The 144,179-nt window shown below is 41.5% G+C and overlaps 1 protein-coding gene across 1 annotated transcript; it reads right to left on the reverse strand.

Moving 5' to 3' along the window:
• Positions 1–28,352: 28,352 nt before the first annotated feature.
• Positions 28,353–101,702, reverse strand: MEGF10 (multiple EGF like domains 10; the record flags this gene model as incomplete). Its single annotated transcript, XM_084304593.1, has 24 exons — positions 101,582–101,702; positions 98,404–98,505; positions 97,341–97,441; positions 89,329–89,421; positions 74,339–74,585; positions 73,617–73,737; positions 71,486–71,622; positions 67,964–68,176; positions 61,934–62,108; positions 60,941–61,061; positions 57,894–58,057; positions 53,995–54,097; positions 43,740–43,886; positions 41,384–41,518; positions 40,869–40,997; positions 39,149–39,277; positions 37,376–37,504; positions 34,823–34,951; positions 34,010–34,246; positions 32,596–32,723; positions 32,309–32,432; positions 31,216–31,260; positions 29,492–29,698; positions 28,353–28,513 (listed from the first exon to the last, which is right to left on the reverse strand). The coding sequence occupies exons 1-24, from the start codon at positions 101,689–101,691 to the stop codon at positions 28,353–28,355; spliced, it is 3,387 nt and encodes a 1,128-aa protein (XP_084160719.1). The 5' UTR covers positions 101,692–101,702.
• Positions 101,703–144,179: the final 42,477 nt, after the last annotated feature.

The raw sequence follows: 144,179 nt of genomic DNA on the forward strand, positions 1-144,179 counted from the left end.
CCCCCTTTTGCCTGAATCAGATTGTCAAGTGGAAATGTGGATGCAAAAACATAGTTTTTCTTACAAATACTATATTCAAAATCCTCATAAGGTTAAAGAGACAGTTCCCTTCTTCTCCATTCAGAGGATGCCATTCCACTCTGCACTAGCGTCTGAGAACTTGCCTTCTTGCTTTTTCTTTTTTTTTTTCCCCCCATGGCCGTGGTGATTTTATTACTGTATCGTGTGTGCGAGATGCTTTTTGTGTTCTCTCTTCCGTGCCTCAGAAAGCCAAGTATTCTTCATCACTTGAGTTGAATTCACCCTTGTCTTTGGCTGGAACATTCCAGTATTTTAGCTGCTGCTAAATAAAAGGCCATTTAGTTGCTCCCTCATTTAGCGAAATGGAAGACATGCCGATCATTTTTCAGCATGGTGTGTGATTATTTGAAAGTTAAGTGTAAACCCATCAAAAACTGCTCAGCATTCATCGTGACATTGCTGAGATCACCAAGTGCATTGATTTGTGTAAATGAAGATTTTGCACTCCCCATTCTTAGGAAACCATTCAGAATTGTTTTGTTACATTGATCTCAGTCTGGCCTTTACCAACTCTGTGGCAACCAGCTTAATTAATAGCATGTTCTTGAAACAATTTCTGTAATACAAACATAACGCTTAATTTTGCTTAATCCATTTTTTTTCTCAAAACTGCTTTGCAAACTTAAAACGTATCTTCATAAGTCTTGTCATTCCCATTATTAAATGATACAGTGAACACAAATGAAATGGTTATGATTACCTTTATCATGTACGTAACAAACAAACAAACAAACCTGCCCTGGGGTAACTGTCAATTAAAGGAATAAAATGGAAAAAAGTTCAGGAAACTTTTTTTTCTCCTCTTTTCAATAACATTTTTTTCTTTAATTTGCTCCCATGTAAGCATACTCTTTGGCGTTCTGATGACAGTGGAGTTTTGTAGTTGTGCAGATATCTTGTGGAAATACAAAAAAAAAAAAAAATAGCTGCAGCTGTATCTAAAGTGCATCAAGAGACAAAACCTCTCTGTGTGGACCATAACTCAAGGTGTACAGGTAAAGGGATGGTCTAGCCAGCAGTGTCTCCTGTACAGCGTGGCCTGCCAGACTTCAGTGCCAGAGCTTCCCTCGCCTCCCAGTGAGCAGAGGGGCTGTGAGCAGCGCGATCACAGGGACACAGGCTGTGACCTCTCTTGCAATGGAGAGCCAGCACAGATGGCGCAGGCTGAATTACTCTCTTGTATTTCTGAAGCAAGCGGAGGAAGGTATCTTGAAGAGTACTTACCTGGTGATTGTGTCATCTGTCTTTATTTTATGTGATAGACTGCAACTGAGGACTAGAGCCATAAGGGGTTTGATGTTAATTCCCTCACTACAGCAATTGAGTGCCTCCCATCTTAACTGGAATAGTGATACTCCACAGGGTCATGGTGTTTGGTTCTCTTTGCTCCTCAGCTGATGGGAAGCTTGAAACATCATCAGTTAAGTATTCAGAGGGTATTTTTAAATCCATTACTTAGCTTTTTTTTAAGCTCAGTGAAAGCTTGATGAACATGGCTTTTCTTTTATAGTAAGTTTGTTTACCTTCCTGCTGGGTAGATGGAACTACAGTTTTTCTCCTTTTTCTGCCACTGTTTATGTGAATGGTTCTTCTGATGCTGGTCAGGGGAAGATGTTACTACAATGCTTCTTTAGCAGCCTCAGCCTATGTTTTCATTTCTAGAAGAAACTTTGAAAATTGTCCCACTGAATTAGTTAGTGCATGGTTCCCCAAGGTTCAGTTAATGTTCTTCTGGAGGATGTTCAGCCAGGAAGAGTTGGTCGGATTCAGAACTTCATTTACGACACATAATATATTATACTTCGACCATTTATGTTAATGGAAATTTGTTTTGCATTTTGGCAAGTCCAAGTGCTTCTATTACATAATCATAAATGTATTTCATTTTTTATTTAAAAAAAAAAAAAAAAGTTTAATCTGGATTAAAACTGAGGTTTTATGCAGGGTTAGCGTCTGGTCATTAGACCTGCAAAAATACTTATGTGAAGCAAATACAGAATGATCTCTTCCTAAATTTGCAGAGCACCTGAAGTACTGTCTGTGAAGTGTTTGCTGCTCCTCTCACCTCCATGGGTGTAAATTCAAATGACAGAGATGTCACTTTAAAAGTGATTATGCTATTTCTCTATATGTCTATGCAAATGAAAAAGAAAACTCCCTAAATTTTTCAGTCCCTGTAGACCATTGATGTCTGTAGTGTGTGCGTAGAATATGCAACAAGCAAATAACAGCCAATAACTGAGAACACAGCAGTGTGATCTAAATCCATCTGCAGTCAATAAGCCCATTTACATGAGCTAGCAGGTGTGTGGCTGCGTCATGTGCTAGGTGCAGTTGAGAATTTTACAGAAAAAGGGTTGCTTTTCAGCTACATGAAAATGAAATCCCTGAACCAGTTTACTGCTGAGTTACATGAATGCTAGAGCTGGCAGAGGCAGGAAGATGGAAGGCAGAGCCACCTCAGTTTGGATCTAAATCTGTTTAAGCTGTTACAGAACTCAGACAAAATAATGATAGACATTTCACTTACGGTATCTTTCCACTGCTTTATTGCAGGAATCTTCAGTTTCCTCAGCTTTTGTGTTTTTATTTTGATGAGTCGATTGAAAAAATAATTCAAAAAAGTGTTAAGTTCATAACATGAAGTTATATAGAATAGTTTAAGGCAACGAGATTTGTTGAAATATCAAATACCCTTGCTGGAGTTGCAAAAATGTCACAAAGGAGATTGACACAATGGTGTGAAGTTCATTCATGGGAAATCAAATGATAGGTTGTCTTTTATTTGATATGTCCTTTATGTCCTTCCTACAGAAGTCATGGCTAAATGAGCACACAAAACACTTTGTAGTCTTACAGAATTGAGTCAGGGCGAAGATGAAAGAAAACAGCAGAATCAAATCAATTCAAGTACAGAGAGTGAAAATACAATCCTCACAGTGATGGAATTAGCCTCCGAAGTGTCTAAATTGTGACTCTAATTTTCAAGGTAGTTAGCTATTCAAAAATTGGTATGCTTGTGGTTCAGGAAGGCACAACTACTGAGATGTTCTTGATGTTAAACCACAGTAACTGGCATGCTAAAAGCAGGTATCTTGAAACGTTGATTAGGTTAAAAGAAAATCATTATGAAGGTAGGAACATTTGAAAACGTGTCTTGTGAAACTGGCTTTTGAAACATTCAAGAGAATCAGTCAAAATGGATATGATGGAAAAATACTGATCATTCACTTGCACAAATATATGAAACAGCTAAATAACAGTGCCTTGAGGTCAGAAACTTTACTAAAAAAAAAAAAAAACTACATCAACAATCAGCTAAGTGTAGCTAAGTATAGGGGTCAAATTCTTCTAAATTGCTTCTTTATTAATCCAAAAATAATTGTTCTCTGGATCCTTAAAATCGTACAGTTTCATTCTACAACATGTTATTTTGAAGGTGTAACTGATGTATTAGTACGGGTCTGCCCAAGTTTTCTCTCAGTAGCTAACAGCAGCAGTGAGCACACCTGTAGGAGGTGCACCCAGGTAGAAGAACTGCTCAGCGTGATGGCAGAGCTACTGGAGGAGGTGGGCAGGCTGAGGAGCATCAGGGAGCCTGTGAAGAGATCAGCTGATGGAGTAATATTCCACCATTCCAGGGACAGATGTGTCAACATTTTCACACATGATACAAAGGACCCCTTATTCTCTCTCCACCAGATAGAAAGTGGTGGCTTAAGAGATAAGGGGGAAGAGAAGCCAGTTTCTGCTTGGGGGTGGCAGGTGAATCCCCTCTCACCTACCTTGTCTTCCCAGCTACTCCTACACAAGAGGTGTGTGGCTTTGGAACTTGAAGGACACAGAGACAATGATGTGGACGATGACCCATCCAGGTTGGAACAGTCACCGTGGGCAAGCCACCCCCACATCATGGCCACCTCCATTGAGAAAAATCAAGACGTTGTCTTTGGTGACTCCCTTCTGAGAAACACAACCCATAGGGGTTGTGCTGCCTCCCTGTGGGCTTGGTGAAAGATTTTGCTAGAAGACTTTCTAGCCTGGTACAGCCCTCAGATCATTATCTGTTCTTGTTTTTTAATGTAGGCAGTGATGAAGTTGCAAAGAGAAGTCCAAAGGCAGTCAGAAGAGACTTTGGGGCCTTATGGGCACTTACATAAAGGGTCAGGAGGATAAATACTGTTTTCTCTATCCTTCAGTAACAGGGAGTGACACTGAAAGAAACATGCAGATGCAGCTTGTCAATCCATGGCACAGACAAAGCAGAGGCATTTAATGCCTTTTTCACCTCTGACTTTAAATCCATGATGAGTCCTGGGAACACAAGAGCACTGAGTGGAAAGACCATGACAGCAAGAATGATAAACTCCCAGCAAGCTCTGAATTTGAGCATGATTTGCCACTCCAGCTGGATATATATATATGTGTATGGGGCCAAATGGGATTCATCTCAGGGTACACAAAGAGCGGGCTAATACCATCAAGAGACCTCTCAATTAATTTTCCATGGTCTTGGGAATATGGAGAGCTCCCAGGCATAACGGCTAGCAAATGTTGTTGCAGTTTTCAAAAAGGGGAAGAAAGAAGACCATGGTAATTACAAGTCTGTCAGTCTGTCTTCAGTGCCTCCTAAAATTATACAGTAGATTATTCTGGGAATTCCTGAAAAAAACTTGAAAGAAAACGCAGCCATTGGTCACCACTGACATGGGTGGGCCAAGGGAAAGTTGTGTTTGATGAACTCAGTTTCTTTTTATGACAAACAATGCATTACCAGCTGGCTGGGGGAAGAGTATGTACTGCTCTACTCTACATTAGTGCAGGCTCGCCTGGAGAACTGTCTGCCACAAGGTTAGGGACAGAGACACCAACTGTCTTGTCACAAATACTGAGACATTTTCTGCAGTTTTCATGGCTTTATTTGCTTCGTCTAAAAGCCTTAGACTGCTGTGAGCCCTCCTGTTCCCCCCTGGTTGCCGGCATGTGCCCCATCTGCTGGCCCAGCCCCAGCTAGGCCAGCTCCTGGGGCACAGTCCTAGTGCAGAGGCCATGGCTTTCTGCGGGGTGGATACCATGGCTGGGCTCTTCCCACGCAGCGGACAAGCACGGATGGCAAAGATCGTTGCGACAGACCGTTAGCAAAGACCGCTAGATGGGGATCCCACCACTTCCCTGGGCAGCCCGTCCCCAGGCTGGAGAAGCCTCTCCAGGAAGAAACTCTTCCTAACAGGCAAGCCTGCTGCAGCTGGAGCTGCACCCTGCGCGTTGCACGCTGGCTCCGCTTTGGCCACCAGCGGGTCCCTTGTGGGGGAGCCAGCTCCATCCCGCTTCTGGCAGAAGCCGTCCCTGCAGCTCCCCTTCATGGCCTTGCCACGTCAGCCCAATGCACTTCCCCGCTCAGCATTGCTCTGCCCAGTGCCGGTTGGTTGCTGAGGGGATCATTTGTTTCCTTTGTTTTGGAGGGGAAAAGTCTTTACAAGGGAAGGTAGTGACAGGAGAAGGGGTGACGCTTCTATACTTCAAGAGGGTAGACGTAGATCAGACTTGAGACAGACGTTCTTTGCTCAGAGAGTGCTGAAGCACTGCAACGGCTTGCTCAGAGAAGCTGTGGATTCCCCTTCGCTGGAAGCGGTCAAGACCACAGTGGACGGAGGTTTGGGCCTCCTCAATTAACGGCAGGTGTTTGTGGCCATGACGGGGCATGGTGGGAGGGGTAGTGTGACTGGGTGGTCGCGAGGGACCCTTCCAACCCAAACCATTCTGCGATCCTATGGTTCCAAGGTGGTGTCCAGCAGGACCCCAGCTCCTTCCCAGCAAAGCCCTTCTCCCCAGCTGGACAGCTCCCAGCGAGTGCTGCTTCCTGGGGCCGTTCTTGCTCAGCTGCAGGACTTTGCCCTTCACCTCGTTGAGCTTCTTGGGGTTCCTGCCTTGTCTGGACACCGGGCAGCTGCAGACGTGCAGGCCTGGAAATGGGCAGCATGCGTTTTTGGGGGAAGCAGCTCAGTAGTGCCTTGTTCGTGGGGAAAAATCACACCAACACCGACACCCCAGCTGGCCCTGTGAAGGGCTGCATCGACGTATCCTTCTGCCACCTGTCTGAAGCCATTGGCCTTCAGGCCCAACGGACACACGAGGAAGTGGTGGGAATATCAGGAGGCAAAGGGGGAGGAAGTAGTGAGGGTAGGGACAGAGACACCAGCTGTGTTGTCACAAATACTGAGACGTTTTCTGCAGTTTTCATGGCTTTATTTGCTGTCTAAAAGCCTTAGACTGCTGTGAGCCTCCCTGTTCCCCCCCGGTTGCCGGCAGTGCCCCATCTGCTGGCCCAGCCCCAGCTAGGCCAGCTCCTGGGGCACAGTCCTAGTGTCGCCGGCGGGGTGGCCTCTTTGCGGGTGGGGCAGAGTCCTGGGAAGTGGGGGCCCTCCTCTTTGCAGCTCGCCGGGGCCCCCTGCGTCTTTGGTCCCTGCCCTGGCCGGCAGTGGAGGGACCGGCCGCGGCCTCCTCTGGCTCCTCCGCTGGCGCTTGTTGGTTTCCAGGCGCAGGAACCAGGGTGGATGGACGGCGGCTGCGTCCCCGGCGGAGGGCAGCGGATGAGGTGCCAGGGAGCTCCTGTGCGTTGCTTCCCTCGGAGCTCTCTGGGCCGGCTGCTGGTGTCCCCAGCGATGCGGCGGCGTGGCTGGGGACTGCTGCAGGGCTGCCCTCCTGTCCTCCGGCAGCTGGGGAGGCCCCCAGGCCCAGGATGTTTCGGGCCTCGCCGCTGCAGCGCTGCACGGCAGCGGCAAGGAGCCGCTGCACGAAGCCAGCCGTCTGCCTTCCCAGGGAGGTCCTGAGCAGCAGGGCGAGGGCCCCCTCGTCCAGGCCAAAGAAGCGCAGCCCTGAGATGACGTTGCGCTGCGCTTCTGAGGCTGCCCTGCCGTCATCCCCGAGGAGCTGCCCCAGCTCGTGGCGCAGCCAGGGCAGCAGGGGCTGGAGCACAGCAGGGTAGACGCGGAAGAGGGACGCCCAGACGAAGGGGTGGAGGCCGCCCACAGAGGCTGTGGGCACTGGTCCTGCAGCCTCTGGTCGGGCAGCTGGCTGGGCAGGAGCTGCGTCTGCATCTGCCTGCTGGGCGCTGACCGGTGCCTCCGCAGGTGGTGGGATGACGAGCTCCTTGAAGCTGTTGTCCGCCCGCACCGAGTGCACGATGGAGCTCACCCTGCGCTTGCAGAGGGGGCACTCGGGCTTGCTCTCAGCCCACCGCTGGATGCAGGCGAAGCAGAAGCGGTGGAGGCATGGCAGCACGTAGCTGGGGTTCACCCAGCTGTCCAGACAGATGGGACAGCGGGTGTCCAGCTCTGTGGCCATGCTCTCCACCTGCTGAGGTGAGCTGGGGAGAAGTGGCGATGACGAGCCGCTCCCTCTCACCGGCGCTGCAGCAGCAGGAGTCACGCTGCAAAAGGCAGACAAGAGGCCATGGTCATGGGCTGAGCCGGGGGCGGCTGCAAGAGTTGTGCAGCTCCCTCCAGGAGGAAACCCTTCCAGCTGCCCAGGGCCCAGGGCAAGGTGTCCCCACCGCGCTCACCTCCGCTGCTCTGAGCGCTCGTCCTGGGTCTCCCGACGGCCCGAACGACGCAGGGCCGCGGAAGAAGCTCCGATGGCTCTGGGAAGGGCACTGAGAGCTACTGCAGCAACTCCCAGGGCACGACACCAGCACCAAGGCCAACCTCGCTCCTCACTCCAGACCTCACGGAACCGCTCAGCCGGAGTGCGGGCACTAGCCGGCGCGGTGGGACTCTGCGCCCGCATATGAGCAGCGAGGGCCACGCAGTCACAATGCGTCGCTCACGGCTCTCACAGGGCATCGCTCGGAGCCATCACAATGGGCCGTCCTGCCCCGCAGCGCTCGCTCTGGCAGGGCTCTGGCCCCGGCACCTGCGTCTGTGTCTAGCACAATGTCATTACCACTCTGCCCCACAAAGTGGTTGTCTTCTTCTCGGCTTCGGTGTTCTCCACCAGGCACTGCAGCCTTGGCCGTGTCTCCCCAGGGCACCATCAGCTCACCCTGACCACGGCAGACATCTCCAAGTCCATTCGATGACAGTGTCCAGTCAATAAAACCTCACGCCTGCCTTTGAGGCAGCACCACACAGTCCCACAAGCTCTCCCCACCCTCCAGCTCTGCTGGCCAGTTCTCTGAGTTGCCCTGCTTCTTCCCACACCAAGCCAAAGGCAGCCCTTGACTTGTTCTCAGTGTTTTTCTCCCTTCTTTCACCCCTCTCTGGGGTCATCTAGAGCAGATGACCCCAGAGAGGGGTCAGCACTTGTCCTCCTTTGGGGGTCCTGGGTGGGAGAGACATCAACAAGCCAGAGGGGTTCAGGAGAGGCCACTGATGCGGTGGGGCTGGAGCACTTGCCCTGTGAGGAGGGTGCGTGGAGCTGGGGCTGGCTCAGCATGGACCAGAGGAGGCTTAGGGGCACCTGACAGCACTGCCTGGTGCCTGGGAGAAGGGATGACAGGGATGGGGACAGGCTCTTCCCAGTGGTGCCTGGCAACAGGAGCAGAGAAAAGCAGCATCAGCTGGGACTGGGGAGGTTCAGGCTGGAGATCAGGAAATACCAAAAGTTCTGTGAGGCTCACAAAACACCTGAATGGTTTGTCCAGCAAGTTGTTGGCATCCCAGAGCTTGGAGGTTTTTGAAACCTGCGTGGGCCCAACCCAGGGCACAAGTGTCACAAGCCCATGTAGGGTGTTCTCCACCAGTCTCTGCAGCCTAGGCCATGTCTTCCCAGTGCCCCATCAGATCACTGTGGCCATGGCAGACACCTCCAGGCCCATAAAGCCAGAGCATCCATTCCATAAAACCTCGTGCCTGCCTTTCTGCCTTTGAGGCTGCACGACACAGTCCTAACGCTACTCTTCCTACACTCCAGCACAGCCCTCAGGTTGCCCTGCTTCTCCCCACAGCAGGCTCACGGCAGCCCTTGGCTTGCCCTCAGGGATCTCCTTGATTCTGACCCTCTCTGGGGGGAGCAGGGCATTCCCCTCTGCTTAGCACCCATCAGGCCTCATCCGGGCATCGCGTCCTCCTTGGGGTCCCGGGCAGAAAGACGTTGACAAGCTGGAGGAGTTCAGGGCAGAGCACTGATGCGGTGGGGCTGGAGCACTGGCCCCATGAGGAGCGTATGGGGCCGGGAATAGTTCAGCATGGACCCGAGTAGGCTCAGGGGCACAGCGTGGTGCCTGTGGGGAGGGGATGGCTGGAACGGGGACAAGATCTTCCCAGCAGTAGCTGGCAGGAGGAGTGGAGGCAGATCTGGGCCTGGACAAGTCCAGGCTGGTGATAGGGAAAACCAGGGAAGTCCTCTCAGGGTTACGAAGAACACTCAGGACGCCCTGTCGGGCTTAGGAGTGGGTTTTCTAGCAAGGTGGCGTCACCCCTGAGCATGGAGGTTTTCAAGAGCTGAGCGGACCCAGCCCAGAGCACAAAGAAGGTCACAAACCTGTGGAGGGACACACGGGGAAGTCCTGGGAGGGAAAGCGTTGCCTGTGTGAAATGGAGACAGGGTTCCCAAATGAGCTCATTGCAGCCAAGCAAGGCACAGAGGCCCTATGGAAAAGAGAGGACCCAGCTCCATTGGGCTCTCTCTGCTCAGTGCCCAGAACCCCTAGGAGAGCACATGTCTCTGAAGAGCTCGGATCACGGCACAGCGTCCATAGTTGTCAAAGAAGGGGAAAGAAGTCCGAAGGCCGGGCCCCATGGTGCTCCAGTGAGGGGAAGTAAGCCCTCAAGACTAGGGACAGCCTCATGGTGCTTGGACAGGGGCTCAGGTGCCCTGCAAGAGCAGATGACGAATTGCCACAGCACAGGCACCGTGCAATGCCATGGTGCCTGGAGTGGTGGGACACAAATTTGCCGATGGGAAGTAGCGAATGAATTCCTTGTTTTTGCTTTGCTCGTGCGGGTGGCTTTCGCTTTACCTAGTAAACTGTCTGTATCGAAAGCCGTGAGTTCTTGCACTTTCTTTCACCTTTCTGATTCTCTCCCTCATCCAAGCTGGGAGAGTGAGTGAGTGGCTGTGTGCTCTGATCTTTTGTGGGATTTGCTGCTCCAGCTGGGTGCATATCAGTCTATGGGGCCCAATGGTGTGTGAAACAATCTGCAGCCAGTAACACAGGCTCAGACCATGCAGGCTCACAGTAATAAACCCAATACCACTAGGTTCTGGAATACTATCTTTAACAGACTTGTCACCTCTTGCAGTGCCCAGATCATATCTAGAGTGTTATTTTTTAATTCTTCAGCGATGGCTGAGTTATTCACAATAGCCTTTTTTAATTCACTCACCCCTAACCAATGGATAAACCACTTCACCCAACTGTGAAATGCCGTGTTCCTTTTCACTAGAGGATTACCTGGAGTCCACTGAATTCTGCGTGTATGGATCCCAAGGGGCCTTCGGCTTTGTATGTCAAACTGATGCCTTCACACAGGTGTAACGAGTGTAATGAGTCCACCTTTTCTCCCAGATGTAACGAGTGTGATGACTCCACCTTTTCTCAGCTGTTCTTACTGTCACCTCAGTGGTCAGGAGTACTTGGAATGGTCAGTCTCACTCAGGTTATAGCTTTGATTCCCTCCATATTCATATCAGAACCCAATCTGCTGCTCGGAATGGATGGATCAGGACTTCCAAGGGTGGGGTATGGACTAACAATCCACTTGTCCTGAGAGATGCCAAAGAGGACGACAGCCCAAGTTTATAGTTTTTAAGAAAAGCATCTTTTGTCCAGAATTGAGGTAATTCACTCCCTTTGCACAGGTGCAGCAAACCAAATAATATGAAATATGGTGAAACTACCACTTCTTTTCTTGGTGCCGTTTGCACTCAGAGCAGTGCCAAAAGTAAGCATTTTTTTCACGGGAGCAGAGTTTCCAGAATTAACTTAGTCAGTTGCTTCTTTACTGTCTGATCCACTCCAGCCTTCCAGAAGAGGAAGGATGCCAAGGAGTGTGAAATTCCCATTTAATTCCTACAGTCTGTGTTAGCCCTTGCAATATTTGTGATGTAAAGTGACTTCTTTGATCAGAGTCAATATTTTCAATGATCCTGTAGCTGCGAATTATCTGTTCTAGAATGACCTTAGCTACTGTGCTCACAATAGCAGATACTGAATGGGAAACTTTCACCTGCCCTGATACATGATCGACCAAGACTAATAAGTATTTAAATCTACCTACTCTAGGAAGTTCTGCAAAAACTACCCATATGCTTTGGAAGGGTTGTATTCCAGGGTATCGCCTCCCTTTAGAATGTCTGTGGATAATTTTCCTATTTACCTTTTGACATACTACACAACTCCTGCATACTTGTTTAGCCAGAATATATATAATCCTGCACATACGTATTTCCATAGCACAATGTGTGGATCACGCATTGCTTGAACTCCCCAGTGACTCCCTCGATATAAAATAGTTAATATTAGTGCTTTATTTAGCATTTAAGATACAACCATTTTGTCTTCTGAGCATATGCTTCTATCCATAATTGACATTATCCCATTAACCCCCAAAACTTTTGTAGTTCTCTCTTAGTTTTGGGTAGGGGTAGCTCACCAGTTCCCTGAATCTTCTCTAGATTTATTCTTTATTTTTCCTCAGACACCACATGCCCTAAATACTTGACTTCTCTTTCTACCCATTGTAGTTTATTTTTTGATACTCTCAAGCCCTGCTTTCTTCCTTTAATAGCATGTTAGTGGCTTTCTTCACAACTGTTTTCTCCTGTTCTGACAATAAAAAATCATCTACATAGTGTAACAGTAACACTCCCTCCAGAGGTTGGAATTGCTCCAAAATCTGTTCTAGAACTTGCCCCAAAATTTCAGGGACTCTGTATACCCCAAGGTAAAACTGGCCATCTGTATTGTTGCTTCCGCCCCATTTCGGGGTCTTTTCACTCAAAGGCGAATATATCTTTGCTCTCAGGGCCTGAGAGCACCCCGTTAATAACACTGTTATTTCAGTCTAAAAATTTATTATTCAAATGTTCAATTTCTTCATCAAATCCCTTACCAGAAAGTTAGTCCTTGCCTCGGGTACTTATAGTAATTGCCCAGTGATCATTTTATCCCCTAGTCTCAGCTTGGTGTCCACCAAAAGTGGCACTGTTATCCCAGTCCTTTCTACCCCTGTCAGCTTCAGGGTTTCATTAGTTAATTTCAGCCCAGATACTTTATGGGCCAGCAAAGACAAAGCTGCTCCAGTGTATTGGGTTTACACGGCAAGGGTTTGGTAGTGGGGAGCTGCAGACGTGGCTCCTGTGAGAAGAGCCCAGCAGCTGCCCCATGTTACATAAGGGCCCGTTTCCAAAGGCACCCACTGCTGCCCAGAACCGAGCCATGAGTGACACTGTTTGTGCTTCTGTGAGAGCACACCCAAGAAAGGGGGGAGGGGGGGGGGGGGGGGGGGGAAGAAAACAAACAAACAAACAAACAGAAAACTGCTGTGCAACAGCAGCTGGGAGAGAGGAGTGAAAAACAGCCCCCAGGTGAGTGCAGCAGGAGGGCAGGAGGTGCTGCAGGCAGGCAGCAGCAGTTCCCCTGCGGGCTGTGCAGGGAGAGGGCCCTGGTGGAGCAGGCTGTCCCCCTGCAGCCCATGGGTCCCACATGGAGCAGATCTCCACGCTGCAGCCCCCCCATGGGTGGAGGAGCCCCCGGTGGAGCAGGTGGATGTGGCCTGGAGGAGGCTGCGGCCCATGGAGAGCCCCCGCAGGAGCAGGCCGCGGGCCGGAGCTGCAGCCCGTGGAGAGGAGCCCACGCAGGAGTACGGGATCTGCGGGGTGGGTGGTGTGTGGGGGCAAAATCAGCTGCCTGTGGGAGTCCCAAGCCTGAGCAACGTGCTCCTGACGGATGGACCCCGTGGCACAGACCCACACCTGGAGCAGCTCCCAGAGAGCCGCTGCCTGTGGAGAAACCCACACAGGACCAGTCCTGGAGGGACGGCGCCCCGCATAAGTGACCCCATGCCAGAGCAGGGGAGAGAGTGACCGTGAAGCAGTAGTGGAAACGAAGCACCACGGACTGACCACAGCCCCCACTCCTGTCCTCCCCATCTCACTCTGGGCCAGGAGGAGGTGGAAGAGATTGGAAGGGGGCAGGTGCCCCCAGCTTGTTTCTTTGTTTCTCACTGCTCCAGACGGTCAGTAATAAATGTTATTAATCTCCCTATGCTAAGTGTGTTTTGCCCATGACGATAATTGCAGAGTGATCTCCCTGTCTTTATCTCAACCCTTGAGCCCTTCTCATTTATCAAGGACTCTCAGTGGGACTAGCTTTCTGAGAAGCACTGGCTCCCCTGTTCTGAATTTATAACAGCAAACAATGTGTCCTCCTTCTTCCACTCTGGATACTCCTATTGGAAGTGGCCATGTAGCTTGGCCACATTTAAACAGCTTCTCAAAGCCTGTCCCTGCTAGGATTTAGGTTGCAACACAGGTAGCTTTCCTTGCCTGCCATCCCTATGTCTTTCTTCCTCTCCCTTCTATCCTGGGTCCAACTTCCCCTGAAAGTTTTCTCCCTTTGTCTCCAAACCTCTGCCCCACCACCTGGTCCACTGTAAACACTATTAGTTTTGCTCTCTGCTTTTCCTTCTCATCTTCCCTCCTGACATACACCTTCTGGTCCTCCTGCAGGAGCGTCTCTAGTGACTGTTCTCTCCATCCTCCCACCTTCTGGAGCTTTTTCTGTGTATCTGGCCAGGCTTTCATCACAAAATGAACTTTCAGGAGCCCTTGGGCTACAGGGTCCTCGGGACTCATCTGTGAGTACTTTCTCATTCTGACCCTAAGTCTCTCGTATGGTTTCTGTGTTGTGGGTTGTTATTATCCCAGTTGGACAAGCAGGTATGTCTGAGCTATCAGAATTACTCCCAGTCAGGGGGGGTCGGTTCTTTCCCATTCTTGCATAGCTGCCTGCCGAACCAGTCCCCTCCTAAACATTCTTCTCCAGTCAATAACATACACAAGACTGACTGCTAGGGTCGAGGTGTATTTTCCACCCCACTTCCTCCTGTCCTTCTCCAATCACGCAGGTAAAACCACAGAGTGGCATGTGGTGTGCCTGCACCATGCCTCTCTCTTGAGTAGAGGAACTGCTGCTCCTACTAGCTGAGACACAGGTCCCTGTGGGTGAGGAGGAAGGCATCATTCTCTTCAAGCCACTGAACCTTGAGATTCACTGAGCTCTAGAAGATTGCAGGGGCTGCCTGTGCTGCCCTTGTTGTCTTACATTGTCCAAGGCCAAGTTGAAAATAACTTAAATGTATTTCTGCAGAAAAAATCTTCATCCGTGTGATTGATCCCTGCACTAGAAAGCCCATGGATAAGAAGACAATACTTGAAAATGCAAGAGCAACCAAAGGCAGAATCATCACCATTGAGGACCACTACCATGAAGGTGGCATTGGAGAAGTGGTGCGCACTGCACTAGTGGGTGAGCCTGGTATCACAGTCAACTACTTGGCTGTATCTCACGTACCACGAAATGGGAAGTCAGCTGAGCTCCTGAGGATGTTTGGCATTGACAAAGATGCCATTGTGCAAGCTGTTAAGGTGGCAGTGTCCAAATCAAGAAATGTGGAGTACATTCAAGCATCTTGTGCTGTGTTACACAAAAGCAGTGTTCAGAGAAGTACTGAAAGCTTAAGGCAGGCAAAGGTGCTTTATGAGGACTTTTAATAACAATAGCAGCTTAAAAATTAATACATATATATATAAGAGGGGGGGTGGGGAAAGGAAAAGGAACAAAAAGAAAAAAAAAAAAAAAAAAAACAAACAACTACACCCTGGACTGGAGGGAATGGTGTCAAGCTGCCACAGGGGAGGTTCAGGCTGAATATCGGGAAGAGGTTCTTCTCTGAGAGGGTTGTTATGCACTGGAACAGGCTCCCCAGGGATGTAGTCACAGCACCAAGCCTGTTGGAATATAAGAAGCATTTAGACTGTACTCTTAGTCATATAGTCTGAATTTTTGGGTAGACCTGTGTGGTGCCAGGAGTTGGAGTCGATGATCCTTATGGGTCCCTTCCAACTCAGGATATTCTGTGATTCTATGATTCTATGATAACCTGTTGGGACAGGTTCTCCACAGCCAAGATGCAGCCTACAGGATACAGGGAGGAAGAGAGATTTTGTTTGCATTGCTAGGGTTGCTGGGACACTGCATCCACTGCTGGTTCCTCTCCATCCTTCCAGCTCATTGGAGCCACCATAGCAATATGTTGGCTTGAATATTCCAAGGATATTTAAAATTCTCAAGAACTTTGTAGCTGGACAGGGACAAAAGGAAAGGTGGAAGGAGAAGGGGAAGGTTCTGTTCCTTGTCTCCTGCAAAGTTGGCTCTCTGAAGAGAAAAGTCTGATTGTGAATCAGCACAAGAGATGGTTCCTGAACTACAAGGGTGATAGCAGTGCTCTGTGCAAACACTGGAGAAGGTTCATGACCCATGCTTTTATCACACCCTCAGTGAGTGCTGCACAGCACTTCAAAGAGAGAAAGCCAAAAGCAACCTTAAGCCAGACCCCAGAGGTGATACACAGTAAAACAGGGAGTATAAATGGCAAGTAAGGGCGACATAACACAACTTGGAGAGCAAGTAAATCAACACTGTGACTGGCAACTATGAAATGAATATAAGGCCCCTAACTAATCATAAACAAATATCCTCTCTCTAACAGGCTCTGGACAGATTTATGCCAAGTCTTTGTGCCCCGTGTTTGACACCTGGAAGACTACTTTTAGCCAGCAGGCAGCAAAGCACCATGAAGCAATTGGCTCACTCTCCCCAGAGTGGAATAGGGGCAGAAATGAAAGAAGGGAAAGTAACAGCACTTGTGAGCTGATATAAGGACACTTTAAAAAGTAAGTAAGTATAAAAGAAAACAAAATTACAAAAACAAACAAACAAACAAACAAAAAGATGCCCAAAACATTTGCTCACCACAAGCTTTGCACCACTTCAAACAAAAGCCGTCCCTGCAGCTCCCCTCTGCTTCCAAAGCCTTGCCATGTCAACCCAATACACTCCTATGCTTAACATTGCTATTCCCAGTGCTGGATGCTGAGGGTATTATTTATCTATTTTTTTGTAAAACTCTTTACAAGGGAGGGTAGTGATAGGAGAAGGGGTGATGGTTTTAAACTAAAAGACGGTAGATTTAGATTAGACTTGAGGAAAAAATTATTTGCTCAGAGAGTGCTAAAGCACTGCAACGGCTTGCTCAGAGAAGCTGTGGATTCCCCTTCGCTGGAAGCGGTCAAGACCACAGTGGACGGAGGTTTGGGCCTCCTCAATTAACGGCAGGTGTTCGTGGCCATGACGGGGCATGGTGGGAGGGGTAGTGTGACTGGGTGGTCGCGAGGGACCCTTCCAACCCAAACCATTCTGCGATCCTATGGTTCCAAGGTGGTGTCCAGCAGGACCCCAGCTCCTTCCCTGCAAAGCCCTTCTCCCCAGCTGGACAGCTCCCAGCGAGTGCTGCTTCCTGGGGCCGTTCTTGCTCAGCTGCAGGACTTTGCCCTTCACCTCGTTGAGCTTCTTGGGGTTCCTGCCTCGTCTGGACACCGGGCAGCTGCAGACGTGCAGGCCTGGAAATGGGCAGCATGCGTTTTTTGGGGGAGCAGCTCAGTAGTGCCTTGTTCGTGGGGAAAAATCACACCAACACCGACACCCCAGCTGGCCCTGTGAAGGGCTGCATCGACGTATCCTTCTGCCACCTGTCTGAAGCCATTGGCCTTCAGGCCCAGCGGACACACGAGGAAGTGTTGGGAATATCAGGAGGCAAAGGGCGAGGAAGCAGTGAGGGTAGGGACAGAGACACCAGCTGTGTTGTCACAAATACTGAGACATTTTCTGCAGTTTTCATGGCTTTATTTGCTGTCTAAAAGCCTTAGGCTGCTGTGAGCCTCCCTGTTCTCCCCCGGTTGCCGGCAGTGCCCCATCTGCTGGCCCAGCCCCAGCTAGGCCAGCTCCTGGGGCACAGTCCTAGTGTCGCCGGCGGGGTGGCCTCTTTGCGGGTGGGGCAGAGTCCTGGGAAGTGGGGGCCCTCCTCTTTGCAGCTCGCCGGGGCCCCCTGCGTCTTTGGTCCCTGCCCTGGCCGGCAGTGGAGGGACCGGCCGCGGCCTCCTCTGGCTCCTCCGCTGGCGCTTGTTGGTTTCCAGGCGCAGGAACCGGGGTGGATGGACGGCGGCTGCGTCCCCGGCGGAGGGCAGCGGATGAGGTGCCAGGGAGCTCCTGTGCGTTGCTTCCCTCGGAGCTCTCTGGGCCGGCTGCTGGTGTCCCCAGCGATGCGGCGGCGTGGCTGGGGACTGCTGCAGGGCTGCCCTCCTGTCCTCCGGCAGCTGGGGAGGCCCCCAGGCCCAGGATGTTTCGGGCCTCCCCGCTGCAGCGCTGCACGGCAGCGGCAAGGAGCCACTGCACGAAGCCGGCCGTCTGCCTTCCCAGGGAGGTCCTGAGCAGCAGGGCGAGGGCCCCCTCGTCCAGGCCAAAGAAGCGCAGCCCTGAGATGACGTTGCGCTGCGCTTCTGAGGCTGCCCTGCCGTCATCCCCGAGGAGCTGCCCCAGCTCGTGGCGCAGCCAGGGCAGCAGGGGCTGGAGCACAGCAGGGTAGACGCGGAAGAGGGACGCCCAGACGAAGGGGTGGAGGCCGCCCACAGAGGCTGTGGGCACTGGTCCTGCAGCCTCTGGTCGGGCAGCTGGCTGGGCAGGAGCTGCGTCTGCATCTGCCTGCTGGGCGCTGACCGGTGCCTCCGCAGGTGGTGGGATGACGAGCTCCTTGAAGCTGTTGTCCGCCCGCACCGAGTGCACGATGGAGCTCACCCTGCGCTTGCAGAGGGGGCACTCGGGCTTGCTCTCAGCCCACCGCTGGATGCAGGCGAAGCAGAAGCGGTGGAGGCATGGCAGCACGTAGCTGGGGTTCACCCAGCTGTCCAGACAGATGGGACAGCGGGTGTCCAGCTCTGTGGCCATGCTCTCCACCTGCTGAGGTGAGCTGGGGAGAAGTGGCGATGACGAGCCGCTCCCTCTCACCGGCGCTGCAGCAGCAGGAGTCACGCTGCAAAAGGCAGACAAGAGGCCATGGTCATGGGCTGAGCCGGGGGCGGCTGCAAGAGTTGTGCAGCTCCCTCCAGGAGGAAACCCTTCCAGCTGCCCAGGGCCCAGGGCAAGGTGTCCCCACCGCGCTCACCTCCGCTGCTCTGAGCGCTCGTCCTGGGTCTCCCGACGGCCCGAACGACGCAGGGCCGCGGAAGAAGCTCCGATGGCTCTGGGAAGGGCACTGAGAGCTACTGCAGCAACTCCCAGGGCACGACACCAGCACCAAGGCCAACCTCGCTCCTCACTCCAGACCTCACGGAACCGCTCAGCCGGAGTGCGGGCACTAGCCGGCGCGGTGGGACTCTGCGCCCGCATATGAGCAGCGAGGGCCACGCAGTCACAATGCGTCGCTCACGGCTCTCACAGGGCATCGCTCGGAGCCATCACAATGGGCCGTCCTGCCCCGCAGCGCTCGCTCTGGCAGGGCTCTGGCCCCGGCACCTGCGTCTGTGTCTAGCACAATGTCATTACCACTCTGCCCCACAAAGTGGTTGTCTTCTTCTCGGCTTCGGTGTTCTCCACCAGGCACTGCAGCCTTGGCCGTGTCTCCCCAGGGCACCATCAGCTCACCCTGACCACGGCAGACATCTCCAAGTCCATTCGACGACAGTGTCCAGTCAATAAAACCTCACGCCTGCCTTTGAGGCAGCACCACACAGTCCCACAAGCTCTCCCCACCCTCCAGCTCTGCTGGCCAGTTCTCTGAGTTGCCCTGCTTCTTCCCACACCAAGCCAAAGGCAGCCCTTGACTTGTTCTCAGTGTTTTTCTCCCTTCTTTCACCCCTCTCTGGGGTCATCTAGAGCAGATGACCCCAGAGAGGGGTCAGCACTTGTCCTCCTTTGGGGGTCCTGGGTGGGAGAGACATCAACAAGCCAGAGGGGTTCAGGAGAGGCCACTGATGCGGTGGGGCTGGAGCACTTGCCCTGTGAGGAGGGTGCGTGGAGCTGGGGCTGGCTCAGCATGGACCAGAGGAGGCTTAGGGGCACCTGACAGCACTGCCTGGTGCCTGGGAGAAGGGATGACAGGGATGGGGACAGGCTCTTCCCAGTGGTGCCTGGCAACAGGAGCAGAGAAAAGCAGCATCAGCTGGGACTGGGGAGGTTCAGGCTGGAGATCAGGAAATACCAAAAGTTCTGTGAGGCTCACAAAACACCTGAATGGTTTGTCCAGCAAGTTGTTGGCATCCCAGAGCTTGGAGGTTTTTGAAACCTGCGTGGGCCCAACCCAGGGCACAAGTGTCACAAGCCCATGTAGGGAGGGACTCCCGGGGAAGTCCAGGAAGATACAGCATTGCCAGTGTGAAATCCAGCAAACATTTCCAAATATGCAAGAAATTCCAGAAGTAACTGTTTCAGAGGGTCCATTGGCTGCAGAGCTTCACCCAGCTCAGCTTTTCCCCAGGTTCCTGCTGTGTGTCTGCAGGGTCCGATGTGGCTCTGCCATTGGGACCTGGCTCTCACTGGAGGACCCTCCAGCAACTCTTGGTGCTCCAAAGCAGCAGTGACTCCAAGGTGGTGTCCAGCAGGACCCCAGCTCCTTCCCAGCAAAGCCCTTCTCCCCAGCTGGACAGCTCCCAGCGAGGGCTGCTTCCTGGGGCCGTTCTTGCTCAGCTGCAGGACTTTGCCCTTCACCTTGTTGAAGATCTTCCCCGCTGTAGCTGGCAGGAAGAGCGGAGGCAGATCTGGGCCTGGACAAGTCCAGGCTGGTGATAGGGAAAACCAGAGAAGTCTTCTCAGGGTTATGAAGAACAGTCAGGAAGCCCTGTCGGGCTTAGGAGTGGGTTTTCTAGCAAGTTGGGGTCACCCCTGAGCATGGAGGTTTTCAAGAGCTGAGCGGACCCAGCCCAGAGCACAAAGGAGGCCACAAACCTGTGGAGGGACACACGGGGAAGTCCTGGGAGGGAAAGCGTCGCCCGTGTGAAATGGAGACAGGGTTCCCAAATGAGCTCATTGCAGCCCAGGCAAGGCTCAGAGGCCCTACCGATGCAGAAGGCCCAGCTCCATGGGGCGCTCTCTCCTCAGGGCGCAGAGCCCCTGCGAGAGCACACGTCCCCTCTCTGTGGAGCTCCGAGCAGGGCTTTCAAGCCCTGTAGGAGCAGAGGGCCAGGTGCCATGGTGCTTGATTTAGGGAAAGGGCACCGTAAAAGGCCCTGGTACCAGCAGTGGTGAGACATGAGTGAGCGGAAAGAAGTCCAGCAGGAGCAAGCAACCCAGCTCAGAGGTGCTCAGCTCAGCACCAAGAAGCTGACTCGTCTATAGCACCAGGCCCCACGGTGCTCAAGGAAGGGAAAAGGTCCCCTGCAAGAGTAGAGGGCTCAGCTCCTTCTGTTCTGGAGCAACAGGCACCCAGAGAGCTCAGCTCCAGGCCCCACGAGGGACAAATGGTGGCAAAGAGGCTGTGCAAGAGCAGCCAGAGAAGCCCCCCAGCACTCTGCTGACGACAAAGAGGCTCTGCAAGAGCAGTGGGCAAGGACAGCTGACCCAAACTGCCAAAAGGGATATCCCATACCAATCTGGGATACCAATACAGACGATACCAAACTGGGTGGAGCTGTTGACTCCAGCGAGGGTGCTGAGGCCCTGAAGAGAGACCTAGACAGGTTGGAGAGCTGGGCAATCACCAACAATCTGAAGTTTAACAAGAACAAGTGCCCGATTCTGCACCTGGGAAGGGGCAGCCCTGGCTATATGTACTGCCTGGGGGTGAGATGCTGGAGATCAGCCCTGCGGAAAGTGATCGCGGGTTCTGGTCAGCAGCGAGCTGAACACGAGCCGGCAGTGTGCCTGGGCAGCCAGGAGGGCCATCCGTATCCTGGGGTGTATCAGGCACCCAGCCAGTCGAGGCGTAGTGGGTTTACGTGGCAAGGGTTTTGTAGCAGAGGGCTGCAGTGGTGCCCTCTGTGAGAAGAGCCCAGCAGCCGCCCCGTGTTAGATGAGGGCCGATTTCAGCCAGATCCAAAGGGACCCACTGCTGCCCAGAGCCGAGCCAGTAAGCGATGTCTTTTGCACCTCTGTGAGAGCAGATTTAGGTAAACTGGGGAAAAAAAAATAAAAAAGGAAAAATAAAAAAGAATAAAAAACACCACCACCACCAACAAACAACTGCTGTGCAACAGCCGCTGGGAGAGAGGAGTGAGAAATGAGAGCTATATCCCTGCAGCCCCCAGGTGAGTGCAGCGGGAGGGCAGGAGGTGCTGCAGGCACAGGGCAGCAGCAGTTCCCCTGCGGGCTGTGCAGGGAGAGGCCCCGGGTGGAGCAGGCTGTTCCCCTGCAGCCCATGGGTCCCACATGGAGCAGATCTCCACGCTGCAGCCCCCCCATGGGTGGAGGAGCCCCTGGTGGAGCAGGTGGATGTGGCCTGGAGGAGGCTGCGGCCCATGGAGAGCCCCCGCAGGAGCAGGCCCTGGGCCAGAGCTGCAGCCCGTGGAGAGGAGCCCACGCAGGAGCAGGGGGTCTGGGGGGAGCTGCCGCCCACCCGTGGGGACCTGTGCTGGGTGATCGAGATTCAGCTTGAGACTGGTCTCCGATGGTGTTCCCCAGAGGTCAGTGTTGGGCCCGTCCTCTTTGATATCTTTATTGATGATTTGGATGAGGGAATTGAGTGCTCCCTCAGAAAGTTTGCAGATGACAGCAAACTGGGGCGAAAGTGTTGATCAGACACACTGTCTGATTTTCTTTCGCATCCCTGTGTGAAACCAGGAGTTGGATTCAAAGATCTTTGCTGGTATCTTGCAATTTAGGATGTTCTATAATTCTGTGGATTTTAATTACATATAATGTGTTTGAAATGAGGGGTAATTTCATTCAGCTCCATATTCTGATCAGATTCTGAATAGGGGTACAAATCATTTGGCACCATATCATTTAAGTGACTGTAATGTAGGGTTTCAAAGACGTTTTTGTTGCATCAAATGAACCTTATACATGTATTCTGCACTTTTTAAAATAATTAACCAAAAAGAAAGTCAATTAGCGATTACAAAGAAAACGCTGATAAATCAGTGATGTTTTTGTGTGCAGAATGGATTTTCTTCTTTTAATATAGAAATGACATTTTAAGGCCCTCTTTGGAGACTGTAGAGGTAGCTAAAAGAAGTGTATAAGGAGGAGAAGCAGTCAAAGTGGTGACTCACATACTCTATTCTTCAAACTAGTAACTCACTAATCTGTTTTATTTTTGTTTTTGTTTGGTTCATTTTTGTTTTGCCAAGTGTGAAAAGCACAATAGTGCTGTGTCTTGTCATTTCAGGAGCTAATGTTGCAGTTCTTACCCATCCTCAGTCACAGTCAACAATGTCATAGACAAAAGGGGAAAAGAGTAGGAAGATACTAAGAGGCAGTAGAAAACAAAGTGCAGGTTTTCCTTTTTGTTTTGAAGAAAATAATAAAGTGCTTTTCTAGACCACATCTGGTAATACCTTACTTTCCAAATTTTTTTTGCAACATACTTTTTTGTTATTCAAAGAATAAGTAGAAGCAGGTTTTAACCGTAATGGTACACAGAAATTGTTTGCATTCTTCAGACGAATGTAGCAGAGCTTCTGCATTGCCATCCATTATTGCTGATTGTGTCACAGACTCATGACGGTAAGAATCTGATTGATGGAACACTCTTCGTCTTCATGTGCCATACAGAGCATACAGTAACCATGCTAGGTTCCATGGTGATAAAATAAACCAATGGCTAGAAAAAGCTCGTATCCAGTCTTTTCTTTGTCTTGCTGCTGTTTTCAAAGCATTATCTTTTCCACTTCCCTATTTTAAAATTATGTTTATGTGGAACAAAATCCTACACACCATTACCACTGCCATGATAGGGATTTAGGGGAAGATTAAAGTGAATGGAAATCAAATTTTCCTTATATTATCTCTGATAATTATCTCTGAAGAGAAGGGATGAGCTGGAGGGTGTAGTGAGGTGGGACACTTGTTCAAAGGCAAGTAATCGGTTTGAAAAACTACTTTTCAACTGCTGCTGAGGTTATGCTTTGGCTGATTGCAGTGTAAAGTCTCATCACAAATTTAAGGTGTTAATGAGGTAATTTAACCCATGCAAATATTATCAGATCCTGTCGTTTTTGGAAAACATGCACATATGTTTGAGGCATTTCATTTATTGTTGGCTATCCTGTTGAAGGCAGTCCACTCAGTGTTTTCAATGGTCTTGGGAGAACTAGAGAGTCTTTACTTTCTATTGGTGGTTAGAACCCTAGAAGTAATCTGTATAACCCACACAATCACTCACAAATCTGAGGCATGATCTTCAGTGTAGGTGTCATGGTAACTAACTACTACTTGTTTGCTTAAGGCGAAACATAATTGAACTAGTCCTTAAGAATCTTCTGTGGGATGTAACGCTTTCCTGTTAGTATCTAATGCTAAATCCCTCATCCTTGAGCAAACGGTGATAGCAATGAACAATTTCCCACACCACGTACCTGTAGCCACTGCTTTTAGGTTCATATAGAGAGTCAAAGTTAAAAATCAAAAAGAACAGCATCTCATTTTACCCGATGTTTTTACATGGTTTGGTTTTTACTTTGGCTTTGGTCAGTCAAATGTTATTGTCCTACAAAAAAGGAAAAACACCTTGCTTTTGGCAGTTCAGTTCCACATCTTTTTCAAGGGCAAAGCTTTATGCATTCAAGAGACAGGTTTGAAAGAGTCACCCACTTCAGAGAATTGATTCCTGCGTGATCTGACAGTAATAAAAGTTCAGCAGTTTAGAATCCCAAATCAGCCTTGCTATTCTGCAAAGCATCTCAGAAACTACTGGCTTTTTATTAGAGGGAAAATAAAATACATTACTTGTTGGTCCAGCAATGATAACATTATTTATATTTCCCATTCAATTTAATATTCATCGTAAGGAGCCTAAGGGGGAGGGGGAAGGAGAAATAAATTCAACCATTTCCCATCTTTCATTAGAAACTTTATTATGTTAACCTACAAGTATGTGAAGTGAAATAAATGGTAGTGAAGGGCAAAATGATGAACATCAGTCATCTTTGGAAAATAGATATATTTTAACAATGAAACAGGTTTTTGTTTTTGTTTTGTTACAGCTACGAAAAAAAAAAAAAAAGAAAAAAAAAAAAAAAGAATCCAGACATACTTGATAGGTTTTCTTTAAAAATATATTACAATTCAGTCTTATCAAAGTGAAGTCTTGTGGGCTAAAAAACTGAAAATATAAGAGTTAGGTTCAGTGCTCTAGCACTAGTGTAAGTGTACCAAAAATGGAAAGATTTTCTATACAGTAATTAATAAACACACACACAATTGTTTTCAGTCATTTAAACTACTATATATACAATCTTTAATATAAAGCATTTTTGTCAAAATTAGCTCTGTATTCTTCAGTCTGGATTATAGAGCTTCAGTGTAAGGATCACTATTTGGAAACATCTAATTAAAATATCCAATTGTAGTCACAGTACTTTGAAAATTCAACGTATGTTAAATGATGCATTTTCTGCTTCTGAATTTTTATTCTAATTTCAGTATTAACTTGACTTTGCAGATTGTCTTAGCAGAAAGTACGATTACAACAAAATCTTCATTCTCCTCTAATCTGCACGTGCATTTACAATTAAAATTGATGGGAGTTCTCTGAGTAGATCAAGATAAGGACAAAATTTATGCATAACAGTGTGTTTAAAATATTAAAAATATTTGATAAAATAAAAAGCCCTTGGGGTTTATTATGCTTCTAAGTGACCAGAATTAATAAGCCTGTACTATTTAAACTTAAAGTTTATACTTACCACATGCTTTAAAATCAGCTATTCACTTTGTGCGGAATTTTGCACTTTATTAAACTGCTAAACAACTTGCTAGGGGATAGCTATCTCAATTTTTCAGTGCTATATTGCTCACTCTTATCATGTGAACATGTAGAAACAAGCATTTCTTTCCAATCCTATCTGTGGTGAAGCCAATTCTCTGTGTAGCTGGTGTTTGGTAAAACTATTGCATCAACTTACTCATTAAGTTCCCACCAGCATATGGAATGGATGTTCAAAAGCATTTTAGTTCTTTAAGAGCGGACTATGATCTGCAAAAAGGATTGTTACAGTCATGAGAGTTGAGTTTTGAATCTGTTAAATTGACAACAGATGTACTCCAGAGCTAGCCTCCCTAACAGCCGTGCAGGAGATGGAAGGATTGCAAACAGAAGTCCCAGGTGCTTTTTTCCTCTCAAATGAATGATATAAAGGTACCATTCAAGAGGAATGTATTACCCCTTACAGGCAACCCATTTTGTGAGTGTCTACCAACAACCATCCGCAGAAGTGAATTCACAAGTCATTTACTTGACCTAGATGTACTGCAAATACAGCTCAGACATATCTAGACATTGCTTACGCTGACTACACAGCAGGATTTTTACTCACAGAAAGGCTGGCTATGTATACATGGCTATGTATATACTTAGAACATAAACAATGGCAAAAGTATCAGAAATTCATTTGTTCTCACAAATATCTGGCTGAATATATCACTAGAGGAAGTTTTCAAACCAATTAAAAATCATGTATTGAGCTCTTCATTGCTTCATATTAAAAAAAGAACTGTTTCTGTGATGAGGATTTATTTATCTAGAGGTCTCCACATTTTATACAGAGTAAGAAAATAAATTTTTGTGAGCTTACAATTGCCAAATACAGCATTTTCTATTCACGGCTTCAAAGAAAGGTTTTATTTTAAAGTCTGTTTCACACAGTACAAACACATGTATATACCATTAGCACTACACGTTCCTATATGCACACAAATTTGTTTTATGGAGGGATTAAATGGTGACTGGCTTTTAAAACCTTGTATTTAATTGCTATGCTGACAATGACCAAAGCTGATCAAGTTTGTTCCAAGGAAGTGCAAAGGTCAGTGCTTACAACCAGCAAGAGCCAGGACCATTAAGGGGTGCTGCAAACAGGCATATGCTTTCCCCGAGGTTAAGCACACCTGCTACAAAGTCTCTGATGCAGAACTCTCATTTATCACCACTTCAATGACAACAAATAAAAGCACATGCTATTTCCATTTCAATCCAGGGGTTTGTTTTCAAAAACATTTCCAAAAGTGTGTGTTTGTTTGTTTTTCCATTTGATACCCTGTTGCATTTAGTATTTCAATGGCAACTGGTTATGATTTTCACAGGAGTGCATCTATTCCACCATGATAGATAATTCATTGTCTCAGGCTCTGCTGCACTCCAGGCTTAAAACTGTCACAACGGTCCCTGTGCTCAGCTGGCACACATACCAGACTACTGACCTATCAGCTCCACTTCACATCATATAGTGAGTGTATCACAGGTCTCATGTGCCAAAATGTGACTCCAGTGCAGAAAAGAAGAGACTAGTAGGACTTTATGCTTCCCATTGTATGCCATTGTATGCAAGCACCTATATCCCTAAACTCCTCATAACAAGCTACAGAGTTGGTACTAGGGCAGGGTGAAGACTGCTGCGATTATGTCACAAGCACATCAGCAGATGGCATCACCGTACAAGCAGCTGGAAGTAATATTGCAACAGCTGAGAATATCTTTTTTAGGTTTCTAAAGGTATCTTTTTCAGACCGTTTCAAACAGAGAAAAGATCCTTTTGGAAGGATGGTCTCCATCCATGTAGTCAACAGAATGAGCTACACTTCAAAGAGGCAGTCTGTTCTTTCTTTTTTTTCTTTTTTTTTTTAATACATTTTTTGCATTGTTATTATCCCCAACAAAAACACCTTGATATTTTATTTTTCCAATGAATTCATTAGAATTCAAGTTAAACTATTATGTAATTGCTAACCACCTCTTATAGTATCACTATGACATTATCCTTACTTTAATCCTCTTCCTCCACCCAGAGGTCTCTTTAACCAGACAAAGTAAAGGCCAGTTGGCAAAAATGCAAAAAAAAAAAAAAAAAAAAAGAAAAAAAAAAGAAAAAAAGAAAAAAAGACACACAGTAGAATATTTTTTGCAATTACAAGCTAGATCACTAGGAACACAGATGTACACCTTAAAAATTGAGACAGAAGTTAATGAAGAATGGGAGTACATGTGTCACGTTATTAGCAATGCAAAAGACCAGCTTAAGCATGTTTTTCCCTACATCAACTATAAAAAAGAAAAGGTGCCTTTAGCAAGTATGCACAGAGATTGCTTAGTTATTTCTAAGAAAAAAATCACAACATTTAACTGTTTTTACCCTATATTACAGTAATTATTACTACCTGTTTATAAAATGTAAACCTTTCATTGCAAGTCAGGTTTACATAATTCATCACCTTTTTCCACTCCTTACACACTCAGTCCATGCTGACAAAAATAATCTGATTTAATTTACATATTTTATGAAGTAATTACTGATATGTTGTGGATTATTAGTTGTGTATGGAAGAAATAGTGGTCAGAACTGCAGCATATGGAGTTGAAATGTAGCAAAAGATTTGTTGAGGACTGGTGCTGGGTTTGGAGTACCCAGAGATCTTGAGGCATCGTATAATATTGATGTATGCAATGCTTTTGTCATCTTCAAAACTATTCAAGCAAAGTATTCCCACCATCAGTAAGGGACAAAAAATGCCTGATGATGGAATTCCCAAACAATTGCAGCATTGTGCTTACTCACAACCCATCTGATCTTGTTTCTTAGTATGTCTTGACTAAAGATCAGAATGGAAGGTAAAATTTGGCAAGGCAGTTTTTCTTCTACATAACTAATCACCTGTATAAAGTGGCATTTGGCAAGTTGCACTGTCCTGGGAGTATTTTCTACTTTGAAACATGACAAATATCAAGTCCACATATAAAGTAGCTGAAGTGGGATCTGTTAGCAAAACTGCAAACTAAGATTTTTAAGCCAGTATATTACAGTATAAATGTGTTGTATACCTGTTTCTATAAAATTAACTGCCATGAAAAAAAAAAAAAAAAAAAGAACAATCAAGGTCTCCCAAGTGTGGCATTTGTCCATCCGTCACTTGTATATACAATACAAACTTCATGTAGAGATTCCTGTTTTATGTACAGCAATCGCCTGCTGGACAGATTAGGAGCCATAGGATGGTAAACTAGAGGAAGGAGCCATGCCACTTGTCCCCTTGAGAGTCCCACTGTGCTACACTTCAGCTTTTGGGGTCATTCACTGCCAACCTCCTTTGTAGAGGATGTGGGGCTGTCTCGAACTGGTAGCAAGTCATAGTGACATGGAATGTGGCTGTTTTTCGGAAGATCATAAGGATCCTGGCTGAAACGTCCACTGCTGCTGAATGCTCCCTGGACAACGCTCACTGTTGGTTCTGCAATAAAAGAGAGCACATATGTTCAGCACAAGAAATGGCAAAGAGAAAACACTGTATTTCATTGCAGTTTGCATAACAAAATATTCTATCTGCTCCAAGGCAAAGATTCCTTGTCATGCTGAGTCCTGAAATGAAGGTGTGTTGGTGAGTTGATGCTAAGGCATTCGAGCTTTACACCAAATAGTGCCTCTAAGCTTGCATTGGGGCCCTACCATGAGTATATTTAATGACAAAACCAAGTGGATCAGCATACATGTATGTTCTCTCTATATGGACAAATAAAAAAAAAAAAGATTAAATTTTTTAAAAATGGGGGGTTTTAATCAAGATCTTATAAAAATCCTTAAAAAATACAACACAGATACTGATGGATTTCAGAAGAATAGCTAACTGGGAACAGTAATGGAAAATGGTGTCCTGTAATGTGTGACACACACATTATTCTGGTCTTGAGACCATTAGGGAAATAATATGCTACAAGACCCTAATGTTTTCTGTAACTGCAGTAATGCAGCAACCATATAGGACTCCTATCATTAAAATATCACTTCTGTGGGTGAAAATGCACTTTTCTGCTCAAGGAGAGGAAACAGACCTTTTCTATCCCTCCTATACACTTGTTCCACCTGTGTTCAGTACTTAACAGATCTGAATTATATTGCAGTTAAAAACTGAGCATATCTTCTGCTGTTGTTTACAGAAAGACTTTCAAACTAAGGAAATCCAGAGGTAGCTGTGGATTATGGAACATAGAGCTCAAGGCATTTTTAAATGGTGCTCTTGTGAATTACATCACTTATCTGAAAATAATGAGTTTGTTTTTACAGTTTTTGAACAAAAAATAGAATTTGAAAGGATCATAATTTTTTTCAGTAGGTATTTTTTCATGTGTTTTCATTAAATTGATTCAAAGGAAAAGAATTTTGTGCTTCCTCTTATTAACCTTCAAAATCTCGAAGCAGAATTTCTACTTACCAACTTCATAAACATTCTTATTGGCTGAAGCAGAGCTGGCAATCTCAGCGTACGGGGAGTCCCTGCGAGCTGGTGACTTCATTTCAACATAGCCACATTCTGAACTCTTTGGTACAAGAGCTGGTGGGTCTTTTATAGTAGCATATGGGTTTTCAGAGCTACTCAATGAGCAATTGCTTAAATTGTATTCTGAGTTCTTCACTAGATCTGAAAAAAGAAAAACATACTCTCTCAAGTACACGATGTAATTTGGATGTTGATACTAAACAGAGCAAAATGCATTTCCACTTTTACACAACTCTGAAATTACACAGACTTTCTCTAACATTGAGTTTTAAAAGTCACTCATACATGGGTATTTATATTGAAACTAGTCATAACATTTCCAAATTGTTATACAGCAATTAACCCCTACTGGTCTGCTCTTTTAAGGGATTGATCTTGCCATCAGCAAAACATCCGAGTAACTTCACTTCTGATTAAGATAGAAGCTAGCATTAAATACAGACAATGTGTAGAATCAGATTTTTATACGGTCTTCAGAATACTTTTGCCTTTGCAAGTGCTGAACTAAGGACATGATTAAAATAAGTGATCTAACAGACTATTTCTGATAGCAACGGCAAGGTGGCTTCTAGAGATGGCCTATTTGGTGCAAAGTTTGAACATGCAGCCACACCAAAAGAGTTTCTCAGAAGTTTCTCTTAAGAGATTTTGCGGTGTCTGTGTTACTTTATTCTCTGTGTTGCTCTGTGATATGTTGTATTATTTAAACTTCAGAGCTGAGACTTTCTCAACTGATTCCTGAGTAAAGATTCAGCTTGAGAATGACTTTGGTAAGCCTGACAGTGGGTATGTGCTCATAAACTTGTGTCTCCTTTAAGATATGTTGCATTAAGATCCTTCTAGTCCAGCAAAACCAGGGAATCTCAAGTAGCAATATATAGCAAATTACTTCTCCAGCTTAAATTGTCCAGTATTATAAATAAGGTGACAAACCAGCTGTTCTTGTCAACATATTTAACTTATTTAGCTACACTTTTTTCATTGTTTGTATATCCAGACATTCCAATCACCCTTGCTATACCTCAGTCATAAAACAAAAACAGTTGCATTCACAAGTATGGTCCAGCATCAAGTCTTATGAGTAATCTGGATAATTCAAAATATCAAAATACCATAATTACCGTGAATGTCCCAAGCTTTTTATTCTTCTCTATGCATTCATACTTTGATAAACATTCCAAAGTCCTGCAGTGAGCATGTTGAAGCATTGCAGGCTTGTTTGTGATTATGTAGTCCTACACTGTCCATGCCATTTGCAAGAGGAATTGGTTCTCTTTTAAAGCCTTTCATCTGAGGCAGCATGCATCCTTACCTAGCTCACTAAGCTGAAATTCTTCTTCACCTGGCTAGAATAAGAGCCATTTTGTGCCTTGTGCATTACAGAAACATTTGTTGTATGGGACACATAATGGACTTAGAAAGCCTTGAGGTTTTTTGTTTTTGTGTGTGTGGTTCATTTTGTTTTAAGAAACCTACCCTCACAAAACAAAACAAAAAAATACACAAACAAAAATTCATGCATTTATGGCATTGATTCAATTACACAGTAATTTAGTCCAAAATTATATTATATTCTCTTTGCAGAAACCAAATATAATTTATAAGAGTAAACTGAATATTGATGTCATTTCATCTAAATGCAACAGAAAAAAACTCACCTTTCAGGGATTTTCCCAAATATCCCCTATCAAGTCCAAAAGCACCTGATAAAAATAATATCAAAACCAGAGAAGTTTTAAAATCAAAGAAAACTGATTACATAACAGCTTCTATATTTTTCAAATTACTTTTGGGATTAATTTCTACCTTAGTGGAAGTATTCTCTCATAAGCCCTGTGAGACTGCCCAATATAGGGTTGCAAAAGCATTATTAGTATCTGCAAGCTATCAGTAGCTCTCTGAACAAGAAAGGTGGGTAAGGTTATAAAGGACTATGAAATTACCTGTTTGACCTCACACAAGTCACAGGCCATTACATTTTGCCCAGTTACTCTTGAATGAGCCTAATAACTGATGTTTGATTAACACATATCTTCTGTCTGGGTAAACTGTATCTACCAGAAAGGCATCCCATCTTGACCTGAAAACCTCAGAGTATGGAAGTTCACTACAGTTCTTGGTATTTTGCTTTCACAGTTAATCACTCCCACTGTGTTGTCCAAGGTCACTCTGTTACAGCTCTTTGACCCGACGGAATGGCCTGAACTACTAGTGCCTACGTCTACAGCTTTACAATTAGCTGTTAGGAACAAATTTATCTCAATAATCTCAATATAAATCTCAGATTCAAGATGATGGGGATTAAAAAAAAAAAAAAAAAAAAAAAAGATATATGTAACCTCTCATTAATTTACTAAGAAATTGTAGTTTTGCCAAACAAAAACACTACTGTAAAACATTGATTGCATTATGACATTAATTAATATGAAAAACTTTTTATAAAAGGAGATCTTTTGCATATCACACCTCCATGGGGCATGAAATGGAGCATCAGATTGATTGACAGTCCCTCATAAGGAGTCACTTTTTCATCTGTATGGGTACTGCCTTAAAGGAAGTACAAACCCATAACCCTGAGCCTCACAGAATCTGACAAACCTGAAAATACAAACAAGGCTTACTAGTGTCACAGAAGAACCATTCTGATACCTTGACTGGAGAACATGTTCTACACAGAAAAAAAAATAATAAAAAAATCTGTTTTCTATTCCTTCTCAGCTACAATAAAAATAACATTGATTTTTTTCTTACCGAGCTCATTGAGGTAACCACCATGTTTCCAGTCAGCAGGCAGTGTTCCAGTGTAGTCCATCATGGTGCCTCGTTTTCCAGGTTCCACATTTTTAAGGTTCACAAACAGCTGATTGTTTTTTGCCTATTTCAAAGAAAGACAGATAATAGAAACTGAAACTGTTAGGGGATTGCTGCATGCCACTAGGAGATAGTCAGGGAAAGCAAAATAAATCCAATGAGAGGGAACACAGTAAAATAAATTGGCAGCTAATCTACACAGAAGAATCTAGACTTTTCAGCTTTACCTTTGCCAGGGTCAGCCTGTCCATGTTGTTGACATGAGGTGGGGTAGTGCACTGAGTTAGAGTGTGATAACTAGGGTTAGAGAAATAGTGACTGTTAGCATTTCCACCATTACTGTGAGGGATGGTTTCTGAAAAGGAAAAGAAAAGAAAATGATCAACTTAAAATAACATGCAATTTCTTTCTTAATCTATGTTTTCCACAGTGCTACATTGATTTCAGAATCTAGTCTGGAGTTTCTTGAATAAAAATCTAGAAATCTTGCGTACTTCTAAATGAATAAGAGATACAGTGCAGTAACTGACTAGTTGCATCCCCACTTTTAGCAAAGAGCATTCTCAAGTGTTACTTAATGACTTGCCTTTCTGCTCTGATCCCTTGTTTCATTTTGCATCTGTAACCATGGCATTGTCCAAGTCATAGACACTTTCACCATAGAGTTCACAGCAACATTTTTTGGTGCTTAAACAGCACCACTGTCTTCGCTGGTATATCTTTCTCTGCTCTGACAAATGCTTCTGCTGGCTTCTTTAGCTGCCAGCTTCCTTAATAGCTGTGAGCAAAACAAAGGATTACCTGAATTTTCATGTACACCTGCATCCCAACTCACATCCATGGATCAAAAACTCCTGTCCTGTTTCAGGAACATTGCTCCTTCCCCTGACCTGTTTCAAACTTGGACCACTCTGCCCCTCTACACAGACTTGCTGCAGCTAGTGTGAAATTCTGATTTCCTCAATCTATAGCAGTCTTTCTGTATACAAGCTGTTGGCATTGAATTTGAAGTCTCAGCAGAAACTACATTTTGCCACACTTTCCAAGTCTGTTTAAAACTAGGCACAGAGGAATAGTGAGGTTCATATATCCCCTGGTTAACACAGAAAAATATTTAGGGGTGTAAAATGTTACTGAGTAAAGCAAGATATATGATCACTTGATCCTTTATTTTACGAGCATATACCAGCTTTTTTGTACTAAATGCACAGATGAAATGACTACGATACAGAACAAACTAAACAGTTACAGATGCTGAACCAGCATCCTTCTGAACCATGTTGAACTGTCTCTGGCAGCTGGAAGGTGACACAAGCCTGCCACTGCTCTGGTGTGCTGGTTTACTAGTAAGTAGTGTGGTCTCAGGGGCTGCTCTGCTATAAATTGCCATAGGAAACAGTGAGTCTGACTCCTCTTTCCTAAAGACAGAAGAACCCTCCCCGTCTCTTTCAAGGAAGGCTTGCAAAGCAGACTTGTAGATGCACTCTCTAGAGACAAATATGCTCCTGCTCAGAGCAGCCTTCACTAATGTAGAAAGGTGAAACACGCACATTCAACCCTGTTATATGAACCCCGTCAGAGCTCGACTGAAAACAAAAAGTCAAGAGACAGAGGAAACAATCTGTTCTAAATCTCACTTACCTGAAATGGTGTAATCTGCATTGATGACTCTCATAGCAGGTGTATAGGTCACTGAGGGCATATTTGTTTCTTTCCCTTTCTGCTTTTGTCTGTAAATGATGAACAGCACTAGCAGGAAAAGTACAACCAAGACAAGAATGATAATGCCTGCTATAGCCCCTATCTGGTAAGAATCAGCAGGGATGGCAGTACTGGTACGGCTTAGACTGTTCAAGTTTCCCACTATAATTACACCAGCTGAAATACAAAAAGAAATGAAAATATATTACATAAATTGTGAGGCTCACGTGTCAGGAGCAGAAGACAATATTTCACTTCTCAATCTTTCTTTCTGTTAATTTTAACTGTACTTCACAATGCCAAAATAGAACTATGTCAGAAAACAACATAAAAACAGCCCTAGCCTGGAGGAAAGTCATTCATCTTTTTCACAGAAAGAGGTGAAAAATTAAGAAAAAAGAAAAGAAATTTTCTAGGCAAAAGTGCAAAGCAGATAAAGTGCACACTCTTATCAGCAGCTTTGGACAGTACAGCACTGTAAAACATTTCATTCAATCAGCACCTGAGTGCTTTGGTCCAATAAGCTACTACTGAGGCATCTAATACTCACAAATATACAAAATATATACAATTTAGTAAAAGACAATTTAAACACATATTAAACACACACAAAATTAATTTAATGGCTGATGCATAGATGACCTCAAATAGGTTGTCAAATAAGTTGACCTCAAATAGTTGAATAGGTTGACTAAGTTTTAGAGAAAGTAATTACAGTAATTTTCAGCATCTACAGTAATTTTGGCACCTTACCTTGATCACACCTGGCCCCCTTCCAGCCCGGGCTGCAGTAACACGTCCCTGTGATGTGGTCACAGGTCGAGTTGTTCAGACAGTCACATATCTGCCGGCATCCGTACCCATAGGTACCTTGAGGACATTCTGCACAGAATTAGATAAAATACGTGTAAATGAAAAGCAGACAGTTACCACTTCTGAAACGTGTACAGATCTGTATGTATTACAGACCTACAGCACTACACCAGCTACCATTTGCAGTCTAACCACGGATGTTTTCCCACATGGCCAGCAGATGGCGATATCTTATTAGTGGTAGAACTGAAAGATTTTATGAAGAGGAACGCTCTACCTACGTGTGTGTGTGCGTGTGAAAAATGGAAAAAGAAATAGATTAGAAAGGCAGAAGACAGCGAAGACTAGGCGTGCCTGGTCTCACAGGTTACGCAGATCTAAGTGCTTGAAGAACCCTGTAATCATAGGAGTGATGCCAGGCATCTGGCTGGTGTCATGTGTATGGCAGATGTGCTAATGTGGTGACAGGGCAAGAGACGAGGACCACAAGCCTAATATGCACCACCTACATACATAAAAACTGATCCCAGACTGCTTATAGGATACTTTGATACCATAATGTGTTCACTGAGAAACTACAAGGAGTAGAAAAATATTAAATTATGAAAAATAACTTAATTGGAACAGTTTTACATGCATTCGTCTCTCCCAGAATGATTTGTATACAATAAATAATTACCAATCAAAATGTATCCTACATCACATAATTCGCATGATAGAAAATTATCCTACACTGATAAAAATTATTTCTTTCATGTTGACACCTGTGTTACTGTGTGACTTGTTACATTGTTGTAGTACTGATAGTTTGAGGAAGGGTGGTATTTCTCTTTCTGAGACTCAAATTTCTGAACCTCAGGATTTTTAACTACATTATTTTGTCCTTTAAAAAAAATCTAACACATCTTTTATGTATTCCTAGTTTACAATAATTTATGAGATAATATAACACAATAGGTGACAAAGAAACTTCTTTGCAATCTTGATAAATCCAGATGCACGTGTAATTTCCTGCTTATATACCACCACCTTCTCTTGGTTACATTCCATAAAACAAGATTACAACCAATGAAGTCAATGTCTGTGCAAAAGATACTATTCCAAGATATATTTTGGCATCTTGAAATCTAAACTGGAATGCAAAGTCAATTCTTTAAAACTGAAGTTCCAATTCATAAATATCAGAACACTTAGTTTAATATTGTTGAACCATCATTACCAAATTATAGTATAAAATGTCAAATCTATAAACATCCTAACACAGCTAGATTTGCTAAAGTATTTGAAATAATATTTTGATATGATGACATCAGAAGAGGATCTTAAAAACTTCACCTTTTCCTAAGCATTATTCTCATTTTTAAGTAAAACATCCTGATATCATCAGAGTAGAATAAGAAAATTTAAATAACTAATAATGACATGTTGCAATGTATCATTTTACTGAAATAAACATTCCCCCAAAATATTTCTATTTCATTGTAACTGTATTTTTCTTAGGAAAAAAAGTACTTTACTGTATTTTCAGTGGTTCTACCCCAGGTGCCCATTAGCCTTACCTACAAAACACCTCCTGCAGCTGGAGCTAGGCCCACTGCTGAGGGAATAAACTGTGTCTGTGGGGATAAAGTTCAGTACATGGTAACCTCCCCTCCCATCTGTTAGAGTACTGCCAGGTGTGACATGCCATAGATAATATGAAACAACCCCCACATATCAAAAACAAAGACTTATGCGCAGTGCTGACGAAAAACACAAGTTTAAATCTTCAAAATAGTAATTAAGTTAAATTAGGGGTATGTGGGACCTTGTGTGGAATGGATTGCTTCACATTGCACTAATGCATGAATATTGAGAGCACCACTCACACTGTAATGCTTCACTAATAGAGTTCTGTCTTCATGAGCTTTCTGTCTTTATGAGCCTGATTATTCTTTTAATGTTGTACAACATTATACCACCACTGATGTCAGTGGTGCTATTCTTAATTTTCTGGGGTAAAGAATCACATGTAGGAAAATAAAATGACATTTATTATGCTTTTATAATCCATCTGAATTGTAAAGACACATCACAAATTTTAATTTTATCCACTAGTAATGATGTGATACTACTTATCTATAGTTTTCTAACTAATAATTTTCATTGTGCTTTATGCTAATGATAATTACTCAGACTAATTTGTTACTTTTACGTGTCAGAGCTGTTGTTTTTTAAGCATTATGTCCAAAGCAGCTAGAATGTGGTACAAATGCCTCTGAAATGTAGCTACAAGGTGAAAGAAACAACCACCATCATAATCAGTCCTAATAACTAATTCTGGGGGCATTTATCTGCTTGGAAATAGCCTGGGTCTGACTCCTGAAGCTCTTGCACAGTTAAGATTCTCATTGAAGCCAGGAGGTTGCATCACAGCACTTGCCAAAATAACAGGAGCTTGGCTCAGGATTTGGTGTTAGTTATCAAGCATGGACAACTCCCATTCCTACTTACTCTGCTCACAGTGCTTCCCCATGAATCCTGTGCGGCAGGTACACTGCCCACTGATGTGGTCGCAATCAGCTCCATTCTGACATTGGCATATCAATGCACAATCCTTCCCATAAAACCCAAGGGGACATCCTGCAAAACAAGGAGGGAGAGGAAAAAAGGAGTGAAACAGGTGCTCTAGCAATAAATTCAAATATTCTGATTAAGTACGTCATTGAAAAGCCATTTCAATGTGGCACTGTATAAACACAACAGATTAAGACCTACCACATTTTAAGGGATTTAGAATATTCATTAGGCAACAAGTACATAAAAATGAGATTGCAAATTTTGGGGACAGCAGATGATCATAAGAAGGCAGCAAGAAGGGCTCCTCAAAGATATATGTTTTAAGGAGAAAGAGGGCACTTTGTGAACCAGAGCAGTGATTCTGATTAGTGATGAATGAACCTTCGGACATATTTTCTACACAGCTGATGTCGAATCATAAAAGAATAAAAATAATAACATATTGAATCTCAGCTCCTCACAAAGATGTCATTTCAGTAGGAAGAAGATATATCACCGCAAAGAGATCATTATTCACCAGCAGGAAGCAAAATAACCATGATAGCTGACAGCTGAACCAAAACAGTGAGTGTTTTCCAGAGCTGCATCCATATGGCACTATAATGTATGTGTTACTTCCTGCCACTATGACATTGTTCAGTTGAAAAAGAGAGTTATGATTTTATGAAAACGTTATTTAAACATGGCATGCAAAACAGTCAGTAGTCTTATTTTTCGTTAGTTTGAAGATAACGGATGTGCCCGGATTACAGAAAGTGTGGATACCTGTATTGATAAACCAAACTGAAGCCATTAATTTATAATTTGTAATAAAGATAAGAAAACAACTTGTCAGTATCTAATGTTTCTCTCTCGGACTTTGTATGAATTGTTGCCAAGCACATAATGTGTGCCACATACCTACACAGTTGCTGAACTTTTTGTATTTTTACTTGGATGAAAAGGTCTCAGGAAAAAATCAGTATTCATGTGCTAATTACCTAAAATCCAAAACAAATGATAGAATAGCAACTTAGTGAATTTATGTTTCTAAGTTCCAAGTAAAATTGTTTCTACATAGAACTGTGAATTACAGCTACTGACCTACAGCTGCTGTTGCAGTTGCCCCCTGGATGTAACAGCTACAGGTCAGAGATGTAGTCTGACCATTTTGGAATGACAACAGGGACTACACCTCGGTAGATCACAGCCACAGCTAAGCCAGAAGCTATTCTCATGGCTTTTGTCAGCATTGTGTTATGTTATTATCTTGGTTGTTGGTTCTCCACTGCAACAGTATTTCTTAGGGAGGTTTTGGAGAGTGAAAGATTTACATGGTACCGTCATCTTGCCTGGTACATATTTAATATTAACCATGCTATGGTCCGCAGCCATAACTGTACAGGTATAGTGGTAGCACCTGAATGCCAGTCATTCGTTCTGCATGTGCACATGACAGCTTTTTCCACTGGGATGTCTGCCTGTGGCCAAAGGTTATCTTCCTCTGAAGGAAGGCTAAAAAGGAGCACAAATGCAATGGCCAGCAAGCCTCCAGTGATTTTACAGGGCCTTCCCCTGCAACCGTAGAGGTTATGCCTTGCATCTTCTGGATGAGAAAGGTTTAGCAGCAGCAGAAGAAATTAACAAAGTGTGAAAATACTGAAGGCAAATTTTGTCACTGATTTGTAGGCATGTTAAGACTATGAATGGACAATAACAGTCACTTACGCTGTGTACAGTAAAGGCCAGTCCATCCTGGGGTACATTTGCACTCTCCATCGTAGGCACTGCAGTAAGCTCCATTATGGCAGTTGCACGTGTGGATGCAGTTTGGTCCCCAGTGAGAAGGTGGGCAAGCTGAAACAACCCAGAGCAAGTAATCAATCACAAATGACAAGTTCTTTGGTACTCATGAATGGAGAGCTGCTTACAAGCACATGAGAGGGCTGTTTGGTTTGGGGTTTGTTGTTTTTCTTTTAAACAAATATTTTGGGCTGCTCCATTTAGAGACAATAGCCACAGACTTTTATAAGTTATGGATTCATTTTACTAAAGACAAAAAGTGCTCAAAAAGACTTAATGTATGAAACCAGTGATACATACTCAATTCTTAGTAACTAGGACACTTTACACCAGCTTTCTTGTGGAGAACGGAGAAGTCTGAAATATATCTTGTAGCCTACACCTGAAGAACAATACTAAGATTACTCCCTGCATTTCCACTGTTAGATGCTACATACACTCTTAGATGCTACATTAAAGTTTGGACCTGGTGTTTAGGGACATGGTTTAGTGGGTAACATTGATTGAAATTTTTACATGCATGCGTTGGAGATTGTGTGGATTTTGGTACCTTATACTATTAGCTATGTGCTTCCTCTGAAAATTTTGCTTCATCTAGTTCTTTCTTGTCAATAGTAATTTGTATGGATCCAGTAAGGCATCTGGAGAATGCCTTATTTAGTAATTATTTAATAAAATAACTTGATCAAATGTAAGAAAACTAGGGCCCAGGCCTACTTTTTATGTCAGTAACAAAGTCTTCACTGATTAGCAGACCATGCACAAATCAAGTGAGGTAGAACAACACTAAGAATGTGCATCTGTGAAACTTCTTTATGAAAGGAAGAAAAAAAACAAAAGTACTTACAAAAAGTCATAGCGAAAGAGATTTCCTAATAAGATGTTAACAAGTTTAAGAACAATGAGCTTGTTCTCACAACCACAGTACAGACTTGCTACTTGAGAAAATCTTGGCTTTGTTCTGAGCCTTGCCTGTAGCTCTCTATGCAATGGTAGTTAAAAAACAAAACTGAACAAAACAAAACAAAAAGGCCACGAATATTCATAAAACTGTCCTGAGGATACAAATCATGGGATGCTTACAACATTTACTGTGAGGAGAATACATAATTGCACATGCTAGCAAATAACAGGTCATGTAGCCTCTGCACAATGCAAATTCACAAATCACAGAATGCTTCAGGTCGGAAGAGACCTTTGGAATCATTTGGTCCAATATTCCACTCCAAGGATCTCCAACAATAAAAATTTCACAACTTCTTCCAGAATGGAGACTTTGGAGCTTTGGAGAAATTTTTTTCTTGCATCCTGTTAGAGTTGCCCTTGATGTAGTCTGTGAGCACTGTCTCTTGTCCTTTGGCAGCACACTTCTGAGACAAGCCTGATGCATATTCTCTAAAACTCCTCTTTAGGCAGAGGAAGACTGAAAATGGATTATCCAGTTGTATGCTCCAGCCCACTTACTAGAAAATTCATTGTGTTTATGATAGTGCAAATGAAATGCAGTAAACTTTAGGATCTCTTAATTAAATACCATGAAGTCCTCATTTCTGATTTATACAGTATTTCTTTACCAACAAGGAGAGAATTTATGTAGCTGAACCTTGATTGCTTCAAAAATAAAGGAAAAAAAGCTGATACTTACGCTGAGAGCAGTCACTACCAATCCAACCAGGGTAACACTGGCAGGATCTGTCGATAGGATTACATGTTCCATTATTGGTGCAGGTGCATATTCCAACGCAGTTCTTGCCAAATCTGCCACTGGGACATACTGAGAACAAGTTACCAGTGTTAGAATTCCTTTAGTAATCAGCACAAAATTGTGATTTCTTTATTTCAAGAATAAGAGATTTATATCTGGAACAAGAAAAGTATTTCTTAGTATAATATAGCAGAATGCATTACAAGTTCTGGTAAGCCCATTTTACATACTCATTATAAAAATAATATATATAAGCATAAAGTGCTGTTTTGAAGAAAGGTATTTTTCATACTTAAGGATCAAGTGTTCAGAGAGCTTTAAACTGCTTAAGATTCTATATTTGTAAACTGCACATACCACAACAGAAATCACTTTTTGTTTTATACTTTCAGTAGACGGAATGAAAAACAGCGCTTGGTCTCTGCATCCCACAGAGTCTTTACTATAGCTTGTACCTTCATTACAGAGGGCTCCAGTAAATCCAGGTAAGCAGTCACATAATCCAGTAATATGGTGGCAGGGGCCACTGCTGTGTACACACTGTGGACATGTCTGGCTGCAGCGGTGTCCATAAAACCCAGGGGAACAAACTGGAATCAGAAAGAGCAAACTGCCATTGATTCCTGCACTTTATACACAGTTATGAACTGCTCTTTAGTGCAATTGTTTATAACTTCTAATTAGCTCTGCTTTCTAAATATGCAAGGGTTGTAATGGTCATCAATACTAATACAGATTAATGCTTTATACCTGTGTAAGATTTGCTCATCTTCCTATGGAGCTTTCTGTATTATAGTCAGTAACTACTTATCTGACATTATGTAACTTCTCAGGCCATATTTTACTTGTGTTATGTTTGATACGCATATATATTTCATATATTATGCATACTTGCCTATACATTATACGCCCTCTACAATGTGAATGTCCTTTAAAGTATATTGGAAGAAAAGTACCTTAAAAAACAGGGTTAGCTTTATCGGTAGATGAATACAGTCACCTTAAACCTTAACTTCTTCTGTTTCCTAACCTGGCAAACAAATTGCCAGCTCTTCACTCAGAAAAATGTACAAATGTTTTCAAGTCATGCATTCATCTAGATACTCATCGTAACTCATTACCTTGTGCAGACAACTACACACCACCTAACTTTTACAGAAGAGATGAAAAATACAAAGTGCTCCACTTAATACTTATGCCAAAGGTACTCATTTCTTTGGGGGTTGGGAAGGAGGAGAGAGGAGTTGGAGTTTTGCATAAAATCTCTTTCTTTGTTGCTCTAATTCCTTTTATAATTTTTTCCTTGTAAATTAGAATATTATGTGATACAATCAAGAGAAATACATGTTGCACAGCAGCAATCAGCACTGACACAAACTCTGTTGGAATCTTTTGATATTTCAATTTCATTCAAGATTCAGTCTTTTGGTTATACGCTTAATATAAATTAGGTGGCCACATCTCTCTAAGAAACTAACTTTTCCAAGTGAAACCGTGCCAAAAGGTCTTCCTGTTTACTGAAAAGGCACTTTCTGATTGGGATCCAAATTATTCTTATGACATTTGTCTTTCGGCCTCCAGACCATGCACCAGAGAGGGGCTCTGAGATGCACTAGCATGGAAGTCACTTGTCCTGATTTTAGGCATAGTTCCAAAACACAAGGGACATTTGTACATTTAGTGTTACATTTACTCTACCTTTGGATTATCTGATTAACTGCAAGTCCTTTAGAGATTAGATAGCGAGGATAATTACTGCACTTAGAAATGCTTAAGGAATACTAATGCTCCTCTGATGTGGGATTTAGAAGTACCAGAGGCAATCACATTCTTCAGCTTGAAATCTTGCCCATTCCTGGACTGTTTGTCTTCCTTTGCCTTTTCGTCACTCTACCTTTTGGTAATCATTTCATGTCTCCTTCTTCCTTTTCTGCCACTTCTAGAGGACCGAGTACCATAGCCAGGGCTTTACTCCCCCTGCTTCTTGACCCTGTTCCTGGGAGAGCTATGAAAACACTGTTACCTTCCATTTGCAGAGGACTCACATTTCTCTGCCCTGAGCACCTTTCCCTCAGAGCTTCAACAATGTAAACTGAAGAAAGCTTCATTGCTGGAAAATGGTGATACATTTTCTTGGGTGGGTAGATATCTGTACATTATCTTATTTTTCCCTCCTTATTTCTGGTATGAATTGCCTCAGTTCATCTGTATCTCTCCTCTTGCAACACTTAAAAGTTTACAAGGACAAGTTTTTTAAATGCAAGCATACACACCTATGCTATCCTGTACTTACTGTGAGGCCTGATCCTATTAGCCATTCTCTGATGCTTCATAATAAATGTTTAAAAAAAAAAAAGAAAAAAAAAAAAAGCAATAGTTAAACTAATGATTCCTACCAGATTCAGTGGGACAGTGGGAAGCTAAGGATTTTAGTTTCTGAAAATCATGGATGTTTTATTTACCCGTCAAGATGTGGACTGAGAAATTCACATTTGTCAATAACATTTGGAAATGTTGGCCTTAGCGCAGAGTCCCCTACTCTATTTGTTTCTCAAAAAGTCATGTGCATAACAATGTCACTGCACACAATGTGAATAAAAGTAATGTTATACAACAAAGAGAAGAGCACTACTAGTTGGAAACATTTACTGAGTTCAGATAACACATTTCTGTGCACTCATACATTTTAACAATTAAAATGTCCGATCAAGGACTGTACTTGACAGCACAATTAACAAAGTACATGTATCTCATGTATTACAGTTACAGGATGAAGAAGCAGAAGTTTTAAAGCAATTATTTTGTCCTTACTTCTTTGACAAGTGGTGCCTCGGTATCCTGGTGCACACTCACAGATTCCATCATCTGGAGAACAAGATGCCCCGTTTTTGCAGTAACAGGACAGCGAGCAATTTGGACCCCACTGTCCCTCAGCACACACACTGTCACAGTGTATGCCTGCAACCACAAAGAAAAAACAAATGGTCAGCTCATAAATAGAAAGCACTGTTATGCATAGCTGTTTTAAACCTTTGGTTCCCAGAGGACTTTTTTTTAAAACACTACTAACAAAAAACTGCTTTTGAAAACTTCACCAAAATCAGGAGAATAGAACGAGAAGAAGGTAAACCTGTATCTCTGCTCCTGCCTTCCCCAGACCCCCAAACAATGAGTTTCTTTTATATTGCAGTTTGATGAAATGTACTTAAGGGCTGATCCTGAGCTCCGTAACAGGAAAGCACTTCCGCAGCCAATTCACATGGAATATAAGAGCTCCATGGGATGCTAACTCTAGGCTTCCTTCCCACAAACACTTTAAGACTTACTACAAAGATGAATGCAAATTTCTCGGTATTACGAAGAGCTCCATCATTTTCCAGGACCGTTACACATATATATTATATATAAAAAAAAAAAAAGTCTTTTATTCCTCTCACTTTCACCACTGGTATCAATAAAGAGAAATGAAAGTAGAAAGTAATTCACATGTAGCAAAACAATGTTTTTTTGCTACCTCCATAATGACTGCTTTAAAACAGCAAACGCTTATTTTCAAATTTTCTGTTAGGAAATACTTGATGAAAAGGTATTGCAGGAACTTTTCCCCCGACTGTAAAAATTCTTAAAGTCTGAGATAACTTTGTCTAATAATGGGGTGCAGGACACAGAATGATTTCTAATTAGTAGTGAGCTGATTACTGCTAAGCCTCATACCAAATGGAAAAATGTAGTGCACACAAAGAGTTTCAAAACACACCATGTGAGCATTCCAAAATGCTTAGCTGCAACAGTGTTAAGGATGCTGGTCAGTCAGTGTTTTGTCTAACCATTTCTAGCATAAAATTGATTAGAAGATCACTACAACCTGAACCCCTATACATGAGCCATAGCACAAACCACTAACTATCATCACCTAATTGCCTTTTTTTCCATTGCAGCACAGAAACGTGAAATATAACATTCCTGTTTCTTTTTCACACTATCTGCTTTTACAAAGTACGCTGCATGTTAAATGCCAGCAGGCTCCACTGTGGAACTCAGACCGCATTGTGTCTACAGTACTTTGCATTAACAATTAAGTATTATTGTAGCGCCTCTACTGAATGAAGCCCTTAGCTAAGGGAAAGTGGACTGAATCCAACCACAAGTATGTCTTGCTTTGTAAGTATTTCCAGCAAAATATGCCACAGGTCCAGTGGCTGCCAGGATCCTAAAAAAGCAAAACAGTTTCACATGTGACAAGAAAAAATCTTTAACTTTGAAGAGCAAACCCCAGTGTTTGTAGCAACACTGAAAAATAATGACAGTGTTTATTCCTAGGCCAGGCACAGAGGTAATTCCCCAACCCCCACAGCATGTGCCGTGTAAAGCTGCCTATATCCAAAGACCAAGTCTCTAATTAAAGGAAAGGTGAAACTCCAGACACTCAAATTGTTTGTTTCTTTGCAAGAAAATCAACAGATTGAATAATCAAATATGTGGTTCAATAGACTGCACCAACTAATGCTGGCAGTAGAGAAAACACTTGATTTTTAGAAGCCAGATAATAACCATCAGCAGACAGTGTATGGGCCACCTAAAAGCCCAATTTGTACAAGATCATTTAGTTAATACTGACCTGAAAAGAATTGATTGCCAAGAATACAGCCAAACAAACAAAAAATGAAAGGTTTCTTCTACCATTACTTTCTTTTTTTTTTTTTTTTTTTTTTTTTCATTTTTTGCCTGGACGGACAATGTCATTCTCCTAGCTGCATCCACATTTGAGAGGCAGAGAGCATAAACTGGCTTCTCAGCAGTCTGGGACAACTTTTTTCCTGAAGTGCACTTGTGCATGAACCCAGATAGAAGAGAGCGGTTTGATTCAGAGAGATGATGATGCACATGAGCAGGATGAGATCACTGCATATTTTAGAAACAAGACCACTTATTTCAGACACTTCAGACTTCTCTGCTTGAGGTTCCCAAATCTGAAAACTTGGGTTTATGTCTGTGAAAGCACAAGCTGACACATGCAGGGGCTTTCAGTGCTGAGCCTGACACTCTGTTCACTTGAGTGTTATCTGTCATATCATACAGAGCTTCACTCAGTGAACCCTGCCAGAGAAAAGACATTTTTCACAGAGTCTTAATGGGTTTCAGTGGTGTTCAATATACAATGGTCACTGTTAACAAGTCAGTGGTTGCCAAGAGTTACCACAGTGCATTATCTGAGATTATGTAGACCAGTGACATACAATAACACCAGGCTCAATTATATCGTCTTGATCAGTGCACAGAGGATGCTTTATGACAGTGCAGTGTCAAAGGGTGATACTGGGCATACTGGGACAGAAGAGACAAGGGACCCCATGCTATACAGATCCACAGAACTTAAAAGAGCCAATGAGCACCATTAAAAATGAAAAAGGAGCAAGTTCCTCCAGCACACATCAGGGAAAATTATGCATCAGGGAAAATGAAATTTAACTTTTGTTCCCCACTTTCACCACCTTTGAGGAGGTAGTCAGAATGACATCCCTCTACTTTGAAAAGCAACAGTGCATCCTAGGTATCACTGAATAACAGTTGTAACAACATAATGTACTTGAAGAGTGCTGTGTATGGCATCTGTTTCACTATAAAAGGAATTTTATTAAATTCACTACTGATCATAAACAAAATCAATTACACTCCTGTGCCTGATAGTGCCAAGAATGAATGTAACAGGGCAGAAACAAAAATTGATTCAGGGATTTACTGCATCTCTGTTTAGAAAATTGTTGTAAGTCTCACTCACTCACTGGTATTTAGATGAGCCCAAAAGCCATTTAAAACTGGGAAACTGAGTTTAAAATTTTCACAGAATTAATTATGTACATTTTTGAGAAAGAATGTATTGGAAATATTAAAAGAGTTCAGAAAAAGAAAAGAAGAATTTTCCTGAGTCTGATGCTTTATATTTCCATAAAAAGAGCTATGCTTTAAGAGAAAATCTAGACATTAGAGAGGAGAAAATAACATTTTACTAGAAGTTGGAAGCAAGATTAGACTTACCTTTCACAATGGTATCAGCAAGCTTATGACTGATACAGTTTTAAGTGAATATTAACTTCTTATACAACAAAATTGGTTTTGATAAGTTTTCATGTTGATTTTGATAGTGATAAGGATATCTGTGAGGAAATGTTTTTGCCAGAGCAATGGACAAAGAGCTCTTTGATGGCCTTCACAAGTTGCTAGGCAATAGCTGAATGGTCATGATAAACTTCAGCTAAGCTGCTCTGAAGAAATGCTCATGCATTTTATGCCCAGGGCTTTATGCCAGGGGCCCCACATCTAAATCAGCATTCCCCCAGCATTTGTGATTGCATGAATGAAGAAAATAATTATTTAAGGATAGGAATGTTTCTGCCCTTGTTAGCAGAGTGTTTAAATACTCCCTATACTATATTCTGAATATGTCGAGACTCAGTGATCTGTCCAAGTCAGTTCAACATAGAGTTAATGGGTTTTAGCACTTGAACTGGAAAAATATACCAATTATTTCTTATGACCTTCCAAGTTAAAGTTATTATTGGACTAAGCATTACTTCCCAGTTTATTTTGTTTCCTTTAGTCTGATAAAAGTTATCCAAACATTAAAAAGTAAGGTTATTTTTATTTAATTATTGTTGATTATTTGAGAAAAACTGTTAAGCACTAGATCACTGCCATTAAAGGAGTCTGAGACTTCTGATGGGGGAAAACAGAGAATTCCTTCCTTACTTCTCTGTCAAATGGGTGAGAGCCAAAAGGAAGTAACAACACAGGAAAGTGATGGAACATTTCAGAGACGCTGTAGAAGTATCCTCATTGCCCTGAGGGGAAGAGAAGGCCTTGCTCCATAGCTGAAGATAGCCAGAAGACTAAATATAATTGTCTCTTTTAGGGGCTAGGGAAAGGATCAAAGATTTTTCTCCAAATGTTCTTACTGTGGCTTCTTCACTGGTGGCAATAGAATAGTTTGTACCCAGGAGTTTTGATAGGAAGCCAGATACAAATGCTTCTTTACAAAACCAGTGCTGTATCAGCTTGAAAGCAAACATCAGTATCCGTAATTTTTAGTGGAACAATCACTTTTGAGATAAGCTTGGTGTCTTTCTGAAGGCTGTATTGTTGCTGCATACTGTTGTCTGACCCAGTGATGCTCTTCTTATCGTCTACCACAGGAAAATAACAGAAAAAAATACACTTCTCCTTTTCTTGCCTTCTTGACAGGTATAAAATAAGTGTACTTAATTTACTGATTTAACATTTTTCTTTTAAAATAGTACTATTTCTTTCACATGAAGACCTATTGCAAAGTATAGGCAACGGAGATGCAGACACAATAAAGTCCAGAGGTAGAGTATATGTCTAATACTGAATACTAAAATTTGGAAAGCAAACAGTTTATCATGACACTGCTTCACTTTGTGGTGCACCTATGTTCACAGCTATAGGAACTCCTGCTTCAGAAGCAGAGGCAAAATCAGCTGACATGGAGGAAAAACTACGTCTTGGAAGAGGCTGCCAGCTTGGGTGCATGAAGGCACAAACACTATGCACACTCTCAGCAGCATCTCATTTCTCAGTCTGAATGTGAGAAAGGCCTATGACAGTATGCTTTGGTGTCTTTTTCTTCCAAGTAATGGAAAAAAAAAAAAAAATGTGTAAGCACTAAAAGCTAAGGAGCATAGGAAAGGTCTAGTTGGTGCTTCCCTGTGGACCTGGTTATTTGCATCAGTGGGATGGGTGTCAGATGACGATCCTCTCTGTTATAATCCAGTAACAAATGTGCCTCTTGAAATAATGTCAGAAGCACATGGAAAGACACAGCACTTCCTCACAGCAACAACACATCTGGTGATGGACAATCTGACTAGCATCAGCAGGTGTCCGAGACAGCAGAAAGTCACCAATATCCTATAAACACTATGCGTGCTGGTAAAATATAGGCTGATATTTCTGCATCTGTCTTTTCCATAAACCAATGCTATTGTTTTGGTTCAGATAGCAGACTACTGGTGTTTCACAATCCCTGGCACCACACAACCTTTAAATTGATTTTAAAAATAACAAGTGTGGTTATTAGTATGACACAACATTTCGTTACAAACAGAAATGTCCAACAGAACTGTATCCAAGAAAACACAGCAGGAATTAATGTGTTACCACTGACACTCATGTTGCAGTGTAATATACAAACCGTCTAGAAGAAAACCTTTGTCTCTTTTACAATGCTTCTGTGAAAAATCTCAGTTTGTAGAAATATGAATTCTCTACTATTTCAGGGAATTTTAAATCTCTGTGTTTTGACAGCTTCTTGCAGGACAGCTAAAATGATGGGATGAAACTAACAGGTACTGTGGTGCTTGATGGATTATGGTTACTGAGATAGGTGGTAGAGGTTAACTTCTTTCACACAAGTTAACTTAAGGTTTTGGTAAAAACTACCAGGAGACTTTATTATCTACTGGAGGTTACATTTTCTGTGTCTTTCCTCTACTTCATGGCTCTGTATATTAACGCTTCTTACTCTTTTTCATTGTCTGACTATTGCACTCCTTCTAAATGAAGAGAAGTTATTTATAAGTTCTAGTGAAAATGTCAAGGGATGAGAGTGTTTGGGGCAGACATCATGTTCAGTGTGGGCGGATGTTTCTCATTTGTACCATCATGTCATGTGGCTCCTGGAACGTGATGGAATGGTGAGATTGCCAGGAAAAAAACATCACCCTTAACTCTTGTTTTTCTCAGCAGAATTAAGTTGCTCTATAGTGAGCACTCAGTAAATCTCAGAGAGTAGGATCTCTAACAGGAGTCCTATAAATGAAGTGACTTGTTTAGGATGAAAAATCTGAGTAGGTAAAAGAAACTAAATTAAAATCAGGTCAATAAAAAAAAAAAAAAATTAATTCTAGAGTTTTATAACAGCTATTGACACTGCAGTAGTCAGAAACAACTTACCATTTCATTCATAACTGGAATTTCCAGATGATACATCAAGCGTTTTCAAAAATAAAGAAAAGCTTCTTTAAGAAACTATGCCACATAGGACCTCATTGCTGACATAATGCTCAGCTGCAGCTCTGTCTTGAGACCAAAGGGCAGGGTAGCATGTCAGCTAGGCTGCTCTGTGGTACATGACAACAGCACTTGTGCTTGCTTCAGAAGCAGGGAGCTCCCTCACTATCAGAGGGAGTACGCACCCTACTGGGTCAGTGACCACCACCAGGGCAGTATATTTCCTCTTCCCCAGCACTGTGGCACAACTGTGTCATCCAGCAAGGGAAAAATCTTCCAACCCTGATTTATTTCTGCAAAGTTACATAAACTCTTCCCTCTGATGAAATTCCCTGGAGAACAGAGCAGTAGAAATCTGCCCTGTTCAGAAGGCTGAGAAAAATGTTGCATTTAAAGTAGCTTCTCAGAAGCTTTATATGATTCTGTTGGTATCAAAACATTTGTATTGTCTTGGATTCATCAATTTATTCTTGTTTAAAAAAAAAAAAAAGAAAAAAAAAGAAAAAAAAAAAAGAAAAAGAAAAACCTTCATTTGGGTTAGATAAGAATTAGACTGATCCAAAATCATTTTCTCCCTTCCTTTGCGGGGATGAGGGGCGTGGGTGGGGAGTAAATAACACTAACAAATAGAAACTATTAAGTCTGACAGTTACTTTAACAAATCTAATAGAAAAAAATCTAACCTATTCTAATATAATTTGTTGCAGTTCAGTTCTTTCGTGTATGTGTGTCTGTGTCTGCCTATGTGTGTGTTTGTGTGTGTGTGTGTGTAAAAAAATATATTCTCCATCTGTTTCTTCATGTATTATGCATCCATACATGTATTCAAAAACTTTTCTTAATCCTGTGGACTAATGCTATCCTTGCAAAGTAACATTACAGTACAGCTATTTGAGAACCTGTTTCTAAGATCTTCTTTCCTTTTTTTAATTATTCTAAATTTAAGTGTCTACACAAAGAACAGATTCCTCATGGGTACTGCTCTGACATGTGAAGTGTGGGAGTAGGATTTTTCCAGGCACTCAGTATAAAGCAAACTATCCCATTTATGTCATGTTGTGTGTCTAGACATCACCAACATGTTGAAACTAGTCTGATACACACGCTGTTGAGATGACATCATCCAGGGACAGATACTCAATTATATCTATAATCAAGCAAGAAGTCTTTTCCTAGTGAAATCTTATTGCTTTCTAAATATGAAATTGAAACAAGCTTTTACTAAAGGCAAAAATATTTTATCCTTTCCAACACCTGAGTTCAAGCACAGGCAAGATTTCTGCTGTGCCTGAAGTTCTTGTCACATACTTCATTAGCTATTCTGCACTGGTTGGAAATCTTTTGGATCTGTTATAAAAGTTGCCAGATTTTTATTATGGCCTTTCAAAACTACTTCTTTTAATCTGGCTTTATTCATTTACACACTTTTGGTGTCTGATGATTTCTCTCAGTATTAGAAAACTTGTAACATTTATTTCAGACAGTACCTCTAAAGCTTGTGAACATATATCTGTCTACACCAAGTTGCTCAAGATCACCAGCTGACCATGTAATTTTTAATGTGGGATATGTCTATTAACTTTTTTTAAAAAATCATACTTTAAACAGTTCAAAAAAATTTGAGGAAGTATGTTCAAACACACACATGCAATTCTGAGACTACCTGACAATGAGAGCATCAAAGGCTGTTAAAGTCATAACATGATTGCCTAAAAGACAAAGCAGCACCTTTAGAAATATTAATCAATGGAATAATAGTTCATATGTTTTTATCTTTTTTTTGTTTGTTTGTTTTGTTTACAATTCACTCAAACCACTTCTATTGTTTTTGCGTTATTGTAGTATTCATTTCCCAGAGGTATAAGTTCCTGACTGCAAGTCACAGTGTAGCTTGTGGGAAAATAATAAATTCAATCAAATCCTACAACAGTTAGCTGAGTGCTGGAGAGGCTCTGGAAGCCTCTCTCTTTCACACTGAAAGGAGCAACAAGAGAGAGGTACAAGGAGAAAAGCCTCTTCAAAGGACTTGGCAGAATCTTACAAACAAATTGCACAAATAAGGAATGGGTAAGTACTAATCAACCTGAACTGCAGACACAGAGCACTAAGTAGTTTGAACACAATATTTGTGATCCATCTACAGAGCTAAAAAAGAAACGTGAAACTCAAAGTGGGGAGGGGAAGGGGAAGAGGGGAGAAGGAGATCAGTAGTGATTGTTTCTGAGGACATTATAAGCTCAAAGAAATTTTTTTGAGCAGAATAATTTGCTAAACTTGTACATTAGATAACTTGTTGCAGGTTACTTGCTCATCTCCATCTAGTATGTCTGGAAGTGTCAGAGAAAGAACAATACCATATTATATTCACAGAATCTGCATAGGACCACCCCAAAATCAGACCAGATGTCTAAGTGTGTTGTCCAAGCACTCTTTGAACTCCGTCAGCCTCGGTGCCGTGACTAGCGCCCTGGGCAGCCCGTGCCAGTGCCCGACCACCCTCTGGGTGCAGAACCTTTCCCTAGCCCCCAGCCTGACCCTCCCCTGTCCCAGCTCCATGCCGTCCCCTCGGGTCCTGTCGCTGTCCCCAGAGAGCAGAGCTCAGCGCCTGCCCCTCCGCTCCCCTCGTGAGGGAGCTGCAGGCTGCCATGAGGCCTCCCCTCAGCCTGCTCTGCTCGGGGCTGAGCAAACCAAGGGACCTCAGCTGCTGCTCATATATCTTGCCCTCCAAACCCTTCACCGTCTTTGCAGCCCTCCTTTGGACACTCTCTAATAGTTTTATGTCCTTTTTAGACTGTACTACCCCAAACTGCACACGGCATTTGAGGTAAGGACACACCAGCCCAGAGCAAAAAGGGACAATCCTTTCCCTCAACTAGCTATCAGTGCTGTGCTTGAGGCAGTCCAGAGCACAGTTGGGCTTGCTGGCTATCACAGCACACTGATGACTTATATTCAACTTGCAGTCAAACAAAATCACTTTCTGTGGGGCTGTTTTCCAGCCTCTTGTCCCTGACCTGTATGTATAGTCAGGGTTGCCCCTTCCCAGGTGCAGAATCTGTCACTCACTCTTGTTAAACTTCTTATTGTTGGTGACTGCCCTGCTCTCTAATTTGCCTAGATCTCTATTATACCTGAAAGCATAAAAAAAAAAAATAATCCTTTCTTAAAGCTGCAGAAACAAAACAGTGTGTTTTTCTTCCTGACTTCTCATCCTTTCATCCTTAAATGGTATGAGTCCCTCCTTGAAATCAGACCCTTGCAACAGTACAGTATCACAGTGGGACACAAAGTCCTGAGCACTCAAACAGACAAACTTAGTGTCAATTAGTCGTTACTGATGATGGAACAGCTTTTCTATCACTTAGAGCAGAGATCTATGTGAGAACTAAATCTCCTGAAGTGACTAATTATTTCATGATGTTTCACACTTCTGCATAGTTTCATCATGTTTTCAGAGATTCTGCTTTACACAAACAGGGTGACAACAGTGTGAAACATGAATCTGATAAATTACTAAATACATATATTTCCTAAAGCCACATAGACAATATTGGAGAAACCTAGTAAAAAAGAAAAAAAAGTGCAACCTTTTACACGATAAAATATATATATACAGAGTTGTTTTTTTTTTTTTTTTCAAAAGTTTAAGAAACCCATATAGCAACACAGCTTCTGCATGACTTATGATCTTTATGGCTGCCTGATCAAAGTTCCTCAGTTTCTGGATATGATGCTTCTCTAACAAAACTGCCAGCAGAATCTTGATTATCTACAGTTGTTCCCCAATTTCATGAGGAGTCATATTGTGGAGGTGCCCAAGCTGTAAGATTTTGCCTTCTGTTTCCAGTTTTCTGTGGAACCCACACCCAACGAAGTTTCCGTGCCCATGCCTGTGAATCACAGGAAGGGACACAACAGCCACAGAACTGGCCCCTTCTTCTTCCAAGCCCACATATTCCTCCTCTACCCACAAAAAGCCAAGATTGAATACCATCATACTGGAAACTTTCATCATACTTTGCAACAGTCTCTTTTGTACCTGACCATCCTGGTAGACAGCGACAGTAACCCGTGGTAGGATGACAACCATCTGCATGGCTGCAATCACAGCGTTCAGCACAATCCATGCCATATGTGCCGTCCTGTGGCCAGGAAAAAAAATAAATTAAAAAAATGGAGAGATGACGAGAACTGAGAGTTAGAGGAGAACAAGTTCTGGTCAGTCCTGCCCCAGAAAGAAACCTCAGATCTCTGCTAAGTCTGTAATCAGCTTACTTAATATAAAACTCTTCTGGCTTTTGGAAAAGTTTAATGTTGTGCATTTTCACTTTTTCATCCATGAGGAGAAGATAAAGAATTAATTAAATTCTCTTGACAAATCACAGACTGAGGGGTCTGGAAACTGTGATTCAGAAAATAGTAGCCTATGTTATCAGTGGTAGCAATGAAAGCTCTATTGTACTGTCCTTCTAACTTCCCTTACAGAGGAGTCCCTACTCTGGGACCCAGGGGTCCTAAATAGGCAAGTATTTCAGTTTCCTTTCTGTCTCAGACCCTGACATCTCCATATCTGCCAAAAAAAAAGGATGCCATGTAAAGCCATAATTTCTAAAACAGAGAAGCAAAATGTTGTATTAAAATACATGTTCAGAGTGAAGTTTATTGCATAAACAATGCAAACTATACTACTTTCTTTCAATTAACAGTCTTTTCTTCTGCACTACAGTATATACTATGTTATACAATGGTATAAAGAGAAGTTATCTGCCTATGACACGGAACAAAAAATAAAATTACATTTTGGATGTGGAGCATTTTTGAACCCACAAAGAAGGTTATCAAGAGATTAATGTTACAAGCTGAATATCCTCCTCAGTGTGTTCAGCTGTGCCAAAAGAACATTGCCAATTTTCAGGGCGCTATATGTGAATATTTGAATATGACTTTCTCCTTCTTCAGTAGAAGGTTGCACACACTTCTAGGCAATAATTCCATACAAAATTACTCTAAGAACAAAATCTTTGCAAAAACCAATGAAGAATGATCCAAGGAAAAACACAATGTAATTTCACGTAATACTTCTCAGACTATCCACACCAAGGGGAAAAAAAAAAAAAAAAAGAAAAAAAAAAAGGAAAAAAGAAACATGCCACGTTTAACCAATCATTTACATTCAAGACTAAAAATTGGTCACAGTCACATTTAAAACTGGAATTAAACCTGTATCAAAATTCATCTGCTGTTCTTTGATGTTTGTGTCTACATTTCTCTTTATTCTCCCACTCTGGAATTTTGAGGTAGAATATGCACTATAGTGTGTAAATGTTTATGGACATTATTTGATGCAGAGAGAAATAAATCAGGGAAAAACAGACAGACTAAGACACTGAGTGTGGAAATGCTGAGTTATTTGAGACAGAAATTCTTTTGAGCATTATTTTGCTATATTTGGAACAGTGGAACAAATGGCATAAAAATACTTTTTGTTTTAATAAGTTACTTTTGGAAGTTATTGATCTTGGGTAATCTTCAAAATTGGACACTAAGCGATAAACAAAACAGCTTTAGAAACAAAAAAAATAGTCTTCTGATGGAGACTATGATGGAGATGCATTTGTTGGAAATACTGCATAAACACACAATGTAGACATTCTAATGAGCTTTCCAGAATATTTGTTTGCCACTTAACTTACTGTATCATATCATATACTATATCATATATTATATAGTTCCTGCTTATTATATCATATATTATATATTTCCTGCTTGACGAACCTGATCTCCTTCTATGACAAAGTGACGCGCTGGGTGGATGAGGGAAAGGCTGTGGATGTGGTCTACCTTGACTTCAGCAAGGCTTTTGACACCGTCTCCCACAGCATTCTCCTCAAGGAACTGGCTGCTCTTGGCTTGGACTGGCGCACGCTTCGTTGGGTTAGAAACTGGCTAGATAGCCGGGCCCAAAGAGTCGTGGTGAATGGAGCCAAGTCCAGTTGGAGGCCAGTCACTAGTGGCGTCCCCCAGGGCTCGGCGCTGGGGCCGGTCCTCTTTAATATCTTCATCGATGATCTAGACGAGGGCATCGAGTGCACCCTCAGTAAGTTCGCAGATGACACCAAGTTAGGTGCGTGTGTCGATCTGCTCGAGGGTAGGAAAGCTCTGCAGGAGGATCTGGATAGGCTGCACCGATGGGCTGAGGTCAACTGCATGAAGTTCAACAAGGCCAAGTGCCAGGTCCTGCACCTGGGGCGCAATAACCCCAAGCAGAGCTACAGGCTGGGAGAGGAATGGTTGGAGAGTTGCCAGGCAGAGAAGGACCTGGGAGTGATGGTGGATAGTCGGCTGAATATGAGCCAGCAGTGTGCTCAGGTGGCCAAGAAGGCCAACGGCATCCTGGCTTGTATCAGAAACAGTGTGACCAGCAGGGCTAGGGAGGTGATCGTCCCCCTGTACTCAGCTCTGGTGAGGCCGCACCTCGAGTACTGTGTTCAGTTTTGGGCCCCTCGCTACAAGAAGGACATCGAGGTGCCTGGCAACAGGACAAGGGGGAATGGGCTTAAGTTGAGCCAGGGGAGTTTTAGGTTAGACGTTAGGAAGAACTTCTTTACTGAAAGGGTTGTGAGGCATTGGAACAGGCTGCCCAGGGAAGTGGTGGAGTCACCATCCCTGGAAGTCTTCAAAAGATGTTTAGATGTAGAGCTTAGGGAAATGGTTTAGTGGGGACTGCTAGCGTTAGGTCAGAGGTTGGACTCGATGATCTTGAGGTCTCTTCCAACCTAGAAATTCTGTGATTCTGTGATCAGAATCAGCATATGCTATAGCACAACAGTTCAATAGATCAAATTTTTATTCAAAACAAAAGTCTGCCTTCCAGTCATATGCTGTAGTTCGGGTACTTTTATCATGTTACTGCTAAGCAGAGCTAATCCAAAATGACAGAAGCTTGAATATGACATAGGTGGAGAATTTATATGGTTCATGTAAATTCAAAGGACAGGAAAAGAAGAGCAGAGACAAAATAAAAAGTCTCCGAGATTATTTGTTTAAAATCTCCCAGAAAATTGATCCTTGCCATTGGAAAAGATAGAATCTGGAAAGCCACATTTATCCACAGAAAATTTCTTTTTTCTTTTTTTTTTTTTTTGTTTATTCTATGAAATGTACTTACAACAAATGATTAGTAAAACAATATGCTTTTGCATTTTCAAATTTTTTGTATTTACAAATTAAATAGTTTTATGGCTTCTCTTGGCTACAGATTGCAATGTGGAACAAAACTGACTAGAAACTTGTCTTCATCTACACAGTGATTTCTAATTGTGCTGTTCTCAAAGTCTGGGAGATGACGGAAGTTTGAGTCCTGATACAAAGGTAAAGATCTGTCATGGAATTGGGTGAAAAGAGTGCTTGCTCATGTCTGGTTGAGAAGACAGGAAAGTTTATCACAGGTATAAGATAATTTAATTAAAATTATGTTGTTAGATGTGGAATATGTTTTTGCTACATTTATCTCTCATCATTCTTCCTAGAAATAGTTTAACAGAAGCAGTTTAGATGGCATGTGATGCTGAAAAAGAATAAAAAATTTGGTACTGAGTGTTTCCACACATTCTGTGTGAGTTTGTGAAAAGTCTCAGGTTAAACATTCCAGTATGAAAGCAGAGGAAATGTTCATCTGTGCATCTTCATTGTACGTATTCATTTTTTGGGTGGCTATCTATTCTGTTTGCTTTAGTGTACTGCATAGTAGGATTCTTCCAGAAGATTTTTTGGTGTGTGTTTCTAATCTTGAACCCAGTAAAATATGGGCTAACAGGTACAGAGATCCTTAGGATTTATACACATAAACTCAGGAGAATCACAGGAGTGTCCCCTTGCCCAGTATTCCACAGTGCAATACTGAGCACTTGGTATATTTAATAATATTTATTAAACTACCTGGCAAGGAAGTTCACACTTTTCTCCTCTCCAGCCTGGGGCACAGGTACAGGTTCCATCCAGAGCATTGCAAGCCCCTCCATTAAGACACTGGCAAGTCAAGTTACAGCCAAGTCCCCAGGTACCACTCGGACAATTGATTGAGCAGTCTACACCATGCCAACCTGCCAAGAATAAGAATTAAAGTGACAAATGAATCAGGTTTCCCTCCATTCCTCACTAAGGACATGTTTCCCTCCGTGTCCCACTTGGAATCTCTGAGATGCACAGCACCAGTAACATTAACTACAGGATGGTATTAGCTGTTTCAGCTGATTTGTCCGGATTTGAGTAAAGGAGTTGAAGGGCACCTTGTAACATCTGTGCACAGCATATACTTTGCAGATGGGTGCCAACATATGAGAGCTATTGATGGGAGATCTGAAAGGAAAACACAGACACCTTGAAATTTTGCTGAGAAGCACCAAACTATGTTGAAAGTTTTAAAGGATGGTCTGAAAAAACCAGGATTTTTTTCCTTACACTTAAGCTGCTGCTTTCATAATTCTTCCACCATCATTCAATAGACATTTCTGCAGCACAATTTTAACAGAAATCTTAGACTCTTCCCAACCTCCTGCCTCCCTTCCCTGCTACCAACCCCCTCCCCAAAAACAAACAAACAAACAAAAAACACACTATAGAGAAAGCATAAAAGCAAAGTAAAGTGTAGTTTGGATTTCTTCAAGGATACATAGAAGACATTTTAGATGATTTCTGTACTTCTCTCCAAATACAAAATAGATTGCAATGGAAAGTGTTTCTGAAATGCAGCATTCACTGCTGATTATGCCTGATAGCAATGCTTCACAGACTGTGCTCTGGATAGAAAGAAATGTAAATAGGTTTTCAAAAATGTGATCATCTATTGGATATGACAGAAACCGAGTGAGCCAGTCATATGTTATCATCAGCAATGACAGAGGCCAAGTTGCTAATTTTGTACCTTGTTTACAGTAAGTGAAGGGAAAAATAATTCTGTGCTGAGCCTAATCAATAGACTATGCAAAACACATGTATTGAAATAAAGCTGCCTCATGGCCTAGATTAACTTCAGAGTTTAGGGGTCATTTCAGGAAAATGTTATACTGTAGTAGATAGAAAATTGAGATATTTTCTCTAAGTGTCTTTCAAGCTTTTTAAAGTTTCCTTCTACACTTCCTAAAAGAGCTTCCCATATCATAAGCACTATTAAAAATGGCAATACTATGAGATATAACATCAGGTTTGCAATCTTCTAAGGCAGAGAGGTTATATTTTCCAGCCATGTGCTGACCCATCCACACTAACCTGTTTTTCTCAGAGGTAGAGCTGCCTCATTCCTAACATAATGTCTGAACAGCAATGTGTCTATTAGTTCAAAAAGCAGAGGCAGGATTTTCTTAAAGACGGAGTGAAGCAGGGAAGATATTCAGTTATATGCAACATTGAAAACTGGAAGGTATTCTGACTTCACTGAAATCAATGGGATTTTCATCACTGGCTCAGTGGTGTCATATCAACCTCCAAAATGCTGGGCACCTGAGATATTCCATATGTGGGAAATACCTCTAATTATTAGAGACAACATGGAAAGATACATTATGTTATTGCTTTTGACTTGGTGCTTTGATCCAACATCTTTTACATGACGAGTGTTGGGTTTCAGTTTAATAAATCCATTTCACCATTTGCTGTGCTTTTCCAGTGCGGTATGACTAAAATGCACAAGAAGATAGGATGATATATGGCTCAAGTAGTTTCTCTCCTCATAATGCAGCTACTCTGCAGACATGCAACAGAGTCAAATCTGCTCCACTGTCTCTGGACAGAAAACAGAAGAACATAAGCTGGAAACTCTGCACATTCACTGCAGGGCTGATTTAATTGTAACAATCCCCAGTAAATTGGAACTAGTTGATCTTTAAGGTCACTTCCAACCTGAGCCATTCCATGAAAATTAGCAGCCTACGTTGTCTACGTTTACTCTAACATTTCTTCTCCACTCTCAACCTTTCTGGCATGGGATTTGCTTGGGGGCATTCAACAGCCTGCCCCCTCTCTTCTCAGCAATTCAGCATCACAGCTAAGAGATGCTTGCCTATAAATCCTTCCTCACAGCAGAAACAAAACAAAACAAAAAAACAACAGGCTACCAGTGTGTATTTCAAGAGGGGATCTCTAAGCGGAGTTTAGAATAATATTTTTTGGTTAAACCTTGTCAATCTCTGGATCTTAGTATGTGAAAAGATCTCTGCAAAATGCACCTGAGGTTGTCAGGTATCCTTGTTCCTGCCAAAAGCATATGCTGCTGGGAGATGCAGAGGCAGGCAGGCACACATAATTTCTGGAGGAGGTACACTAACCATCAAAGTTACTGTTGGGAGGAGATATGTTCAGCAGAGGGGCTGAAAGGCCTGAGCCCACTCACAGTAATGCTGGTAGATGCAGAAAGTTTTGGAAGCAGGGAGCAGAAGCTAGCACTGTTGATGGTGTCCTGAAGCTAATACATGTAAGGGGGTTAGACAAAGATTTGTCAGAGAACTGCTGAGAAAAAACAGTATTCAAGAAGAAAAACTTGCCAGAAGGTATCCATGTCAGTGCTAAAATGGCAGGAAAGAAGACTGTGCCTCCATGGTACTGAGTTGGGTGAGGATAGCAGACAGAGATGGTATTCATCCAGATGGAGCAGAAATGGGGCTAAGTGTTTTGGTTAGGTAGGCTGACAACACAGAAATTGCATACCAGTACTCATTCTAGCAGCTCATAGCCCTGCCATGAGAGATAAGACACAGCTCATCTCTGAGTAAGTAAGTACCAGTAATTCACCCAGCCACAGTATCCATATCTTTCAGAATGAACACAAAGTACATATTATTCTCTCTGAGCAAATGTCAGGAGAAGCATAAAGTATTGAATACATGGCCTTCTAGGGTGTCTTCTATTAATCAAATGTCCTGCTTCCTCTCTACTTCAGACACTCAACTTGATTTTATGATTATAGAAAGTTAATCTGAAGACATACTTACCTGCTTTGCAGGTACAAGAACCATCTACTGGTGAACAGATGGCTTCGTTTTTACAGTTGCACACAGAAGAACAGTTCACTCCATATGTCCCCGGTAGACAAGGAGTACCACAGTCAGCACCCTGAATTATACAATAAACAGACTTTAAAAACTCTTCCAGGAAGATCAAGCAATACAATTGTATCTTTAACAAGTGACTTAGACATGGGATTGACTGTCTGTGATCACCGACTCTGGTGCTACAACAGTCAGAAAACATGCAACTCATGACCGTTCCAGGTTGTCACAAAGTCATTTTAAATTTAGCAAAAGGGAGTCCTTCGAGCTGGGCTCTTCATGGCTTCTAGGTCTACATAAAGCCACTCATTTTCTATTAGTTGCTGTGAGAGCTCATCGCACATGGTGAACAGCACATGGTGAGACCAATGCACAGTATTTTCAGTAATAAGGATGCCTTTTGCAAAACCAAAACACACTAAGGTAGTAGTTTAATGGAAAATAATATAGCTTGTAAAATATTTTTAAGAATTAATTTGGTTGAACTATTATTCCTCGAAGAACAGTCACACTGTAAAATGTTTTCTGTGTTAGACTATAAGCATCCAATGCACAAACAGCAAATGTGTAAAAGCTACTGAATCCTAAACTGTAAAAACAAATGTCTTTATATCCAGAGTTTCTCTGAATGGATCATGAGTTGTGGTACGATGACTGAAAATTATACTTCCTTTTTTTACACCTCAGGAGCACCTCCTCATTAGTAGCGATGTCTTATAAAGCAATGAACTTTTCTTTGTTAAAATGGTTTCATTTCAGAACTGAGAGCTAATCATAAGGCCTTTCCATGGCCTTATCCTATAACACAGCCAGTGGTACCCAAATACTCTTCTCTCTCCTTTCCTGTTGTAGAGACACTCTGGCATCTTGAACAATTTCACACTTAACTAAAGGCAGAGGAGTTGAAAATGGACTGTGAAAGTGAAATGTATTTACCTTAAATCCAGGGGCACAGGTGCATTTTCCAGTCACACTGTCACAGTCAGCACCATTTTGGCAGCTGCAAATCTGCTGACAAGACTCACCATAGAACCCCGGGGAACATGTCTCATTGCAGTAGAGTCCAGACCAGCCAGGCTTGCAGGAGCATTCCCCAGACATAGGGTGACAGCTGCCAGGAGGGGATGAAAGGATAAATAATTCAGAGCTAAACATGACACCAATATTTTTTTCCAGAGAACAAAATGCTGTTATAGATAGGTTGCATAAAGGATCTTGCATTCTATGCATAGAGATGGTTTTCCTCTGCAAACCACAGAACAGAGAGGACATATAAATGCATGCTAACTAAGATAAAAAGAAGCACCATTGTACAATAGGCAGACATTTTGGTAGAACATAGAAAGAAAAAAAGATAGATCATTTTTCCATGGCTTGCTGAAAATAAACGTGTCTTAAAAAATAGGTTTTACTATATAATGCATAACAATAGTTACACATATTAACATGATGAAAGCATTAAATTACACAAAATATATCACTAGGTTTCCATTGTAGGTAAAATGGGATCCTTTTCATAACTCCACCCACATTCATCCGTGTTTTGTCTGAGAAATATGATGCTTTACAAAAATAATATCACAGCATCTAATGCTAAAATAATAACACAACATCTGATCTGAGCAAGCACGCTCTTTTTTGTTAAACCTTTGGTTGAAAAGAGGACAGCTAGCAACTTCAGATATACCATCAGACCTGTGACCTTCTGGAGAGTATCTCCCCTGTGTTGGCCATACCTGGTAGGAGACCAGCTGTCCCTACCTGGAACAGCAGTTCCATTGAAGGGCCAGTCAGACAGCTGTTGCCTCATGACAAATGGACATCATCAGCTGTGGTAAGATGTATGTGCTGGAAAAGTGGACACAATGGGGTGCTCTGTGGCACTCTGGCAGACAAAGCACTTGCTTAATTCTCACCAAAGGAAAGTCTTAATATCCAAATCCAATATATTTACAATGGGAAGACTGTTTAAAGATATTTGTCTCCACTGATTGAAGTAAAGTTCCTTTAAGTGTGCTGGAAAAAATGTGCCTTCGTCCAGACACATTAAATGATCCATGACAAGAGCCTGATTCTGCAAGACATGCTGACATGTTGTGTGGGAGTGTATATTTTTCTAACCATCTGAAAGCTTGAAAAAACACCTACAACACTTTTAGGTGATATAACAAAAGTAATAATAATGTTATTTGAAAAAGTTGCATCACAACAAGGAAAAGCAGTATTAGTTGCAACTGCTCTTGGTCTCAAGGTATATTATTTCAAGCCAGGAATTTTCTGTTGACAAACGCAACCACCTGATAATGTAGTGATGATCACAGAAAGCACGAATCATAAAAGGTATGGGATGATATTATGCCTACATAATTAATATGGCTCTGTATTAATGCCTACACTATAAAACTCTGATAATTTGGGGATTGTAAAGACATTAAAATCTATTTTTTTTTAAGTATTAAGCTGGTTTACATGAAGTGAGAGGAAAAGTCTTTTCAACTAAATGATACATGCAGAATTGGTTTAAAACTCATGGGATTCACAGTCAACAGTACTGGTTATTTATTCTGTTATAAGTACACTTACTGTGGAATAAACTGAAACAGAACTATTATCATAGAAAATAAATGTGAGATTATGAAAACACACGATACAGCAGTAGAATCAGACTTGTACCCTAGTCATAACTCCTTCTTGTAGGCACCTAAGTGACATTATGGATCCGATTGCCCTGTTTCTTACCAGCAGAGGCATACGGAAAGACTGTGCAATCCTGAACGAATAGTCATTAGAATATGAATTAGGATCTATTTAAATTTTAAAATTAGTGGTACTGTCATTTTAAGACATAAACCCCAGCATTATTTGTTGTTGGCTTTTTTCCCTTCAGTAGAAGGGGAGACTACATGCATGAGCAAGCATTGGGTATGAAGCAGACAGAGGCATTGATATTCTGTGCCCCCCAGTGAGCGTTACTAAGGCATACTTGCACATATATTGATTGACACCAAAATTAGTATTCCATAATTTGTAATTAGATGTAGGAAGCTGGAGCACTTCTGAAGCTTTTTGATGGCTTCTCATGCAGTTAGCTTAATTGGCAATAAGATTTATATGTTAAGATCGGGAAATAAAGATACATTGAGAGATGCTGCCAGTACATTTGCTTTTGTTCCTAGTCTTTTGTTCACACTTTCTGGAAATACAACCTTATTTTGTACACAGACAAAAAATATTTGTGAATAATTGATAATATACATTAGGAAGACTTAGATGAAGTTGATCATTTTCTAATGATTTATATAGATTCTAAACTGCTACAACAACCTGATACATTGAAATTCTGTATCAATTTATGCAGTACAAAATTTCCATGAAAAGTTCTACATGTATGTACAAGCCCATCAGAAAAATGCAAAATCACAAGATTCCTGAATCTTGATTTTAAAAACACCCCCAGACTATCTGGGTTAAGCATGTATCACGTCATAAAATTTCCCTCAACTGTATGTTTCTCAGAAAAGGCATAAGACAACAGAAATGCCATTAGGGCTCATGTCAAGAATAAACCCTAATTCCAGCCTGAACCGTAGGAAATTATTGGTAATCCAGAATGACCCCAGATTATACTACCTACAGTAGTATCTAATGAGTAGTGGAAGATTACCAGAAAGAGCTTAAAAGAAGAGATCAAATTTAGCTTGGAGACCAAGCTGAAAGGAGTACTCATTCAGTAACACAGGTGTAATGTAAATCTTTGTAAAGCTTCTAGACAAATACACAACTACAATCTGATCTCTTTAAATTTTTCAAACAATCATTGGGTGTTACTTGAGCAAAGCCATGATGAAACCCAGCCTAGCCATGTTTTAGCCTAGAACGCTTCTGTAAAAAATGAAGTAGTCATGTTGACAAAAGCAGATCAGGAAGTCTTTTGTGCTCATTCCAGCAAACTAGATTATCATAAAGACAACTTTTAATAAGCCCCACATGCAGTGGGTGTGGGTGGCAGGCACACATGGGTCTGCTCATACCATCTCACAGCACTGCTCCTGTCAACGAAGAGCATTTTTGTATGGTCATAGTCTCAACCAGCTAATTCTCAATCTAGTTTTATTGTTAACTACCTAGTGAAAAGGTAAAAAATCAACAGTGTCACCTAGTCGCAGAGTTCAGAGGGAGGTCTGTGTCTGATTTGAGCTCTAGCTCAAATCCTTTCATCCATATGACAAGATGCAACAGAGAAGAACCATTTGTAAAAAAATTACTTGACACATGAGGGTTGTTATCCACTGCTGTCCTCTGGGCAACTCAAAAAGAACAAAATATCTCAAGTACATCTATCTCTAACCCTTTATGGAATGCTTCACTGCTGGTATACCCAAGAACAATGATGGGCATGCCTCTCATTCCCAGGAAGTGTTATAAACCAACAGCAGCAGTGAAACCAGTGTAGCTTGTCCTACCCAAAACGTGAATTGACTCAGGTTTAAAAAAAAACAAACAAAGTCTGATTGGCAAAGCTGTTCTGATGAATTTTCCTCAGTCAATGTACAGAAATAGAAATATATATTTTTTAATTATATCATGTATCTGTTCCTTTAAGCATTTGAAGAAAATGGCTAGTTACATTCTTGTATGGTTCGACTTACCTACATATATTTTACAGTTGTTTTTTGTTTGTTTGTTTTTCCTGCTAAGCATTTTTTTAATTAACTTTTAGTTCATTTTCTGAGCATTTTCTTATACAAAAACATCAGCAATAACCTGGGGCTCAAGGCTGACTAACAGCTCCTCTTTGAGAACATCTAAACCAGTGGTCATACCCAGATGAACGGTCACATCAGAATACTAGATATACAGACACACAACGTTTATTCAAAGAAGGAAATATACCCCCTTTTAAGTAACCTGGAATTACTCATTGTTACACTGCTAAATGGTTAATGCCATGAAGATCCTTTGGCTACTACCAGCCTAAATATTACTTGTGGTAAGCAAGTAAGGGATGAGGCTATTCCCTGAATTATTTAGCAAGTTGTCTCCTGGATGACTGATATTTAGTCACAGATGAACCCCCTAAAAAGATTCTCAAAAGCATAAGGGAACATGTCTGCAAGGGAGCTTTCTCTTCCATTCTGTTCCTAAGATACCCTTTGATTTTTCTTATTTGGTGGTCTTAATCATTTCCTGACCTTAGGGGATGAAATGTATATGAAAAATACACTTGTAAAGTCAGGAAAATTTTTGTTTTCCTCACTTTTATTATGTCTTTGCAAGTGTGCTTCCAAATCTAAAGTGCTGTTTTGATTTGTCATATGGAGGTAAAAATGTTCAAAAAAAGACCAACCAACCATATGCTATTGTTTACATGTGAACACTTGTGATCCGATTTGACCACAAGCTGTCTTGCAACAGTATAAATGAAGAAACAGCTGTGTTGAACATGAATCAGAAGTAATCCCCGTAATATCAGAAATACTATACACGTCATGCATTCCTGTCAAACAAAGCTTCTACAACAGTCTAGAGACAAATTTTCAGGAACGCAGCTAACCATAATTCATAACACAATAGTATTCAGTCTGCTAGCATAATTTGAGAGCTGGACAGGTCAGCATTATAGATCCATTTATTCTTGAATGCATTGCCGAGAGAATAAATGGCTTGATTTTATGTTGAAAACTCAGTATTTTTTTTCAAAAGGCTTTTCAAGTAAATGGGATAAACAGAAGTGCAAGCACACAACTGTGAAAGAGTATGAATGGAAAGTAAATTCAGTTTGCTGTCACATGGTTCGCCAGCAAAAGATATGTTGAACAACTCAGGCAATCCACAAAGTAATTTTTCACAGAGGCCTCGCAGGTATTTCCACATAAGTGCTTGAGTGTTTTAACGTTACTTTTACATTCTGACTAAAGGTTTTTGTTTCATCTGTGAGGAAAACTGCATCTTGTATACAAAGTACAGCACCATTCTATGCAACAGTCGATTTCTGCAAATTTCTTCCACAACAGCTTTCAACAGCTGAACCTTACAGTATGCTCACAGAAGTTATGTAAGGTACTGTGATTATTAATACAGTCATGTATATAAACTCATGCACAACAACCAAAGTATTTCATCAAAACAATTGTGTTTTGTTATAAGAAAAGAATTGTTCTATAAATATGTTGGCTTGCTTCAACTGACATTCCTCCTTCACAGCTGAAAGACTGTCTATGAATAGCTAGTCTATAGATTTTCATCATAATATGTCCAAACAGTGTGGAATCCACGAAGACATACAAAACTCAAAAATAGGACTCATTATCCCTGAATGAGGAGAGATGATAGAAGGTAAGCCAACTGGAAAACTATTTTCATTTGATTTCTAGGGATCAGATTTTAAGCTGTTTCTAGAAAAAAATATTTAAGTGAAATAAACAAAACAGTATTTCTGAAATCTAGAATTACAATTGCTAGGACTTCAGATATTTTTATTAAAAGAACCTACTCCAATTCTTCTATACATATAGAGGAGGAGTAGGAAGAAAAATGGATTCTCTTCTTATGGCATATCTCTTAATGTGATTATCTCCATTGATTTCAATTCAGTTACTTCTCATTTACAATATGTGAGAATACTGGCTCCATATAGTGAACAATATAAAGATTTATTCATGTGGTAAATATAGACAAAGGTCATACTTTGTCTTATTTCATGGATCATTGATTGAATATGGAGGTTAATATTAAGATCAAATATAGTTGCAAACACCAACATGCAGAAGATCTGGGTTGGTGTTTTCTTTCTTGACATGGTTAGAGAATACTAAGCATTCTCAGAAATCTTCAGCTGTTTTTGTTTGCATGGAAGTATATCAGGAAACATTTCTACCTCAGAATATATATGATTTTTCCAGATTATGTCCTGATTTCTACGTCCTATCCAGAAAAAGAGAACACACTAAATGGTGTAAAGCCTACCTCCAGGTATTAGGCAAGTGGCAGGGACACTTTTTGTCACATTTGAGACCATAAACTCCATCAGGGCAAAGCCTTGTTTCACAGCGCTCTCCAGTATATCCTGGTTCACAGAGACAAGCACCACTAATATGGTAGCATTTCCCACCATTCATACACTGGCAGGTCTCAGCACACCGTACTCCGTAAGTCCCCACCGGACACTCATCTTGGCATCTGTGAGAAAAACAAACAAAAATTAGGTTTACTTCCCATAAACTATAGTTTTGGGGGATTTAAGGGAGGTAGGATTTATGAGGAATTTCTAATACAGGTCTAAAACTCCTCATAAGTAGAGCAGGTATTTATATAACTTTATATTTTAAAGTGTCTGTCTCTCTGGCTTCCTTTACTGCTTAGTAAGTAAGACGTTAAAACATTGCTTCGGCAGATTTCTCTGGAAAAGTTCTTCCTTCTCTCCAGTAAAGGAGAAAACATGCATATGGAGAACACTGCATTTCTCATTCAAAAAACAGAACAAAAATGAATCCACTTAAATTAGACCTTAGGAATGAAATGGAATAAAGTGTCAAGTATTTTGTTTCAAAAGTTGTCTACCTGTAACTTTTTTTTTTCCCTTTCTTTTTAAGTGTTCTGGATTCTCCACTTAGTAATACTGTGAACAGCCAGCAGACATCTGTGCCCCTGCACTCAGGCTTGGAGGTTCCCTGACAACTGCTATCAGCTGACTGAAGAGAGTATTTTCTAATTATGTTTGCAAACGTGAAGTTTCCAGAATACCCTTATTTTCAGAATTTTACACTAAACTTTTTTTTTTTTTTTTTTTTTAAGTTGTATTTGTCCTTCGAAAATTCATAGAACAACACAGGAAAATCTTCAACATCCCCAAATTCTTTCTTTCATCTGACTTTACTTATGTTCATACGCTAGGAAAAAACCTGGGTTTAACCCATATGGAAGAGTAGTAATATTTTTTGTTTCTTGTTAAGCAGAATGTTTCCTAATAAAGACAGTTCTTCACCAAACCTTTCCCTTTCATTCACAGAGCTTTCAGAAGACAGATGTTTAGTACGTAAAACATTAAAGGAATACAACTTAGCTTAAAGAAATTTAACTTTATCAGACTGTATGTTTAGATGACCAGCCTGACTACTAAAAGACAATTTCCAATACCCCACTTCTATAACTTCCAAATCAATTACTAATGAGCTTCAAAAGTTCATTTGGTTTCAAAAGTTCATAAAGTTCATTTGGTGATTTTAAGAGACACGATGCAAGTTTATTTTTTTCAGCTTTAACTGTCAATAGTTCTACAGCATAACTAAAGTTTCCAGCAATAAGTACACTTAAAATATTTTATATGTGCCTCAGGGTAGACCTCTCAGCTAAACATGTTCATGCCTTGGTGTCAGGGACGACAACTTTTCATAGCTTGCATGACACAGAAAATGCCCATATTTATCAATATAAGCATCCTATAAATTATGAATTATGTTTACCATTCCACAGAAACAAAAACAATAAAACAGTTAAATATCAAAGCATCAGATCGGAACATGATGACACTGAAAGTCAGAGGTCTGCAGTCAATTTAGCACAGAATATCACACACAGAACATCTTGGATGCCTGTAAATTATATCAAGTTACTGATTACTTGATAATATGGCACACTGTTAATGCTTTTATCAGATTATAACCTGCTCATTTCCCCAGTCTTATAAAAGAATCTCCATGGTGGTGTCTTTCCATTTTTCTTATGAATTTTCTTATAGCATTTCTTTTTAAATTATTTTTTTCTTTTATGGTTGATTTCAGAATTTCAAAGACTGGTATGATACAAGACACTTCACCATGTACCAATTTAGCAAAGCCCTCTGCCTGAGGTAGAATAGGAAGACCTGTTCAGTTCACACTTCTGCAGTATTTGCCTCAAATTGATATAAATACCTTGAAACTTCTGGACAACACTATCCCTGTTCTGAGTGGAGCCAGCAATAAAATACCTTTTACTTTAGAGCTGAAGCATTACACTAAAGTGGACAGTCCTGTCTAAGTATTTCTTAATGTAGTTATACAAATAAAGGTGAGAATGAAATCTCTCCAAATGACCATCAATGACACCAGGCAAATTAGACAAAATTTAACCTTTCTACTTCTTTTTAATTTCATCTTCTTCAGTCTCAGAAAGTTCTAGTTTAAGTTGCATGCCCCTGTGTTAATATGCCTGAGGAGTTCTCTGTTTCTTGCTATTAGACCAACTTCCAGGAGTCACTACCACACTGAAATCTCAGATAAACACCACTAAGTTACGAACAAAACTGAAAAATAGCTTAGAACCTTTAAATACTGTCCTTTTTTCTGCTGGTGCATGCAGCCAATGCCCACACAATTCTTTTAGTACTTCCATCCCTTGCCAATCCATTGACGTGAAATAAGAACCAGCTGTCTACAACCTTGCTTCTGACCCATTCCTGCCCTTAGTGTATCTTGAAAAACAAAACAATTGCAAATACAGCCTGTTTTGCAGGAAAGAGGGAGTTCAGACTTGCAAAATGGATCAAAATACAGAAACCTGTAAGGCATTTCTGATTACAGTCAGATTTAAATTACAAGACATAAAATTTAACTGCTTTAAGAAACATCAGAGTGTGGTATGTGTATTCTCACATTGATACTCATTTGATTTCCCTGCTGAAATGTGTTTCTTTAAATGCATCTGCCACCTTCTGCACCGTTTCTTCACAGAAGCAAATTTAATTTTTGCAAGCTCTGGACTAATTGTGTCTCTTTTTCATGATTTTGTTTTCCCTTATGCCTGGCATGGCTCTCCCCATGTCCTGTGAACAGTTGCGTGGGAAGTGCATATGATTGTAATACCTACTATTGTTGGCAGAGATCCCCTGGACTGACCCCAGTGATTAAGCTACTGCTGACTTCAGCAAATGAGTTGTGTACTATTTAAAATATATGCAGAAAAGCACTTCTTTTATACCTTTTCAAATATGCCTTCACAAATGATGTCTTGCTATGTTTTCTTTTCTCTGACATCTACTAAAGATGTTTTATCAGCAAAGTCTGAAAATAATGAAGTTTCAGTACTTTGAATGGAATACTTTATGAGACAACTCTCCAGTGTGCTCATTTTGAAGAGGAGCTGGATGAGCTTTCCTTCCTATTACCACTGCCAAACATCTGCACAAAACCAAGAGCTTCCCACCTTACCCCACAGCCCAAACTGCATTATTCTGCACCGCACTCAAATGAAGACACACAGGATACTGGCAACTCATGTGACACAGCAGAAAAATTCTAAAACAGAGCAAATCTTCACAGAAGAGTAATCATGTAGGCTTTTTTAAATTGTAACCCAGTGTCAGCTAAGCAACATGGCACACATTTCACAAAACTCTTAATCATATCATGGGCATTCTCATTCATCTTTCTAGCAGCTTCTTAAATTTCTCTGTTGTAGCAGACCCCTTGCAGTTTCAGCAGTCTCACCAAAAAAAACACTTTTACTTACCGTTCCCCTGTGTAACCTGGGCTGCAATGGCATTGGCCTGTCGCTGAGTCACAGGTCCCTCCGTTGTGGCACTGACACTCCTGGGAACAGTTTTTCCCATAACGACCCTCAGGACAAGGCTGACCACAAACCGTGCCCTGTGTATACAGAAAAAAATCTTAACATTAGGTTTGGAATTGCAGGTCAGATGAACAGTGAAGAAAGGTTTGTAATGAAGGAAGATCAAGATCGTGTCACTCATCTAGTGCTGATCTTGGAAATGCCAGACTCCTCTCCAGCTTTAAACACAGGGTACGCTTCAGGAATGTAGGAACAATCTTCTAGGATTTCCATTTTGCAGGCCAAAGCTCAGGGAAAACACTATCTCTAAGCAACAGTGAAAAAACTCAGACATTTAAGTCTAATTGATGTCAGTCTCTTCCCAATTTCTTTATCAGGAGTAGTATCCTCAAGACATCTAGAAATGCCCTCCAATGAATAGTGGCTTACAAATCTGTAATTGCTGTAATGCCCCAATTATACTAGTTTATGTTTTTTTTGTTTGTTTGTTTTGTTTTGTTTTGTTTTTCTGACAAAAGGAAAAGCTCCTTTAATTTCATTGAAAGCAGTATATTTTAAAAGCTTAGGTAGGATTTCTGCTTCTTTTCCACAGGTTTTGAATTTCTGCACTGCTAATTACATCACTGGAATTAACCGCACCTAGGTAGTGATAGGAGTATCAGACCTTAAGACTTTTAAGAAGCTAATTCAAGTGAAGCAGATTTACAAGCATCTCAGATGAAAAATACACAGGTATTTTAGCAAACCTAAGACACTACAGAGCTTGTACCTGGCTTCTTCATTCCATCATTACATGAAAAGCAAAAAAGATTATGCTGACAAAATTGTTTCACAAAATTGAAAAATCTAAAACTAACAAGTTGTGCTTAAATAACTACAATGGAAAATTAGTCAATGAGATACATAAAAAATGAGTAATTTGTTAGTTAAGACACACTGGTATAAAATTTCCATCACTTCTTCATAGGCTATATTGTTTTTCATTAGCTGCATTGAGGATAATATAAAATGTAAAGAATTTATGCAAATATTTTGAGTATTTGCATTTAAATTTATTTGCATAAATTTATCAGTAATTTCTGTTCTTCTATCATGAAGTGGAATAAAAAGCAAAAATTACCACAATCCAAGCTAGGGAGACAGTAAACAGTGCTACTCAAACACACAAAGAGACATCATCCACTTTCAGAAAAGCTCTCTAGTTGGTGAAAAACCACCACCACAAAAGTCCTCATGTACTGTGAGATAATTAGAAGAAAAACAAATGTGTTTTTTTATCCACCTATTTACCCACCCCACTATCTTAATGTGCTTTAAAAAGTTATTAATAAATACAATTGATAAATATTATCAGCAATTGTATTTTAAGAAAATAGTTGGGCTTTATTACTTCCAACTTTTTGGTCACCTTCCAACTCCTTTGTTTTCTAAATTAGAATTCGCATGGCAGCCTTGTGGTAAGGGAGCCTACAGATAAGCAAGGCATTTCATTTGTAGCTCAGAGGTAGATTCTTCTTTCCCTACCCACTGACAAGAGGGTAGGAAGTCTAAAGATAATGTCCAAGATCTGATGTTCTATTTCTGTCACCGCCATTTAACCATTTAACATGGTACTTTGGTGTTTTCTTGGAAATGTATGCATACCATACACTTGAGAACAGATAAAAAATCCACCACAACCAATGAATAAATTAAAAAAAAAAAATAACCTCTCTCTAGGGAGGTACCTAGGAAGGTTATGATCTCCCTAAAGCACCAAACTATATCTAGAAATGAGTACCTTCTAGACAAAATTTAAAGGATATTGTCTCTTCATAGCGTGATTCATGTCCTTAGCATTCCAGAATCTTACACGGTTAAAAAGGCAGCACAGAACTGGAGGACTTTCAGTAACAGATGGTTTTGCAAGTATTTTATTCCAGTCCCTTGTGTTAAAGTACACTTCTTAGTACTCCTGGCTACAGGGAGACTGTGTTTGCTATACTAATTGGCTATCCATTCCTGATGCTGCCTGAAATCTACAAATATGGAAATTTTATGGGGTCGTGTTGATTTCAGAAAGTGTTTTTACCATCCATCCCGATGGGCAGGCGCACTCCCCGGTCACGTGGTGACAGATGCCTCCGTTCTGGCAGGGGCACCTCTCCTCACACTGCGGCCCATGCTTCCCAGGGGGACAGAGATCCTCGCAGCTGGGGAGTTGGTGCACAACAGACAACTGTTACTTCAGCACGTGCCCCAGTCCCCAGCCACCTCTTCATTTTTAATGCTATTGTTAAATTTTCTGGCCAAAAGTATGCAACAGAAAGCAGTCCAAAATAAAGAGAAGCAAACTGAATATAGCATCCATAAAAACAAAAACAAAAACTAACAAAACCTAGGGAACAGACATAGCAAACTAAGAATTATTTCTTCATAAAGATGTTTTTTTTCTGCAGTGGTTGGTGTTCATTCACTTCTGCTGACAAACTCAATATATATTCTGCTAGGACAAAACCAAATAAATGTTTCAACGCAGTTTTCCAAACTTGTAGCCAAACAATCCTCATGGTTGTCATAAAGAAGCTCCTGCTGCTACTTTTTGTGGCTTTTACTTAGCAGTGCAGATCAAGACGACTTGAGGACGCAGTGAAATATGGTTTGCACAGCAGCCTCTCGGCCAGCACTGCTTCTCTGTTACACAGCAGAATGAACAACAACTTAGTGGCAGAATTTATTCCAGACTTTATTTCTCCTGTTAGCACTATTTCAATCCTTAACCTCCCCCCAGGTTATAATATTCCCTCTGCTTACAAGGCACCAGTGTATCCAGGAGGACATCTGCACTCTCCAGTCACATGGTCACAGGTGGCTCCGTTTTGACACTGGCATTTTTGATGGCAGTCATTTCCATACGTCCCTTGGTCACAGCGCTCCTCGCAGCGCCAGCCCTTGAACCCCGAGGAACAGTGGCAGGCTCCTGTGATGGGGTTGCACAAGGCTCCGTTTTTGCACTGGCATCGGCTGCTGCAGTGAGGTCCCCAGTGGTCAGGGTCACATGCTGAAAGGGCAGAAGGAACAATTTATAGCACTTTTGTAAATAGCTTGTGGTAGAGCACTGAAGATACTATGAGTCAACCATAAGAATTAAAAAAAAAAAAAAAAAAAAAAAAGGTTATGTGGTGCTTCCTCAGCTCCTTAATAGAAATTAACTACTTGGTGTTAAAACATATGGATGTTACAGTTTTGGTTATCTAATGTGTCATCACAATCACTCAAGTGCATCTTTTCTCGTCTGCCCCAATGCAGCCCATTAAGCCCTATAAGCAAACCAGTCAGGGTATTTCAGCATCAAAAGAAAAAACACATTGTTTACGAATAAATTTTTCTTAAGAGAGAAACATAGGAATTCTGTAAATAGCCGGAAGATTAAGGTCACACAGAGTTCAACAGGAATGTGCTAATCATATGGTCAAATGACCTGGTTTTATTTTTATGTTCTGTTGATAACAGCAATGCAACAGAAAAGCCTCAATTGCAGCTACTGGAAGTCTGGGCTCTCCCCTTGGTGACTGACAAGCATTGTTCTCCCCATCTTCTCCTGGGGCAAAAACGCCAGGCAAAGAACAGGCACGTTTTCTGAGAGTAAGACGACGTAATTCAAGACACATCCTCAGGGTAGGAATTATTGAGCTATGGGAGCTGTTCACTTAGGCTACACAAATAAAAAGGGATTAAGGTCTTTTAAAGAATCTTTTCCTTAAGATTTTTTTTTTCCCCAGCAAAGGTCACAAGAATGCACATGCTTAATGGAGATACTGGGAGCATCTAGACGCAAGAAAATGCAGAGCAACCTAAAGCATTATAAGCACCCAGCATTACTTTTCAAACTGACAGAGTGACTGCCCATCTGATTACTGCCATAGTTTCTCCATTTACCTATTTGAAGATGCTTATTTTCTGTTCTTATTTTCTGTTCTGAACTATACACACAACACATGGCTATCTGTGCCACACAGCATGTCACAAGATGCCTTTACCCTTGATAACTCACGTTCATTCACAACTTGTATAAACTTATTTTAAATGTCTGCATGGAACAGAACATGTAATCTGCTTAATCAGTCCTCAAACTGTCCTCAGCAAACTAGATATTTGGAGATATATTTATATGTAAGGCAGTGGGACTGAGACAGTTGCATGTCTCTGATCCCTATACTTATTTTATTTATTTATTTTTTTTACTTAACACATTAGTCTGGGTTCAGATAACAGTCATCCTTCTGTTCCCAAGCAAAATAGATAATTTAAATTTCAGTTATTCCTCATGGAATAATAATTAAAACAAAAAAGAAGGTCCTGAGATGTCTGATAAACAGAAGAATTCAGACTGACCAAGCATGGCTCTTCCAGTGCAGAGCTCATTCAAGGATGAAACTGGCCTGAACCCACCCTAGATATAAAGACATGACAGACAGTGTTTGGTTGAAAAATTCCAGCTTGTGCTCTTCCACGAACAGCTGGAAATGGTGGAGCCCAACACATAGCTGTTTGTAGAACTAGCACAATGAGTCTCAGACAGACCAAAACCATCCACCACGCATCTACCATTGCATCAGACACCCAGGCATGGAGATTGCCTTGCTAGAGATTGCCTCACTTGTGAAGCAGAGGATCCTCGTAGCCCCCTTGCTCTTTTTACAGCCCCATCCCCAGTCTGCCTCCCTGAACGCATCCTGCTGACACCTGCAGATTTACTGATGTTCGAGGTGAACGTGCTGTGTCTGTGAACTTGAACCTCTCTAGACTATTTTACTGCAAGAGCATGTACTGCACAGTACATAATAATTTATTAGTTTCCTGACGTGATCTTCACATTATGCTTGCAGGAAATCATTAAAATAAAAAGCATGGTATGGCTGCTAATAGGATTTCCAGTCTCATGACCATTCTCCTGGCAATGGCCAGGTGGGTAACAAATATTGACTATGTAATTTTTCACTACATCACAACAGTGAAGCATCCCACCAGGATCATGATGGCCATACCATAGCATGGCTGCACAACAGTCCATTATGCAAGTTCTGTCACCAGTGTAGTACCTAACTGTGAGTTATGGGCAGAGCCATGGAGAAATTTGCAGGATTAATGGGAAAAAGCAGTATTTTTGAATGAGACAGATAAATCATGTATTTTACCTCTATGTCCATTGACTGCTAATCAATAATGGTCCCCATAGGAAATTAAAGTGATTTGTCAGAAACTGATACACAGTTTACTATTAAAACAGAAAAGGGCAAAGGGTAGAAATGTTTTCTGTGGTGAGTTCTGTTTATTTTTAATTGCTTTCTGGAAGCTAAATTTACCAGCTACAATACCAGACTATTTCTGCTGCTTCCTAGTATTCAGAAACTGAGAAAGCTGGACTGGAAGTTGCACAGCTGCTAATCTGGTGGAATGGATAGTGTTTGTGCTAATGACTATTGTCAGGTTACAGACTGTCAGCTGGAGTTTAATCAGAATAGCTGCTCCACTGTCCTGACTGCACCAAGGTCACAGACACGCGCATATGCTAACACTACATGCACACACGCACCAAAGTGCCAGCTCCTGGCTTCTGAACAGAGCTGAGGTTGTACATCATCTGTCAGCAGAGGGTATGCATGAAATAGAAGCAAAGCAGAGAGAGAGGAGTCCTCTGTTCGGAATGGTGTCAACATAAAGACAATGCATCTTAGCCCCACTGACTCCTGAAAACAGTCTCAATACTGCAGAAATGCAAAATCCAATCTGTAAACCGGGGTTAATTTTCTGTATTTCTCATATACAACTTGCCTGATACTGCTGTTTCATGCAGAGCACCATTCTTAGAAAGGTCACTCTCCTTCCCCTTTTCACATATGTTGCATTCACCCCCTTTTTTTCTGATTTAAACAGACAAGATAATTAGCTGTAATGCTCACTACCAGTTTTTGTAGGAGATTCTCAGGATCCTCACTACCTTCATCTTACACCGCTGGGAAAAAAAGCATCAAAGGAAATGTTTAACAACACTGTGGTATTGATGCCACACCTTGCTGCTGTTTTTACACATTCTGTTCATCTGGGAGCATCTTTTTAGTCTCCATGGTGCATGCAGTGCACGTCATACAGTGCTACAAATACCATACAGAGAACTTTTCCTTCAAAAGGATGCTCAGTGAAAGTGAAAGTGTGCCTTTGGCAATAGAGACAAAAACCCTCATGTAAAATAAGCAAGAATGGTTTGAAAATATAAGATAATAGTCTGCAGACATAAAAAAAATGCTCTCTGAAACTGAGTGCCAAATTACGATTTTAGGAACAAGGAGAAGCTCACAGATTCAAGTAAAAAAAAAATCTTTCATGGAAAAAAAAAAAAAATCTGTGACGCAAATTGCTATAATTCTTGGGCATTTTGTAGCATCTTTGAAAAACTGAAGTTGTGTATTTCCTATAACTTTAACACACATATTTACTATACAAGGTGAGATATGTTTTTATGCAAACGGTTTCTGTGAGCAGCTGGTGACTTGCAAATTTCAGTTCAGAGAGCCCTGATATTTTATATCACAGAATATTGGTTTATATAATAATTAGAAGCATATCTGAAGAATTTGATGACTTATTTTTGTTCCTTCTAAACAAAGATGTTTTTAACAAAATGTGGTTGCATATTTGTCTTTCTTTTTTCTGTCCTTTTTTTTTCTTTTTTTTTAATTTGATTTCATTTCATTTTTAGTTGATTTCATTGAAAGGCAAAATAAATAAATAAAAAAAAAAATTGAATGAGCAAGTATTCTCGACAAACCCACCTTGATCACCTACAATTCTATACTTCTGTAAAGAATGGCCCATAATGAGAACAAAATAAGGCTATCAAATCAAGTCAAAGAACATTTCAGAAGAAAATTCTCTTTAGAAACTCTGACTTACAACTACATTTTAAGTATGCTATAGCTCCCTTTATAACATCACATTCAAGTCAATGTTTTGTTTGTTTTGAAATCTGACTTCCTTCTCCTTTTGTCTTTCTTTTAGGCTAATAGGGAGGTAAAAGGAAAAAAAAAATCACAGCAAAACTTTACTTTTCTTACCATTGCTTTTTGCAGCTGTCTTACATGTAGCACCAAGATTTTATTTTGGTTTATATATCTTCCCTTTTGTACAGCAAAATGCTGTTGTGTGGTTTTGGCAAAACAGAGGAGACCCTTACTGCATAGCTATCATATTGTTATGGTCTTTTAAAACAACTTAAAATAATATCCCCTTCCACAAGTGGCAGAAATACATTAAACCACTCTCTCACTGCAAACACATTGTCAAGTACAAATTTAAAATAAACAGTGGCAAATATGCAGAATTCCTATCTTTCTGTCTCCAAAACATCAGCAAAATTTCTTCATATATGTTCAAGGAATCACAGCCTTTTCTAAATGAAAGTTACTTTTCCTTGCTTCAGTATGGAAAACAAACTGAAGCTGCCTGTAATATCTGTGGCTGTCCTTTCCTCATTTCTAGGCTGCCATATCAAGGACATGTCTAAATCTTTGCTCTTCCCTTTGCATCCATCCATTGACTCTCAGATATCTATTAACTTGTCCTTACTTCATGGCCTCTGTGGTCTATCCCTCATTTATCATTTATCATTCAGTATACAAATATCAACCACCACATTTACACTGTCCATGACATTAGCCCCTTTGTTACATTTTCAGACCATTGTTTTTCTTGCTTCTCAAGTTTCCTCTACTACTTGGCACAGCTCACCACAACCCCAAACTATAAAACTGTCATGTTGCTCTTCTCCATGCCCCTACCTTGTAACTCTTCCTTCCCATGAAGTCCACAAAAAGTAGACGTTAAGCAGCAAGTACATTGAAATCAGTATCTGCTATGGTCATTTGTCAGTGTTGCTTCCTTCCTCATCTCCTATGTTTTGAGCTTTGTGTTAATGTCTTTTCCTTCAATGATGGGTTCTCTAGGACAGAAGCAATGTTCTATTCTGCATTTTTTCTTGCAGAAAGAATTTAAGACTACTTTATAATAATAAGTACAGGGTACTGCAGGGACAGAAAAGATGTCTACAAGGACTCCAGGAACCACCACCATCTACAACTAGGAGTATATCAACTGTAACATATCCTGTTTAAAAAGTATTCCAGTCTTTTGAAGCAGAGGATATAAATAAGAGTAACTTTTCTAGGAGTGTCCACAGGTGACTTGCATTACTTGTGTTGGTTGGCAAGAGCTGGCAATGTGCAGTTGCATCCCAGAAAGCCACCTGTATTCTGGCTGCACCAAAAGCAGTGTGGCCAGCAGGGCTCGGGAGGTGATTGTTCCCCTCTACTCATGTGAGATCCCACCTGGAGCGCTGCATTCTGCTCTGGGGCCCCAAGCACAAGAAGGACATCGATGTATTAGAACAAGTCCAGATGAGGGCCATGAGGATGATCAAGGGTCTGGAGCACCTCTCCTACAAAGACAGTCTGGAGGAGTTGGGGTTGTTCAGCCTGGATAAGAGAAGGTTCCAGGGACATCTTGTAGTGGCCTTCCAGTACCTAAAAGGGTGGTAGGGGGACTACAGAAAAGCTGAGGAGGGACTTTTTGTCAGGAAGTAAAGTGATAGGACAAGGGGGAATGGCGTTAAACTAAAAGAGGGAGAACTAAATTAGACATTAGGTAGAACTTACTTACTCTGACGGTGGTGAGGCACTGTCACAGAGAAGCTGTGGATGCCCACCCCTAGAAGTGTTTAAGGCCAGGTTGGATGGGGCATTGGACAACCTGATCTAGAGGAAGGGGTCCTTGCCCATGGCTGGGGGGGGAGGGCATGAATTAGATGGTCTTTGAAGTCCCTTCCAACCCAAACTGTTCTGTAATTCTGATTATCAGGGAATAACAGCTACTAACAGCTAAGAATTGACGATGTTAATGAAGCAGACTAACACTGAGAAAACTTTGATGTATCTAAACATCAGTTTTTGATTTATGACAATCTGGCTGTCAAAAACCACTCAAAAGCTACTCATAGTTTTGAATTTGGAATAGCTTCTTTTTCCTCAACTACAGAAGTGAAAAAATGCTTGTCTTAACCTAAATACATGTTAATAGAACTAATATCTCAGATATCCAGTATTAAGTAGAATCTGATGGATCTCAGTAAGAAATTCAGAACAAAACAAAATGACTTTTTATGAAGGCTATTTTTCCATTCATGGGTGAAATACCCGCTCAGCTCATCTACCCTTCTGAGGACCTCAATAAATAAATGCACGCATACTTCCCCTTTCTCAATTAACAACAGATGCCCCATCTGACTTCCAATTGTCAACAGGAAAAAGGAAATTCAGTTCTAATTCATGTATTGCATACATGAACATAGTGTTCACTCTTTTCCCCAATTATGGGAATTTCCTCAATTCCTATAATTACAATATGAAGATTTGCAAAGGCATGGCATACACCATACTCCAGATTAAAATCTTGTCAGAAAATTACATCAATAACCTTCACAGAAAACAAGGTTTTCACATACATAACAGCAGTCAGATCATATTTTATAGTAATACATTATGTAACTTTGATCTATACAAAACTAAATGTGATAACACTTTATGGATCCTCAATAACTCTTTGCTGGTATGAACAGGAAAAGTCTTAGCCATGCAGATGCCACTCAATTTCTGAGCATGTTTGTGTTTAGAACAACATCTGTTGATTCACTAAGCAAAAGCCATGACAAAAATATAAAAGTTGTCACCAATCTAAATCCAGATCAACCTTACTGGGAAGTTTACAGAGCATTAAAACTATTCTCTGATACTATGGTTTGGTTAGCAATGGATCTGAACTGATAGCATTTGTTTCCCTCAGAACATTCCTGCAGGATAATTAATCTCCCAAGTGGAATTAAAACCAAATAAAATTCAAGCCCTGCTGATTCTGAAATCTATAAATTACCAAGTATGTTCAAAAATTGACAAGATGCAATAAGCCCCTAGTGCCAAAAACCTGTATGTCAGCACAGACTGCAAAACAGTAAACATGGAACATGACAAACAAAAATTTCAGAGATGAGTCTAAAAGGCCAGAAAACAAAGCTGGCTATTCTGAATACAGGAATAAAAATATCCTCTAGAAAAATTTCAAAGTCTGATTTAACAAAAAAAATGAGATTATTCTCCATGTATTTTTGAATATGCTGTTCTAGACACCTCAGGATTTTATGAAAATACATGCACATACATATCAGAATATAAATCTTTTCCTGCAGAGAATCACTTATAATAATTATAAAATATCACTGACTTTTAGTAAAAGACTTAGTATGTCAACAACCTAGACACAGAAATGCAGTGTGTTTTTTTTTTGTTTGTTTTTGTTTTTCAGAACATGCTTTCTATTAAAATCTGAATTTCCTTTGAATCTTTTGTTTCTATCTGATTTCATTTGTTATATTGAAGGCTTTTTACCCTGTGGCATATTTTTCATTCTTTCTTTTTGTTTTGTGCAAAAGAAAGGATTTTTATTCAAAATGCTAAGCTTTAATTTAATTTAGGGATTTTATTTTATTTTATTACTTTGTAAAAGCCTTTTGATCCGTGAAGTGGAAGAACAATGAAAATGTGTTTTTCAGATACTATAAAAGACTAGAACTATATGCCTTTCACATGCCATAAATTTCAGAAGACTCTTTAAAGTGCTTTGGACATCAGAACACAAGTCTGGATAATGGCTAGGGAAAACACATACAGATGGCTCTTGATGTTCAATTTACTTGGTACAATTTACTTGGTACTGAGATAAAATGTGTTAAAAATAATCACTATTATAAGAAAAGTTACCAAAAGATTGAATAGTAACAAAATATATTGTTGTCCATGATTTCCAATATTCCACAGACCTCCAAGTAGGGCCATAAATTAGCTTTTTCCTTTCCTTTCCTTTCCTTTCCTTTCCTTTCCTTTCCTTTCCTTTCCTTTCCTTTCCTTTCCTTTCCTTTCCTTTCCTTTCCTTTCCTTTCCTTTCCTTTCCTTTCCTTTCCTTTCCTTTCCTTTCCTTTCCTTCCTTTCCTTTCCTTTCCTTTCCTTTTCCTTTCCTTTTCCTTTCCTCTTCCTTTCCTTTCCTTTCCTTTCCTTTCCCCCCAATTAATTGGGAAATTCCATCTTAACTGTTAAGTTAGTAAAAAATGTTATAATTATCCTTCACATGTTTGAAACCTGCTAAATGAGCCAGTGACCAAATATATAAAACAGACCGAAAAGAAACCAACTCTAAAAATACTTCTGCATTGCTACTGGCAAAAAAATAAATATAAAAAAAAACAGGTTATCCAACAAAATCAACTCAGGTAAACACCACAAATACACTGAGTTTAAAAAATTGGTCAAAGACAAAATGAAAGACTTCTCTGATCCAGATATTTTTTTTTATTTTTTTTTTTTTACAAATGAGTAAAATGATTGCCACTTACTTCGGTGTCTTTTTTCAGTAAATCTCGGTTTAAGTAAATTCTGTAACTGATAACTCAGCTTTGTAGAATATACATTTTTGTTTATGATTTCACTTCAAGACTGAAATGGTAATCCATCAAAAAAAAATGAAGCATCCTATAAATCCTAAAACTTCGCAACTCACTTGTTTTATAGAAATGATCTTACACATGATAATAATATAGTTTTAAATGCATTGTTGTACTCCAGAAAAGCACAGCTTCTGTGTAGCCCTGGGAATTTTTATATGACCTACTGTGGTCCCACTGCAGTGACTTCACTGACAATGAACATGATGGCTACTTCCATTAATATCTGTTTTCCCTGTTAGCACCTGTCCTGACTTGCTGGTGGGTCGGTTTCTCATCCCAGAAATACTAGCCTTGTTAGAGGAGAAAATAAATTGTTCAGCTGGCAAAACTGCTATGTCAGTTATGGAATTATAGAAGTCCTACCTAAGAGAAGTAAAAACTATAAGAAGGATATGCATAATAGGAAAAGTTTGAATTTAAGACTGTTTATATTGTTCTGTCACTTTTGCTAACATAATGCATTTACATGTGGCCATTCTGAAGTTGAGGGGCAGGAGGGAGGTTCTAAATTACTTGAATGAGCTAATTCTCTACATTTTCCATAAAAATAAATGGCTCCATATCAGGACACTCTGCAGTTTTACTAGTGTGTTTAGTAGTTCCTAAGTTCTGTGAATTAATCCTCTGTAGTACTAGCATGTGATTAAAACCAGAACTCATTCCTACTGCCTGTTGAATGGCTTAGAAAAATTAAGGAAGAACTAGGCTCTCTATCTCGCAAGCTCTCAGTTCAAATGATTTTGAGAAACAAAACAAAAAGCAATGCCTTAGCATTCAAGGCTCACAAGTTGTGTTGTCGCATATGAGATGCTCCTAGGCACCTTGATTAGCACCTAGAATTTGGGGGCTGTTTTATTTGGGGTGTAATGTTGTCTGCAGAAAATATTCACACATCCACCTCCTCAGGGTTAATGGATATTACAAGCCCCACTGAGAAACTGGCAGTGTCTGCAGCTCACGTGAGTGTCTCACACAAGCTATGCCAAGGGATCCAGTTTCTGCCATACTCTGCATCTGCCAAGTGCCATGAAGAAAGCAGCAAGATTTTCATGGAATTTGTAAACTTTATAAACATCCACAAGAGTAAATGAAATCTGACAGTAGCAGGGCTACTGTACCTTTCCTTAACAGGTGCATTTAAGGGTACAAAGATGTTTTTCTGAGCTGACAGCTTTAAACACTCAACTTGAAATACTAAAGAAAAAAACAAAGCTGTTCTTTTCTCATGGTTTATAGAAATCTGGAGTCAAACTGCTTAATGCCATAAAGCTACTTGTTCTACCTCCATGCCTTCAGACTATAGTCACAATATTATTCTATTAATTACCAACAGAATTAAATTACAAATGAAAATCCAATAATTCAAACAAATCTGAGATTACACAACAGAACAGAAAGTGCATATTCGTGTTTCCATAGACAGTCTTAGCATAGTTGTCATAAACCAAAATGGAACACATATCATTCCCTTTCTGCCTTACTACTGAAGCTAGCTGGGGATTGTGAAGGCTATATTCCTTGCAGACATGCCAGTGAAATATCGATTTTGGCCTTTTGCCTCTGCTCCAGCTTATTCAGAAATTGTCCTATTGATTTTGAAGGAATTATTTGTGGACTACTGGGCATAAGAAGAAAAACAAAGTGAACGTCATGATTGCTTTACTGGGGATCCACATTAGGTTGCATATGTATCTAACTTGCACACACATTCAAAACTGATGATGAGGTCTGTATATTATGTATTACAGCAAAATACTGTTCCAATATTGAGAAAAGAAAACGGGCAGAAAATATAATCTATACATGGAAAACATAGTCTGATCTGCTCTACACGTCTGGACAGCCAGCTATCACTACACTTAGCAACTTTTACAGAAGACTTCTATACACAGCCCATAGTCAAAAATGCTCTTATAACAAATAACAACGCAACCTGACACACACAGTTTAAAAATCTGATACAAACAATAATCTAGTTTAGCAGGGAAAGATTGGGGTTGGTTGGTTGATGTTTCTTTTCAATAAAATTTATTTGTTCATATTTTTCACCTATAAACATATCTATCTGTGTCCCTTTCTGAGTTTTGTCCTTCTCCCCAGGACCTATCAACTTACACTCCTGAAGTTCAAAAACACTTCAAAGTGGTGCTGAGAGTGTGCTGTTTGTGCTGATTGATTCACTTCAAGGTACTTCAAGGCATTCAACATGTCTTCTGTCCACTCATTTGTCATTAATCTGTATACCGTGCTCAGTCAATAAATCTTTATTAGAATAACTTATTTTGTATGACTTTTATCGTTCTGCTAGGATGGAAGTATTCTGTAAATGAGTGACATCCCGATTCAAGTTGTTGATTTAAAAAAAAATATATTTTTTTTAGTATGTTAGCATCATCTCCTTCATCAATTCCCACTGAAATTCACTGCAAGCAAATACTACCTAACAGGCTGCAATACCTTTAACTGGAGGGGAAAAAAAAAAAAAAAAAAGAGAGAGAGAAAAAAAGAAAAAAAGCCTGAAGGAAAAAAAAAAACAACAACATTTCACAGAGGAAACATTCTCCAAGGAGATACAATTTAATTAGTCAAATTCATAAAACATGAACATATTCTACACACAGCAGAAAACATCCACTCATACATTTTTTTGGGGTAGGATATAACGTTTTCAGATCGGCAGAGGATGTGAAGGACAGGAGAGCTAAGGGTTAGGTTAGAAATAAGCACTGAATGAGGACGGCCTCAGAGACATTGACAGAGTATTCTACTTAAATCTTTATCCTTCTTTCCCCCGAACTGAAAGAAGCTGCTGACCTAAGCTATTGGGATGTAAAGGTTGCCACAAAAGGAAATGAGAGTCCACCAAAAAGTTTAGTCCCTGACAAGTTTATTAGACCATAGCATGTGATGGTGTGCAAAGATAGGAGGAAATGTAATTACCCAGCTTTTATTGTACAATACACCAATTTAGTCCATGCAATTACTATCACTTTTAGAGAGAATATTACAGTGTTTGGGAAGCACTTGTCTGCAATTACCACCACTGTAATTCAGAACCCACTGTAATACAAAGGCCACAGCATATGGTTTAAAAAATTGTTTTAAACAAAGTGGGTAAATAGAACTGAGAGACAACAAATAAAGCATAGGGTGTGATTTGGCAGATGGCCAGATGATGCAACAGGTCGAGCAGTGTCGTTCTGATACTTGCAAATGAAATTCCTTTGTAAGGAGAATAATCAATCCCAATAGAGAAAGGATCACATTTTGGAAGAAAATCTTTAGTTCTGAAGTTTTATGAAAATTTCTGTGCTTAGGTAGAAAACAGTTGCTTCCAAGGTATCTGTGTCCATGAAAATGAACAGAATTCCAAATCTGAGAGTTTGCCTAGGATCTCCCACTTTGAGAATAGTCTCTCCCCTTCAGTCAGACTATCTTATTTAGTCATCAGTAACCACTACTGTACTGGCATGTCTTTTAACCATTGTTCCTGCTTCATTATTTAATTAAGTAATCAAGTGTTTATATGATGCACATTAATACAGTATGGCAATTTACGTGTATTTTGCTTTAATTATTATCTTGTTGTATCAACAGAAATGATTGCAAAAATAAAGCTCTCTCTTCATTGTATCCCATTGTGCCTTTCTGTTACTAACACTAATCAAGTCAGGGATCAGGCAGAAAATACAGTTAAAAGCAAAATTTGAAAATCTCCTACACCAAGCGCCAGGGCAATCAACAATAAAAGCCAGTGCCAGAGATTCAACTTATCTTTCCAAGACTACTGTCTGCTCTACAATTTGATGTGATCTGCATTGTAGCTCTCAGACACATGGACAACTAAATCACACATGGTTAGCAACAAATAGCGGCATTAACACTCAAAAGGACAATCTAGTGAAAGCAACATCTTACTTAAATTTGTCTGCATGGAATGGGACAAATTCCAAGCCAAATCTCCCAGTAACACATGAACAAAACTATCCCCCTCCTCAGCCTACCCCACTTCTAGGGCCACACTAGCAATCCGAAACAAATTTCTGCAGTTCCAGTTAGCTCTAATGTCATGCAGAAGCCTTCCGAGGATCACAAAACTCTCAAGAGATCACGCTGTTCAAAAGTGCTTGAACAAAGGCTCTTTCAGTTTTGGCCTGTTGTGTATTCACACCAGAAAGTATTTTTGCTATTGAGACTGCCATGACAAGCAGTAAAAGGCAGTGAACTGAGGAAGAAGCACAGGAAAATAGCCGCACATGTATTCAGAATGAATTATACCAGACAGGTAAGGGAAATGGACTCTACAAAATCCTGTGAGAGGAAGGATTATTTCCAAAGAGAGATTTAGAGATTCCTCTCTCATCAAAATTGCCCTTTCAATGAGTTTCAAACTTGGAAATTTCAATAAATAAAAGTATTTCCTCATTCTAGGTTGTATAGTGATACACGTTTCTTTTGTACATTTGATTAGTTACAGAGGAGCTCAATTCATAAGGCTTTCAAAAAGAAAGATAACATTTCTTGACAATTTCCTTTTACAATTCAGCACACTAGATTAAGATCAGCATTACTATAACACTGCAATGCCAACTCTTTCCATTTTATGCCTTAAGCAAAATTTGCTGCTTCTTTAGAGCTGTTTATGAGAAGAAGCGCTTGTAAGTATATACAAAGACTATACACCAAACATAATAATTTTAAAATAGTAAGTTCTTTTTCATGTAATTTATTAATTCTCTCTCATATTTCAGAAAATAAACACATGATCAGTTCCAGATGGAGAGTCACTAAAGTATCTTACTAAAAAAAAAAAAATCCATATTTTTATTAAGTGAAAAAAATGAGGGTGAAAATATAACCAAAATTATTTTTGTCCTATTGATTATCTATGTTTTTCACAGTTATTATTTTTTACAGGAATCCCATACTAAGTAAACCGGTAGCATAATAGCTATGCAAAACATAAGCTCTGTTTTATGAATTATATTTTTATATGGTCTGTTAAATTTAAATTATAAACATATCTTTTATTTTTGACTAAAAAAAAATAATGCATTCCTTTCAAGTGGACAGTCACTAGCAGTGACCTACTTTGAACTTGAGTGTAATGAAGTACATGATTTAGTGTTAGACTAAACATAATATCTCCAAAGACTTTATGAAAGGGAATAGAAAGACTGAATAAATAACTTGTTATAATGAGCAAAAATACAGAATTACTCTGAGAAACTCTATGTTGGGTAAAGGCAAAAAATAATTTGTGCAGACCATGAATTGTTTACCTTTGACAGATGAAGACAAAGTATACAAAATGCCACTCCTACTATGGAGGGGTTTCTGCCCTCTGTCAAGACCCATTGTCTTACGACAGCCTCGTTCCTCGACTGCAGCACCTGGTTTCACATTCAGAGGGTCTAGAAAATTGCAATGCCTAAAAATGTTGTTAATTGCTATTACTTTAGTACTTCATTACATGGTTTTGCTATGTTCTTGTATGAAGTGTGTGATGGCCTCCACCTTCATAATTTCCCTATTAAGTATGACCACCAGCTGGCTGATGTGTGACTAAAGCCATATATCAACCGGGACACCATAGCAAGGTGTCCCAGACTCATCCTACATATGTCCTCGATACTCCTTTCTTGCTTCCCTTCTCTTCTGCACACACTCTTATGGCAAAGGGAAAGGAGAAGACAGTTGGAGAAAGATGACTGAAGTGAGAAAAAAATGTAAAGAGAATGAGCAAACAGGGAGGAAGTATTGATGCAAGAGAAGAACACAGCTGGTTAAAAAAAAAAAAAAAAAAAAAAAAAGGAAGATAGGGTTGTCTGGAAGATTTACTTATAGCTTTTGTAGATGACCTTGCACCATCATTCTTCACAGAGCAAGAAAATAATGGAAAAAAAAAAAAAAAGATTTTACTGCTCAAATACAACTTCGTTTACTTACTCCAGATACTAAGATCTGTACTTTTTGGAATGTTTCTGAGCACAAAATAGTTCAAGACATTTTGTGCTGCTACAAGGTAACACTGTCTTCAAGTAAATGAAGAAAAAAATCAGAACAGACACAGAACCTCACAACTCAAAACAAATGCCTTGACCAGGAGACCAAGCACAGGATCAGTGATAATCCACCCAAAATAGAGGACAACACATTGGAAAAAGCCCAAGACAGGCAGAAGCAGGTGAAAACTCACCACTGGAGCAGTTGGGTCCTCCCCAGCCAGGCTCACACTGACAGGTGTTTGGAGCAATACAGCGACCATGGACACATTTGTCAGCACAGTGAGCTGTCAGAGAAGGAAATAAGAATAAAAATTAATTACAGCTCTTAACACTTGGAAAGATATTCAAAACTTACTCTCATTCCAGATGTTTCATGCCTCAAATACCGTTTAAAAGTAAAATAAATATTAGCACATTAATATTTGATGGCTGCTCTTCAAAATAAGTTATCTGACTTCTGTCTCTTCCATTTTGCCTTATTCTGAAGGATCCAACTAATCCAGGTTGGTGCTTCTCAAATACTTCTGCATTTAACAAAGAGAAAATTGTCCACATTCAATGGAAAAACAGTCATAGTGTAATTTAGCTTAGAGAGCTGCCTGGATATGGTCGTGGGCAGCCTGCTCTTGGTGGCCCTGCTTGAGCAAGGGTGAAACCCTTTACCCTAAGAAAGGGAAAACTGCAAGCCAAAAACATGTGGTTCTCTTGAAACAGCATGGACAAAATATGATTTGCAACACGTCAGGATTTTAATATTGCTTTTTCTGAATAGTTGCACAGTTCAAATAAAGCACAACAATACACTGATGACACTTAAGGTAAGGCACAAGGTACAAACCCTATGAATCACTGCAACTTTTTAATAAGTGATAATCAGAGCTGCTTAAAAGTTTTCATTATTATTTTTTGTTATGATTTGCAAGAATGTATGTGTGTGGTTCTGCAGATAAGGCTTATTTTGAAATAAGTCTTATTTGACACCTCATTTTGACACAAAAACTTGAATTAGCTTCTGTATGCTGCACACCAACATAATTGACTCATAATACAAAAGGAAGAACTGGCAACCAGCAACTTTTTTGGCATTATATTCATAAGGAAATGCCCTCAGCTTTCCAAAATATATACACTGGAATCATTTCCATCCAGTTCAAACAACAATAAAACTTAAAAAATGTGCACAGGATGAGAATTTTCTTTGAACCTACATTTCCAGAAAAAATAAAAATTAAAAAATGACAGGAATATGATCAGTGTACCAATTAATACAAGGTGAACAATGGGGAAAGACAAAGTTGGTGTTTACAAGAATTTTAATGAGACTTCACACAAATCATTTCTGTGCTGAACAGATTGAAAGTGCTATACAATAATTGGAGCAAATACTTGTAAAATGTCCTGTGATAGTTTTTCTAATTAAACATGATGAAGCAGGATAGTCATATTTATATTTTGTGTGGTCACAAAGAAAGAGAGCCACAAAGAGATCAACAGTATATATTACTTAAATCATTGGTTATCTGGGATCCCAGCCACTAATTACATATTACAGCCTTTAGGTTTCCTTTGCAACTTTTATGTTTAATAAGCTACTTTTCAGATGTGCATTAAAATGACCTTCAACAGGGAGAATATGTATTTTTAAATGTCAAAAGATAAAAAACATTAATGTGTATTAATACTCCCAAAGCTATTTCATTCTATCTATTACGGAAATAATGACTAAATAATACATCCCACAACTCCATTAGTTTTACATCTAGATATGAATTACTTACATCTTTGAAGATTCTTGCATAATAAGTGGTGACATGGGCACTGAAGCTCTCCCTAAACCAAGTGTGTGAAAAATCTTCCCAGTGAACCATAAAACAACATGAGATAGCAGTGCACATACATGCTATGTGTGCATGCTTGAATAACTTACTGAATACCAACATACATTACCCAAAATCATTACCACTGTATACATTTTTTGACAGCCAAACCTCTTCTAACTTCAGCAATTAAACAACATGGGATAAGGGCCAATGAAAGACCTCTTAAAATGTAAATACTATTGTTTCCAAATAAACATAATAAAGATCGCTTAAAATTGTGTGTATATATATATATATATATATATATATATACACATATATATATATATATACATATATACATATATATATATATGGCATACAAATTTCTTTCTCTGAGAAGGGTGACATGAAATTCTTTACTTTGAAGAAGTTAAAGGCCAAGAATATTTCAAAAATGTTCAAGATTTATAAAAAATAACTATCCAGTATTCCTTTATTTCATTTTAAGTTACTTAATGCCCCAAAATATATCTGATCAATAAGCAATTTCCTTCTATATTCTAGATATACCTATTTTGTAACCAAAAGAAATTACTCTCCAGACACTAACTGGGCTAACTGATTCTTATTAACTGAATTGTAGTTAACATTCCTAAGAGACAGCATATATACCAAGATTATTTCACTGAACATTGGGACAAGAGAACCACAATTTACTACATGACCTAAAAAGTGTGCAAGGCTTTTCAGCTTTCAGGCTGAAAAGACCTGAAGTACATCTGGAACAGAGAGACTTTTCTTGTACACAAGATGTAAGAAAATATTTATGGGCAAAAACAGATGAAAAATTTAATGTGAAATCTCTTTGATAATGAGCAGTGTAAAGAAGCACCAATAATTCACTGACAGCAGTAAATTGCATAAGTCATATCTTATTCTTTTGCAAAGGAAAATCAATCAACATATGAAAAGCAATGAGAGCTTAAACTTGCATACTTGCTTTTTTATCTATTTTCCATTTTCTTCTGTTTCTTATTGTTTCTTTCAAAATCTTCCCTAAAATTTTGCCTTGTCCTACTTACATGTCTGTATTTCAGCAGGTCACATCTTTTTCATTTTCTTAAACACAGAAGGTAGATTTGCTTTTTCTGACTACAGAGTATCATCAGCCAACCTGAAGTATCTACAAAACACCTGCTGCTGTGCACACGTGCAGGAGGGGGCTGCCCAGTTCCCCAGACACAAGTATATCTTCGTCTCTGTTCCTAACACCAGGCACTGGTGTTTCTGCACCCAGCCAAATGATAATGCCCTGTTGAGAAAACTCAGCAATGTGAATTAACATGAAAAGACACGTATAACCTGTGCAGATCGTTGACACAACTAGTACAGCAAGCTGAAAGCAGTATGAAGCAAGGGCTTCGCAAAAGTGCTCACAGACATGCTGCAGCACTATAGCTTCATACTAAGGGGGATTAAGCCAGTCGTGCCAGAAGCATAGCACGTGTAATGCAATCTTAGATCAAGTTGTCATTTTCACATGCTGATTACGTGGTTCATACTGATACCAATGAAGGGAGGGAGAGAGTGCTCCAACTCAGGAGAAGATTACAATTCAAATACCTACTTAAATGCTGATGGGTTCCACCATACCACCTGCGGTGGAAATGCAGATTGCTCCTCCGCTGTGATGCCTACTTAAAGTATCACAGCTGAGTGGAGTAACTCCAGTGCCTCATGTCACTTCCACTTCTGAACTAGAGCATGTATGAAGAGTGGAATATGATAAGACTTGAAATTTCTGAATGGCATTTTATGAATCCGCTCTCTGTGATTAAGAAAGTGATATGAAGTTATTTAATGATAAATCACCATAGACAACATCTAGACAGCTGTGCATTACATTATCTGATGTTAAAAGAAGATACAGAAGAATTTCCAGTTATAAAATGTGAAAAGGCTATTTTTATCTTTAATGGAAGTTCATGAAAGCATTTTTATGATCATATTATCTGTCATTTATTTCCTTTGAAAAGCCAGGCGTAAATCAACTAACACAAACAAAAGCTTGAGATATTTTGTCTGTAATTATTTATGTATGTAAATGACCAAGAGAATCCACTATGGTTCCCAATTTTAACTTTCAGCGTTAAAACAAATGAGTCACAACATCAGATAAGCAGCTACCTGAAGACATACTTGATTTCATGAAATTTCATACCTGAAATCTCATTAAATAAATCTCATATTAAATATAATTCTGATCAACTGCACTGAGAATTTATATTAGAAGGAAAAAAGTGATACCTGAACAAGGTCTGTTTTGGGGTTGTAAGTAAATCTCCATATTATTTCTTTCACATAAATCACTTCCAACAAAAGAAGTCATACCACATGCATGACTGCATGCTCTGTGTTTGTCATTTCTGCTAATACCACTGTATCCTGATTTGGATTCCTAGAGTCTTCAGAAAGAGTAATTTGAAGAGATATATCCCTTTTCAAGAAAAAATAAATAAGCTTCTTTATCTGTTAAAGTCCTCAACATTTTGAGAATGAAAATTGAATGCATAAACCAAGTTAGATTGGAAATGTAAAAGAACTCTTCCACATATTGTACAAGATTTAACTTCAACTTCCTTGAAATTAATTAAAATATAGTCCCTCAGCATTTTCTGTGAAAAATGAAACACACATAACTACTTTTAAACTACATTATAAATGTGTTCTTTCAAATAAATTCTTCAATTCCATACTATATGCTAGAACGTATCCTTTGGTTAAACCTTTTTTTTTTTTTTTTTTTTTTTTTTTTCTTCTGTGCTTAACATCTGTTTTTTATTAAGGTGAGGGAAATTCAGTTACTTGGTAAAATAGCTTCATAATTCTACCTATATTCTTCCTATTCTCCATTTTCTTTCTCAAGGAAATTCAACAGGCTTAATCCTGCTATGTTGTCAGAAACTGTAAATTAATGTTCACGCTACCAATATGCTACAAGGATGAATCTACTTTATGTGCGTTAATCTACAGCAAAGCTACCAGAAGACATCTTAAAGCCTGAATCCTTTTGCTTCAGAAACATGATAAAATTGAATGGATTTTGTAAACTTAATAAATAATAATAATAATACACTTTTAATAAAAAGGTGTCTCAGCATGTAGCCCAGACTAGCATCCATATTCCAAATTAAAATAAATAAATAAATAAATAAATAAATAAATGAGAGCTGCAATATTCACAATGCACTTCCTTAACTAAATAAAAGACGAGTCAGAATTATGCAATCCATGTAAATACCTCTACTTTAACAGACAGTGTCATGATATTTTTCTACTGATACTGCTAACAATATCTGATTCTGTTATAGTCTCTGCCACTAGTGTTACTTTCCTGTTTCTTGGCTAAAAGGTGAAAGAGTTTGGATTTTTTTGAGCAATCATATGTGTATTTATATTGTTGATTTTTCACTTTGTGGCACCATACATAGGCTTATCAATGGCATTAGTTAAAAGGTGATACTAAAACTCTGAATCTGGGTTTGAACAGTTTACATTACAACAGTAATTTGTTGTTTAGAGAAGAACAAACAAAATACAAATTATTGTTTAAGTGATAAAAAGGTCTGTTTGTGTATTTTCCACATGTGAGTTTACTTACTGAATCCAAAAACAAAACACAAATGTAATTTTTACTGAAAAGTGAAATCTTAACAGAAGTGTCACCTACTGAATCACCTGAAACTGAAAGATTTTAGAAACAACTACGAAGTTAGAGTCACAATTCCACAGAAAACTTATATCCTAAGACAAATTCAAATTCGTATGTTCAGAATGAACTTGGAAAAAATCAAAAACATATATGTAAACCACTTAAATTTCAGCCCATGCTTTTCTCTTGCAGTTGGTCGTTCTTTTCTTTGTGAATACTACATTTAGGGACTTCAGCAATGTGAGGCACCCACATTCTTGCTATAATTCTATACAGTGACAAGTAATTCTCTTCCCACAGTAGTGCAGTAGCACTACCATTAGTAAGTGCTACCACTAGGACAATAGGCACTGGTGAGTATTCATGCTGAAAATTCCTAATTAGTATTTTAAAAAGGAAGTCACAAGATTTCACTTCATCACTAAATGCAGTGAAGTGTTGAGTCATACCAAAATCATCTGCCAGTAGAATTTTCTAACTGAGCTTTTTAAACTGAGAAGTCAAGCAAAGGAACAAACAAAACATCAAACGAAAAACATCACTGTCCTTGGGGGTGCTTAGGGAAAGGTTGGATGTAGTGCTTAGGAACATGGTCTAGTGGGTGATATTGGTGGCAGGGGGATGGTTGGACCAGATGATCTTGGAGGTCTTTTGACCTAATGATTCTATGATTCTATGATCATTCTCATTTATATAATAACCAAATATAGACAAAAATTGGTTCTTATAAGTCTAATAAATACGTTTAAAAAAAAAAAAAAAGATAAAAAAAATGCTGATCTGATCTTAGATTGATTCTCTTTTAAAGTAGGGTGTTTTTTTTCAGTATCATTTTGACCTTGCTTTGTCTTGTGCAGAAAATACATTTTAAATCAAAGATCTTACTGCTTTATTTTCAAATTCCAGTGAGTGCCATAAAACAAAAAAAGTAAATGAGGATTTCATGATGTTTTGACATTCACGGCGTACAATTTTCCAATATACAACTAAATCCGATCAGTCACTTCCAGTATGCACTTCACAAAACACAGAACTGTGCCTCTGAACAAATCTAGGCACTGTTTCACATTTATATTGAATAAATAATGTTAATGTATGTATTGATGCTAATTTTTCAGACTCTGTTTACCAGAGACCAAAGATGCATCCACTGTACTGACTTCTCCTAACATGGTTTGCAAAATCCAGCAGCAATGGCAAATCTCTTGTTATCTGTTATTTTGCAGAGCGTTTTGCTGGAGCAGCTCCTCCAAACTTTGAAAACTATGCTTCACCACTGTCTTTGAAGCAGTAAGGGAGGCGATAAACCTATGAAATTATCTCTGTTTCTCCCACTCTCAGATGAGAAAAAGCACCAGGTAAAGAGTGCTGTAGATGGTTAGGCAGGAGGTGTGTGGTGACAGACACAAGGTGACCTGGGCCAAGGCCTGCCTGGCCCCAGGATGGCAGGAGCCCACCCGCAGGCTGCGCTGTGCAGGCCCTGGGGGCCAGGCCTGGGCTGGGGGGACATGAGGCTGATCTACACACACAAGCAGCCCACAGGTCTGACAGGGCAGCGTACACGCTGCAGCTCTCCCAGTACGTAGGGCTTGTCACATTTTTCCCTTGGCTGGGCTTGCCAAGCACAGGCCTGCTCAGCAACTGGGCGGCAAGCTGGGACCAGCCCCCACAATCCAGAGGCTCCAGCCCCTCACTGGGCTGCTCTTAAAGACACCCACAAATGACATTACTGACAAAAGACTGGCTCTGATAAACCCAGTTTTTCTAGGAGATTAAAAGTTTAAGACAAATTCAGTGTCCTGACTTCTGGAAAATTTACAGCTACAGTCCATGCTGTGTACATGTGTATCCACAGAGGAAAATAATGTTAAATATACTGAATTAATTTTATTTTTAGCTGTACACATTTACACAACTTTGAGGACACACTGCCTTTCACATGTGCTCACCTATTATAAGCTCCTCTCTGTCACTCTTGCCAGTGGAAGCCCCTAGCTGTCCAGTCTGCTGTACAGCTTTGAACAAGTTTCCACCTGACCTGTGTTCAGCCACTCACATATACTCTCAAGGCTATGGATTAACACACCCTCTATTTTCATTCCTCCTTTCTGCTGTGATCTTGAATGAATATTAGTTTAAGAATCAGACCTTTCTAGGTTCTTCACAAGGCTTTGCAAGAGGGAGAAAGAGAGCCAAGCCAGGGTCACTGCCAGTCTGGACAGAGTTCTTCAAATTCTAGATTTAGGAAGCTTTGGAGACAGCAGCATGTGCCCTACAACAGGGTGGTGCTGCTGCCTTCAAACAGTTGTTACAGACCTTCATACCTGCAAGAGTTGCTCAGGGATCAACCTGGGCCCATGCTGAGGCCTTGCATTTCCCTACTGGTTTTGTTGGTGTTTGTTTTTTGTGTTGAAAAATGCTCTGACACTTGTGCTGTCTGAGATGTAATGTGCCATGTAATCATTAGTGAGAATCACATCAAGGTTGGTTACTTAGACTTCTGAGATCCAATTATCCTGTCATTTCCATATGCACAACACCAATTGACTTCAACAAGATCTGCATGCGCACCACTGATGAATAACTGAGCCCCCAGTAATGCAGCTCCCACAAATCATCCCCAAAAGGGAGCCAAACCAGCCCTGCAATGAATGTACGGAATTTCAAAGCAAAAAGAAGCTAGACTTACGGACACACATTTCCCTGCTTTCATAAAATCCAGGGCAGCACTGGGATTTACGTCTGTACATCGTTTTTTCACCATGTCTGTAGGCAGTACGGTAACTGATTCTAAAGAAAAGAATGAATGGTTGATGCATATATTTAATGGTTCAGAAACTAAATCATTTATATGCTTACATATTTTTTAAAATCTTCAGACAGCAGTAAAGATATCTCAGAAATATCAGAGATATCAGAGATATCTCAGAGAATTCTCCAGAAAGAGACCTTTATTTATCTGTTGATGTATTTAATAGTCTTGTGGGTTCCACAACAAACCTTATTTCCATGGTTGGACAGACAGCAGTAAAGTTAAGGATTCTGGCTACTTAACCAAATCACAAACTAGAGTATCATTGCCTTCACCAATAGCATCCCCAATGGAGACTAAAGTGTGGCAAAACAAATCCATTTCCCTGATCACTACTGGTGTCAGTTTCCAAGGAGAGACTACTTGGGGTTTATCCTTACAAGGGTGAGTCTGGTTTCTGGGACAGTGTTGATTAAGACAAGAGAAGTGCTAGTTAAGACACTTGAAGATGTCTTGAATATCTCTAAGGAGATACCTGGACATGATCCTGGGCAACCTGCTCTAGGTGGCTCTGCTTGAGCATAGGGGTTGGACCAGATAACCTCCAGATGTGCCTTCCAACCTTCTTTTTACTTCCTTTTCAAGTAACACACATTTTCCCCAGAACATAAGGTTCAAAGCAGCAAAGTGTCTCATGAAGTTTTTGAACAAATGCACCTGGTAGGATCTGGAGAATTGCACTTCATGCACTGCATGCTTTTTTCTTAACCTGTTCTTTTTCTGTCAGCCCTCAGTAGGGTGATATACCCTGACATGCTAATGACAGATATGTGACTTTGCTTGGATCAGACATTTTTCAGTTGACTCAGACAATCAGTGCTACACAAATAAGTCACTATAAATGAAATATCCTATATGCCATGCTTGATTTTAGCAGACACAAGGTCTCTACACATATCTACGATATCAGCAGTTTGACAATTTAGCAATTATACATCACCTGTGTCGTGTGCACTTAAACCAGTTTAGGATGTCAGTACAGCTGGTGTAGTAAATTTGATCAAAAGGATGTGGATATGACTCTTGCACTGTGACTGAATAACTGGGGAAAAAGAGAGAGAGAGTGAACAGATTATTGAGCAAGTCCTTTACAATACAGTGATTTTATTAAGTCTTTAACAAAGTCCTAGTAAGTAGCTGTAGTTAGAACAGATAACAAGGCACATAACAAGAACAGATAACAAGGCACACCTTTTAGGCACATCCTGTAACTTCTGGATGTACACACAGTCATAGCACACTTAGCAATAGACAGTCATGGCTTTGACAAATACTTCTTTGCTTTCTAAGGTGAGGAGTCTGCTAAAAAGGTGCTCCATAAGCCCTCACAAACAAAGTTGTTTAGTCAATTTCAGCCTAATGCTGTCTGTTACAAAGGATCTATTATAGTCTGCTATTGTTTTTAACTACTATCTAAATGCTACTAGTTCTTAATTTCCTCTTTAAAAAGGGAGGCATAAAATATGTATTAAAATTCATGAGGAAATGCTTAAAATAAAGGTATAAAAAATAACAAAATATTCATATGCAACAAAACAGCAAGTGCAAGTTTAGGCTAAATATGAACCAGCTAACTTTATAAAATAGAATATATGGATTGAAAGGGTTTTTATCCACTAAGGGAAGAAAAACATACATGTAGAAAGCAATCATGTCTCTGTGTAATACATTTGATGAAATGGTACTACTAGACATTTAAAGAAAAGTAATTACGTCTAAATTCTAAAAGCAATTGTTGTCTCGAATGAGCAGCTAACTGAAGCAGCAAGGCAATGAGATGTGTGGCACATTTTCTCCTGCTTTACTAACATCACTGGAGAGCTGAAGAACTAGTTAAGAGACAAGATTATATTTATTCTTTTGTCATACAAAACAGAAAAATCTCACAGGATTTTCTGAAAAAATATATATATTTTTAAAAACTGTAGCTGTATCCGTAATAAAACATCTTCATCGGTAGTGGAAAGGTCTGTCAATGTACTTACATATAAAGGTGGGTGTTAATATAGAAGTACACCCACATAATAATTACTGAAAACAGATAGGACAACTGTACCATCCAACAGTCTGTTGAGCAATCAGAAGTTATAAAATACTTAAATGTGTACTTTTTCTTGTTTTCTGGCTAATTTTGAACAGAGATTTTTATTTACTTATTTATTTTATTTATTTATTTTTTGGTCAGAAGTACTATACTGAAGACCTATTACTTCTGCCTGTCAAATTATGAGTATAGTGAAAATCCAGAGCCTCCAGAGCTGTCAGTGGGGCCAGAGGAACACAGCCCTGCTGCAGAAGGGAAAAATATTGAATCACCCTAGAAAACTCTTGCACAGACTGTTTGTGCTGGCAGTCCGACAGTCCTTGGTTGCGTAAGGGGGTTAGAAAATATGGGAACGTGTGGTCCGTTCCTGCTGTAGTGCTGGTTCCTGGGAATAGTCAAAACACTTGCTGAGCGCACAGCCCGTCTGGCTTTTACTCACACTTTGACCCCCTCAGCACCTACTACAGGGTAAAAGCCACAGTCTCCTCCTCCTAGTGTCATCACCTACACTTAGAGAAAACATGTCCAGATCTACTTACTCCTCGCTGCCCAGCACTTGCTCCCTGTTTTCCCTATGCCCATATAGAGGCAAGCATCCCTAATCTCTCCAGCTGTCAGAGCGAGCCCGACAAAACGTCTGCGCTTGTTGTTGGACACGATGCTCAGCCCATCCGCTCTTGCTGTGATCGCAGTTCATTTGTAAAGAATGTTTCATGACAGGGCGGGGTAGGTTTATTTAAAGGATATAGTGCTGCCAGTGACAGCAGCAGCAATGAACTGGGATCTGTTGGTTTTACTCATTCGTAGCTATGTTCCCCTGCTGCCTGCTCTGAGACACAGCACAGATCTTTCAGTTCATTCAACAAACTGGAAACACTCAATGAGTGTATTTTCTCTTCTGTAGACTTTAATTACTTTGTTTTAAAATACATTATGCACTATATATATATTTTTTTTTTCCATGTTGCTTTCACTATGCTGCTTCTTCCCTCAAAAAAACACTTACATGGATAAAAACAGTTAACAAATGATACACAACATGGAGTAGTATCAGGCTTGTTGTGTTTTTTCCTAACCATGGGTATCTAGTCTTGTGCCTGAATATTGTAACCAGGTATTTAGTATGGTAATTACTTCATATACACAATTTCGTATATGCCAAATTGCATACCAAGAATCTGCTCCGACCTTTGCTGCACATAAGCTAAAATAAATGGCTGGGGGAAGTCCTTAAGTACATTTTTTGATATACAGACCATAAAAATTTAAATACAAGTTTCAACTTCCTCTACAAAGATTTAGCCCAAACAATTGCAAATATATGTACAGTGGCTCAGCAGCATTTCCAGAAACTAAACATAAAAAACAATTTACCTCCAATGGAGGAAATACTTATGGTCTCAAATGAACAGTTAGACTGTCTCAGGGGTTAGCTGATCAGTCATGGGCTTAATTAAATAATAATAATGAGACATTCAGGCTGGTTTCACTACTATAATCTTTGCTCAAGAAAACTACAACAAATGCTTGTGGTTCAACCTCTCCTACCCACTGTGAGCAATCCACTTGCAATTAACCTGAAATTGGTTGAACAATTGGACTAACTAAACTGATGAATTTATAGCTGCACGTTATAAATTTCTGAACCTCATCAAAAAAAAAAAATCTTAATTTAGATTCCAGTAATGTTGAAAAAGAAAGAATCAGCATAATCAAATTTGGCCAAACTCCAATATGGCTAATTACATTTTGCATATGTAAAAGCTCCTTTTCACTTAAATTGAAAAAAGCTATTTTTAATTTCTTTCTTGTCCCTAGACAGTTCTGTAATATTACTGGTGCCACTGTTGTGTTTTTCCTAACCACTACTGCAAAGATGGCTGCACTTCAACCCACTGTGAAATAGTCTTTTAGTTATGCATGAACTTACCTTGCCCACATGGTTATGCAAAATTTTATTCCCAGATCATTATTTAACTGAAAGTTATAAATCAATTAAAATGTAATAAGCAAAACAAACCAAAACTTTTACAATCAGAATTTGTGTCAAGTCTTACATAAAAGAAATTATTACCTTTCCCAGTGGCTACACACATTTGGATCTTCAAGGTTCAAAGATAAAGTTATCCCCACCCAATGGTACAGGAATATGACAGGAAAGCCAAAAAAGGAGTTAAGAACCATCTTTTCAAAAAGGTGACCTGTAAGAAAAAAAAAAAAATATATATATATATATAAAATACATTAATTATTACATAAACAATAAAGGAGCCAAAACCATTGACTCATTTTATTAGGCTATGCATAAAATCAAAGGTTTAGTGATATATATGAATAGGTACTTCAAGAAACACATGAAGCATGCCTAGTGGCAGCAAATACATGCCCATTCTGGTAGAAGAAGACAAATAGAGTAATTAATGCAAGTAGCAGGGCAGCCAGCAAGTCCTACCGCATTGCAGGCGGCCAGGGTCAGTCTGTTTAGAGATGGCTCATACATACCAGGTAACAGAGCTGCAGTTTTAAAACAGATTGGCACTTGCTCAAGACCACAAGCGTAGAAACACCTCTACTCAAGGTTTTGCTGATAACATGCCACCAGAAAGCCTAAAGACCACTTAACCAAAATGCTACACCATTAGCATTTTGGTTAAGTGCATAGCAGCACCAACTTCTTAAAAACCCCAGATAAAGCCCCACCTCAAGCAGCTTTAATCCACGTAGCACCATCTGTGAAAAGCTCACCCCCAAATCACACAGTGACTGCACATCCCTAGGGATACCAGAGCACTGAGTATATTTGGGCCACCAAGGGGGTGATGCTCGGGAGAGGCTGTACTCCGACACCGGGGCAGTGCCTCAAACCCAGGTGCCTCTCTGGGGAGACGCAGCAGCGTAATGCAGAGAGATGGATGTCAGAGGAGCAAAAAGCAGTGTTATAGGATTCTGTGATGGGTGCGTGTGTGTCTGTGTGCTATTCTTTTACGCAAATGTATACGTGAAATTATATATATATGCATGAATGCTCCTCAGTTCTTCAAGATGTTAAACATCATTATTAGTAGCTACAATGTCAGCTCAGGACTTGCTAAAAATGGCACAGTGCCTTTTACTAACTAATAATTCCCATGCAAGCAAATTAATCAGTCAGGGGAAGGGTTTAAATGACTTTGCTTTAAATTGTTAACAGACAGTCTCACATTTTATTCTCTAGCATTACTGCTCTTTTAAGTTGAATTCCCAGTATAGTTTGCATAAATATCCCCTTCTATGCCAGTTGTACAATTCCCAAACAGAAAAAGCTTTCTGCTCATAAAAAAGTTACTATTATAACATAAAAATCTAAAAGATTATCACAGTACTTTGACTGGGTCTATCTTAGTTTTCAAGCAAGTGATTTCATTTGCATACCAAAACACTTTTAATCTAACCTACCATTAGTTCAAAATTGCCAGAATGAAAGCTGGCAGAAGGTAACCTGTAATGATTCAAACGTCCCTTTCTGGGAAACATTTGACCTCTTATCTTCATTTTCACACAAATTTTAATACTGGTTTCTGATATCACACCAAAAATTGAGATAATTGAGTGTAATCCATAGGATAATAAAATAAATAACTTCTAATTTTATCTTCTAAATATTTTTTAACAAAAATAACATATTTTTAACAAAATAAAATAACTAGGAAAAGAAATGTCTTACTCTAAATATTACGGTACAGAATAGAGTAAAACACACCAATAATTAAGACAAAAAAAAAAAAGTCCACTTATCCATGAAAATAAAGAGATGTAATAGTCTTACTTTACAAGCACTTATTCAGAAGTCAACATAAAAAGCTCACCAAAAAAAATGAAAATATTATATTTAAGATATCTGAGGACACAGAGATGATCCCATTTTGCTAAATCCCTCTTGAAAAACCATGGCTGCTGAAGGACATTTCATGGTCTATAACTGTTTCTGTGCACAAACACCGCATAGCAGTGTCATCAATGTGGAACAGTTTAAGACGGAATAAAAGCAGCTATATTTTCAGTTAATAATTTCAACGAAGTGGTGATTTCCCTCATTAGAAATATGCACTTTGATTATGCAGACTATAAACTGTATTTTCTTTTTTTCTTCTTCTCAACTTCAGTAACTTTCCTTTTGGATACATTTAACAAAATTTAAAATTAAAAAAATAATAATTTGCATGAACCCCCTAGTGTAAAACTTGATTGCATTCCCAATCTTTTGCTTAATTATTAAGGAAAATCAAAACAGAAAATCAGTACCACTGATTAGCATTGCTAAAGTGTTTATATTAGCAATAAAAAATGCAGATGACTGATTTAACTCTTGCTGTCTGCAGTTGGCACTGAGATACCCTGTTCAGAGATTCACTTTTCTTCTTGCTTATTGCTTAAATCATCTCACCCAATACAACATCAGTGTCTTCGCTGTCTAAATACTTACATGTATACATAGTACCTGTGGTTTCAGTACTAAAAGTGCTCATGCTGCAGAATGCTTTCTCTATGTAAATCAATGATTAGTTCAAGTATGAGGGAAATAGTAATTCAGGCTAAAACAGAAAGCTCCTCCAACCTAGTACAGCATATATTTATAATTCACATCCCCAAGCCATAAACACTTTCTACAAGTCATCCAGCCCTCTCCTGTGAGAAGCACTGTTGACCTCAATGAAGAACAACTTCAAAGAGGCAAATGGTTGTTCCCAAACACTCTCTAATATCCAGCAACATGTTTGCATATACAGAAAAAAATGACACTTTTGAAACTGTATTTAAACAATTAAACAATTTAAACAATTTGTTTAAAGAATTTAAACAAAAATCAAAATTATAGAACCGCTGGCTAAGACGATATGGCAATGACCAAGTCATAGGGAAACTAGCAAAATGCATATTCCAGTCATTTGGATTGTTAACCAGCATGTGCAACTCTCTTAATCTATGACTTCAACATCTAACTGAACACACAATTAATTTAACTGAGCCTAAGGTGTTTTACTGCCAGGTCTTTCTAGTGTTGTACACTATAGTGTACTATTAGTACAGTGCACAACAGAACACATATATCTAAACAGAGCACTAAAATCTTACTGCCCCTTGACATTGTATCGGAGGAAAAAACTTTAGTTGACAAAGCTGCAGCTTTACTCCCATTTGAGCAGGATCTTTAAGGCAAGGCCTGTGCAATATGAGGTCATGGTCTGTTTAGCTCTGAGATGTCTCTGTCTCCACAAACTTTAATACAGGTCCGTGGTTTTTAAACTCTAATAGGAGAACAGCCCAGCTGCATGAAACATCTGCAGGTTACCCCCATGCATTTCTCTATTCCTATTAAATAAATTTAGCTAGTGATATCTCTATTATATCAAATGAAGATATTAATAGTAATCAAAAATAGTCATAGTAACAAGTATTTCTGATCATCCCAAGGCATATTAAAATTACTATCAAGTTCATTTTTAAGATGGTATAACAGGTGTACAGTTATCCCAAAAGTATACTCCTACAAATTACAGGTATTCACCTAAAATATGTTTGATGAATTATATTAATCCCACTAGTAAGCAGATGGCAAAGCCTGTATGTGTACTGCATAAACACAGACAGTTAAACCATGCTACACATGATCTGAGATTTGTAGGCACCTTCTCTGTGACTGCTGCCAGTTCTGTACACTTTTTTTTTTCCCCGTACAGTGCAAAATCAAAACTAGAAAAAGAATAAACAAATAAAAAATAAAACCAAACATTTCTCCTCCATCTACTGAAAACGAAGTCATGATTTCAAATGAGTTTCTCCACCTACCCCAAGCAGAGCTACAAGCAGAACACAGAGCACACAGTTCTCCCTTATGTTGGTCTGCACAAAAGGTAAAAAAAAAAAAAAAAAAAAAATAGGTGGAACTGGGGGTGAAGAGGGAAACAAAGCAATGCAAAACATGAAAGTGAAGGTTGCTCAAGGCTGTGAACAAATATTTTATGGTCAGCAAAATCAAGAACTGCTAGTGAATTAAGCAGGATTAGCACTGCATGAGCAATAGAGAATACGATGATACAGTTGCTAACATGACATAATGGACCCAAGAGCAAGGGAAATGCTGATGTAGCTTTCTCATTACTGTTGCAAAAGCGTTTTTACTACTCCAACATAAAAAATGCATCAAGAACATACAATATAATTAGAGGAAGAACTTCCAGATAGTAAGAGCTTTTCATACTCTGTGATGGTGTATCCAAGGTTTTACAACACTCATTTCCATCTTTCTGCAGTGATACAGCAGAAGTATGTCAAATAATGTTATCTGGGCTGTAATCCAATGGGTTGTTTTTAATTATGCTAACATTGAATTATCCTACATATACAGCAAATACTATTTAAAAAAAAATCTTCATTCTGTCCACTCCCAGACTGAATCTGTAAACTTCACACTCATTAGTGGAGACTCTGTTGCTAGTACCTCTGCCTTCACCACCTCCATACCATGACTAAGCCAGAGACCCAAAATAGGCTTAATGACTGCTAGTACCCACTAGAAATTACAGCTCCAGGAAAAGACTTTTTGTATAGATTTTGTGGTGAGTTCTTTGGTTCTTCACTTCCTATTTAGTGTTTTCCATAGCATTATACTATTGTCACTCTTGATATTCAGCTGCTCTATCAGAGACACCCACACACACCCACAAACAAACAAACAAACAGAAGTGACTTCTTGTATTGATTACATTTGAAAAATAATAGATGAAAAATAGGAGGTGATTTTTCTTTGGTTGTCAGTTAGATGTGGTGTCACATGAAACTTCACCCATAAAACAAATATGAACCAACCTTAATGGCAGCATTATCATACAGAGCCTAGACTGGCTGAAGAAAAAATAAAATAAAAATAAAAATTAGGCTGATATCTGTAAAATAACCAAATTAAAGGCTGAGTGTGCTGGAAAAATTCTCCTTTATGGGGACAGATGTTTTGCTATTTTTTTCAAGGGTAACATTATGAAGAAAAACAAATAATGAATCACTGTTTTTTAATTCAGTTACTTTTTATTATTTTTTTTGTCTCCTTTTAATTATAAAAGTTCCTAAAAAAAATGAGGCTTACGTAATCCTACTAATTGTGTATATGTGTTGGCCCCAATGGTTCCAATAAATTCCAAATCTGTTGGTCATTTCAAGTGAAGTTAATGGAGGGAAAGAAGTCTTGATTCACCAGGTTCCAGAGAATCCACTGACAACCCATGTCTGCAGATGACCAGGAATTATTTGCCCATAAGTCACAGAAATGCCTGATTTGGAAGCTATAGCATCAGGATCCTTTAACAAATGATATCATTTCATAGCCCGCATGTCTGAACTGCTTCTTCTAAATAAATAAATAAAAACAAAATAAAAAGAAGACTAATATGTGATTTTATATTAAATAACAGAGAGAACTTGTTAATTTGTGTTTTGGAGCACCTTCTACTTAAGCGTGAAAATCTTCAGGTGGGAATCTGGAGAGGCTGGCTAGTGTCACATTGCATATTGCTCCAGACTTCAATTACAAGGACGTTTCTATTTCCAGAATGAAATAGAGTAACAATGCATGTTGGAAGAATCAGAAACCTTTAACCCTCAGCAAACTTTCAGCTTTACACCAGCTGTGCCACCCAGTGCTGCAGCACGGTCCAGACAGCTGGAAACCCTGCAGCACTGCTGCCCAGCATCACACTGCAGTACAGACACAAAACACAGCGCTGTTCCATCACTGGCATGATACTGGTAGTTTGTCCTGAGCACTTGGGACTTCCCTGCAAGTCACTGAGCAGTATTCTTCACAATATACAACCTCACTGTAAAAGACTAAATGGGCGTTTCCCTAGGATCTTCAGGCCTCCTGAAAAATAAGACTCTCTTTGGCTCACCAGACTCACTTACTGCCATGCAACACGCTGACTGCACAGTGAGAACTTCCACAGGCGTTAAGGTGCCAGGGATGATACATCCATTCATCAGTCCCCTTATCCTCCCTCAGATCAGTATTAAAAGGAAAAGTAAAGAAAGTTCAGTGGAAATCAAGTTTGCATGGGGCAAGGAGGCATGGTAAAGAACAAATGCCAGCATGCCAGATCCTTTGCAGATGGACTCATTATTATTCCTCTGGGGCAGGCTGCCAAACATCACAAGCATGGGGTCATTTCACTGTAGCTGTCATTGTGCTCAGAGCACTGTTCGCATTAAAAGTTGTGTTGTTTTTTTTTTCCTTCTCTTTTTCTGGGAAGATAACAAGTACAGGTCTTTAACATGCAAGCTTGTGATCATTAAGGTTAGTCATAGCACATGGAACTGTGTGAATGGCACATTGAACATGTGTAAAGATAATTCACACAGGAAGCTGAAAGGATGAATTGTTAACAAATAAATCTTTTGGCTAAATGTGCTGTCCACCTATTTTCTACTCAGATGAAAAGTTACCAAATAAAGACCGTTAAAGCTGTCTAGAATCCAAGCCAAAGTATCTGAAAAGCACACTTCCAGAAGATGAAATGTCAGCTAGAGCATAAATCCTGATATAACTTCTTTTAAACAAGAAACATGAAGTGAACCATATAAAACTATGTCAAGTAAGTGTACTTACGATCTTAGTATCTATTTCTGCTCTGGGTATCCCTGGAGAATGACTTATTTAGTTCTCATACAAAAAGTAAACAAAACAAAACCAAACAAAAAAAGAAGGAAATTCCTCAATATGTTTAATGTTCCTTCATCCCAAGCCAAATAATGTAACAAGAGTAACTGATGGACAGAGAAGCTACATGTGAAATGAGGAAGTACAAACAAATGGAAATTAGTTCTGGGAAGAATTTATAATTAGCCAGTTTTGTAAACACAGATCACTGAAAATCTTAACAGGTTGTGTCTGTACGTTGATGGCAACATTGCCTCAGGGTCACTGCAACCTGCAGCTTTCACCAGTGGAGAACCTTGGTCTCTCTCTTCCACACAAAGTGAAGTGCATACAGGAGCCTGTCTTGCCTGATCTTTCTCTCAGGTTTTGTGTAGCTGTTCAGAGGTTACCATTTCCAAGCAGACCACCTGAACACAAGCAAGCTGCTACACCTGTTTGTTGCCTGCACCCTCCAGCCAGACCTTTGAGGTCCTCCTCCTCTCCTTCCAGCCCCTCTCACAGCATCTGAAGGCCCCATGTCTGGCCAGCTGCTCCTGGGGAAGCCACCAACCACCTTTTGGAAGAAAGCAGTGAGGACATAGGAACATGCAGGAGCTGGGATTTGGCTGGTGCCCTCCCCTGGCTGGGACGATGCCACCAGTGCAGGGGGCTGCAGTGATAGGGGGACAGGCACCAGGCGTGAGTCTGCAGGGCTGGCAGGCACGGGACTGTTCAGAGATGCACCAGCAGCTTTCAGTCCGTACACAGATGGCACCCATCAGCCCTGGGCATCCTTCCCAGTGTGGCTGTTGACAGATAACAGAAAGCAAATAACATACATTTTAAGAAAGGCTATACACTACAGGAGTTGATCTAGAAGCTATATCCAAACAGACAGACTTTTCCCCTCCCTTTTTCCTTTTTAATCGAATAATGCACTCCTTCCTGGACTATCAGTCTGTATATTAATCCCAGTGCTGTTTCAATAGTACAGGTGAAGGCTGAAGCACTAAGGTCTATCCAGATTATCCAGATGCATTTGTTTAGGACTAATTATTTCTAAATTTAGATCACTGAATTTTTAGCATAGTCCCTTTACCAGATAACATGACCAGACATCTGTTTTTTTTTTTTTTTTTTTTTTTTTTTTTTTTTTTTTTTTTTTTTCCCCCCTAAGGATATTGAATTCATGGATGCAACTGTGAAAACTTTGTGGTTGCTGACAAGTTGCCTGGCACAATCCTGTGGTCGCCTTAATACACCAATTCCCTGGTTCCACTTATGCGGAAATTTTAATTCATGGTTTTACCCTCTCTTGACTGTAGCTTTTGTGAACTTTCTTTTCCTTTTATCTCAAGTACCAGCCTTCCAGACATTGTATCCAACTTTTTGCCAGTGCATAAAGGAGCACAACCACAAGACTCTGAGCTTCCTATGCATTTTAGGATCCATTTCAAATGTGTTCATCTTCATGTAACAGTCTTTTGCTTTCTTGTTTCAGCTCTCTTCAAAGACCTCCTCTGTTGTTTGTTTTTTTTTCCTTCCCCCATTACATACACATTCTCTTTTTCCACATACATTGCCCTCCTACATTAGATTCTTCTCCTTTCCTGACATAGCCTCTGTTATCACTGACAAAAATCTTCAGTCTGCACTTCCCCACACTTGCAACAGCCTTTCACTGGCATTTTCACTGAAATATTTCATAATGTTTCATTATGAACAACACAGGTATAAACATCCTCATTTGTTTATATTTCTACTTGCTAACAACTAGCTGTAATTTGTGAATAAATTTGTTGGTAATACTGTGTCAGTACACTTATATTTTTAAATCATCCAAGGAAATGTCATTTACATATGACACTTTAGCAAACAAAATTGTTATTTCAGTTAACTCATGTTTTCATGATTTAGACTGAGCATTTCATTTCTGGAAATTCTTATCGCATAACTTTGTTACAGTCTTTAAGTTTCAAAGGAAAAAAAATAATTCTGATGCCAACTCATTTTAACAGTCTATGTAGCTTCTCAACATTTTAATGCAATACTCACCAACTTTTGTTTTTAATCTCCAGCAATCTATTTCAAAACATATATGACCTGAACAAGAGTCCCCTCCCCACAACAAAGTAAACCCAAAACATTCTGATAAAAGAACAAGGAACTTTGTGAAAATTACTTCCTTCACATTTCATTCATTCATTTCTTTCACATTTTGGCTTTTAAAAAAGTTAGAATGGATACTACAATGGGAAAGTACTCCTCCATTCTTTCCTCAAAGGGGAAAATGGAAGACCATAACGCAAGACCAAATGAGCCTGAATAATTCTATTTAGCAAGCCCACAGTTAAAGGAGTAAACCCTACTCCCTTAAAGTCAAAGGCAATTCTTCCCTGAACAGCTCTCAGTGAGCCTAGCAGATAACCTGCTGAGGCTAACCTACAGAGTGAACAACATGTTGAGACCATGGTTACCACAGTGAAGTGGCTTAATAACAGTGGGAGCTCCTTTTAGTGCATCTTTTGGATTTGTTACTAACTGGAATAAATGGAACAAGATATAGACTAACATGCAAGATCAGGCCAACTTTCCCATCTTGTCATTTCACTTCTCACTTATTTTCCTTCACCACAGCTACTTAACTACATCTGAAGGCCCTAAGAGATGCTGCCAAGTGATCACATCATGTCCATTTATAGTGGTTCGTCACTCTACCTCATTGCCTCTGCCCCCAGGAGAGCATGCGCAAGACTTTGTTTTACTCTTAACTGTACACCCTTCGTAAAGCTTATGAACATCTGCAGTTCTGAAAACAATGCTTGCATGTGTAAGCCTTCTCTCTAAATAATCCCTGACCTTTACTTTAGACTAACTTGTTTGATTTGTACTGCTCCTTGACATTACTGGGTAACGATCTGAATTGGTCATATTGCTCCATCTGTAGCCTGTAATATCTGCAGACATATAAATAACCAAGGGGTTAAGGAACAGCTGATCATTTAAGACACCTAAACCCAACATTTCATTATTTAAAAAAAAATAAAATAAAAATCAAACTTAAAAATATATTTATGATTGTGTAATTTTAGTACCTAGTGTTCCTATTTGTCAACAGAGAGGAAAAGATAGCCCTGGAGAGAAGTTCAGCTTGGCCTATGGGGTCTAGAGGTCTTCTCTCTTCCACGTTTGCATGCATGAACACCTGCACACATCCACACACACTGGTGCATATATATAGATGCAGGTAAATGCACACCGACACATACAGATTCACTATACTACTTGCTAACTAGATGCAGCTGCAAGGCAAGGTGCTGTGCATTAGGGAATAAATACTACTTCTAAAGAAATAAAGCTGCTACCCAACACTAGTGACTGGTAGTAATAAAGCATGTTATTTCCAACAATAACAAAGTAAACAACTGTGCATTTTATGCATAAAAATATTTTGATAATATGAAAGTAATTTCATATCAAAGTTCCCAATCATGATTTGTATCATTTTCAGTTTTCTCTTACCTCAATTTTGAATACATTCCGAATTATTACATTCTTAAATTCATTTATTTTAATGATGAACCAGAATCTCCTTTAAAAAGAGTTCCTGGTTCATCATTAAAAGAAACTAATGAAGGCAATTGCCTTAGAAGCTCTAACAATCAAAAGAAGACCTTTCTGGTTTTAATTAATATTTCTTTCAAGATAAATTTTCCTATTAAAATATGTTAATTCACTTTGGTTCCAGGTTATCTGAAACCTTCCTAAAAATGATGTCTGCTGCTAATTCCAGCTGAAAGCAGTGTAATTTGAAGCTAGAAGAATCAAGACTGCATTTTTATTAACTTGAGCACAAGGTCTTAAATCCCTCAAATTGTTATCCTTTAGGACACATGTTGCATTCTTTAAATCTGTACCTCTTTGCAGTATGGGTTGTAAAAGGACAGCAGTAGCATGAGCACATATCAGTCATTACAAAAACGGTCTATTGATAGCATTGTCTGACAAAGCACCTTTAGTAACAAGGCACTCTATTCAGAGATCTAATTTTTGCAGACATTTGTATGCCAAACTCAAAGAATCTCTATGATGGTGGGTTTAATGAGGTACTTTGTCATTCTCTGTAATAAAAATTAAAAGACAGACAGAATTCTTCAGCTTAATTGCCACATCTGTTATTAGGCACTTCACTGTGATTGACTGGAGTGTATGTGTCAGAGACCATGCCAGAAAACAGGCAAACTTTGTAAGCAGAGTTATAACTTATAGCTCAACTGGTATTAACAGCATCTCTGTTACAACTTCTGCTGCTACTCAGTTAAAGTTACAGGAACATTGGCCTTGATTCAGACATTCATCAGAAGAAAAAAAAAAAAAAAGAAAAAAAAGTGCTTTTTTTAAAGCATTTGCAACATTCAGAAGGAAATGCAATGGCCATTTGAATGTGTGAATGTGTCATCTCTCATTAATTAATGAGCAATATAAGCAATCCGTAGAACCAACCAGGACAAAATTTAACATTGAGTAGTACAACTGCTGTTTTAGTTTGATAGCAGATGAGCAACCAGCTGAGAGGACAGTGAAAAACAGCACAGAATTTGCAGAGGGATTGCACAGTCACAGTCAGGGAGCTTCTAGAAAGAAAAAAAAAAAAACATGGACACTCTCCTCTGATTGGTGTGGAAATTTGGGATGAAACCTGAATTAAGTCATGAAACTTCTTATTCCCTCTGAAATACAGAGCAGCCCAACAGCTCAAAGCTGCCAACATTTGCCAGGTCACTTGGCTGACTGCAGCAGTGATGCCCCAGGCATCTTAACTGGGCACTTCATGCAGGGGTAGCAAACCTAACTGCAGTTACACAGGTAGGGTAAAAGCCCATGTTAGTGGGAGCAATCAAAGCAGCCACCCTGAGGAACTGCCTGATGCTAGGAGGAAGCACATCCCTCCTCCTGCCCATGGCAATATGCTGGATGATGCTGACAGCTGACTTCTTATAACTGAAGACTCAGTTTCATGGTAATGACACCTATGACAACTCCACACCTAGGCTGGTGTATGACCACTGTTACAGTGTTTTTACTACCAGCTGATACTCTTTTGTCTCTAAAATCCAAATGATTCACATCTACTAGTCCTGACATAGCAAAATGACTCAGCTTACTCAGGCATTCTCCCTCAACTAACTGCTCTTTTCCAATTTCACACAGCCTTTTTACTAAATGCACAGAAATGTATGTTGCTATTGTTACCAAGGAAGATGGACAGGCCAGCTGCTATATTGCTTAAAATTGCTTCTTTTCATCCAGTTCATCCAGTAAGGAGCAAGGGATTATTTGACCTTCCTTACTGATTTTCTGCTCTATGCTAGCAAGTCAGAAGAAAGGTAGGAATGCGTAGAAGAGCAACAAAAACTCTACCAATATCCGTTGCATCCTCTCCTGAAAGGCACCAGGATGTCCTTATGTTGAAAGCCAAAAAAAAACGCTGTCTACCATGGGCTGGGACAAAAGACAGTCACTTCATCCAACCCAATCTATCAGCTGCCTCATGAACTAATCCATGAATAAACCTTTCTTCTCTTTGGAGGGCAGACTGGGACACTCCAATTCACTCCCTCCATGACAATAAGTGAACATTTTTTGGAAAGTCTTCCTCCCTGGCTGAGATGAGCCAGGGCAGATGCTCTCTGCTACTGTCTGAAGGTCTTTGTTGTGCTCTCAGGAGTCCAAGGCTGCTCCAGACTACAAGGAGTTCCAGCAAGTTCCTGTGTAGTTCTCTACCTTGCAGGTCTTTTTCTTCTTATGTGCCTTTTGCAAATACCTGATCTCCCTTATTCTCTTTAATTTAGGCTTCACTTACTTAAGCAAAATTACTTTTAAGTGTATGTCATGAAATAATCTTGCATATTGTATTTTTATCAGCATAACTCCCTTCGAGTTCTACATTTTTTCCAACACTGTAAGGCTTTTTGTTCTCTAGGCTACTATCAAGAAACACACTGTGTATACAAAGTATTTAAACTTCTGTCTAGATGTTTTATTTAATTTCATAAAAGGCATCAACAGTAGAGCAGAAAATAGAACTTAGGTCTCCTAGTCCCTGTTTTCAGGCAACCCTAAGGACTCAATACCTCCAGTATATTATTTTGCCACATTGTTCATACCATGTCTGTAGCATCATTATTAGAACCTGAAAAGACAGGTTTGGGGGTACTGGGCATTCACAAATGAATCACTGCACAGAGAATCATGACTGAGACAATTTTTTAACAGATTTGGTTTGTCTCAGAAGAGGCCAGTAATGTCCCCTTATCTATTCACTTTTGCATTTCTGTGTTTTTCCCACTGGTGTTCTTGTTGTAAACTGCAATGAAGAAAAACACACATACATGCCTAAGAGAAAACCTTCATGTACTGAAACTTTGGTATTTCCCTGGAGACAGGCAATACAGAAGAAAGCAGGGTAATTTTTGGAAGTGTGGTAAGAGACTCCCACAGGAGAGGAAAAGGAAGCTTCAAGTATGTCCTTGCATGCAGCCTCCACAGATGTTTCTGAATTCCACTAAACATATTTGGAGTGACTGCAGTGGATTTCTACTTCATTCCAACAGCTTCCTACCAAATAACAAGAAGCAGAAAGCTAGGAATTTTTTACATTTCTCATTGCCAGGAGAAAAGCATTTCCTCCCTGCATCCCAATACTACTTCAGCAAACCAAACCAAACCAAACAAAAAATCTATTTTCTGAAGTTGATTCACTGTCAAAATAGAAATCAACTTGTAAAAGGGTGGGGTATGCATAGAAAGCTTGACAGTTTTCAAAGACTGAAAAAAGAAAAAAAAAATCTGTATTTTAGTGGTGCAGACAAGGACTGCAAATTTGGACTTTTTTCCAAATCACTGCATCCTTGGAGGTTCACTTCACAACTTCTGGCTGTTGTTATTCGTACATAATGCAAATTGGCATAAACTAGCATTGAGCAAGAAAGAGTTGAGCACATCTTGAAAGTGCATTAAAGTTACAGAACAACAATACCATTTCAGAGATATGACCAAGTCTCCTGGCTCTCTGAAATAGGTTATGGAGATGGAAAAATCAACTGACAGCAGCAGGGATATTTACAGTGAGGAATTATATTCCTCGCTGAGCTTTTGTTTTGGTTTTCAACAGCTACTCACCCAACCTGCTTACTCAATAATTAAAATTTGATTATTTTGTGAATTCATGGTAGCTTGCCCAGAACTACTGAAATTCACTTCTGTTCAGTGCCATCTTCTGTCTTAAAGTGGTGATGCCCCGTTGTATACCTGCACAGCAATACTTACAACACCTAGCTCTGCATCCAAAGTGACTCTGAAGCACACAGGGCACTAATGATGTTATGCGTCCTCAGCAGAGTCCATCCCAGAGTTGGCAATGCAGCTCTTCTATAAAAGAAAAAAATAATAATCTGGTAAAAGAGATAAATTGTTCTGGGTGTGGACGCAGAGCTGGGATTTCTGAATGCTCACATGCCCGATAGCACGTTACCCAGGTAAAGTGTGAAGGTGCTGCATTCATACTCCTCACCTCATCTACTGATTTCACTTGAGCTTTAACTGGTTTACTCAATGCCAGTGGGAACACCAGGCCATCGGCCTCTGTTCTCTTATGTCTTTTATTTTAGAAGAAATTAAAATAGGTAAAATTTAAAATACATATATTTGCAGACAGCATAAATCTTCATGACATGTACTCCTCAATTTAAAATACACACTTCAATCTCACTGGCAGATACCCGTCAGAAACAGTTGTTATTTACAATATCAGTCTGGGGAAAAAAAAAAAAAAAAAAAAAAAAAAAAAGATTAAAGGATCAAGTTACTCTTCACTTCTAAACAAGCCTGGCCACAGCTGTACACCAGCTTCTGAGCAACTGCTCCGCAAGCACACAACAGGGCTTCTGTCCTCCTGCAGGGTTTGCTCGGGTCACCCACCCGCATGTGGCGCAGACCTGGGTAGCACTATGGTGGGGCAGGCCAGGCTGTGAGGTGCAGGGGCCACGGAGCCCTCGATGCTGGGGTGTAGTGCCCAGACGACCTCCATGCCGCCCATGGCAGGGGATGCGTGGGCACAGGGGACTGAATCAATTTTTCTCGGATTTTTCTCAATTGCAGAGGCAATCAGGGAGGGCTGACAGTTCACAACAAGGCCCCACAGGCCAAGCATGACTGATAGGTACAGCGCCTATGCAGGCCACCAGTGCCCAGCTCTGTGGAGAAGATCAGCATGCTCCAGAGGGGATGGGTTTTGGCTTTCAGTTCTTCTGCTTGTAAACAAGACTCTGAGAAACTGCAGTTTTCAATATTTTTTCTTTCTTTTACACTATGCCAGGAAGGCAACCTCAGGTACAAAGCAGTGGCAGCACCAGACTGGCCAAGGGCTTTGTTATGTCAGGAGAATAAACTATTTTTCAATTGGCACGTAAAACAATCATTTGGTTAACCAGAACCTGCTATGACAATGATAATAACTAAGTACATTATAATAATTATTATAATGTGTGTTACTTGGTCATCTCTAAAGAAACTGATAATGCACTCTTATCTACTTTTTTATTTCTTTATTTTTCCCTTTGTCATTTTTTATTTTTCTATATTGGTATTATTGTTGTAAACCATGATGAAAAAAAAGCACACATATATCAGAGGGCTGGCGCACCTCTCCTACAAAGACAGGCTGAGAAAGCTGGGATTGCTCAGTGTGGAGAAGAGAGTGACTCTGGGGTGACCTCATTGCTGCCTTTCAATACTTAAAAGGGTCTTATAAAAGAGGTGGAGAGCAACTTTTTTTCTCAGGCAGACAATGACAGGACAAGGGGAAAAAGGTTTTAGACTAAAAGAGGGAGATTTAGGTTAGATGTTAGGAGGAAATTCTTCACTCAGAGTGTGGTGAGGCACTTGAACAGGTTGCCCAGAGAAGCTGCGGATGCCTTATCCCTGGAAGTGTTCAAAGTGAGATTGGATGGGACCCTGGGCACCCTGGTCTAGTGGGTGGCACAAGAGAACATGCCAGGGGAATTGGAATTAGGTGAGCTTTAAGGTCCCTTCCAGCTCAAGCTGTTTGATGATTCTACGATATATGCCTAAGAGAAAACTTTGATGTACTAAAACTTTGGTTTATTTATATATTTTACATATTAGTATTTATTAAGAAAAAAACATATATATAATAAAAGTATAATAATAGTCACCAAGCATAGTATTTTGCATACTTTCAATGCATCAGAAAAATACAAAAAACTGGGGGAATCTGACAGCATCAGGCAGGACTGTGGGATCTTATGTCATGAAAGACAGTGACACCAAACTGTATGAAATAAGCGAGAAACATACAGTGCCATCTCAGCATTATGCCCTACCTCTAATTTTTAAAATACATACTCAAATGTCCTGCTTTTGTGGCCTCAGAAACAAACACAGTACAGACAGATGTGATCTTAACAGAAAAACATACTTTGGACATGAGTTCATTTGTACAAATCCAAATGTTGGTATTTGAAAACAATTTCCTCTCACTGAGAGTAATGGCCACATGAGAAAATGGATTTCAAATTTGAAGAGTCTTCTTGCTTTGCTGTTTTTAGGAACAGGACAATTTCCTGTTTCATATGATGTGCACTTTAAAGACATTAGAAATGACATTATAATTGAAGAGATTCTTATGCACACAAAAAAAAAAAAAAAAAAGAAAAAAAAGAAAAAGAAAAATTATATGGATAATTAAAATCCACTGCAGTAAAAAGGCTGTGCTGTGGCCTACAAACATCCTTTAGTGGCAGCACATACAGAGGTCACAAGCATCATTTCCATGGCACTTGCAGGAGAAAAGGGAAACCCAGCTCCTACACAGGCTGTCATCCTCCTAACACAATTTAAAAATATGGAGAAGTACCAAATCCTTTTCTTGAGTACTGTTTGGGGAGAAAAAACACACACCTCCTTTCCTCCCACCACCAAAAACAAACAAACAAAACAAAACAAAAACAAAAAAAAAAAAAAAAAAAACGAAAAACCAAACAGCCTATTAGCCTATTTAGCCCTGCTTTACTATTGGGAAGCCTTTATTCATCTGACTCACTAACCATTCATCCCAGCAGGTTTCTTTATCAATGGGATGAATTTCTTGGATGCCAGCTAGGCTGTATCACAGAATCATAAAATCATTTATGTTGGAAAGGATCTCTAAGATATCTGGTCCAATTTTTAAGCTGGCACTGGCAAGTTCACTATTTAACCATGTCCTTAAGCACTATATCTATATGTTTTTTAAAGACCTTCAGGGATGGTGACTCAACTTCTTCCCTAGGCAGCCTGTTCCAATACTTCACAACCCGTTCAGTGAAGTATTTTAATAATATCCAACCTAAACCTCCCCTGATGCAACTTGAAGCTATTTCCTCTTGTCTTATCACCCACCTGGTGCTTGGAAGATGAGATCAATCCCCGCCTAACTATAGCCTCTTTTAAAGTAATTGTATCCTCACTATATATTTTTTTCTATTACAAAAACTTACTAAAATACATAACTTAAGTATCGAAGAAGCTGGTCAGGAGTCTAACTATGCTCGTCTTGATCCCCAAAACCAACACCTCCTGGTATTTTCCCAACAAAACTCTTCAGTGTCCTTCATGTGTACTAAAGGCACAAGAAAGAAGCAACAAGCACCAAAAAAATGTCCAGGGGTCAGGTCAAAATTAGATGGGATTTTTATTGACATACAAAATTCAGATAAAGTCATTAAGGTCTCCACTTTTGACCTTCAACCACACGCAACTTGTCATTAAAAATAATCTGTGCTGAGTACATATACAGCCTGCAAGAACACCTGACAGTGATGTTTTTGGTGTGTGGGAAGTGAGGGTGGCAAAAGGCTGGATGAAGCAGGGCAGAGCTCAGACCTTTGTTGGTGCAAGTGCAAGAAACAAAAATCAGCTCTCCAGGCACTTATTAACATACAGATATCAATATACCATGCTTTTTGATTTATAATTTGTACCCCAAACACAAAATACAGCCTAACACTCTCCAGCTTACTTCTGCTGACACAGAACTCTTAATACAAGCATAAGTAATTTTGGTGAGAGCCTCTCCCAAAAGTATAGACAAAAACCCTCCACTAAAAAGCCTTATGACAGAGGACTGAATAAATAGGAAGATGAATTATTTAATACAACTCCGTTAGTAGTTACAAAAAAAAAAAAAAAAAAAAACAACAAAAAAAACAACTTTCTCTTTCTCTGAGCACTTCAAAAGCTTTTCTAATGTAAAATATTCACTAGAAAAGTGTAAACAGAGTAAGAATTATGTGTCAGTGTAAAAAAAACACAATCACAGAATACAGAATTTTTTTTTATTCTGAATTCTATATTCAAAATTATAATAGTCACAAATGAAAAACACATATTTGAACTTTTCAGGAAATTAAAGGTACTGACCTCATAGCGCTCTGTTTTTATACTAGTACTAATATACCAACAAATAGGCAAAGACCACTGTAAATCACATTTCCCTTTAGCTGAGGGCTTAGGGGCAAGTTGAATAGTCTTCCGTCAGAATTCAAACAAAAAAGGTAACGCATGGCAGTATGTGAGGAATGAGGCCAAGGCACCTCTGCCAGGCATGATCCCCAGCAGCTCAGGCCAGCATTGGGTGCAACTGCATGTGTGCTGGAGAAGACAATCCAGCCCTCAGGGCTGCAAAGGCAAAACAGTTGGTATTATACAAATACATTTCTAATTGAAGAGCTTTCCACTCCAGCTGCTGTATCCTATTTTTTAAGTACATTTACAATGGCTGATGCAAGTATGCTGCCTCTGGGGCCAAGATTGCTGCAGTTCACAAGTTATTAAAGACATTTCTTCATATATCAACTTGAACCCTTTCAAGAGGGATTTTAAGTCACCAAAGAACTGCTTCCCACAAACACACATGACCATTATTTGTGTATAAGTTCTAGTAACCATAACATGTATGTGTTGACAGACCAGTGTGGTTCTAAGTTTTGTAAACACTCTAGGGGAAATTATAACTCAATTATGCATGCTTAAAAGTGCACTGTATAGAAGCACAGGGCAAAAGGAACTGAAAGATCTGCATGGTCTCTTGACATACTCTTTCTGATTTCCACCATGTCTGTTCTCAGTTCTACATTACATTTTTATTTATTTATTTATTGCTGATTTCTGACAGCAACTTCCAAAAACAATACACAAACCAGTTATGTTATTTTGTAGTACCGTTTAACTAGACCTTGGCACACCTACGTGTGTACACATGGACACATACATGTCTTTTCCTTCTTTTTAACATGCAACTGCTTCTAGCATATTCACATTCTCAGGGCTACCAAGCTTAGTTTGACTATTGGCTTTCGGAGGATCTGATGCCAGCCAGCCATGCATAATGGCCTCTTTGTCTGGCTGTCACATGAACAGTGTTGTGTTACAATTATTGTCACTCCAGGCTTAAACTGCAAGGCATGCTTTCACACAAAACGTTCACTTTGGGGGCTCTTTTTGGCAGAACCCTGTGATGAAGACTCTTTCGCTCCTGCAGTTAATCAGTTTAGCAATTCTGAAACTTTAAACATAAGGATTCAAAAGCTGTCATCCAAATCAACTGATTCCAAAACTTCTCTATGTAAAGAAAGGGGCAAGTAATGCAAAATAACTATCAGCTAAATCACTATGCATGAATCAAAATCAAACTCAAGAGCTTAATACAAAAAACAGACAGCTATGGTACAAAAGGTCTGAATAAGGCCAACACTGAGTGAAAACAGAAAAAAATTCAATCTAGTTCACCTTTGCAGTATGTGATGTAACCAGTATACCACCATGTTAGTGGGATCCCCCTGAAATCCAGCTTAGGAGAAGACAAGCACTGCATCACAGCTGCGAATTCCTCTGCTTTGTTCCACCAGCTAACAACCTCATTGTTCCTGTCTGGGTCTATAATGCAAGGCAGATGCACCCTGCAGCCCTGATCTTTAGATATGAATTATGACCACGTCTTAACTGCATGTCACAACGAGACTGCAGCATATGGCTTCCTCGAGCACACGCTGGTTCCTCATGTGAAGCCCCCACACATGGTCTGAGCTGAAGCTGGGGAGCTCTGGGAGAGCTCCCAAAACCTGGGATAGCACTGCGGCAGAGCTGTGGTGTGACTGCCGAGCTCAGTCAGTGGACAGCATCACCAGACACACTGCAGACTATGGCTGAAGATCTCATCATGGCTTTACCTACGCTCTTTTGGTAGTCAAGTATTTTGTTCCAAATAACAGCCTGAGACAGCTTTGACTTGAAATTTTCCCTGTCTCCACCTTGAATATTTTTCTCTTGTACCTTAGAAAAATGCTTGCAAGGTAAAATTTATATCAAAATATTTCTACAAGATAAATATGAGTAACTTAGCAGGTGAAAATATTATTACTTGTTATGTTAATCCTTTAAATTTACTGAGCACCCAATCAGACTCTGTTACAAAAAATGTCCTGAAAAGTAGATAAACAAGATTTTAGTGTAAGAGAAACTTCAAAAGATGCTGTGCACATGCTGAACTCATTGAGACTCTAAACAGATGTCTTTGTTTTCATTAATACAAAGTCTTCTCACAAGGCTAAGACTGAAATATGTTAAGAACTACATCCTCATGTCTTCACCGTCTCTTTGAAACATTTTGCACTGCATATATTTGTCTCATACTGTTGCTTATGGGATATAGTACTACTCACTTTGAAGAGGGCTTATGGGATCTAACCCTGAAGGAGTGTAGCAAAACTTACAGCATAGTGCTTGCAATGTTTGCAAAACTTTAAAAAACAATGGCTTCTTTCCAAAAGACATGGGAGTGTGCATAAAACAACAAACTACCAGCTTGTTTATTTGTTTCCTGCCCAGTTCATTTTTCTTTCCTTTACAGTCCCTTAAAGCAACATAACTGCTGCTAAACCCAGGTTTCATATTCTATCCTACTACTGCTCACAGATGTGTCAGTCACCCTAAGCACACATTGTTGCTCTCTTGTTCATGTTTCTTTCTTTAGGTTCATCAACCAGCCCTCCATGCTCTCAGCATCCTCTGCTATTGTTTCAAGCATTCCCTCCTGGACCAGCACTGCCCCTGAAAGACACCACCAGGACAGGTCAGGATGCCCCATCTTCATGTCTGGACACCTTCACTGACACCACAAAGCCCTGCTGGTTTTCTCTAGACCAGGCTGACAACTCTGCCTTCTGCATCTCCATAAGCTCATGACTCCTCTGAGCCAACACACAGTCTCAAGCTATTTCACGTACTGCCTCTTGGGACATCAAATGAAATTCTTTACCACTAAAGCTGGAGTGCTCTCCTCTCTTCTGAAAACCTTCTCGGTATCTGTGGGACACCATCCTTTTAGCCATTCAGGCCAGTATCTGATGAATCATCTTTGATATAGTTCTCTCTCTAAATATTCCTATGTTTTGAATTCAATTTTCCTGGATGTTTCCTGCAAATGTCCAAATTATAACTTTCTATCCACACACAAAGCTCTTGTGCAGTCTGACACCTTTCTGACCATTGCAGCTTTTTTTTTTTTTTTTTGTGAATTGGAAATCTGATCAATACTTTTTCATATACCTTCAGAAGACTGCTACAAAGAATATTTCCCCATTTCTATGTGACAACATGTCAGCTATTTCACTGAAACACTTCCTGAATTGCTTCCTGTTTTCATAACTCGTGCCTTTCATGGCCTCTTCCCATACCCATCATTTCTTGTATCCAACAAGATGCTGACCCCTTTTTTGGAAGGGCCATGGCACCAGCCCTCACTGGCAATATACTAGTTCTGCAGGGTAACAGTTTTGTGCCATCTTCTGTTTAAAGACACCCACTTAGGAGGAACTGTTAGTACCTGAAAAAACTTACATTAACCTCTTCAAATATTTTCATGATTTTTCTAGACAATACTATGACTGTGGCTTGACAGCTGTTTTTATGATTTCATTGTCCTTCTTTTTTTTTTTGTTCCTATTGTCTTTTGTCTTAGATTTTAGACTATAAAAGGCAAGATCATTTTTGGTTTTGTTTTTGTGCTGTTATACAGCTCCTGTTACTAGAGCTGCACAACCTACAGCTGTTAGCAGTGCTAGTATTTCTACTTTAAATATAAGATACTTTTATAGTAAGTCTTTGTATTCCAGTAACTTTGCAAATGTTATGCAAAAAATAATTTGGTAGCAGTGTTAGGAGCAGTGTTCTTTTACAGCCGCAGGAAAAAAAAATCAACATCTTTTCTGAGGTCACACAGCAAGTCAATGTCAAAGTTAAAGTTATGCTTTCTGATTACCAATCTATATTCTTTCATTGTCTTGCATATTGAAAAGACTCGGAATTACTGCCTCATTGCTGACTGTGGGCTAATTTCTCTGACAATCAGATACAAAACACAGATAAAACACTAAGAGCTGGCTGTCTACATTTTAGTATAAACCTAATGTGTACATCCAAAGGAATGAACCACAAATCCTTACACAAGCAAAACATCAATTAAAATCCAGACAGTTTGAATGGGTTAATTAACAAGAATGCTGACACAATCAATAAAGCTATTTTAGTAAAGCCAATCCTTGCCCAGAATACTCCTCCTACTTTTCTGACAGATGGCTTTAGATCATACATTACTCTTTTCATAAGAAAAACATTTGGAATATCCAGAAACAGAATCTAATCATAGATATCATTGCATTATTTTTTCATCTAAGTTCATGATATATTGATTCTAGTGCATGTTTCAAATCTTTGAAGGGAAATATGAGTACCAATTACTCTGAAACCAATCTCTTAATATTAAAAATCAGAACCAAATTGTATTGCTGACAGCCAGTTGGTAACATAACTACCATATAGTGAAATCTAGTGCCACTGGCATCGTTCATCAAGCAAGACACCACCTAACGGGAATATGGGTGTAAGAACCTTGACTGTAATTCCACTGCTCTATTCCACCCCACACCTAAGAAAAGGTTCACTGTGGATTTTTATTGCTGTATTCTGTGTTCTTTAAAAAAACAAACTATATCACATCCATGTTACAGCATTCTCCACAGAAGAATTAACCTACTCTAATTATGACTAAAATTGTATCACATGTGAAGAGAATCTTTTTTTTTTTTTTTTCCCCTCAAAAGCCACTTACTTTCCCTAATGAGAAGAAGTGAAAGTGCCTAGACAACAAAAAGGTATGTAGAGACATGGTGCAAAACTCCTGCCAAGTAATCTGAATATAAATTTAAGGGACACTTACCAGCTGCAGTCAAAAGCCCACTCCAAACTCTGTTAGTTGTTAATCAAACTTAAGTATGTTAATGCATGGTTCCTGTGCTCTTTGCACAGCTGAGCTAACTGCTTTTGCTAAAGTGCCTTTGCTTCCCTGGGTCTACACCCCCATTTAGTAGAACATCCTTTTGTGGAAAACATTGTTATGAAAGCCACCAATGGACCACTCACAAGGCCAAAACTGTCACCCCTGGGCTCCTTCCTCCTCCACCTTCTGCCCTCCCTGGATACCTGCCACACAAGTCCAGGCTTCTAATCGTGTTTGAAGTGTAGGCATTAGCTATGCGTATTTCAGCTACAGCAGCTAAACAGTCATGGTATACAAAGGGGGTGAAAAATCACATAACAGAGGCAAAGGCAGCACAGTTTGTGTCTACTGGTGCTGCCTATGGAGGGTTGAAACACGTACAGTGTCCTGCCCCTGGAGAACAGTGCAAGTATGATTGGCAATTTCCAGGAAAATTAAATAGACACAGCCAACTCACTTCCCATAGGTCACTGAGCAGCCAGCAGTTGTGATTTTTTTTTTTTTTTTTTCCAAAATGTGGATTTGCACCAGTGAGGAAGAAATAGAAAATTCACTGCCAGTCCTGAGAGCTGCTCAGCTTCCACCAGAGATTCCTTTAAATCTATAACACTAACAAATTCAGCATCCAAAGAACTCAAATGCAAAGTCGTACTGTCTCCAAAGCATTATTAACAATCAGTGTTAGCATGATGCAACTGATCTACCTCTTGTGGGAGTGATCTGCATTTAAATTTGATTGTATGACAACGGCACATGGTGATTGCAGTTGCCTTTGTAAGAAGTGAAATACTACATTTTACTAGATTAGGTCTGATGTTCTGAAGCTGTGCAGCCACATGAGTTGTATGAACAACTAGGAACTTGTATCTAAATTACACTGTTTGTCCAGCCTATTGAAAAATCCAGACCACACCTGCTCATCTAGCATTTCTGACTCAAGATCAGGGAATCACAGAATATCCTGAGCTGGAAGGGACCTGTAAGGGTCCTCAACTCCAGGTCCTGTGGCAATGGAGATGGAAGACAAAAACAGGCTTCCTAACACCATTTTACTTGGAGGTCCACAGAGTAGCAACTGATAATTTGCCCACCCATTCAGTTTTTTCCTAAATTCTTTCTCTGGAGTTGCATACTCCCTCCTCCCCACACACACACTTACACACTTCAAGAAGAACACACATGACTAATTATGTCTGCTTTCCTCCCATTATTGTGTTATTGGGCACAAATGCCATTTAGGGGTGTTGACAGGGAAACTGATGCCTGAAGCCAGCTTTCAGTTTCAGTCTCACGACAGACACGCGGGTCAGTCAAAGCATCTAAGAGTTTTCCACACGGGTCTGTAGTTTATCTTCTCGGGAAAGAAATGTCACTCTCCAGACTTTTTTTTTTTTTTTTTCCCAAGCTGGTGGGTAAAATAATTTTTTCCTACATATAGTCATTATATTAATCTGCTGCTGCCAAATCTCAGTTACAAACCTGAGAAAGTACAACATCAGACACCTTCAGTACTGATGGCATATTCCAAGTTGAGGTTTTAAACTCTGTCTAATCAGAAGTTGGGTACCCAAGCAAAACTTCAGAGTTCATTTAGGGATACTGAAATTGCACATCTGCTTTGACTACATGAAAACGCTCAGAGATTGGCAGCAACACTTAAGTAATTCATAAGATTACAAATAAAACGACATTCCCAGCTCATTCTAGGAAAAGCAGCTATTTTGGGGTGTTTCGTTTTCCCTAACTGATTTGTACCTACATTTCCAATTTGAGCCTCCTTCTTGGCTGAAACAAAAAATAGGAAATATTTACACTTCTATGACTGCAGCCAAAACAAAATATGTACGGGATGCCACACAAGTGCGAATTTTTCTAGGCAGCCTGTGCAGGAAGACGTCTGCTGGAACGAAGTCAAGCTATTAGGCAGATGTGCATTTCCATGTGCAGGTCATGCTTATTTACATACGCACACAAACATCCCTCTCCCTCACTGTACGCCCTACTTTCAGTCTCTGTTCAGGACTGCCGAAAGCTTTCCACGACAGCGATGGTGACCTTTGAAAAACAAAATAAAACCGCTCAAACCAGCGCGCCCGAAGCCGGCGGAGGGGGTGAGCTTCTAGCTGCCTCCTACCCCGCAGCGTGGGCTCGGGGGGCAGCAGCGACAACCCCAGACCCGCAGCCCCGCCAACGAGAGCCGGACCCCCCAAAAAAATCAGCGACGCGGAGCGGGATGCGCGCGGGGCTGCTGCCAGCTGCCCCGCAAGAACGGGGGGACACCGGTGGTCACCGCAGGATCCCTCAGGACCCCTCAGCCCCCCTCCACACCCCTCCGCACCCCTCCGTCCCGCAGACCCCCCCGTGCCCACCTGCCCCGTCCGACCGGGCTCTGGCTGCCGCCGCCGGGTCCCCGCCGCCGCTGCGCCGGGCGAGGGGCGGTCGGTGTGAGCAGCGGGGCCGGCGGGGCGCTGCCCCTCCTTCCCTCCCTTCTCTCCCTCCCTTCTCTTTCTCCCTCCCTCCTCTCCTTCCCTCCGCCCGCCCCAAACGCCGGCCCGGCCCGGCCCGCCCCCCCCCCCAGCCCCACCGCCCCGGCGGAAAGACGGACGGACGGACAGAGGGACAGGCGAGCACTCAGCCGCTGCAGGGCTGCACCACCTCCCCAAATAATCCCCGTGCAGTCCCTTTCGTGCGGCGTGAAAATTACCCGGGGAGGCTGTTTGGTAAAAGCTGGGTGGATTTTAGTGCTCAAGGGGCGAAGCCCTGCCCGGACAGACAGACGTCCCGTGCCCCCCGCCTCGGCACCGCTCGGGTGGGGAAGGACATCACGGCTTTTCCGCTGCCGCGTACCCGCGCGAAATTAAGTGGGGAGAGGATTTGGGTTGTTTCCCACACGTTTCAGGCGAATCGGACGTGGAAGGAAAATGTTTCGCCAAGCTAAGCAAGCACTGCCTCGCAGAAGAGCCCCAGAAGGACGGACAAACGCAATCCTATCCCCTAAAACTCCTCTTAGCACACCTTCTGCAGCGTTGGTTGATACGCTTTAAATATGAAAAAGCAACCATAAATACCCGGGATAGTATGTAATCTGCCAAATTGGCTGTTGCAAGGAGAAGCCCTTTGCTCAGGGCAAACTGAGCGCTGTTTCTTCCCGGGGATGGAGGTCCGGGCTCTGCTGTTCCCGCACGGGGAAGCTGTGCCAAGGCAGCATCACCGGCTTCCCGGCAGAGCGGGTGGGTTTCGGCCCGAGGACCTCTGCCGGGTGCGGTGGGGAGCAGTGACACCTGCCGGGACGGGTCGCCTCCGCCCTCCCTCGGGCACAGCGCGGAGCTGCAGCGGCTCCGCGGGCACCTGGAGACTCGGCAGGTGAAGGCCTGCGGGTCTGATTCCACCTCAGCTCTCAGGAATCAAAATCAAAAAAGAAAAAAAAAAAAAAAAAAAAAAAAAAAAAAAGAAGGAAAATCGATGAGCCGAACTCTCTTGTTACGTGCACTCCTATTCCCTGTGTCTGATCCCGTTAGAGCTAAGTGCAGTTTTCACAGGATCTCAGAATGGTTTGAAGGGTTGAAGATCATCTAACGCCAACCCACCTGCCATGGGAAGGGGCATTCCCCACTAGAAGGTGTTCAGATCTCAAGTCTAAGTGATTTAAAAATAATAATAACATTAAGATGGCAAATAATAAAATAATAATAATAATAATAATAATAATAATAATAATAATAATAATAATAATAATAATAATAATAAAGTTTATTTCCAGGTTGAACCAGATTAAAAATCCTGATTAGACTTTTTAAGACTATCCAGAACTAAGTGGGATTTGTCTGCAAAAGGAGCTTTCCTACCCAAGTGAAAAAGATTACTATTCTCTTTTCCGAGGTTGTTGCTTAAATTTAGCTTCATTGCTCTTCATGGGAGAATGTATCAGTTTGTTCATTCTCAATATGTGTGCCTTAATACTTATTAGTGTTTTAAAACACAACAGTCATTCCAAATAATGGTAAATTCATAATTTAGTTGCAAATCACTGCTCCTCCAGTTTTGGTGTCTGAAAGGGATATTCTTAAATATTCATTTTCAGATCCTAGTCAACACATCAAAAAAAAGTTATGTTAGTGCTGTGCTACTCCTTGGCATCTCTCACAAGTTGAAGGACATTTTCTCTGTTTCTCTTAATCTCAACTGTTACATATGCATATGCACATGAAATAGTGGGAATAGTGCTTTATATTCCTCATCCCCTTTTGCAGTGAGAACCACATTCTTTTGTGAATTGTATCATTTTCTTAAAGGGAAGTTGCAGAAAGAACTGTGCTGTAAGAATATGGCCCTAAGTGCCCATTTGAAGACAACTTCCTCTTTAGCACAGTTGTCATGGAAATGCACATACCAAGTTGAAAATGAACAAACTTAGCAACAAGTGATACACAGATCTTCTACTGGAAAACTGCATCTCCTTTGAGAAGTTCCTCTCTCTTTCTCTCTTTCTCTCTCTCTCTCTCTCTCTTTCTCTTTGTATGGCTTCCAACAGAAATCTTCAGATAGTCCACATCTTACTATTAGGTTAAGAATCAGTGTCCATTTTAGAGGTCTGTGACACATACAAATCAGGGACAGAGACAGCATTATTTGCTTTAGAAGCTAGTTCCTACTTCTCAGTCTTAAAGTCTACACTGTTTTATGGTTATTTGGAGTATTATTCTCAGTAACTGCAAGTGTAGAACAATATTGTGTTTTCATTTCAACCATCTTAATCTGACCTCCTTAATCAGACAAAGTTTGTAACACTGTTCAGGAAACATGCTCAAACTCATTTGACAGTTCACGGGTTACTCTAAAAATTATGAACCTGCAGAAGATCAAACATTATAAGAAAATACAGCCATCACAGAAAGTTAAACATCAGGTTAAGCTAGTCACCATTGCAAAGGGCAATTCAACTTGTCTGTGATAAGACACTGCTCTTGGGATGTGGTGAATTGGCCTCTAAAGGTGTTTGTCTATCACTGCTGACTAAACACAACCTAGATTGGATGTTTAGCTTTCAGTGATAGGTGGTGTGAGATGAAAGCCACTCAATGCTGCATGCTCAGGGATGTTCTAGGCAGTGCATCCAGATTGCCAGCCAGAAGCTCACGGTGAGCTACAGTCTTTCTCTGTAGAAACAATGAAGATATAATTCCTGTTCTGAATTGTAGGAGAAAGCTGTATATCTTGAATACGGCTGGATGATAAAAATGCCTGACTTGTTAATGAGAGCTAAACAGTATTAATAATTCTGAGGATTAAAGGACAAAAAATGAGACTTCTCATGTCTACGCTCTCCTGCTATCAGTAAAGCCCTTCAATTCAACCAACAAGTCTTAGTTTCAAAACATTCCAAGTGGAGTGTCCATATGTGGTCTGCCTTAATTTCTGTGTAAGTGTGATTATTTCTCCACAGATGTGCCTCTTCACAATAGCCATTGCCACTCTTTGACTGCCCAGAAAAAGTAAATTGTATGATGGTGTCTGTGATTCTTTTTTTTTCTTTCTTTCTTTTTTTTTTTTTTTCTTTTTTTTCTTTTTTTTCAGTATGAAAAACTTTTAAATTATTTTGTGGAACTTCTGGATTCTAGATAGCAATTAGAAATCACAGGGGGATCATCTTTGGTCATACCAATATCTCAAAGCCTTTGAGCACACTCATAATGTAACACAACACTCCAAAGTGACACTGGGTAAGTAGTAAAGCAGCAACAGGAGTAGTACAGATACAAAAGAGAAAAGGTGCTGAACAATGTGTACTGAGAAAAAGAATTACAGAGGTATAAAATATGCATGTATAAGTACAGCACAAGAAGTGTTATCTACAAATACACCTACCCAATATTTTCTAGACTGGGACCACTTCTATTTATCACCAATAATTTATCAAGCAAAATTATTTGATCTGAAAATAATTACACCTGAAAATAAATAATTTGACTGACTCAACAGCAACACAGCAACATGTTTCATTAGAACACAAAACCTGCAATCACAGTCCAGATTGTGTCTATAATTTCACACTGTCATGATTTCAAGGTGAGGTATTCTTTCTCAGAAAATGAGGTACAAAGAAGAGAAATGGTGTGACTCCCAGTCCAAAGTGGTTTTCTCATCCCATAACCTCTTCAATGGCCCAGGAAAGCAGAGTAATGCTGCTGCATTCTCTGAGTGGTTCTTTATTCTCTTTTTTTTTTTTTTTTTTTTTTTTTTTGGTGTGTGTGTGTGTGTGTGTGTGTGTGTGTGTGTGTGTGATAGGGGAAGTGTCACTTTGTTAGAAACTGTAAAAACGGGCAAGAGAAAAAGTTAAAGAAGGGAGTCACTGAGATCAGTCTGTCTCCTCTTATTTGTGCTTTGGCTTTCAGAAGTAAAAGTTGAAATGATCATCAGCTGGCCATAAACTTGAATGTAAAAGGCTCTGGGGAATGGTGATGGGAAAACAAGAGAACAAAAGTAAGGAAAGACAGGAAATGAGTGTGGAAACGTAGAAAGATAACAAGGATAAAAAGGCAAAGCAATAAGTAGACCAAGGAAGGAGAAAGGAGTAAGAAAAAATATACAGAAGAGAACATGCAAGAATGTTTTTTGAATTGTCATGGTCTTTAAATCCATGCTGCATTACAAGAAAAACAATATTTTTTTTTACATTTTCTTATCATTTTACAGCATTGTACTGTATTGTGCAGTATTGTGGGCCTATTTCTGGGCACGAGTAGCAGAGGTAATCCTTCTGTGACATGTGACATTGAGATAGAATGGAACAATTTAAAAATCAATGACTATTTTTTAACATAATATTCTAGTCAACAATTATTTCTTTTAACAAAGATCTCCATTTCTTTTTGTTGTAGACTTGGGGATGCATCATTACAGGTTTTCAAATGAATCTGTAAGATAAAAAATGTCAAAAACTTAAGTGTAATAATAGAACCATCTGCTATATGAAGACACAGGAAAAAAAAAAAGAAAAGACATTCATTGTTGGAATTCCTAAGTTTTCACTGTGTAAGAAATAATAGACATTCTATGTTTACCTTCAAAACCAGATTTTATTCATTTTACATTGATCACCTTGGCTACACCCAAGGACGCTGTCAGGTAAAAAAAAATAAATATATGTACTACTGCCAGCAGACAACTACTTAACATTCCAAGCCCAACAAAATAGGTACAGCAGACGCAAGCAGTCTTGTACAATAATCCCATCAAAACAAAATAAACTGAAATAAGATATAACTTACAGTATTGGCTTTTCAGAGGTGTTTTCTATATACAGAAAAATTATCTTTACATTGCAATGATCTTCCTTAGAAAAATAATACTGTTTCCATGCTTGTGATATTTAAAGGAATGTAATAGGAAAATCCAGGACTGCTTATCCTACTGCCAATAAAATGACAAACAGAAGTAACTTAAGTAGAGTTCTTAAAAATATTTCTTCACTCTTTTATAACACTACTTATCAAAAAACTCTCAGCTTCTTGCAAGCATTAATTCAGAGAATTTTGAGATCCTTATCTCACATACACTAGTAGACAGAGACTCAGCCTGGCTGACTGATAGAGCTTAAAACAGACCACATAAGAATCATAGAATTGTAGAATATCTTGGGTTGGAAGGGACCTCAAAGACCATCTAACTCCAACCCCCCTTCCATAGGCAGGAATGCCACATACTAGACCAGGTTGGCCAAAGCCCTATCCAACCTGGCCTTGAATACCTCAGGGATGGGGCATCCACAGCTTCTCTGGGCAACCTGTGCCAGTGCCTCACCACCCCCTGAGTGAAGAATTTCCTCCTAGTGTCTAGTCGAAATCTTCCTTCTTTTAGTTTAAGACCATTCCCCCTTGTCCTATCATTATCTACACAAGTAAACAGTCCATCTCCATCTTTTTTATAAGATCTCTTTAAGTATTGAAAGGCTGCAATGAGGTCACCCCAAAGCCTTCTCTTCTCCAGGCTGAACATCCCCACCTCTCTCAGCCTTTCTTCATAGGAGAGGTGCTCCAGCCCCTCTGATCATCAGCCCCTCTGAGTCCTCCTTTGGACTCGCTCTATCAGACCAGTGTCCTTCTTATGCTGGGGCCCCCAAACATGTCCACAGCACTCCAGGTGGGGCCTCACAAGAACAGAGCAGAAGGGGACAATCACTTCCCTTGACCATCTGGTCACACCTATTTTGATACAGCTCAGGATGCAGTTGGCCTTCTGGGCTGCAAGCACGCACTGCTGGCTCATGTTGAGCATTTCATCCACCAGAACCTCCAAGTCCTTCTCCACAGGGCTGCTCTCAATGAGTTCTTCTCCCAGTCTGTGCTCTTGTCTGGCATTGCCATGATCCATGTGCAGCATCTTGCACTTGGCCTTGTTGAACCTCATGCAGTTCACATGGGCCCACTTCTCCAGCCTGTCCAGGTCCTTTTCAATGGCATCTCTTCATTCTTTGTTGTCAACCACACCATTCAGCTTGGTGTCTTTTGCAAATTTGCTGAGGGTGTGCTCAATCCCATCGTCTATGTCATTGATGAAGATGCTGAAAAGCGACAGCCCCAAGACAGACTGCTGAAGGACACTGCTTGTTACCTGTCTCCACCTGGACATGGAACATTTGACTGATAGAGCTCTCTGGGATTGGCCATCAAGTCAATTCCTTATCCCCCAAATAGTCCACTCTTCAATTCCGTATCTCTCCAATTTGGAGATCAGAATGTCATGTGGCACTGTGTTGAAGACCTTACAGAAGTCCAGGTAGATGACATCAATCACTCTTCCCTTGTTGACTGATGCAGTGACTCTGTCGTAGAAGGCCACCAGATTGGTCAGGCATGATTTATCCTTGGTGAAGCCATGCTGGCTGTTCTGTATTCTTCCTTGTCTTGCATGTGCCTTAACATTGCCTCCAGGAAGCTTTGTTCCATTATCTTGCCAGGCACAGAGCTGAGTCTCACCAGTCTGTAGTTCCCCTTGTTTTCTTTTCTACTGTTTTTAAAAATGAGAGTGATGTTTCCCTTTTTCCAGTTACCAGGAACTTCATCTGACTGCCCAGGCCTTTCAAATAGGATGGAGAGAGGCTTGGCAACTACATCAGCCAATTCCCTTGGGACCCTGGGATTCATGTCATCAGACATGTTCTCTGTCTTCATTTGTCAGAAGCACTACACTCTCCCTAGTCTTTCTTTTGTGGCCATAGTACCTGTAGAAACCCTTTTTGTTATTCTTTGCATCCTTCGCCAAGTTTATTTCTGTCAGTGCCTCGGCTTTCCTGATCCCATCCTTGCACATCAAGACTGCATTTTTATATTCTTCCCAGGGCACAATGGCCTTGTTTCCACCATCTGTGACTTTATTTCTTTTGCACAAGTTTGACCAGCAGATCCTTATTCAACTATGCCAGTTTTCACCTCCCTGCTTTATTTATTAAGTATGGGAATAGAGATCTCTTACACTACAAAGAAAATATCCTTAAAGAGTTGCCAGATCTGATCAGGTCCTCTGTCCCTAAGTACTGTGTCCCATGGGATCTCTTCCACTAATTCTTTGAACAGCTAGAATTTGGCTTTTCTGAAGTACAGGGTCCTGATTTTGCTCTTAGCCAGGTCCACATCCCTTGAGATCACAAACGCAAACAGGGTGTGGTCATTGCAGTTTAGGCTTCCTCCTATCTTAACATCTTTAATGAGTGTGAATGCCTTGAATCCTTATTCCCTATTTGCCAATACGATATGAGACTTCTACACTGCTACAAATATACTTCCCCACACACAGCCCCACACCACCACCAAAACTTGGAATTAGTGGATTAGTGGTGGTTTTTTTTTTTTTTTTTTTCTCTGAAACCTCAGAATGAAATGCATTGCCTGGTGTTCTTCTCAGTAAAGCTCAGATTTTACTCACTGGTAAAAAGAGCAGCTGTAACAGCATCTTCAGGCTTACTGACAGAAATGGAGGTACATTCTCTTTAAAAAACACTCCAGCAAACTAAAGCAATGCATTTTATTTTTTAAAATAAGATTTTGCTTTGTAACTTTCCAGTAAGCAGAACTGGTAATGCCCAAGTGGGGTACTATACTCCAATCAGAGGTGACACCAGTCAAGGATACTGCCCCCTCCCTCCCCTTCCCCATGGAATACTCTGCATAAGTGTGCCCCCATATCTTCTCACTGTCTCTCTGCTATTGATTTCCTGGAAGAAGACAAATGGGCAGTTCAGATCACACAATACGACCCAAACGTTCTGCTAGTTTACAACAGCTCAGAGTAGTGCACTGAGGCTGGTAGCAGAAGCCAGAAAGGAGTTTCCTCATGCTGTTCCAGAATATGGTCAAGCTTAACGTAGACAACAAGCAAAGATATATATTTCAACATGATATTGCATTTATATCCTCTAAATGGTACGCAGTGATAAAAAAAATAATCTGAACAGGTCATCTAACAGCTAAGCATCACCTCAGTTAACGATGCTACAAGTATTCTTTTATCTTTAGCAAAAAAATATTTAATGTTTCTGTTTCTTTTGTTTGTCTCAGACCAAACTCACATATTTCCACTTAAAAATCTAAACAGCATATTTAAAGAATACCCATGTACAATGAACTTTCTCTTTTCTAAATGATAATACTGTTCCAAAGCATTCACATTAGTGAAGTACACTTCTGTTGCAGGGCAACAGAGCTACAATCTACTCCAAAAGAGTTCTGTAGCAATGCTTATACTTGTACGAAAACTATTTATAATACAAGGTTGGGGTGGGAGGGGATGGGGCAGAGAGGGAAGGGAGCAGGAGGAAGGAAGGAGAGTTGCCAAAACTTCAGGCTGATTGGTTATCTAGTCCTTGAAATCTTTTTAATGCAGAAATATGAGTTCAGTTTAATTCAAGTTCAGTATTCCCACATAAGATGTTAAAAGATATGTATTCGTTTTCAGAAGAGGAGCATCTTTTAATTTCACTCATTTTTTATGTTTCTGTGCTAGACTGTAGACCAATTTCTGATGTGTGGAACAGTCAATGCAATAGAAGGAAGCTATTTCCAGCTTATGCAACCAAGCTAGTAATATCCCTTGCAGCAATAAAGCCATGAATAGCACACAATCACTGGCATAACCAATCAGATATACTTTACCACATGTTTATACCCATTGTTGGAAGTAAACCTATTGTCTCCTTCATTTAATAACTAGTGTTGCTTGTAGAATTACAGAAATCACAAAGGTCCAAAAGTTCAGTACAGTTTTCTTTAAGGTCAAGTGCATTGATAAGACCTTCTTTGAACTTCTTCTTCTCTAGGGTAAGTAGTCTCTGCTGTATCAGCCTTTCCTTACAGGAGAAACACTCCAGTCCCTTCATCACCTTGGTGGCCTTATCTTGGACTCTTTCCAGTTTGGTCAAGTCTTTCTTTTATTGGGAGGTCCAGAACTGAAAACAATACTCCAGGTGTGGCCTCAATTCTGAACAGAAGGATCACCTCTCTTGATCTACTGGTGATACTTTTCCTCATACAGCTAAAAATACCATTAGCGTTCTTAGCAGCAAGAGCACATTGCTGCTTCATGAACAACTTTGTGTCTAGCAGGACCTCCAGGTCATTTTCTGCCAAACTGATTTTCATGTGGGTGACTCCCAGCATCACCTTGTAACTGGGGCTGCACCTCACCACACGCAGGACTGAAAATCATAGAATCATTAAGGTAGGAAGAGACATCCAAGATCATTTGGTACAACCATGCCCCTGCCACCAATATTGCCCAATAAATCATGTCTCTGTACCACATCCACTCTTCCTTAAACACCTGCAGGGACAGTGACTCCACCATTTTCCCGGGTAACACCAACCAAGGCCTGAATACGATACAGGAAAAGAAGTGTCTCCTAATTTCTATTGAGAAAATACCCTGGCCATTCCCTCTAGTCCTATCACTAGTTATCTGTGACAAAAGGCTGAACCCCAGCTCTCCACAACTTCCTTTCAGGAGGTTGTAAGGTTGTAGAGAGCAGTGAGGTCTCCCCTGAGCCTCCTCTTCTCCAGACTAAAAAACCCCAGTTCCCTCAGCTGCTCCTCACAGGACTTGTGCTCTAGGTCCGCCACCAGCTTCATAGCCCTTCTCTGGACATGCTCCAGGCAGGGCCTTGATGTCTTTCTTCTGCTGAAGGGCACGGAACTGAATACAGTACTCGAGGTGCACCCTCACCTGAGCAGAGCACAAGGGGACGATCGCCTCCCTGCTCCTGCTGGCTGCACGATTCCTGATACAAGCCAGGATGCTGTTGGCCTTCTTGGCCACCTGGGCACGCTGCCAGCTCATGCTCAGGTGAGCGTCGATCAACATCCCCAGGTCCTTTTCCTCTGCACAGCTTTCCAGCCACTCTGCCCCAAGCTTGTAGCGGTGCATAGCCTTGTTGTGGCTGAAGTGCACGACCCGGAGGATGAAGAAGTGCTGCTGCCTGCCAGGACCACCGCCTGCCCTCCTGCTGCACTGTCCTGGAGGGCTGCTTCTCACTCCTCACCCTACCACGTGCTGGTGTGCAGTAGATTTTTGCTTGTTTGTTGGTTTTTGTTTGTTGGTTTGTTTCTTCCTTTACTTCAATCTGCTCTCACAGAGGTGCAAAAGACATCGCTTACTGGCTCGGCTCTGGGCAGCAGTGGGTCCCTTTGGATCTGGCTGAAATCAGCCCTCATCTAACACGGGGCGGCTGCTGGGCTCTTCTCACAGAGGGCACCACTGCAGCCCTCTGCTACAAAACCCTTGCCACGTAAACCCACTACGCCTCGACTGGCTGGGTGCCTGATACACCCCAGGATACGGATGGCCCTCCTGGCTGCCCAGGCACACTGCCGGCTCGTGTTCAGCTCGCTGCTGACCAGAACCCGCGATCACTTTCCGCAGGGCTGATCTCCAGCATCTCACCCCCAGGCAGTACATATAGCCAGGGCTGCCCCTTCCCAGGTGCAGAATCGGGCACTTGTTCTTGTTAAACTTCAGATTGTTGGTGATTGCCCAGCTCTCCAACCTGTCTAGGTCTCTCTTCAGGGCCTCAGCACCCTCGCTGGAGTCAACAGCTCCACCCAGTTTGGTATCGTCTGTATTGGTATCCCAGTTTGGTATGGGATATCCCTTTTGGCAGTTTGGGTCAGCTGTCCTTGCCCACTGCTCTTGCAGAGCCTCTTTGTCGTCAGCAGAGTGCTGGGGGGCTTCTCTGGCTGCTCTTGCACAGCCTCTTTGCCACCATTTGTCCCTCGTGGGGCCTGGAGCTGAGCTCTCTGGGTGCCTGTTGCTCCAGAGCAGAAGGAGCTGAGCCCTCTACTCTTGCAGGGGACCTTTTCCCTTCCTTGAGCACCGTGGGGCCTGGTGCTATAGACGAGTCAGCTTCTTGGTGCTGAGCTGAGCACCTCTGAGCTGAGTTGCTTGCTCCTGCTGGACTTCTTTCCGCTCACTCATGTCCCACCACTGCTGGTACCAGGGCCTTTTACGGTGCCCTTTCCCTAAATCAAGCACCATGGCACCTGGCCCTCTGCTCCTACAGGGCTTGAAAGCCCTGCTCGGAGCTCCACAGAGAGGGGACGTGTGCTCTCGCAGGGGCTCTGCGCCCTGAGGAGAGAGCGCCCCATGGAGCTGGGCCTTCTGCATCGGTAGAGCCTCTGTGCCTTGCCTGGGCTGCAATGAGCTCATTTGGGAACCCTGTCTCCATTTCACACGGGCAACGCTTTCCCTCCCGGGACTTCCCCGTGTGTCCCTCCACAGGTTTGTGGCCTCCTTTGTGCTCTGGGCTGGGTCAGCTCAGCTCTTGAAAACCCCCATGCTCAGGGGTGACCCCAACTTGCTAGAAAACCCACTCCTAAGCCCGACAGGGCTTCCTGACTGTTCTTCATAATCCTGAGAAGACTTCTCTGGTTCTCCCTATCACCAGCCTGGACTTGTCCAGGCCCAGATCTGCCTCCGCTCTTCCTGCCGGCTACAGCGGGGAAGATCTTCAACAAGGTGAAGGGCAAAGTCCTGCAGCTGAGCAAGAACGGCCCCAGGAAGCAGCCCTCGCTGGGAGCTGTCCAGCTGGGGAGAAGGGCTTTGCAGGGAAGGAGCTGGGGTCCTGCTGGACACCACCTTGGAGTCACTGCTGCTTTGGAGCACCAAGAGTTGCTGGAGGGTCCTCCAGTGAGAGCCAGGTCCCAATGGCAGAGCCACATCGGACCCTGCAGACACACAGCAGGAACCTGGGGAAAAGCTGAGCTGGGTGAAGCTCTGCAGCCAATGGACCCTCTGAAACAGTTACTTCTGGAATTTCTTGCATATTTGGAAATGTTTGCTGGATTTCACACTGGCAATGCTGTATCTTCCTGGACTTCCCCGGGAGTCCCTCCCTACATGGGCTTGTGACACTTGTGCCCTGGGTTGGGCCCACGCAGGTTTCAAAAACCTCCAAGCTCTGGGATGCCAACAACTTGCTGGACAAACCATTCAGGTGTTTTGTGAGCCTCACAGAACTTTTGGTATTTCCTGATCTCCAGCCTGAACCTCCCCAGTCCCAGCTGATGCTGCTTTTCTCTGCTCCTGTTGCCAGGCACCACTGGGAAGAGCCTGTCCCCATCCCTGTCATCCCTTCTCCCAGGCACCAGGCAGTGCTGTCAGGTGCCCCTAAGCCTCCTCTGGTCCATGCTGAGCCAGCCCCAGCTCCACGCACCCTCCTCACAGGGCAAGTGCTCCAGCCCCACCGCATCAGTGGCCTCTCCTGAACCCCTCTGGCTTGTTGATGTCTCTCCCACCCAGGACCCCCAAAGGAGGACAAGTGCTGAGCAGAGCAGATGACCGCAGAGAGGGGTGAAAGAAGGGAGAAACACACTGAGAACAAGTCAAGGGCTGCCTTTGGCTTGGCATGGGAAGAAGCAGGGCAACTCAGAGAACTGGCCAGCAGAGCTGGAGGGTGGGGAGAGCTTGTGGGACTGCGTGGTGCTGCCTCAAAGGCAGGCGTGAGGTTTTATTGACTGGACACTGTCGTCGAATGGACTTGGAGATGTCTGCCGTGGTCAGGGTGAGCTGATGGTGCCCTGGGGAGACACGGCCAAGGCTGCAGTGCCTGGTGGAGAACACCGAAGCCGAGAAGAAGACAACCACTTTGTGGGGCAGAGTGGTAATGACATTGTGCTAGACACAGACGCAGGTGCCGGGGCCAGAGCCCTGCCAGAGCGAGCGCTGCGGGGCAGGACGGCCCATTGTGATGGCTCCGAGCGATGCCCTGTGAGAGCCGTGAGCGACGCATTGTGACTGCGTGGCCCTCGCTGCTCATATGCGGGCGCAGAGTCCCACCGCGCCGGCTAGTGCCCGCACTCCGGCTGAGCGGTTCCGTGAGGTCTGGAGTGAGGAGCGAGGTTGGCCTTGGTGCTGGTGTCGTGCCCTGGGAGTTGCTGCAGTAGCTCTCAGTGCCCTTCCCAGAGCCATCGGAGCTTCTTCCGCGGCCCTGCGTCGTTCGGGCCGTCGGGAGACCCAGGACGAGCGCTCAGAGCAGCAGAGGTGAGCGCGGTGGGGACACCTTCCCCGCCCTGGGCCCTGGGCATCTGGAAGGGTTTCCTCCTGGAGGGAGCTGCACAACTCTTGCAGCTGCCCCCGGCTCAGCCTATGACCATGGCCTCTTGTCTGCCTTTTGCAGCGTGACTCCTGCTGCTGCAGCGCCGGTGAGAGGGAGCGGCTCGTCATCGCCACTTCTCCCCAGCTCACCTCAGCAGGTGGAGAGCATGGCCACGGAGCTGGACACCCGCTGTCCCATCTGTCTGGACAGCTGGGTGAACCCCAGCTACGTGCTGCCATGCCTCCACTGCTTCTGCTTCGCCTGCATCCAGCGGTGGGCTGAGAGCAAGCCCGAGTGCCCCCTCTGCAAGCGCAGGGTGAGCTCCATCGTGCACTCGGTGCGGGCGGACAACAGCTTCAAGGAGCTCGTCATCCCACCACCTGCGGAGGCACCGGTCAGCGCCCAGCAGGCAGATGCAGACGCAGCTCCTGCCCAGCCAGCTGCCCGACCAGAGGCTGCAGGACCAGTGCCCACAGCCTCTGTGGGCGGCCTCCACCCCTTCGTCTGGGCATCCCTCTTCCGCGTCTACCCTGCTGTGCTCCAGCCCCTGCTGCCCTGGCTGCGCCACGAGCTGGGGCAGCTCCTCGGGGATGACGGCAGGGCAGCCTCAGAAGCGCAGCGCAACGTCATCTCAGGGCTGCGCTTCTTTGGCCTGGACGAGGGGGCCCTCGCCCTGCTGCTCAGGACCTCCCTGGGAAGGCAGACGGCTGGCTTCGTGCAGCGGCTCCTTGCCGCTGCCGTGCAGCGCTGCAGCGGCGAGGCCCGAAACATCCTGGGCCTGGGGGCCTCCCCAGCTGCCGGAGGACAGGAGGGCAGCCCTGCAGCAGTCCCCAGCCACGCCGCCGCATCGCTGGGGACACCAGCAGCCGGCCCAGAGAGCTCCGAGGGAAGCAACGCACAGGAGCTCCCTGGCACCTCATCCGCTGCCCTCCGCCGGGGACGCAGCCGCCGTCCATCCACCCCGGTTCCTGCGCCTGGAAACCAACAAGCGCCAGCGGAGGAGCCAGAGGAGGCCGCGGCCGGTCCCTCCACTGCCGGCCAGGGCAGGGACCAAAGACGCAGGGGGCCCCGGCGAGCTGCAAAGAGGAGGGCCCCCACTTCCCAGGACTCTGCCCCACCCGCAAAGAGGCCACCCCGCCGGCGACACTAGGACTGTGCCCCAGGAGCTGGCCTAGCTGGGGCTGGGCCAGCAGATGGGGCACTGCCGGCAACCGGGGGGGAACAGGGAGGCTCACAGCAGTCTAAGGCTTTTAGACAGCAAATAAAGCCATGAAAACTGCAGAAAACGTCTCAGTATTTGTGACAACACAGCTGGTGTCTCTGTCCCTACCCTCGCTGCTTCCTCCCCCTTTGCCTCCTGATATTCCCAATGGCTTCCTCGTGTGTCCGCTGGGCCTGAAGGCCAATGGCTTCAGACAGGTGGCAGAAGGATACGTCGATGCAGCCCTTCGCAGGGCCGGCTGGGGTGTTGGTGCTGAGTGTTTTTCCCCACGAACAAGGCACTACTGAGCTGCTCCCCCAAAAAACGCATGCTGCCCATTTCCAGGCCTGCACGTCTGCAGCTGCCCGGTGTCCAGACGAGGCAGGAACCCCAAGAAGCTCAACGAGGTGAAGGGCAAAGTCCTGCAGCTGAGCAAGAACGGCCCCAGGAAGCAGCACTCGCTGGGAGCTGTCCAGCTGGGGAGAAGGGCTTTGCAGGGAAGGAGCTGGGGTCCTGCTGGACACCACCTTGGAACCATAGGATCGCAGAATGGTTTGGGTTGGAAGGGTCCCTCGCGACCACCCAGTCACACTACCCCTCCCACCATGCCCCGTCATGGCCACGAACACCTGCCGTTAATTGAGGAGGCCCAAACCTCCGTCCACTGTGGTCTTGACCGCTTCCAGCGAAGGGGAATCCACAGCTTCTCTGAGCAGCCCATTGCAGTGCTTCAGCACTCTCTGAGCAAAGAACGTCTGCCTCAAGTCTGATCTATGTCTACCCTCTTGAAGTATAGAAGCGTCACCCCTTCTCCTGTCACTACCTTCCCTTGTAAAGACTTTTCCCCTCCAAAACAAAGGAAACAAATGATCCCCTCAGCAACCAACCGGCACTGGGCAGAGCAATGCTGAGCGGGGAAGTGCATTGGGCTGACGTGGCAAGGCCATGAAGGGGAGCTGCAGGGACGGCTTCTGCCAGAAGCGGGACGGAGCTGGCTCCCCCACAAGGGACCCCCTGGTGGCCAAAGCGGAGCCAGCGTGCAACGCGCAGGGTGCAGCTCCAGCTGCAGCAGGCTTGCCTGTTAGGAAGAGTTTCTTCCTGGAGAGGCTTCTCCAGCCTCGGGACGGGCTGCCCAGGGAAGTGGTGGGATCCCCATCTAGCGGTCTTTGCTAACGGTCTGTCGCAACGATCTTTGCCATCCGTGCTTGTCCGCTGCGTGGGAAGAGCCCAGCCATGGTATCCACCCCGCAGAAAGCCATGGCCTCCGCAGCTCTCGCGGCCTCTCCAGCCACAGCTAGCGACGTGGCGACGCAGACGGAGGTGTCGGGGAAACACGCGGCCGTCCCGCTCTTGGGCTGCAGGCTGTGCCCGAGTCTTCTGTCAGTGTCTGACAGCAGCAGCGCTGGGTATGCCTGTGGGAGGTGTGCCCAGGCTGAAGAATTGCTCAGCCTGGTGGCAGAGCTTTGCGAGGAGGTGATGCTGAGGAGCATCAGGGAGTCAGAGAGGGCAACTGGCTGCTGGAAGCATCCTCCAGCCACCCGGAGACAGACACAGGAGCCAGCCGCCACACAAGAAACAAAGGGTCCCCCGTCCCACCAGGCAGCCACTACCCAAAAGACAAGGTTTCCCGCATCGCGCCAGGCAGTAGGAGGGGACCTAGGTCAAGGAGGGCAACGGAAGCTGGGTTCTGCTCGGCATGGTAGGTGAGCCCTCTCCCTGCCCACCTCACCTTCCCGACTACCCTTCCGTAACAGGTATGAGGCTCTAGAACTTGACAGTCAAAACAACGATGGAGACGAAAGCCCATCACGGTTGGAGGGGGTGCCAAAGACAAGGCAGCCTCCCCCCCGCATCACTCCATCTCCTGTCTAGAAAGAAGGAATGGTTATCACCATGGGGGACTCCCTGCTGAAAGGGACGGAGATTTGCCGCCTGGACCCAACCTGCCCAGAAGTCTGTTGCCTCCATACCTCTGGGTATGCCTCCCCGGAACCTCACCCACCACTGCCCTCCGTGGGGGTTCCGGCTACCCCCCGTCCATCCCAGGGCCCGTGTCTGCCGATCAGCACGTGTCCCCGGAGGAGGCACAGGAGGCTGAGGCCGGTCCCTCCACTGCCGGCCAGGGCAGGGACCAGCCACGGAGGGCGCCCCGCAGAACCACTAAGAGGAGGGCCCCCACTTCCCAGGACTCTGCCCCACCCGCGAAGAGGCCACCCCGCCAACGACACTAGAGCAGCGCCCCAGGAGCTGGCCTAGCTAGGGCTGGGCCAGCAGATGGGGCACGTGCCGGCAATCGGGTTGACCAGACGTCTCACAGCACTCTGAAGCTATTGGACAAAAGAAATAAAACTATGAAAGCTATCGAAAAAGTCTCTGTATTGCTAACAACACGGCTGGCACTGCTGTCCCCACCCCTGCTGCCATCTGCCCCTCTTCCTACTGCTGTGCCCACCGCTTCCTCCCAGGGCTGTGGGGCCCGAAGGCCGATGGGGTCGGTCTGCTGGGATTGGGGCGCGGCGATGCCGCCCCTTCCCAGCAGGGCTGGGGTGTTCGTCTCAGCGCTTCCTTCCCCAGGTGCCCGGCCCCACTGCTGTGCTCCCCCTGACAGCGCGTGCTGCCCAGCTGCAGGCCTGCAGCTCCGCAGAGCTGCTCCCAGGGAGAGGCTTCCAGCCTGGGGTGCCCGGGGCCAGCGCGTGCCCATCTCCATCGCCCCAGGCCTGGCCTCCAGCTCACCGCCCCCTCTGCCCCCGGGGCTCGAGGCTCTGCCCTCCCGCCAGCCTGCCCTGCTGCCTGTGGCCTGGCGATGATGCTGTTGAGATAGCTCCTCCTG

The sequence above is a fragment of the Netta rufina genome (assembly GCF_964035555.1).
Source record: "Netta rufina genome assembly, chromosome: Z".
NCBI lineage: Eukaryota > Metazoa > Chordata > Aves > Anseriformes > Anatidae > Netta > Netta rufina.